The sequence below is a fragment of the Gnatocerus cornutus genome, chromosome 9 (assembly GCF_029298725.1).
Source record: "Gnatocerus cornutus isolate USDA-ARS CGAHR chromosome 9, icGnaCorn1.1, whole genome shotgun sequence".
Lineage (NCBI taxonomy): Eukaryota > Metazoa > Arthropoda > Insecta > Coleoptera > Tenebrionidae > Gnatocerus > Gnatocerus cornutus.
The window spans coordinates 10,929,522-11,059,577 of record NC_142241.1 but is presented as its reverse complement, the minus strand read 5'-3'; the positions used below and the strand labels follow the sequence as shown (position 1 = coordinate 11,059,577).

Below are 130,056 nucleotides of genomic sequence, written 5' to 3'. Positions count from 1 at the left end.
TTAAATAAAAATGAGCGGAAAATATGAAACAAAATTTACAAAAATATTGACAGAATTTGTTAAAATTGATCCTCCACTGCCTCATTCTTTAAATTCCTGTTAATCTTTCAATTGCTTTGTTAAATGGTTTTAAACATTTGGAAGAAAATTTGGAGAAATTATAGCATAAATAAATTAATTAGATATTAGATATTTTTGAAGATTATTCCCGCAATTCCCGCAATTCCTGCAAAATGCCAAACAAGAACTGTCACATCTGTCAAATTATAGGAGCATCAGAAATAAACTTGTTTTAATTATTTTCACTGCAGATTATCAGGTATTTCTTTATAATTTTAGATTTTTCATCATTATATTTTGCGATTTCTAAATCAACTAAATCAAAATTGACATGTATACGTTACAGGTGTCCAACTTATCCTGTTCAAATTCTGCTGATTTATAAAATTGATTCTGTGTAAATCGGTAAACGCTATGCAGAAAAAATTACTTATGATTATTTATTTTCTTCAGTTTTTCCTAAAGACATGTACATGTATGGAATTGTTTAAGGCCGTATTTAAAAGACAATTAAATAAGCTCTTTAACGAACTATAGAATTATCGCTAAGGTCAGTAGTTCGAAAAATCGATATTTTTGAAAAAATTATGTTCTCCAAAATATTTTTTTATGATTTTAATATGCCCTTTTGCTTAAACTTTTTTGTAATTGTAATTGCCTGTTTGACGCCTTATCAAGTGAAATGCTACATCTTATCGTTTAAAATTTACATAAAAACTGAGAAAACTGACGAAGCAAAACGGTATCAGGAAGCAATTATACAATAGAAATGGCTTTTTACTTCTTCAGCTCAACTTTTTCCAAAATTTATTGTGACTGATTTAAATAAAAGTGCAAAATTGAAGCCCTAAAACAGAAATTTAAACCATGCAAACCCAACCAACTAAAAGAGACATTCATTTATGAAATGTTGATCTGTTACATTTATACCATTTTTACCCTTCAAATCGACATTCTACTACATCTATTTTCAAGGGCATTAATATTTCCATATACTGAAAATACTCCAAGTTCATTATTTTGTCAGTTTCACACCTATAATTAGTTATGATGGACGTCACTTTTAATTCCCTTCGCATGAATTGTTGGTACTCCTAATATTAAGTAAGCACACCATAAATTGCAGCTATTATTCTGATTTATTGCCTGCGGTCACTTACGTGACGTATGAAACATTTTTTGTATTAAAATTAGTGCACTTTTACTTTTTTTTTGTTTGGACTGTGTCAAAAGCAAAATTTACAAAACCATTAATTATGGCTGACACTCTCGGTAGCCCAATGCAATTACCGTAATAAATACACTTCAATTCATGAACTGTCAGTTTGAATTATAATGATTTTCTAGCAGTTCAAGGAGATAATATTTATAACGATTCGGTCGGTGTCTATCAAAACTCAACTAATTGTGATTTAGCAATCAATTATGTTTTTTTAATTAGTTAAAAAAAAATGGTTTTCGTCGATATTATTAGTAATAGCCGCTGGAAAGATAAAAGCGATAATGGACTACTAACCTCCCTTTTAATTACTCCATTTAAGAAGCGAACAATCAAAAATGACCCCGAACCTGAGATCAGCTGTTACCTTTCACAAAAACAGCGTATCCGTATTGTAATTTAATTAGTATTGCATACTTTAATCCGATTAAATTATTATTCCACGATTTGTCGTTAATTCATCAATCCATGCTTGGTCGCCAGATAATGACTTTTACCGCTCTTGTTTAAACACGTTTTATTGGTTCAGGTTAAATGACACACTTTTTTTCAGAGAGATTGTCCTCTTTTGGAAATTGCCTTTTTCATTTCCCTTGAAATATCGGCAATTATCGGTACCCAATTTGCCGGTAGTCATAAAGAACAATGAAGAAATTCGCAACGACATACTCCATCGTAATTGAAATGGTGTGAATGTTGGGACACCCAGTGAGATCATTTCCAACCCACGTGCTATTTTATGGATTTATTGGCATTTTCCCAGCGGGATTTCTGATTCGTGATGGGAGCTTTTGATAGATAAGAACACGTGTGAAATTACCACACCTTGAAAAATTTGCTAAATTATACATTTAAGATTTGAGTGGTCCCTCCAGGATTCGTTTTGTTCTACAAATAGAAAAAGTGACGCTCATAGTTCCTGGTAGAAAAATTGCTTCTGAATTATTAATTTTAAATTGTGTCACTTTAATGTTCTTATTAACGCCGATTCGCCATGATCCGGAACAATAACAATAAAATTTGCGGCAATTTTTATGAAATGACACGGTAGAACCAATTTCCACACGATTGGTTCCGTGGGTGACAATTATATCATTTTTGAGTTTTTTGTAAAATCCGGGATCGGAGGAACACTAAAATTATGCATTCTGCAGAAAAAATGCAGAAAGTAAAACTACATTCACCACAGTTGGAAAGGACTTCCCGAATAAATCGGAGCAATAAAAAAAGTGTTTTGCATGGAATTCCAAAATTAAACGAATTCTAATAACAGTTTGTAACTATTCAGGAAAAAATCGGTAAATTTCCGTTTTGGGGTTGAATCAACAATTTTCTTTAGCTAACATTGAAATTTGAAGGCGTTTCTGACTTCGACACGCTTATTAACTCTAACAAATTACAAAATTTTAGTAACAAGATAACTTATGAAATATGAATTTTTAAGGCAATCCTAAACCTAAAAAATTTTGTTAGATTTCATAACTTCAACAGTTTTGATGCTGATACAATGATATTCAAAATTAATACTACATTTGATAATCCTATTAACTACAAAATTTTATAACAGGAAAGGCAAAATTTAGAATATTTTTTTTTCAGGGTTAACCATAATAATAAATAATTAAATATTAAATTCCATAAAAACCTTAACCATAACTACTAACTGCACCAAGTTACAAAATATTGAAAAATTTAGAGAAATTTTTAAATAGTTGTAATATTAAGCTAGATGTATTATTTACAATTTTTTTCTTAGATTTCTTTTTTTGATGGTCTTATTGCTAGATAAGATAAAGAAAGAAGCAATAAAATCCTGCAAAAAGCCTTAAGAAAAAAGTAAAGTGTAATCGCAAGTTTTTCCAATTATTGCAAATATTAGTAATTATTTTTATTTTTGTCCACCTTGATAACCTTGTCATAATTTGGTTAAATATAGGTTGACAATTTTTTTACTAAAATTATAAGTAATTTATTGATTGTGAAAACAACCTGAAAAGCACTTATAACTAATATAAAGTTGCAAAACTGATGCACTTTAACAAATTGCATTATTAAACTAATTATATGCAAGTACAAACTAACGATAAAAATTTGTTTCTGACAAAAATATTTCTCTTGATAAAGTAAAAGAATGAAAAAAAAAATTAACATTTTTATTCTTTGTCGATCACCTGTTTACCAGGAATTTTTATTTATTAATTCTAATTAAAACGGTAATTGTAGAAACACGTCTGTAATTATATTCCGATAGATTTGAATTTGCATAGAAGCCTTTAGGACAATATTTTTTCTTGTAATTGGAAACTAAAATTACTAGATGTAGTTGTCAATTTAGATATGAAGCAAATGAAATTATAAAACAAATAATAATTGTATTTATATTTTAATGTCAGTTTATTTTGCAATAATATTGCGCTAATTGACAGACAAAGAATGCGTGTTAAATCGTTTATAAATACATTTGCAAGCACTTAGACGAAACAAATTTATTGTATAATATTAATAATAATTTATTAGAAATTGAGCTTTTTAACAGGAGATCATAGCCTCTGACCTTTCTGTCTAATTTATCAATAACTTATTTTTGACAACCACGATAAGTATCAGCCAATATTTCACCTTGAGGGAGTAAACAAAGCAAAAATTAGCTTCGATCTACAATCTCCAGACATTCAAAATAATGTGTTTTATTCCTTCTTTAAATATCAAAGGAATTGTTTAGATATTTTGCAATAAAACTATGTGGTAAGTCGAGCGTTTACAAATGTCTTTATTGTGCGAAAGTCGCCGCCTCAGGTTCGACAGTGATTATAAACTACCACTTGTCCAGTGGGTGGGCATCACTAAAAAACGGTTAAAACTTTCACTAGATATCTGAAGATCCAGTTTGTAATTATAGAGCTCAACTGAAAAAGCTCCACTTCTCTTATTGTTAGTAATTTCCATAATTAACATAAGGTGCAAAATCAATTTCTGCTCTAGAAAATCGCGGATTTATTGGCACATGCCGTGGATAGAATTATGGGTAATTGCCGTTTGTCGAACAAACATTGCGCGAAGGAATTATATTCCTTTGGAAAATGACTTGAGGCCTAGTGAACTTAACCGTTTATCCAGTAATAACAATTAATTAAAGGCGGTTTCTAACAACTGAAAATTTTTCCCTACTCCTTTCGAAACTCCAATGCCAGTTCAGAAATTTGGATCAAAACACTTTGTTATAATTACAACAGTTGGGCAACAATACAGTAATGTAGTCACGAATTTTTTACACATTTATGAATCAAGGACAGCCCGAATTTAAGTATGTAATTGTTTTAGGTCATTAATCAAGAAGTACACGAGTTTAAATTTTTGAAAGCACTCCGGACGCGATAAAGAGAAATTGGCAGAGGCGGCGACTTGACAGGGTCAAAGGTATAAACCCCTGGCGAGCATCACTTTTGTTTTAGACCGGTATGCAAAGCAGGTCGACGGCTTGTCGTCGGTTGCACAAACTTGAAGCTTTTATTTGGATTTATAATGTGACGAGAACAAAGTGTTTTGGCAATGTCTGGTTTCTAATCTGATTATAATATGAGGAAGCAAAACGGTTTTGCTGTAAGCAATAATTTATTATTTTAGTTTTTTGTTCTCTTTGACACTGGCGGCTCTATTGAAATTGAAATTAATGATGGATAATGCGGCGGCTCGACCGAAGTTGTTTATTTTGTGCCACTTTCAAAATAAGGAAAAATTTGAATGAAACTTAAAAAAAATATCTAGTATCGTAGTGTAAAGTTACGGAAGTGCAAAGGGGCCAACTTTTTTTAAAGTTGCTCTGGTACAAAATCAAAATCTGACACAAAAAAATGTGGCAAATCTTTATTTAATTGCGTTTTATTTCCTGAATAAGAAACAATCTAGTATGAAACACTAAGAAAAAGTTCCCATTTGGTCTTCGGCTCGATAGTCAATAGCTGCCTTTAATTGCATATTGTATTATTTCTTATAAATTTCTTGTTGTATTATTTTTAATCTGTTTTTTTGTGATATTATTTTTATAATTTTATCTAATTAATTGTGTTATGATATGTATAAGTTCTGCGTTAATAAACAAACATTTCACATAAATATTTAGCTATTTTTAAGAGTACTTTAGAAGCGTTTAAAAGCCAGCCAAAAAGAATTGTATGATGATGCGTATTAATCACAGAGGCGTCAAAATTCCATAATGAATAAAACACAATTAAAAGTTTTAACTTGCTCTTAAAAATTGTATATTGCTTTGCATTTAACATTCGCCAGAGTCATAAAATTTCATGAATCGTTCTGTATAAAGTATGTTCGAAATTCAACGAGAATTTGTTTAAGTTGTTGCAAATCTGTTGTGTTGCGAATCTGAGTTGAAATCGCCAAAGTTTTTAATTGAAATTATTTTGCATTTAACGTGTCCAAACTAAACAAAAAAATTCTAAAACAAATTGCAAAATGTAGGCCATTCTGAGCATGAGTCGAACGAACAAGTACTGGAATTGCACAAAATTAAACTAGAAAGAGATAATTTTTTTTCGAAATTGCATTTTAATAAACCTATTTTTTCCCCCATATTTTAACGAGTCCTCCACCTATTATTGAAGAGCCATAAAACTAAAGAGCAAGAAAAGCATTTATATCTTTACCGGTGCTGGCCTACCGCAAAAAATAATTCGGTTTGTTTACTGGTTTTTGCCGAAGTTTTTTTATTTTCAGCTGTTTATCTATAATTTAAGAGAAAATAAAATTTTCAAAATTCTTTACTAACTAAAATTCGTAATGTTCATAATTTTTGTGATAAAGCAATAAAAATAATAAAAATTAGTGAAGTTACTAATTTTAAGTCGTTCATAAACCAAATTTCAGTAATTTAAAGCAAAAGACACAAATGTTGGAATTTGTTGTAAGAGTTTTCACAGCAAATTTTCATGGATTTTTAATTCAAAAACAAAAACTTTTTAAAATTTTTTTTCATTGTGAGTTCTATTACCAGTATCATTTTGTGCACTCATTTCGATAACACCTTGTATATTACAGCTGTTATTTCCAATTTCGCTTCAAAAGTCAAGCTATCATCAAAGTTAGCACACAAAACCTTAATTATTTTACAATGTTTAGTGCTTTTTCATTCTAACACAAAAAATCGTGCCATTCTTAAACTATTTTAGTGACTTCTCTTCCAGCACCATTTTTGGTGCGAATGAAAGTCACTAAAAATCGTTTAAGAATGAACCATGTTTTCTAATGCAGTACAACTTTTTTAACAATGCCACTTTAAAAAAAAATATATGTTAGCCTCTCTACGCTTCCATATCAAGTTTATCAATTTTCGACACACCCTGGCTGCCTATAGAAGAAAAAAATAAGAAATTAATGCCTTGTTTGGACAACAGAATAAATAGCTACATACGTCGTAATAAGTATTCTGACTAAATTCGTATTCAAATAAAAACATGTTCGACAAAGCCTTTAATGAGTTAATTTCTAGGTTTGTTTCTGTTAGCACCTACTTCCTCTGAGTATGTAAACTACATCATCACGTTACATCGTGACACCATCCATGTAAGGAAACAGTAAAACAAGATGTTTCCTCAAGTATGGTACAATTTCCCATTTATTTACCATGTTTACAGACAATTGCTTTAAAGATAAGTTACTCATGTGTAGTTTAAAACATATATTTACGTAACAAGTGCAAAAAGTGCCAAATTCCGCACGAGCATACATAATATATCGCGACGTGAGGTTCTAAGTGATTTTTGTGAAAATTTAAATTGTTTTTAAAAAATAAAAAAATGAAGTAAGTTAATACTTGAACAAGTCAAAATGATTTTAATAGACCCTGCCATTTTTTTAAATAAATACGAGCTATCACTGATAACGTGAACACTGATCAATTTATTGCAAATGTTAGTTACAGCCTTATGTTCTCAAGTCGCGAGTACATAATTTTTTCTATGATAACGGCATTTAAACACAATTAAATGGCCCTGAAAGTTGATGTTTTCGTACCTTTAAAAGTGAGAATATGAACATGTCCGTCAGAAAAAATAGTGTACATAACTCGTAGGAATGTGTTTTTCTTGCGTTTAGTTGGCACCTCGTGCATCGACACTGACTTTCAATAAAATCGCGACATTTTAAATATCAAGTTGCAGCATTTTGATATTTTTTTGGCTATGTCACAGTAAGTTTTCTAAAATTAGGTTATGGCAAATTGACAAATACTGTCATTATAATTCTTTGATTTTGATTAATAATCAGTCAATGTCGAGAAACTATCAATTCAATCTAGCAAAAAATACGTGTACGCAAAATTTATTGAAAGCCAGTGTATGTACCTACATACATTCCGGCTCGTGCTAAATTTGGCACTTTCCGCACTAGTTATGCAAATATCTGATACAAGATTTTGAGCGATAAAATTCAGGAAATAACTCGTCCTGCAGAGCTGAAAATTTGAAATTTCACGACTAGAATCTTGCTAACAAAGTTGTTTACAGCCACTAATACCTTTCTATTGTTACATACAATTAGAAACCATTTAAAGGAAGTAAATCTGTGACCTAAAATTCCAGCTTCCGCAAGATCTTCACTTATTATTGTAAATCGGAAGATATAAAGAGAGTTGTATTAAGAAAATGACAAAATTGTTTTTATTGCTGAATTAATGAGTAAACTGAGTCCCTGAATGCGAGTAAAACTGTTAACTGCATATAACCGTATCGAACGTATGTAAATACCGAGACAATTACTGATGTAATCTGCATTACAAACCACAATTACTGATCAGTACATGTTATATAATGATTAAAGACATGCTTGGTCCACATTAACTTATTTGTATCTAGACTAGGAAACATTAGATCTCGTTGCAAAGGGACTACTTTCTAGGAAATAACCGCGTTTTAAGTAAATCACACTGCTGGAGTCCCTCACGGCCACTAATAAATCAATAATTTAAAAAAAATTGGTGGAGATAAGAGAATTCGATCTCCAGTTTTGGTTAATATCAAGGCTTCACTTTCCTCGCATCTATCAAACCCATCAATTTTTACTGAAATGTGACATAATGTTCCTTTCATCTTCGCATGCATTGGAACCTTGACAACTTGCGAAATTGCATCCCATTGACCCCTAATGTCCACCACCGAGCAATGTGGAGCAGCAGGTGTCTTACTAATGGTAGTGGATTTCGGTGCAATTTGGCAAGGCATGTGTCCTTGTCCAGTGAATGTTGGCAAGATTGTTAGAGAATGGACAAGCGGCGGGCTACGCCTTTCACTGTTATATTCAAGATCATGTTGTGATTGGTGCTTTGAGGTTTGGGACAAGCGGTGTGTCCTGACGTGTGCCTTACGTATGTGATCAGGATATTAGATTTTTTTTTCGGACATTTTCACACCGATAAATTATACATTCCTGCAACTGGTTTTAGTAGGCAAAAATGTTAATTTTAGCGAAAATAGAGCAATGAACTGTCACCGAAATTTGATCACATTAGGATAAGGAGATACTAATTAGACGAGATTATGCAACGCATTTTTATTTTCGCCAATTGCGTGTTGGACGTTTTCAATTTCGTATGCTAATGCGAAGTCTCACACGGACCAATTACTACAACTGCAGGTGTAATTATTCAACGCCTAATTAATGTATTAATTTCAATGAAGTCCGACAAGAAAAACCGAAGACTGCTGCGGGGACTATTTCTGTATAATTTTTCTTTCACTTTTTGTTTTACTTTTTGTAATTTTTCGCTTTCTCTGCACGGGTCACCACTAGATCAAGTCGGGTTTCTTCTCCATTATTAGTTTCACTGCACCACTTTTTAGTGTAAAATTCCACCTGAAACTGCGGTTTTGGAAACCCTTTCGGGGTTTCTAAAACGAGCTTTTTAGTAGAATCCGACGCGGTTGAAATTTTCGCTTGCGTCATCTGATTATTTGGAATTTTTGGTAGAGAAAAATATCTTTTCGTGGAGATTTTTAATGATCCTCTTTAATTAATTTGACTTTTAAGAAGAGCGCACATTCAATTTTCGCAAACGAAAACTGAAAGTTGTCGCATTGAGTCTGAAAAATCTAAAACGGAATCAAAAAGAGAACGTAAAACATTGAGATTTGCGGAAGAAAACGTTACAATACATGACAGGTTACTACGAATTTTTTATCAACAATTGACGGGCGTTTTCACGAGATAAACAACCAGAAATTATGAAGTAAACAAGACAGTTTTGGACTGAACTAATTTCATCATTTTTCGGAGCAGCTGAAAGTTGTTTAATTATCTCATCTTTATGATAGTTTTGTAATGAGAAAAGTGTAAATCGACACCACTTTACATAATTTGAAGAGAAATTAGTGAGGAAGAACGTGCCGAAAATCAGTGGAAATCTTCCGGGTGGTCCGCAAATTCGCACTCAACATGAATTACCAAAAACTCGTGTTTATTAATAAACAAATTTTATCTTAAAACACTTTTACAGTCCGAGGAGCACTAATTACCGCGTGCTTTCATTTCCGCCCATTGGGTCCGAACGCGTAGGCATTTTTATTGAAATTGTCGTACTTTTCAGTGTCGCTCTTAATTTCTCTCAAATTAAAATTTTCTGAAAGAATCAGTTGTCATTTTTAATTAATTCCCTTTCAATGCACCGAAAAAATTCCGCGAAGGCTGCAGTAACTCATGTCGCAAATACAGCCATTAAATTCCAAGTTTATTGATTTCGGATTTTTTCAAAAAGTCTAGTTATTCGCAGCAGGATGTAGCGTGTGGTAACCGTAGATTTTTCTTGTCAAATTTTGAGTTTCCTGTCCAGCCTCACCCACACCAGTGAAAGCTTCAATTCAGGGCCTACAAAACTAATGCAAATCAGCATCACGTAATAGCAATGCCTTATTAAAAGAATTAATTGCACGTTTACAACAATCACGCAACGGTTGCGCAAATCCAAAATCTTGACCACCGGATTAGAGTTGAGCGAAGGATTAAGAGGCGATAAATCAGAAAAAATCGAAATTGCGATGGGTGTGAATTGTGGGTGGTTAATATACCCGGAGCACGTAAAGAATGGTCTTGATGAAGGCCGGGACCGCTCTAATATTATTATCATTTAGCACGGAATTCGCTCGTCTTAATTAGAATTGGAGAGTAAACATAAACTTGTACTAGTTCTCATCGTGGAGGTCTATGCCAAGCTTCATTGTTCAATTTCAAGAATCTAATGGAAGTCTTCAGTTTTACCTTATCATTAATCAATGTCATTGTTACGTTCCATTCTTTCTTTCGAGAAGAACAATTTTGGCACCAACCTTGCGTGCTTTTTAATTAAAACTATTTCATGCGTTCACTCCACACACTAGAATTATCGGTTGTGAAATTGCTAATTAACGAAAAAAATTGATTAGAACAGACAATGGAGCATACCACTTTAATTATTAGTTTTGGTAAAAATGCGCCTCCAGTTTAGAATGTTGCCAAGTATTGTTTACTTATCTTGCAATCATGGAACTAATGGCTGATCTCATACTTCGACAATGCAAATTACAATAAAATGTCAGGATTTTGTCAGTTGAGTGCTTAATTAAATGCAATAAAAACATTGTTGCAAGTAATATTTTATAACAGAGGTCTAGTATGATAATATCATGATTTAAAAAAAATGGCAAAACGAGCTAGAGAAAGTCGGCGTTTATAGCAGCCCTGCAGCTCGCGTGGTCAGAATGTTTCAAAATTATATTTTTCAATTTAATCATCCAGTCATTAGCAAATTCTAGAAACTATTTATGACTTTAGAATCGGGTCGAGTTCTTCCTGTAATAAAACAATGCCCCGACTCAAGAACAAATAAAGTCGTATTATTACCGCCTTGAAATTACGTGGAAATAATTTCCATTTATACAGATTTATGTAGAGACTACCGCCGCATCTTTTGTAATATTAATAACATCAATAAACAATTAAAATGAACATGAGAAAGATATTACGAGCTTAATAGAAAACCTTGCAAAATCCATTACATCATTAATTATTGGTCTTGCACTTGCTCCGACTGTTATAAAATTTAAATCTCATTTGAATACCACTTTCATGAATAAAATCTTTTATATCCGTTCATAAAAATTAATGAGCTTTCTTTCTCTTGTTAACTACTGCTTATCTATTCGCAAGGATTTTTATCAAAATTTCGGGAATTTATGTAAGGACGTCAATCTCTTCATTAAAATCTATTTTTAGAAAGTTTGATAAAAGTCACTTAACATTTTCTTTTTGTTTTATTAGTCATTAAGATTTTAGTGGCTACTTGTTAATTTGTCCGGAATTTGTGTGTGCCGATTTAATTCGCTTCACACTTCACGCACTTTTGCTTTGGAAAAATTGAGAGCCTCAAAATAATTCCATTTGAAAATTTCAATGATGGTCATAACGCAACCATACTCCAGGCTGCTAATAAAAAATTATTGTAAAACAGAACATTACAGTTTGACGAAACTTCACATTAATGATGTGAACGTGCTCACATTGCTTAAAACTTTTTGTTTAACCAAACAATGGTGCGTTTGATGAAATCCTGCGTCAAAAATCATATTTTAATTGAGTCAAATTTGTCGGTACCAATACGGCATGAAACTGTCTGAATATTCACAAAATTACCTTGGAAGGTGAGCAAGAAAAAATCGCGCAACCTTGTAATTGACCATGGTTTCTTTATTATTTTTTCTAGATAGGTGAGTAAGCGCTTTAGAGTTTGATAGTCCGTGTGTTTATCCAAAAGTGCTGATACTTTCACGGTCTGGAGAATTCCGCGAAAAAAAAAAGACAAATTTCCCGCGTCGCAGACGAGGAAACTTGGTTACATATTTCGTTGTAACAATGCCGTTTTCTCTCGCTGTTATGACAATACGCGTGCCTCAATTATGTTTCAAACAATGCGAAAAAATTAAACAAAACGACCTTCTCATTCAGTGTTGCCTAATCAGAATGTAAGATGTAGGGTAACGAGTTTATTATCACGATGAAAATACCTTTGAAATTTATCGGTATGATCAGTGAACGTTTTTCCGATTGTACGATTTGCATTTAATTTTATCAGTCAACGCTAATTTCAGAAAAATACTTTGAAAGGAAACGCCTCTTTGTTGTTCTAGGTATTAACTGACAGGAACAATGTAGAGGAAGAAAAGATGGAAAAACTACATTCTAAACTGTGGTAGGTACTCAGAAGTGTTGAGAAATAGCAGTGACTAAGTTCGAGAGACAGAAGGAATTTTATAACACTAAATCGGTATTTCAATTATTTACAAAAAACGTGAGATTTATGTGGAGTACTATTGAAGTGCACCTATATTTGGCAAATACTTGGATAAAAAAAATCTCAGAGAATTTTGACCCATTTTGTTCGCTCTGGCACAGTCCATCAAGTTTCCATCAACAAATTACTATCACTAATAAGTTAAATATGATGTAATAAAGCCGATAAACTAAATCAAACAGAAGTAGATAAAAATTACCCAATGCCACGCCTCTTTAGTTAAGGCATTCCAAATAAATCATTCTGTCGTTGTAATAAAATAACTCACATCCACTAAAACCAACAGTGGATCCAATCAGACATGTAATAAATAAATTAACTAAAATTTTAAGAATAATTTATCGATGAATTATGTATGTGAAGTTAAAAGCACTTATCGTCAATTAAAGAAAAAGTTAAAACTTATAAACATACACTTTATTGTACAAGTTTTAATTTATGGGAAACAAATGAGCGCATATTAATCAGGTTAATCTAAATTAATTCATGTAAAATCTATATAAAGTGCCAACCTAATTGTTTAATTAGTAGGTAATTTATAAAACTGAAATTTTGTTGTATCTACATCATTATACTTTGGACGCATAATTATGTCGCCACTGAATTAATAACTTGAATTAATTAACTGTTCTATACATGGGTACTATTCTAATTTTGCATATTTTGGAAATGAGAAAATTAATGCAATTTAAGCCAGTAACTTTGTCATTTCCGATTTTTTTCCAGAAAGAAAGAAAAGCTTTTTACCATAAATCCTGTACTATACATCCTGTTTGCATCCTCAAAAATACCGTACATTTCCAATATACTACAGTGTATCGTACCTAAATTGAATACAAACTTGTTTCTCCGTTAATTTTGCAAGTAAAAATGTCACTTTTATTACGTTCATAAAAGGCTACTAACCTCAGTATGTTAAAAACTCAGTCCATTGCGATTTTTTAAATAGGACTATTCTTCAGTAATATCAAACATTTCGAGGCTACAACTGTAAAAAAAATTCCACTTTGTGCTAAAAGAGAAATAAATTTGGTACGATTGTATTTAGATTATTTGATTATTTATTCTAAATTCTTTGACACATTTCGTGGTTTTACTGCCGAAAATCCAAAGCAACAAAGTACCGAAACTAATTATTCAAAATCCGATTTTTGTTCACCTTTCAACTCCTGAATTATTACGTACCGTCTATATGAAGAGCTACAAAGTAATTTTATGACGCGAGAGTGCAAATAAACTGGTAATAAATAAGTTATGTCAGTAAATTCCTGTCCATACTCCAAAAGGAAGATGTCACATTTACATCCGCAACAAGAAATAACTCCAAATAAGATGACATATTGGTCATACCACTTTCCGTTTTATTGCCTTGTTTAATGACAACTTCATTTTAAGCAGTGATAGTTGATTTCTGTTTGCTAATAATAATTATATTGTAGTCTTCGTTTTGCCAATTACAATTAATTGAGAAAATCCACTCATTAAAAAAAAAAACGATAGAAAGTAGAAAAATTGCTCGGTATTAATTATTATCTACAGATAAAGGAGATTGATTTATAGTAACAAGAAAAAATCTGCAACTATTTATTAATTGTTGTTTAAGTTTCAAATCGCGCTCATAAATTAGGAGCGAAATTTCGTTCAAAATTAGTCCCATGGAAATAATCGACTGTCATCTATTATTGTTAATTTGATAGAGCGAGTAATTTTTATCGAGTCTTGGGACGGGGAAATTGGTGGAGGACTATAATAACACAAATCAGGCTGAATAACCTGTGGCAATTAAGACAAATACGTGTAATTTAGCAACTTTCAACATTTTTATGGTTGAATACTTACTTATACTTCTGATAGGAAATAAGAAAGAATCACGACGCTAACCGTTTAGTTAAGTTGTATAAGTCATACTTTCTTCTACTTTTTTTAATTGTCGGTACCACGACAAGAAACATTTCTATAATGAACAATAAATATTGAAAATCCCATGTGACCATTAATTTAATATTTATAGTCCAGCATAAATAAAGCAATTAATATGTATGCTGTGTATAAAAAGTAGCAACAAATTTCCATAATCGCTGCATAAGGTAAATAGAACACTTGATTGATCATATTTTCTCACCACTTGTCTCGGAGCTTCTTGCGGTTTAATTTTTATGAAATTGATCTGCTGGCATTTAGATTACTTTCGATCAGTGTCTGGGTTGAGAGTCTTCTTTTTAACTTTCACGTTGTTCACCACCATTTCCTTAAAAGAGTCTATTTGAATTAGGTCCATATTTAGCGAACCACGCCCAAAAAAGTTTAAAAACCGATTTTATCTTTTTTCCATTGCTCTACTTCATTGATTTCTTATTGAAGTACGTGAGTTTATCTCCACCAATTGGATAAGTTACGCGCATCAAGAGTGAAATTATTCACTTGTGTAAGAGTTAACAACATTATTCTCCGATTGTGCTGAATTGTTTTGCAATCTGCAATGAGGATCTTCGAACGTGCAATTAATCTGTCTTAATAATTAGAAAGATTCAATGAGCAATTTTTTATTAACGTAAGAACTAAACGGAAGCTCGGAATTAGTTATAGCGTAATGTCCTTTCTGAGTCACCAATGCATAACTGCGGCGTTATTTATAAATGGGAAAAAAAAGAAATTTTTACAGGCTGGAAAGTATGACTATGAGGAGAAATATTTTAAAAGGACAGCCGTAATTATGCTAACTGAATGAATAAATGCAAAAGGAAAATAAATGGAAAAATTGGATATGAATAAATTTGTACAAGTGGTGCAAGGAATGACAATATTTGATGGGAAATTGAAACGTCAGATTTTGGAAGATAGTACTTGTCAAGAGAATAATAAGACAAGACCATTAAAGGCAGTATCTTATTTAGACACTCTCAAGGTGAAGGGATCTTTACAGTTTACAGTGTAAACATTTAACCATAATAGACTTTGGATAATTGGAAAAATATTCTCTCCACGTTTGTGTTGATTATCTAAATTTCACAATGCCATAATAAGATAAATAAAGACTATCGCCAAGTCATAAAAATATCAACCAATTACAGAACTACACACCGGAAAATCGAAGGTGTGCCCTCGGAACCATCAACTGGTAACTACAGCAAAATCACATTAAGATGCGATCACACTTCCACCATTACGCAAACGTGCGGAAAAACGCAAACCTAACTAGACATCTTGTGCAATTTTCTATAAATTATTTAGTTGCTTTTACTCTGGCCCTGAGGTACAAAGCAATGTCGCATGGTTCAACAGTGCTACAGTTACGAAGTCGATATAAAAAATTCACATTTCGAAAGCTTTTGAGTGAATGTGCGTATAGTTAACAAAGAATTTCGTTTCGTTCCACATAAATACTTCCATCTCTTTTATAAGCACACATATGAAAATTCCATTATTTTTTTGACTTATTTAAAACTACTGGAGCGGTTTTGATAACACTTTCACGATTTTTCTATGCATGATATTGTTTTGTGAATTGCTTGAAAGAGGAAAGTTGTTTTATTGCAGACGAGCATGCTGATTTCTTTATTCAGGACATTGTGGATTAATAACTCGTAGCAAAATTGTTAATTACTGAAATTAAGACGGAAAAGTATAAAATATGCGAGCTACTCCTAGCTACTAATTCAGTGATGAATCACCACATAAATTCATTAGCCGATCGTTATTAATCAATTCCGGAGAATTCACACGACATTTATGTACTTGCTAATAACTAATAAATTGTGTTGATATAACAATCCACAATCAGTTTTATGTTTTATTGAAAAGTAAAGTCGTTTTTGCTTTGCGTAGTTTGCTCTAGTTGTTCCAATATTGCAGTGTCATTACGTAGGTATTACTTTATTGTAATTTGAATAAAAACTGATTTAACAACACCAACCAATTTAAATGGTAATGAATATAATGCTCGAATTTATATTTATTACTAGCTCATGCGGTTGAATTTCTCTTTAATTACTCTATCATTTGTAACAATTGTTAACAATTATAATAACCAAAAATGTGTGTAATTTCGTTGTAATTAAAGCGTTAAATTAATCGCTGTAACAATATTTGTTGAGTAGGTCTACTGAAAATTTGTACTTCTATTTCTATACATTTGTATTGTATGTATTTATTGCACTTCCGGAAGAACGAATTCTTAGCAAACAAAATGCTAGAAAAACGATGGCGAAAACCGTTTCGTTCCATCTTTCGATATGAAGCAACGATATTTTCGAACCTTCAGAAATTTGGCCCTCTGTCGACTACCCAAAATTTAATCGAGTATAACTCAGTACGGAAACAATTAGAGCAATTTTGGATTCAGCGTAAAATTCTGCGTTAAATGAGCACCAACAATTTAAGTTTGCTCAACCAATAAACGAGACATTGATCAAAATCTGTTTTCAAAAAGTCTTTTTAGGGTGATTTTCAATATTTATTTTTATTTTCAATAAATCTATGAATTGTCTAAATCACAAGTTGATATGCCAAACAGTTTACGTTTGGCACTCAAAAAACAAAAATTTCAAAAGTTTTCATCCATTAAGTCAAAAAAATTTTTCGCGAAAAAATCGACCATCGAATTTTGAGTATTTGAGGGCGCATTCTTTAGAAGATGAGTGCGAAAAAAACGACGGTTCAAACCGTTTCTTTTTGTCTGTTGTAGTTTTGAAGATATCAAGGATTAAAAATTTGAAAAATAAAAAACAACTGTCTGAAACTTCAAACGGCCGGTTATTTGTTATCCTACGTAGATTTTGAGCCTGGATTTAGAATCTATTAAAATTTTGCGTGAAATGAGTCCAAACAACTCAAATTTGTTCCAAAAATAAGAGTTTCAATCATACATTTTTTTGAAAAAAATATATTTAAAATTTTTAATTTTCAACTTTCGGAAAATGCAAAACCAATTTTTAGCTAAAATATTGCGAAAAAAACAATGACGAAGATGACCAAGATATTGAGCACCTTCAAACCTTCAAAAATTTGACCCTCTGGCGACTACCCACAAATTCAAACGACTATAACTCAATTATTTGTTGACGTACGTTAGAAATTCGCCCAGTTTTAGATTCCGAGTCTTACGTTTTACGTTAAGTTTTACGTTAAGTTTTACGTTAAATGAACCTAAATAACTTGAGTTTGCTTCATAAATAAGCGAAGTATTGATCAAAATCTGTTTTCAATGGGTCTTTTGGGGTAATTTTCAATAATTTTTTTAATACCTTTGAGTTATACATCGATCGAAAAAGCAGCTCGAAATCTATTAACTGACCAAATTTCAGACTGATAGGTCGCATAGTTTACGAGTGGCGACCAAAAAAACAAAAAAAATTTAAAAAAATTATCGATTGAGTCAAAAAAAAATTTTACGAAAAAATCGACCATCAAATTTTGAGTGTTTTAGAGCTAGTTCTAAAAAAAGGTGCGAGAAAAATGAATGCGCAAACCGTTTCTTTCTATCTGTCGAAGTTTCAAAGAGTATTAAAAATTTCTAAACAGAAAATTCACTAGGCGAAACTTTAATCGACTATTACTTAGTGATTTTTGTTATCGTTCTTAGATTCGAGCCCAGATTTGGAATCTGCGTCAAATAAGCTCTCATTACAAAAGTTTGCTACAAAAATTAGCGAGAAATCGATCTAAGAAAATTTACATAGTTTTAGTCATTTTTTTTCAGCTATACCTACAGGGTCCGGCAACACTTGTGTCCACCCCCAAAATCGTCTTTAATTTTAACGAGAAAATTTTAAAAATTTGCATACGCTCACAGTTGACAAAGCTCTAGAAGGTAACGCAAAAATTTGTTTTTTATCACTCATAGTTTTTACGTCGCGACGCCTTAAAAATCTAATTTTTAGGTAATTGTGAGGTTTTGTGATATCAACCCCTAATTTAATTTTTTTTCAATATAAATGTGTTAAAAATATATCAGTTGTTATTTTAAATTTTATGCAAATTGTCTTCAAAATTTGAGAAAAAAATGCTGTTTTATCAAGTTAGTTTCCAATTTCATTACGTCAAAATTGGGAACTACGTTTACACCGGTCTGTCAACATCTTGTGTCACAAATGACATCTATCCTTTGGCTCGCTTTAGATTGTAACAAATGTCATACTTGATGAAATTGTTGCTTTATCAATGTTAATTAATGATTTCTGGTGTCCATAAAGTGCAACATGCCCGTGTTAATCAAAATTAACTTTTATAAGAGTGAATGAAGTGACTTGTGAAATTTTGGTGTAAACGTAGTTTGCCGCTGCGCTGTCATAATTTTGAAAACTAACTTGATAAAACAGCGTTTTTTTCGCAAATTTTAAACACAATTTGCATTAGATTTAAAATAAAAACTCAGATGTTTGTATCACAGTTATGTTGAAAAAAAATGAATTCGCGAATATTTCCGCAAAAACTCAAAAATCGCTGAAAATTATACTTCTTAGGCGTCGCGACGCCAACCAAACCGTGATAAAAATAAATTTTTGCGTCAGCTTCTAGAGCTTTGTCAACTATGAGCGTACCCAAATTTTCAAAATTGTAACTTTAAATTTAAAGACGATTTTTGGGTGGACACAAGTGTTGCCGGACCCTGTATAAAGAATATGGTGCGCATTTGCAAAATAAGTATCCCAAACTTATAAATAAAATTAATTAAATTAATCCTCATAAAAAAATTTAAAAAAATTTCCTCGATTACACAATACCCCAGAAAGCTCTTTGTTTCTTTATTTTCCAGATCATGTGAAAACGAGCTGTTGCCATTGTCTGACCTGCAATTAGCCTTTACTTCTGTAAGACTGTTATGTATTATGCAATTAAAAAATAACAACCTATCTCATACCTGTACAATTTTCATATTTTCTTAATTATCGGTAAACAAAACCCAAACAAAACTCCAGTAACAATATACGCGCAAAAATAAAAATTCTGTTTTAATTACTATAATTATCGTTTTACTGTATCTACTTCATAATCATATAAAATCAGTAGCCGTACATTAATTGCAAAATTCCTCGTTTAGATCTGAGGTCTGAGCTCATAATTTTTGTACTTAAAATTGTGTTGCATTTACTAACCGTAAAATTATTGAGTAGCCGTCCAGTTAAAATCTGATAATACGGTATTTCTGTAATTAATAATAATTACAATTTACCTCCAACACTACCTGTGTACACAACTTCACTGAGTTGACATTTTTATCTTAAGAAAATACGGTACTTATGACCGGAAGCATCGTCTCTGAAGATTAATATCTACTAAATATCGGCACTTAAGTTAAGTGGAAAGTGTTTAATGGTCAGTGAAAATCGACAGTCATCACAAATTAGGCAATATATAGAAAAATTGTATTAGATGCAGTTTCATTGAGGAAGTTTTCAATTACATTCGTTGTTTCCACGATAATTAAAACTTAAACACTTAATTACTTTCACCGCGTTCAATTAAATAAAAGTGCGACAAATCGGAGATGATCTGTATGGTGAGCACGAAACTTCAATTCCAAATCGCTTTCTTCTCGAACGTGTTTCAAGCAATGTTTATTAATGGGATAATTACTGTTCTGGTTCTAATGCAAATCCATTCACGACCCATCATAAATGCACCTTAGGCAAAACGAACTTGAACTAAGATGAACTGGGAAGAGCCATGGAGGACGTCTGCTGTTGAACAAGCAGCCTTGTTACAGTGAATCTCTGGGGATTAATCCGTCTCTGATTCCGCTCACATCCACCGATAATTAAGTTTTCCCAGCAAACGCTCTAGGTGTGCCAAAAGTAAGGTCATACGCTTTACGATATTGATAAATTTTCAATGACTCGAAAATAATTAATAGGAATCCTGATCTGTCGTGGATACGTGATATAACTAGCTTGTGTAATAAACGATACTACATCCTACAAACGATCGTCTTAATATGGTAGATGCATGTAATTGATATCGTAAACTTATTAACTCATGCCATGCAATGCGGCATTTCTATTCATCGGTTGCTCTAGAAAATCGCCTTGAATGTAAACTCACTCTGTGCAAGAAGCAGACAAGGTACTAAAATACTTAGGATAAATGAAAGTGGTATCGTGGCGATTTTTTACCGGAGACTTGAAGGATCATTCATTGTGTGTGCGAAATCGTAGAACAGAATGCTCTAACAGAGTTCAAATATCAAAATTTTAATATCAATAGTCAACGGTGCGAATAATGAATTGGCGTTTCACAACAATCGAGGAACTAATTTTTTTTGTTGACGGAGAATTTGCGGTCGTTTATCAAGAAACGACTTCTTCTGACTTGAAGTGATTTTTTCACTTTCATTTGTACGACTTCCATAATTAAATTAATTTATTAATTAGCAAAAAATATCAAGGCTGTTAATTGAGAATTATATAAATTCGAGAGCAGAACAAAGAAAATTAAAAAATTGTGGAATAACCGTAACATTAATAATTCCAGAACTTAATAGATTTTATGAAATGCAAATAAAATAAGAAAATTTAATTATAGAAGTTTATTGCTGTCCGTTGTAACAAATTGAATAGAGTGCTTTTCAGTTGTTATAGTACTAGTACAAATATAGGCTTGGAGAATAAATAAATAAATAAACAAATAACTGTTGAAAGTTAAATAGAATCCGACATTAACAACGAGCGCTCCATTCAGTTTAACGATTAAGGCAATCGCCAATAACGGAAATATTAACTTGCTATCAAACATTAAAGCAGAGCTTAATAAGGTAAATTTATTCGGGCAAAACTGAAAAATTAGGAAAAAATAAAAAATTTAATTAAAATCTAGGGATTACAATTTTTTTCTGAAAAAATGGTTTAGAGCCACAAAATGTATCCAAAAAATTCGATGATTCTAAAGAAGCGTAAAAATACAAAGAAGACTCCGAGGAATCTAAAACTAATTTCAAAGGTGATAAGAAAGTCGAAGAATATTATTTCAAGGAATAGAAGAATCTGAAAAAAATTCTAGAATATTTGAGGAATTTAAAGGATTTGAAAATATGAATTATGCATATTTTGGTGAACATTTTTTCCGAAATTTTCTCTGCTCCATATCTCTGGAACTACGACAGATTAAAAGATTCTGTTTTCGCCATCGTTTTCCTTGTACTTCTGTTGATAATAATCCGGTCATACATATTGGCAGTTAAAATTACATTAACAAAAATCTGACTCAAACGATATAAATCCATTTCGGTCAATTTCTAGCTTATTTGTGGAGCAAATTTAAGTTAATGGGACTCAAAACGTGTCTCTTTTGATCCACAATTTTAAAATTTGGCGCACATAATAAACACATTCAAACTAGTAAACTGTCTAAATTTCATTGCCATTGCGTTAAAATTAGCACAATTATGAATTTTTATTCACAAATATTCTAATATTACAATATTACAATTTGAAATATTTGTCTGTTCACAAAAAAAATTCGAAAATGTGACACTTTTAGTCCACATTTTTTAAATCTAGGAAAGATGATAAACAAGTTCAAACTAGTTACTTGTCTAAAGTTTATTGTAATAGTGTTACAATTATCAGAATTATGAATTTTTGTTCTGAAAAATGCGAAAATTCCGTCCATCTATAAAATAACAAATTCTAAAAAGTGTCTTTTTTCGTTCACAATTTTTAATATTTGGCGGAAATAATAAACAAGTTCAAACTAGTAAATTGTCTAATTTCATTGCCATAGTGGTAAAACTGTCAAAGTTACAAATTTTTATTCTCAAAAATTCAAAATTTCTATTTCTCCATAAAATAAAAAATTTTAAAAAGTGTATTTTTGGTCCACAACTTTGAAAATCAACAGAGATAATAAACAAGTTCAAACTAGTAATCTGCCTAAATGTCATTGTCATAACGTTGAAATTATCAGAATTATGAATTTTTTATTCTCAAAAATTCGAAATTTCCGTCCGTACATAAAATAAAAAATTCTAAAATAGTTATTTGTGTACCAAGGCCAAAAAGTGTTTCTTTTTTGGCCCAGCCTTTTTTTAGTTTCTTTTAGAAAGAAGGCGAGGGCAAAATGGCACTTTTTGGCCGTGATACACACACAATTTTTTAGGCGACATCATTAAAATTATTAGTTAATTAATTTTTACTTATGATTTATTGATTTAATCATTTATAACAACTGAATAATTGGAAATATTTATGAATCCTTTAGAAAAGTTCATATTTTTTTATTTACATTTGCAGTTTCGGCATGTGTAGCCATTTTCAGTTGAAGTCGCCTAAAATAGTTATTTGTGTACCAAGGCCAAAAAGTGTTCTTTTTTTGGCCGAGCCTTTTTTTAATGGCCGATGGCAAAATGGCACTTTTTAGCCGTGATACACAAGATTTTTTATTTTTTTTACAAATTAATTAATCTTTATTTATGATTTATTGATTTAATTATTAATTATTATTATATTATTATATTATTAATAACAACTGAATAATTACAAATGTTTATGAATCCTTCAGCAAAGTTCATATTTTCTTTATTTACATTTGCAGTTTCGGCATGTGTTACTTCACTTCAGAATTAGGTTTGATGGGCTTTTTGAGCTTGTTGCAACAGCACTGCTAGACATATTTATTTTCAATAATTCAACACGTATTTGTTGCACTTTACAGCAGTTTGTCGATTTGATTTTACCCAAATAATTATAAAATTGAGGGTAATGGCGGTATCTTGATTAATATGCAAAACTATGGATAGATGGAGCCACCATAGATCGGCCAAAAAAAAAACTTACACTTAGGCCACTTTTGAGGTCTAAAAATTCCATTTTCAGTTTAAGTCGCCTAAAAAGTTTTTTTTTAGTACACAATTTTGAAATTGGGCGTAGATGATAAAAATCTTCAAACTAGTAAACTGTCTAGACAAAACTGCGCTAGTTTACCGTTCGTCAACAACTAACTAAATTATAACCGATTAAAGTTTCGAATTGTAAATTTTGGATTCCAGAGTTTTCGGTGCTCGATATCTCCGGACCCACGAAAAATGCTGTTTGCTAGTTTTTGTTCGCAATTTTGATGTTAATAACGAAAATTTGGAACACCGAGAAGGTTATAAAAATTAAGAAAATTCAATCTAAATAATCTACAGGATTCAAGTGATTTGAAGCATTTAAATTATCCAAACTAAATAACTAATCCAAAGCACAGAATTCAGATAAATAAAAAGAGATCCGTGAAGAATCACAAACATTTGCAAGACGCACTGATTTAAAAAATCCACATAAATTTAAAGAAGTCAAAACCTAAAAAATCTATAATACCTAAACAAGCAATCCTTTGAAAAAAAAAAATTTAAGTTTGAAGGATACGACGGATCTGAAGAATTTGAAAAACCGTTCAAAAATAAAGTAAAGCTTCCCAAAGCTCTCAGAACTTAACAATTCCTCCATTTCTTATGGACATTCTATTTTTTTGTATTTACCCCAGCTGCATTATTTTCAGTATGCAGGAGACCCTGAGCCCGGAAAAAATTTCAACGCATTTCAACGCACAATGCACATTGTGATAATTAATAAGATTTAATTGTTTGTATCAGAACCTTTTACTTACGTGCATTAATTATGTTCGAAGTATAACAAACATAAATAATGATTAAAAAATGCTTTGATTACCCAACCCGTTTACGCTCTCTCACACTTTTGATGTACAAATATAGTAAAAATATTCCATTACCAGCATCATTATATTTTTATTTCACAAATAAATAAACAGAATGCCAATGAAAACAATAACTACACTTATAAAGTGAAGGCCGTTGAACAAACGTTTATGTAAATAATTAAATTAATCGCAGTATTATTTATGGTATTTAATCTAATTTTAAATGGTATCAACTCGGGGATTATATCTCCAAATAATTTATTAATTCCAGCCTCAACCGCAACGAGTAGTTATTGTCGTGTTTATAGCTCGATTATAGAATAAATTGCATAACTATTGTGATTTTCTGCAATTATTCATTCCTTTCAAATAGATTGTAGAAATAACTATAATGAAAGTAGTCGATTCGATATTATTAGAGCTCAGCTGACAAATCATTGTTTAGTTTCCTTAAAATCACGATTTTTCGGGTGACAGTGGTCTGGGAATTTCCTGCTGCAATACTCAGTCCTGCCCATGATATGGTTCATGGGTTCAATCAACATGCAGGGATTTTTATGGAAAATTGTGCAAGTGGGGCGTGGGTAGAAATACGACAAAGTGAGTTAAATTAGAATTGTAAAATTCCTAATGGGATTGTTAGCGCGAAGGAATGTGTCATCGTTGTTCCCCCGGGATATTTTTGATACAACTTCCTGCGGCTAATTCTTCTAAATTTTTTATGAAAGTAGAGAAACAGTCTCCACATTCCAGCCAATAAAATCATAAATCCTGTTCTGACTTTGAACACCACAAATCAAGTTTAATAAGAAATTAATCATTTAATCAGTCGATAGTAATAGGCTTACAAAAATATTATGTATGGGAATTTTAGCTTTGACCTCTTTCGTGACGGTCGTTATCTCTCTTACATTCCATTTTACGCTTTAGAACACAATACCGATTGTTTTCGCAAATTTTCCGAACGATTTAATGGATTAGTCAAAAGTATAGAAAAATTATCTCTCGCTGTAATTTAAATATTTATTTAAAACTTTCATTTAACAATCGACCATAACTATACTTCTACATAAAATAGTAATGAAAGTAATAAGAATGGGTTAATAGAGGTAATTTGTAAAATGATATAATTACAACAGTTATGGCTATTTTACGCTAGTTTCCGATTCGTTTGATAAATGACGAGCTTTGTTAAATATGAAATTGCGAGCAAGCGAATAAAATAATTTAACCACATGCACAAAAAACCTCGTTAACGTAACTTTATGTAAATTCTTATAAAAAGTGAACCAATCTACTTGTAACGCGATGCAAAAAATAGTGTCATGTAATGCAACGATCCTTTCCTGCGCACACTTCACTCACTCAAAAAAATCCGTTTAAGGTGTCAAGGAAATTAAAATGGAATCCGGTAGTTCGTGCAGTCCAAATTGTCTCAATTTTCACAAGTTTGAAAGTTTGTAGCCTTGAAAAGTGATTTTTCTGAGTGTAAATTCCATCACCATTCATGACTTTTCATAGAAGTTCATTACTGTAATGCTGCAGCAACCACACGACTGCTCATTTGAACTTTCTAATTTGATTGCCATATTTATCTCTTTGGGTGCAGACAAATTACTAAAAATCACACTTTAACACGTAACCAGTCGTGCATACAGTGTCATACTAAATTAATTAGAGCAGCAGAAATTCTTACGAGATACGACATCGGAGACGAAAGAAATTTTTCACTTCAGTTGTTGAGTAAACAGATAAGAAGAGGCATTTCTAGAAATAATTGTTTTACTTTCTTTTCAATAATTGGTAGTGAACAAAGTCTACATAAGATTAATATCAATAAGTCGAGATAGCAATTAATTTAATTTACCGAGAATAATTTCATCTCAAGAGCACTTTCTTCGTTTCGTTCATCCTATATGTAGGGAAATTGTAATTTTATTGGTACTTCCTACTTTTCGACACTTGTGGGAAATGGAGATTGATTTAGAAAGGATGATCAATATCCAATGAGAAGTGACGATTTTGTTTTCCTCAATTTAAATATTTATGGAAATTTTATCTCGTAATTTATTGCCTGACGCAACGGATCGGTTTTCCTCTAAATTTCGTTCCGACTTTTATCAATAATTTTATTTTAGTTAACGTTTTGCGAATATTCCAAGCAAGCGTTTCCCTTTCTGCGTTTTCAAAAGATGTGAGTAATTCTTTGACATAATGTGCTGTTATACAACAACTTTCCTCTTTATGCTATGTTACGTTCATTAACTTCGTATTAAGAAAGGTTAATAACAATAACAAAACAACAAAATCTACGATACTCTAAAAGAATAATACTTTAATTGTGGCGAAATTTCTTATGTAATTAAGCAGTTTTATAACTAATTGGAATTTAACAATCTGATTGATATTTCGAAATTGTTCTAAAAATCAAGTGTCATACTTTTAGAAAACTTATAACTTATTATTTGGCCGGCATTTTAAAGTACGAATGTCATCTAATGTCAAGAAAGTATTTTCCCTTAAAAATGTGTTCAATTGGCTTCTATATCTCACCCAATATAATTTCAAAAAATTTCTAGAATTTATATTTTTAGACTATGCATGCGAAAAATGCGAAATTTTATCACAAGCATGCTGGCCATAACTATTCGCAGATAATTTATAAAGCATTACGTTCTCAAACGTACTGAAGTTTCTTTGAAATTGAAAGAAAAAATTCAACAATTACTCCTCATAGCTGTTCCAGTAAAATTACGAATTTTACTAGAGGATATTTTACTAGAGGATATTTGAAATAAAAATTTCTAAAATGTGTATCTTTTGCTCCACAATTCTGCAATTTGGTAGAGTTAATACACGACTCATAAATAGCAATTTTCCTAAATTTTATATCTGTTACTCTAAAATTAGGAAAATTGCGAATTTTAAGAAAAGCTATCTAAAGTTATTGCTTCGTTTAAAAAAAAAAATTAAATGTGTCTTTTGCTCTAGAATTTTACAATTTGGCAGAGTTAATACACGACTCAAAAACCGCAACTTCTCCAAATTTCATAACTATAGCACTAAATAGCCAAAATTACAAATTTTAGGGGAGAAAATCTGAAATTTTTGTTTCGTCTCTAGAATAAATATTTCTAAAACAGTAAACTTTCCTAAATTTCAGAACTGTTACTCCAAAATTACAAAAAGTACGAATTTTAAAAGAGGATATCTGAAAATTTTAAAGCATTATTCTGAGCAATCAATAATAATTTAATGGTTTCAAAGGTTATTTAGAATTTTAGAAATTTCTAGATTGGCCAATTAATAAACGTAAAAAATAGAAAACCAATTTTGGTTTTTACCACTAAAATATTAGAGAATAAATTGGTACTTACAAGATATTAGAAAATTTTACGCATCTTAAAAATTAAATTACCTAGGTAAAAAGGATAAAATTCTTCACTAATTTTAGCAATTTTCCCAATTAATTTCTTTATTGTGCGTGCTATCTCAGCCATGTCCACCATAAAACGGAATTTAGTACAATGCTTATAATCCAATACATCTAATAGGAATTTCTATTCAAATTTCATACTTTCATTTTTATAATTTTACAAAATGCAGTTGTAAGTTATTAAAAGATTTACTCATTCAATACGGAACAAATGGTTTCTTCCAACTCGACCATACAATTTCTTTATTATTACCTAATTAAAATATCCTTGGTTACGGTTGGAGAGAAATAAACTTAAGAAATAAATGCGTATTCTTAGTGCGTTTTTATTCATTTCTTCGTAATTTCTTTACCAACCTTATAAGGCAATCATACAGTTTGACTAGACACATTTTATTTCACTGGAGGTTTGAATGATGTCTACAATCAACAAAATCCTGATAATTTGTTCTAATTAAAATTCCTAACAGAAGAATTATTGATCTAGGAAGTGACCATTATAATATATTATTAACTTTTAAAATTGTATCACGTTTGAGCAGAAAGGGAATTCTAATCCAACATCCTTCGAAGAATTTATGAACTTCAGTAGTCATAAAATCACGGAAGTCTGTGATTGTTCAGATTTTCCAAGACACCTGATAAAAATAATGATCTACGTTTAATGCAATTATAATTACAAAATAGTGGAATGCTGATAAATCATTGTCATAGGCCAGTCTATTAATCATTATTGCCCACATTGTTCGGCGTTCTACCACCATTACCATCCTATTTAAATGAATAAGTAAATATCACATGCAAATTAATAATTATTTCTTTGCTGCATCAAAACTTTTGATCTAGGTGAAGGATACGGTTTAAGCACATGTCATTCTAAAATCACAGTTAATAAACTATTTGAGCCAACACCTTGTAACTATAGCTCGATTATAGTCTTACACAATCTACACGATTCCAGTTATCAAAGCTCTGTGAGTATCGTTCTGCTCTGATATTCATCCAGCGAATGGTAAAGTTACTCGCAAAAGGACTTTACCGATTGCAAACCAGAAAAACTTGTCGTATAGAAACATAAAAAGAAATGGTTTTAATGATTTCGGAATACTAATCGTTTGATTTGTGAGAATCGTAAAGTCAAAGGGACGATTTATTTAAAATCCCAATCAACTTTCAATCCCCGGGAAAAATCGAAGTAATTGTCAAACTGTTCATGAAGTGTGAAAGGATACATTTCACTTTTACGAGGAAAACGCGTGCCAAGTTTAAGTGGAAGTAACGTTTTCAATTAAAGGCATCGTTATCCCTAATTAAACACGCTATTTGTGATCAAACAACAATAATTTATTAATCAGTGCGGCATGTGTGCGGTTACGCAACGTGAGAAAATTCGATCTTGTATATTGGCGAATTAGATTGTTGTAATGGTCAAACAAAGCGGTGACTCAAATAAACTCATTTTGATAGACAGTGGGTTACGTAAATTCTTAGATAAGATAAGTGTCCAAAAATTCGGCGCGAAATTTTGCGCAATGCACCTATATGCTAATTTCCTCAGTAATCGCTCTATTAATGATCGGTTTACGTGGAACTGTTACGTTGTTACCAAAACCGTAGCAAACAAGCGGTTTGAGAATCTAAAATATTTTGAAATTCAGTCATTTTTCGAATTTGAGATAAGCTTGTGATGTCATTTCTAAGAAAGCGCACGCGTTGTTTATGCGTCCACAAGTTACAAAACACGCTGGAATAAATTTAGGGACTTTCGGCTTTCATCTGGAGAATCTGAGTTGGAATTCGCTTAAGTTACCTTGTTTGGTTAATGAGCCAAGTTATGTTCTTATTACGTCGTACGTCCAGATCGAAACACATTTATTTGAACGTTAGTGAGCTTACATCAAATTAAATTAACGCCAAAGTTGCATAAATTCTTCAGTAACTTAATTAAGTGTTTCGCTGTTGTGTTAGTGTGGGGCCGATGATGTTAACTTCGGTGCAATAAATACAATTAAGGTTTTGTGGAAAAGAAGTAAATTTTTCTTGTCACGGGCTCTTAAGTGTCTACTGATTTAGCGGAAAAGAGATCTGAGAGACTTTAGATGTAGAGTAAATACTTGAAACCGGCATAATTGCACTATTTCCGCTCTGAATCCATTTTTACTTTATTTTAATTTTTACTGACACTTCAAAGCCTCTTGTAACTGATTAGAAATTTTTGAAGAAATTTACAATTTAAAAATTTTTTTATCGTAAATCAAATTTCATGGCTGTAGCACTAAAATCACCAAAATTTCGAATTTGAGGCATAAAATTTGTTTTCCGAAAAATCAGATTTTCGACTTTCGAAAAATTTAAAAACAAATTCTTAGTTAAAAAATCGCGAGAAAAACGATGGCGAAAACCGTTTCTTTCAATCTGTCGTATTTTCCGAGATATTGAGCACAGATTGTTTCAAATCTTGAAAAATTTGGCCCTCTGGCGACTACTCAAAAATTCAAACGGCCATAACTAAATTATTTGTTGACGTACGTGAAAATTCGCCCAGTTTTGGATTCCGCGTAAAGTTCTGCGTTAAATGAGCACAAATAACTTAAATTTACTTTACAAATAAAGGAGACATTGATCAAAATCTGTTTTCAAGTCATCTGTTTGGAGTGCTCTTCAATGGCTATTTTTGGGATGAAAACGACGTTTAATCTCTTTAAGTTATACATCGAACGAAAAAGCAGTTCAAAATATATAAACTCGCCAAATCTTAGATCGGTTGTCCAATAGTTCACTAGTGACGGCCAAAAAACAAAAAATTGAACAATTTTCATCGTTTGAGTAGAAAATTTTTTTTGCCAAAAAAATTGACCATCGAATTTTAGGTTTTTGAGAGCGAATTCTAAAGAGGAGAAGCGCGTGAAAAACGATGGCGCAAACCGTTTCTTTTTATCTGTCGTAGTTTCGAAAATATCAAACAAAATTTGAAAACTAAAAATCAACTATCTGAAACTTTAAACCGCCATAACTTGGTTATTTGTTATCCTTTGTGAATTTAGAGCCTGGATTTAGAATCTGCGCCAAATTCTGCGTAAAATAAGCCCAATTAACGCAAAAATAAGCGAGATATTGACTACAAAATTTTGTTCAAACAAATTAAATTTTCGACTTTCGAAAAGTCTAAAAAGGAATTCTTAACTAAGAAATCAAGAGAAAAACGATGAGGAAAAAAGTATCTTTCCATCTCATAGTTTCCGACATATTGAGCACCGACACTTTCAAACCTTCAAAAATTTGACCCTTTTGGCGACTACCCAAAAATTTAATCAGCTATAACTCAATTATTTGTTGATATACGTTAAAAATTCGCCCAGTTTTGAATTTCGCGTAAAGTTCTGCGCTAAATGAGCACAAATTAGCTTCACAAATAAATGAGACATTGATCAAACTATGTTTTTAAGCGATCTTTTTGGGGTGTTTTTCAATATTTTTTTTCGGAGCGAAAACGGCATTTAATACCTTTAAGTTATACATTAATCAAAAAAACGACTCAAAATCTATTAACGGATTAAATTTTAGTTTGACGACCATAAAACAAAAAATTGAAAAACTGATTGAGTCGAAAAAAATTTTTATGAAAAAAATGGAAATTTTGGGTGTTGAAGGGCGAATTCCAAAGGAAAAAGACCCAAGCAAAACAGCGGCGCAAACCGTTCCTTTTTAACTGTCGTAGTTTCCGAGATATTGACCATAGCTTTAAAAATCGGAAAAAAAACAAATATCCGAAACTTAAAACGACCACAACTCGGTTATTTGTTGTCCTACGTAGATTTTAAGCCCGGATTTAGAATCTGCGCGAAATTCTGCGTAAAATAAGCCCCAATAATGTAATAACGACTTTAAAATAGTAATTTCCTCAATTTTCATAGCGGTTGCTCTAAAATTACCAAAATTACAAATTAGATCTGAAATTTTTGCTTCGCCATAAAAATAAAAATGCTCTCTTTCGCCGCAGAACTTTAACAACCGGAACAATATCAGCTCAAATAAATTAAACGACCAAATTATCACCACTTCGTTATTAATCACTTTAATGAAAGCCCATTCTCACTCTCACACCTCTCTGCTATTGATCCTGAAATATGATTAAACTAATAAGCTAAATGACTGAAGCTTGCAACCGGTTTTTGAAAAAACCAACAAAACCAATCAATACGTCGTTATAATCTGGTACTTATCGTGTGTAATTTCTGCATGTCGTGTACTTAGAGTGAAAGTAAAATGCAAATGGTTGTTGGTCCAAAACAGCGCCTCAGCGTCATGCACAATTGACGCTCTTCAGATAACTTCTTACAAAGAGATTAGTTTCCTCGCAAAACTGCAACTTTCTTAATTTAATTAGAGTGATTAAAGTTGCAATTTTCGGTAGTCACAACGTTTCTCTTTGAACTAGTAGACACAGAGACGGAAAACTATTTACGTAAAGGTAACAGATTATGCAATCGTAATAAGTGATGTTTAAATTAAAAATACATTTCGACTTAATTTTCTAAATGCGATGTAATAAATAATAAACGAGTTCGTGTTTGGTTTGTAGACCGTATATCACAACTTAGTTCCATCGTAATTCCGGTCTAAAATTAAATTACGTAAAATAGTTTCACTGATTGTCAACGACAGTGAAAATGTTATTACAATTGTTACAAGCACGTAGCAAATAAATTAGGAATATTATAAATAATTAACTTCATCGTAAATTTAATTTTTTTTAATTAGACACCTATAAAAGCAAGCTTTACCATAAAACTCACTACTTTCAACAAATATTTTGTTGTTTATTATAGCCGTGCAGTTCTTAATTACGACACTATATTAAAAATTGTTGGGTTTTGACCATCACTCCGACTTTAATTAACTGTTTATTACGCAAATCGTTAATTTATTAATGATTGAAAAGAGATCAGAAATAGAACGAAAGTCGCGCCAAAATTTGATTCTATAAATCATTTATTTTAGTTGGGAAATATTTGACGAGATTAATGACGACACATTTAAATAAATTGAGCCGAGCAAAATTCAGAAGCTGAGTTAGCACCACGAATAAATTACATAAAAAAATCTGCAAAAATCTCAATTAAAATGTCTATGAATTATGTTGCCAATTTAGAATTAAACTATCAAATTTATTATAAAAATTACTGTCATTACATCTGTGCTTGATGACAAATTATTCAAATTCGTCCGATTTAAATACCCGCCCAATTATTATGGAATTATAAATTAAAGAACTGTCCATAAATCGCTCGAAGAATAATTTACCCATAAATCACTAAAAGTGCAAGGCTCTGAAACCTATCGATAATTGAGAATAAAATTGCTAATTCTCTGTTGACAAATCCCATTTCTCATTAGAATATGTTAGATTGTGTATTTCCATTCGCAGTTGGGGTCGAGAAAAAATCATGTCGTTACTAACACCATCCTTGCAGATTTGATCAATAAAAACTAAAGATTTGAGAGATTTGACAGTTTTCGGAGAAGAAGCCGACATACGTTGCATTTGTTTATTCAACTTATGAAGACATCCACTAGAGTCTGGAAGAAATTGGATAGAAAAAATCACGAGAAACTTTGAGGTGTGCCAACTGACTTAATTGTCGTCACAAATGTATAATTACTTCTTGCGGATTTCCTCAGCGTCTTTTATCTCTCCATTTTCCACACATCTGAAAGCTTATTGTTTTCCAAACCGCTTCGGTTGCGCAAAATGTGACAAACCATTTACTGTGATCATCTCCAGTTACAAACTCTTAACCAACACGAACAATACCATTGTCATAAAACTTGCAACAATTTTTAACACAACAGTGAAAAATCACTTCGCGTTAACCTTGTTTTGTATTCATTTATCAAAAATTTTGCAAGATTTTAGCGCTAACATTTAATTTGTTCGGAATTTTGAAAGTTAGATTGAAGATGATATTTAAGAGTGTCAATAAAACCCAAGAAAAAATTTAATTTTAATGACTGTTTAAGGACAAAGTGCAGATAATGCAACGTAACCTACATACATCGAATTTTGCGATTTATAGGCTTGGTTTGAGATTTCCTAACAGTCGAAAATGCAATCTTGTTCGGATTAAAATTGTAAATTTAACACTTTTTCTAGTTGCCATATCAGGTTAGTGGCAACCACTCAATTTGAGGAAAAAAGTGCACTTTCTTCACGTTCGCATTCTTAGATGGCGAGAGATAACAAATTGTCTTCAAAATTACCACAAATTAAGACGAGATAAATTCTCTTGATGTTACATCATTCCGTTTTTGTGATCTCCGTTACGCATTCTTTCAACTGGCAGCAAATTGGTTAATCACATGTTTAGACTCACATTATGGAATCTGATCTTATCTGAGATCTACACGTGATGTGAAAATAATCAGATTTAATCTGTTCACAAGTTGACTAAAATTTTCGTAGATATCGCAACCGCGGCTTTCACAACGAGCTTTCTTGAAAAGGAGCAAAACTCACAGTTTTAAAGTTAAACTATTATTATAATGGAAAAGCTTTCTATTTTTCTGATACTTGTGAGATCTAATTTTTTTTTAAATTAACTGTGTTATTTTCCATATTTGTTTCTGAGCTAAGGTAACTTCAGCATTCGTCACTTGGGCGTGTTGTTTTCCATATTGGTTTCTAAGCTAAGGTAGCAGTCTTCATCATTCGTCACTGTCAAATTACACCTGAAGGTAATTTCCACACTGTTATCAAAAATGTAAATTATGAATATTATGAGACGCTTTGGAATGACGTCGGATACAAAGAATTGCACAATTACGTAGGTACGTCGGTTTTTTGAATTCTTAACTATGAAGATAAAATTTTTAACAAAGGCGACTCAATAAACAAACCATAAAAATAGTTTTATCCAAATTACCATACAAAAAAATAAAATTTTGCACGAAATAACTCCGGCTTTTACTGCTTTTATGATAATGCACTAAGTGATATTTTCGTACTAAGTGTTTTTACATAACATTAGCATTTTGGGTACCAATTGTACTAATTATAGCTATAAAACTAATTTATATTTGTTAAAATCTACATAATAATCACAAAATTTCTAGACAACAAAATGTTTAGCAAAAAATTGGAATCGTATTCAAATATCAAAATTCAAGGAATTTTAAACACACAAATTTAAACACAAATGGCATAATTTCATAAAAATGGAAAAATCGCAAAAGGTAGAAATTTTATTTAAAACGAGTATCAAAATTGACAAAAATTTTAAAATTCGTACATTTCGTGTGTATTTTTGGAAACTTCCTTCGTTCTGTTGTCAAACTGACTAAAATTTATAATGACATAATTTCTTAATGATAAAGTGTTTATCAAAAAAAGTAGACTTATTCCAAAATATTAAAATTAAAGAAAATATAAAATTCCAATCCAACTCTGTGGATAGTCGAAAATTTCCTTCTTTCTGTCGTCAAACGAACTAAAATATAAACACAAATCGCATAATTTCAAGAAAATGCAGCGTTTAGCAACAAATTAAAATTGTATTTTACAATATCAATACATAATTAAAGAAATTTCAAAATTAAAATTTTTCTTATCTCTGGGGATTTTTAAAGGTTTCCTTCTTTCTGTCGTCAATCAGACTCAAATGTACGTAATAATGTCAAATTTTCTTAATAATTAAGTGTTTAACAAAAAGTTGAAATTTTATTCTAAAATATCAAAATCGAAGGATTTTCAAAATTTGAATTTTGTTAAACTCTTTAGATTTTTGGAAAATTCCTTTTTTTTTCAAGTCAAACAGACTAAAATCTAAACACAAATGACATAAATTTCATGAAAATGAAAAAATTATAGTATATTAAGTATTAAGAACAGTAAGGACACTGTACTATACAGTCGAAGACAATAGTTTGGAGGAAGAGCGAAACGACGACTCCAATTATTGTCTGAGTGAGATCAGTATAGTCCTTAACGTTCGTGATGCTTATAATATTTTTTGCACGATAGACAAATTTCGATTATTTTTATAAAACTAAATCTTACAAATAATTGACATTAATTGTTCTTCAATAATTCCTGAAAAGTCAAAATTTCGGTATGAGAATGTATATATAAATCCTTTTTTTTAAATTACTATTTTTAAATGTTTACTTACCGTTCTAGAACAACTCAACAGCAGGCGCGGTAACTAAGCAAAATTGTTCTATCGTGCAAAAAAGGTGTTAAATTAAAGACCCAAGAAAGGGAAAAAGTCCCGACCAGAGTTTACCTGGGTTTTTCCCAAACAGAGTTATCACATTCCCTCTGATTCATTCAACAGAGTTTGGTGATTCTAGTTCAGATATCCTGATTCAGTCACATTCTATTCAAAATCACTTATTCGACGGTGTAAATAGTATGTAAATAAACTACATAGTTACAATCTAAATCTCTAATTTATCTAATTGTAGTCTAACTGACTAAAGTCTACCCAGAAATGAAAACGTGTTTAACAAAATGTAGTTATTCTAAAATACCAAAATTGAAGAATTTTTTTTAACTTTGTAGACTTTTGAAATTTTTTTTGTTTCAGCCGTCAAACAGACTAAAATCTATATGATAATGACAAAATTTCTTTATAATAGCGTTTAGTAAAAAAAAATTATTCGGAAATGTCGAAGGTGATAGGAATTGAAAGAAAAAACTATAAAGAATATCTATAAAAAAATTGAAGAAAATTTGAGAAGAATCTTAAGGTATGTTTAAAGTGAATCCAAAACAATATGAGAAAAATCTAATCAAATATAGGGTCTTAAAGAAATCATAAATTTGTTAGAATAAATTATCTAAAATGATTACAAAAAATCTGAAGAAACATTAAAATAAATTGACAAATTGTGAAAGCGTCTTCTAGTTATTAGAATTCTCATTTTCTAAAGACACAAAAAAATACATTAAACTGCATAAATGCATCATTATTTTAAAGTGCTAGATATATTTTATCTATAGTTGCATCACTCATTCCAAAAAGGTTCCAATACCCAAGTAAACATACTTTACAAATAATTGCTGATAAAAAAAAGTAAAAACCCATGTAGAATAAATGCAGTGGTGAGAGCAAAATGAGCTGAGTAGACATAAAAATAATTGTATGAAACTAAGCATTAAATTTCCTTTCTAGGCAGACCATACAATTTGAACGTATGTCGGTTTCTTGCTCTGAAATTTTTAGTCAAAACTACACCATATTTCAACTGAATCTGTGGTCCAAACTTCAACACATGCCCAAATTTTGGGGCTGTACACGAAATTGTGTATAGAACTGTACCACCTAGTTACATTTTTACTTTTGTTGAGTTTGTTGTAGATATCTAAAATATTAACAAATACGTCAACCTGACAAAATACAGAAATTATTTATGATTTTCTACAAATTTAGAGACTAATCGTCAATGTTGTTCGTTACATGAAGAGCTCTTCCTGTCTTAATATTGTGACTTTAGGTTGGGTGTAATGAAACCCCCAATGTAACAGCAAACGGGTTGTAGTTGAACCTAATCTAATTGTGGCAGTTTTTAACACATTAAAGCCTGGAATAGATTGGATAGAATCTTGCGACACTTCTAGCGCGAGTTCTAGCTTATGTGTTTACACAGTTTGCAATAATTAATTACTGCAAGTTTATCTCGCGAGAATCTGGTGAGTTTTGGCTTTTGCAATCTCACAGACCCCTTATTTAAAAGAACTTGAGCAAAAGCAAAAATGCTTGTATACACTGGAGAGAAAATCGCTCGCGCGAGAACTTCCGCGAGTTCCAGAGAGTCAACTTGATTTCTCGCAATTCTATTTCCGCGTTTTGATAAGAAAATGCACTGGGTGCACGTAATGTTTAGATTACGACTTGGCTCATTTGGATTTTCAAATTAAAACCCTTACGTTGAGATGTGAATAATTCCCGACCGTTGCACATAAAACAAAAAGAATCTTCGAGATTTGAGATGTTAATAATGTCATCTTTTCTTTTTTATTTAAGCTCATTCATTAGTTCCACTTGCTCTAAACTTACGAGCAATTAAACGAATCCAAAATGGTCAATTCTCAGTAAAATTCGGAAAAACACAAATGTTTTATTTACAATTTTTCTTTTTTAAGTCAAAGATCACGCACAGCACATCGAACTTCTTTATTATTCACTTTGCATCGAATGGGACGTAAATCTTTTGCATTTCCAACAAATTCCAGTTTTCACAAATAATGTCAATAATTGTAAACAAACTAATTTTGACAGCTCTCCCACTCTTTAAACCATTACCAATTTTAAATAAAATTACTAGCTGTTCAAATACACTCTGCACGTACATACATACACCCGACGCCGCTAAAATTGGGGCCACAGTTTCAGTTGAAATATGGTATAGAACTTTAGATTGTTACTTGAAAATTTGCACACGCAGCCAATTAGTCTTTTAACGGTCAAAGAGGATTACCAACAGATTTCAAATTCCAATCCCTTTTATTCGCTAGTGGACTACAATTTTAAAAAGGATAATTTACATTTTACAACAATAGTGTGCAAATAAAAAGTCCCACAGCTTAATTTTCTGTTTAATTGTTGTTTACAATTCTAGGTCATTAAATAAATGTCGGCGGGCATTGTTAAAGAAACAGTTTAAGAGCAATCCTTTCCAAAGTTGCAATGTCAAAGCTGAAACATTTCATTGACATTGCTGTACGAATAATCAGACATCAGAAGTCATAGGAGACATATCACGGTGACCTGAAACTGTCATAGGCAGCGCTACCAACCCTTTTCAAATTCCAAAGCCTGCGATTGCGATTTTTCAAGTTGGCAACAGGTGTTTGATTTGATTCCCATCTGTCTTTTAATTTGTGGATGTAATAAGCAATTCAAACTAAATAGAAAATATGACACCAGTTGCTTGTCTCGGTAAATAAACATATCCAAGTGAAAATAAAAAGCGAACTTGAAGATGTACATGTGGCCGTGTTATTTACCACCTGTCATAGTTCACAACTGGATCATTAACATTCAGCGTTTTCGAGTTTTCTAGAGAAATCGGAAAATCCACGAGCAGACAGTCATTGAACGGAATGCGTATGACTTCACGCACGACTATACTCAAGATTTCATTAGCTATGCGGTTAAAATACCTACTCAGAGAAACCGAGTACTTCTAGGTGACGCTGATGCACTTTTTTCTCAAATCAAATATTCAAAGGAGCAAACACATCCACCTTTTGCTTTCAAATATCTCATTTAAAGCTTTTACATTTTAATTTTGTGATGGAAACTAGTGCGTGAAGGAAGTCAATGACAAACTGTTGATGATATCAACTCTAAACTACATTATTATTAAAAATTAGGTGCGATTATGAAGTAATTTATATTGCTTTCACCGTTCCCAGCGGATACTGCTTCAAGATCGGAGATTTTCATTTGCCGACGACCTTGCGAATTAACTTGATGCCAAACTACATTAACTTAAATTTCCTGTATTACGCTAATTATAGTATTTATGCCCTATAGCTTCGTCATAATTCAATAACGGCGGTAACAATGTGATAGAAATAGGCGGAGATTGCGTGCTCATTAAGGAAAAATTAATTCAATTAATAACTTGAGTTTCTAGTACCAAAAATTAAACACAGTCGTGACTGAATTGTGTGCATAAAAATTACCAATAACTTTCAGCCGTTCGAAGTCATGCAATTTCCGCATTGATTCTGGAACAAAAAACGCGATTTCGTTGTTTTAACGTGAATTTAAGTGTTGTAATTATACGTGTTTCGGCTCGTTAATAAATTATTGACAGATTGTTAAAGTTGTCGATTACTCAAAAATTGCTACCTTTCAACCTTGTTCTTAAGGTCTCGCCTAGGAAATAGAAATGATAATAAATTGCGTGCGGGATTGATGGTTTTACTTTCTTTCATTAGACAGCGAAATTGTATGTCTAATTAAATATCATGCATAGAAATTAAAGTTTACGTCGTTTTGCACTAATTTACTTATTGAAATTGAGGAATCGGGAAAGTGTACCACAATTCAGATATCTGATAACGGTTACAATATAGATTCATTAGACGAAGAGTACGATTTCACTTTCTTTTAGGAGAATCTCAAGAAAATTTTTAATTAGACAACGACTTTAAACAGCTCGCTGCGCTCGCTCAAAGAACGAAAATTGATTGATTGTAACGAGAGATTGGTAACCCGAGAATCAACCAGAGAACCTTCGAACTCAGAACCACAGAAACCGAACTCCCTGTGAACGATATAAAATTAATTCGTTTTTTTTTGTCTCACTTTCTTTATTTTTCGTGCAAACAATTCGTGTAAAAAATTTGGACTATTTTAATTAAGTATTTTACGATTGCGCTCATAACTTTTAGTGTTTTCCGTATCGACAGAATGAAAGCATTTTGTGTCTCTCAAACATAATACCTAAAAAAATTCCTAGTTGCAGCAACATACTAATTAAATAACCAATTAGAGTTGTAAAAATCCACGCGCTAAACGAAGAATATAAAAAATTAATTGTTTCAAATTAACGGCTAAACTGAATTTAAACACTGAAAACAATTCCATTTATTTATTTTTTTATATTTGTCTGAATATTTGAATAAAATTACTTTCATAAAATCCATATTTATTTTTTTGCATTGTTATCGCGTTTTGTAATTCAGCACAGCCAATGGCACGTGCCGATAATATTTCTGCGACATGTTTCCAAGTAACACTACTTATGCACATTTTTAACATTTATAAAACTTGAGAAATTTGCAATAGTGACATTGGTAATAAATAATACTTTTCCTGTAAATAATGAGTGAAAAGATGATAGATATTCCTAATAATACGATTGTTTGGTGCTGTTTCATTATCTCCTCCGATCAACTTTCATTTTCCTTGTCCTCTACATTAGGAATTTAACAACACCAACAAGACAATAAAATTGATACGTTATGAAAGATTTATGACTTCACTGGGCAAATATGAATTTTATCGTAACACCGCCTAGGCGGAGATTTACTGTCCGAAATTACTTATTTTAAGGACGAATGAAAGCAGAAATATTTAGTGTCGCAAGTTACGTATTTTAATTACAAAGAAGCTCATTAATATAAAATACTTAAACTTTCTAAAATGAAGACCTCATACTGGGAGTAATTATCCAGATCTTGAGAAAAAATCTGCGGATTCAATGAATAATCGCGTGTAACCAGAGTCTGGTGCAGGGGATCAATAGATCGCCACTCCTTTTCTGTTATTGCTTGTGAAAGAGAGTCCATTCATTACATATTTTTACAAATATTTAATTATGTGTCATCGAATAAAGGAGAGTAAAAGGCGATTTGCCAAGGCAGATAAAGAAAATCCTAACGGTTTAACGCTCATAAAAACGAAAATTAAATCGTATTTTACTGATGCATTGGTTTGTATAAATCCCACATTTATTTCCTGCCTTGTTGCTATTGTTGCAATTACACTAAATCCTGACGTGACTAACAAGTTGGTCAATCCGATAAAGCACGTCAGTTTTTTGCCAAGACAAAATTTATGCCTCTAATAACCGCTACTGCCTGACATGATATTACATAAGCAAAATTAGGGTATCTATGAAACACTCTAATCTACCGGATTCATTCTTTGAAAGTAATACTCATATCCTTCAAATGACTTAATTTATGTGAGTCTACCGCTATAATACGAATCAAATTAGATACTTAGGATGCCCCCAGGCATGCAAATAAATAAGATTTATAGTTCCAACTGGTTCGTGTTAACAAAGATTACAACTTATATAAATGACTTATTTTATGTACAAAACTTTATTATGATGGAAATTGGATAAATCCGTTCTCGTTTTATTAAATCCCACTTTCAAAACTTTCCTGGGCTTAAATTAAAACAATACTGTCTCGTGAAAGTATTAAGAAAAATGTATGTATTATTATTATTTATGATATTTTCATTATCTTTAACAATGATTGGAATTAACATGTGCGCTGTACTTACAATGAAAAAGAATGTAAACCGTGCGAATGATGGCCCGCCTTGATAACTGTATAAATTACCATTTTGGTTTTGTTTGATTTGTTTGTCGGCTCATTGACAGAAATAATGAGGGTAAAGAAGATATTTTCCAGTGAAAGGTATCATTTCTTGAAGGAGTTAATTTGGAAGTTCTGCACCTTGTTGGAAATTCATCTAATTACCTCAAGAGGTGTTATTATAGTAATAATAACCATCTGAAGACGTTTTTGTAGCACGCTCAACAAATTATTTACGTAATAGATGTCGACAAGAATTTGGAAATTCGGTATAAACGGATCTCGTTACATTTTTTTAAATTGTTGACCCCCAAAAATCGTCGCATTTTGTAAGATCACATTATTATAATAATTGGGCTTCCATTGGAACCATTAACTGAGAATTTTAATATGAAGCAATAACTTGTGATTTATTGTATAACTTCCTTATATAACAACAATTATTAAATACTCGGTATAGCGCATGTAATAGTAATTGTGCTTTTAGAAAAATTTCTTAATTCTCATTGGACAGTGTCCGCCTTTAAAATAAAGTTAAAAGAGAAACAATAAGAGAAACAGTCATAAACTTGTATATTCCAAGTGCAACAGTAATTTAACGTTATAATAGGCGGTAGAAATATTCACTAAAAGCTTTCCATAATAGAGGCATTATTTTGTTGTTAAATGTAGCGAAAAAACCAACTTCATGTCCATCAAAATGTAAAAAGTTTTTTTTATTTTCTCAAGATGTTAAGAGGTTAACAAACTGTTATAAAAACGTAGCGAAAAGTTAATCCACCATACAAAATCTGAAGTCTGAAAAATCTAAACACACAAAGATAAAATAATTCAAAAGTTATTTTTTATATTCGCCTAAACTCCGGAGATATCGGGCAAAATCGTTTTCGAACCTCCAAAATTTTGGCCCTCTGACAACAACCGAAAATTTCAAACGTCTCTAATTCAGTTATTTGTTGACTGATGAGAAAAATTATGGTAGTTTTCATTTGGATTCAGTGCGAAATTCTGCGTAATATGGAGCAAATTTCCTTAACAAATAAACGAGATATCGACCGAAATAGATATTCAGAGGGTGTTTTTATTCATTTTCAAGAAGCTATTTCAGGGCGAAAACCGCCTTTAGTACCATTGAATTATATATCGCTCGAAAGAGCAGCTCGAGATCTATGAACTTTCCAAATCTCAGATCGATAAGACAAATAGTTTACAAAGGGCGATCAAAATCTAAAAATTGAAAATTTTTCATCGATTAAGTTGCAAAATTTTTTTGCTTGAAAAATTCACTATCAAATTTTCGACTTTTGAGGGCGGATTCTAAAGTAGAATGACCCGAAAAAAACGATGGTAAAAACCGATTCTCAAAATCTATCGTAGTTTCGGAGATATTGAGCTTTGAAAATTTTCCAACTCAAAATTCTATATCCGAAATTTTGATCGCTCATAACTTAGTTATTTAACGAGTCTTACCTTTTTGGATTCTACGTAAAATTCTGCGTAAAATGAGTACCAATACTTTAGTATTGTTTTATAAATAAGCGAGAGATCAACACTGTCTGAGTTTTTTAGAAAATTATAAAAGTTGACCAAAACTTTCCGTATTTAGCTTATCTTATAAAAAAATTTAACTCTAAAATTAAACCAAAGCCAAAGTCATTGTTATTAAAATTGCGATTAACTGTTATTTTGTTAAGAATTAAGAAAGTTTTGTTTAAAATTTACTTAAATTAAAAGCAGTTTTTGTCAAAAATCCAAGGATTTTAGTTCATCAAAACAAAGTGACTAAAATTTAATCCCAATAATCGCATAAAACTTGCAACATTTTATTTCGAAATTAGAACCAATAATTAAATGATTTCAGTTTTAATTAATCAATCAATTAATTTTAAACGGCACGCAGAAAAAAAGATACCACCTCCACTTCCATGTAAATCCACAAAAATTAGATCAAGGAGACCAATTCAAATATTGTTACAGTAAAATTTTATTTTCAAAAACAAGCTTATAACGGATTTAACTGTAATCTTTTCTTCGCATTATCAGTCAATTTCAAAAGTACAATGCCATTTTTCCCGGAAATGTTTAATAGCAACAATCTTTTGCTTACATACTAAAAATTCCGTTACAACTTCAGTGAACAAATTAGCATTAAACTACAATAAAAATAATTACAAACCTGAGCTAAGTTAGATCAATTTAAAACCCATTTTCTATAAACTACAATTAATTTAACTGAGTTCTTGGTTATTACTTCTGCCTACAAATGTCAAGGTTGTTAGAAAAAATTGTTCGGCTTAACTAATCAACAAAATCGCTTGTGGTTTCTCCGATCTAAATTGTTACCAAATTTGCAAGAAGATTGCTCACATACCCATGTTAATTTTACCCCAATTATTTCCATACTTTGAATAGATTCTTCAATGAAAAATTTGTGTGACTTTGGTGGTTGACAGTGGTGCCTATAAACCTTCGTAATTGGCAATCATTCAGGAATCCTAGAGCTAATTAGATGTTTTTATTAGTGGCGTTTGGCCATAAATTTAAGAGGAAAGAAACGGCTACTGATAACGTTATAGTCAACTTGTGACCTATTTTATGGAGATGTTACTGGTTTTAAAGGTTTTCGCACAATTATAATGTGGAATTGCTGACCACAATAATTAAATTAACCACTTATTGTTAGACTTTCCGCATTAGCTGCGACATTACTCATGACAATTTTTTAATTACATGTGAAACCCTTCTGAGTCACCACTGATTTTTCCTTACATAAAGCTCTTTCACCTGAAACTTTTACTCAAAAAACATTCAGATTTTTGGCACAAGTTACCAAACACCCGCCTTAATTAGAAAGACAACATTCCAAATTAGCATTTTACTGTTATCTAATGGTAATAAGTAATAAGTAACGACAATGACAGATTGGAACATCTTTGTGGTCTTCTTTCTGATCAATTTTCTTGGTTGCGTGCCCGGCGTGTCCACCCGGAGGAGCCGTCCGTCGCATATCCGGATTCCGGGCAACCGGACGCGACCTTGACGCGTCTCAACCCCCGCCACTAGCGCTCTCTTTAAACCCAGTGGTGGAGCACAAGGTTTTATAAGTCGGGTGAACGCTTGCGGTTGTGGTAAACGCGTCGTGGTAAAAATAGGGCAGTGCAAAAGAGTGATTGTGCGAGAACGGACGAACAGTGTTGGTTAGTGTTGCTTGTAACATGGACGGAATACAACGGTACCTTCTGATTGCGACCGCGGCGCTTTTCCTCTTCTGCGATGTCTGCCATGGAGTACGAGCGAAGAAGAAAGGTGAGTGCTAAGGACTGTGTGTATTCAGTGACAGTGGTCAGTGGTGGTTTTTCGACGAGTGGACGGCTCCGGGAAGAAATCGCTTAGAAGTGCGAATTTTGGAGAACACAGATTAATTGGCGCCTCAGATCCTTTTGCTATTTATTTCATTAGCCTTCTTGCTGAACAAGCAATTAAAATTGAAGATACATGTAGATCAAAAATTCTTATTTAGACAGATAACCTCGGCCTTCAAGCGATAAAACTGTGCAATATAAATACCTAAACGGGTAAATTTCTGACTAAAATACACAATTAAAGGTCTGACAAAAACTTCAAACTGAAGTAAACTCAGAAGAGGAAAATGGAGATAAATAAAAGCAAGAGCCAGTTTACTAATCTAAGAAAATGAGGCAAAATCTAGCAGAGAAAGTTTCAATCCATTCAAACCATGCATTATTAATAATTGAAATAATATTGGAATTAGCTTTACCGGATTTATTTAAATTCCTAAGAATAACAAAAACTCGGTGCACACTTACAGCTCAAAATTTAACATGATTTAACAAGAGCACTTTGTCTTATCTAAGCCTTGTATAAACCGATAAGACTGCCCTGCAATACCCTTCAATTTCTCTAAAAATCGCCAGTCATTTAACCAAACAAACAACCACCAAAATTTGAAAGTAAAGACCCTCCAGCAACATTCTTTTGCACCCACAATTCACACGTAGCATGTCAAGTTCAGTACCTCTTTAATTTCAACCGTAATTAGTTGGATTGCGTCTAATAATTTCCAAATCGCAAGACTAATCTGCTAAGAAACTCCGCAATCGATTCGATTCGCAATGTTTTAGATTTGCTTACATAAAGCGGATGACTTCAGCGATAAGATCGGCTGTCGCACTTATAAAAGTAGGTGAAAAGAGCAGTAGAGTCAAGTGAATTTAAGTGTCTAACCTTAGGATTGTATAACTCCGGTAACCTCGTTCCGGTGATCTCGTCTACCGATTCTGAATAAACAGAAAACAGAGGAATGAAAGTGAATTCTACACAAATTTTACCAGGACAATGAGTGGGTTTTTATTTGCAGGAATAGTGTTGTCAGTGTTAATTAGAGTCTTTCATGGGTTATTAGAGCTTCCATATGCGGAATGGAGACAGCACACGTGTTACCGGACTTGTACTTAGCGTAACTTTCTTCCGGAAATAATACAGTCAATTAATATGGTTCTGTCGGGTAAACAACGCGAGCTTGAATACCTCAAAATTACACTTTTCTTATCGATAATGGGTGTTTTTACAAGAAAAATGCATTCAAATTAAAGAGTAAAAACGGTGGTGTTAATGGTAGATAATAAAGTGTTCATTCTGCACCATAAAATGCATAATGTTTATCGTTTTAGGCACCGTAAAATTAAATATTTCCTGAACGTTGCATTGTTACAGTAATTAGAACAAGCAATGACTAATAAAAAATTAAGAAAATAAAATTTACTTTGTGTTTTTATCGGCCATAAACCTGTCGATTTTGAAAACGCAAGCGATGGTAAAGACAATGCGTCATGAATCGCTTTACTTCAATCAATTAGAAAGTAATTTGTCTCCGATAATTCGCCAGAGGCAACACTTCAATTTCAGGATTTTTAATCTCATGTGTACTAAATTCGCGGTCCCAAAGATATGCAGAAATGTAATTAACTGCGTTGAATAATAGACTGGTGGTCCTATTTACCTACATTACTACCCGGAAACTGTATCCGCAAAAATTTGCCGAAATTATACGCACGTTTGAGGTAAAAACGCCGGTCTTGAATCTGCTCATCGACCGAAAAACCGCACGAATTCAGAAACCCATCTCTCGTCTTGGGCAGTTTCGATTGGTTTTCTCGGTTGCGGTTGAATTGGGAAAACATTTTCTTTGTCAGATGCGCGATTAAATCTCATAAAGGCGACCTTGTAACCTAATCGTTGCGCTTTTTGGTTGTCACAGTCTGAATAAAGTCCGCTTGTTTCAAAAGTTGAATCTATAATATCTTATATCAAACGAAATAGAAAGTTGGAAAATTCGTCACCATGCAAATATTGCGCAATGATGCACAGTGAAAAACTGTGTTGTTGAGACGCACACGCCTAGCAAAACGAAATAAACTTCGACTACCTTTCGATTAATTTTCAATCTCTGGATTATTTTTTTTCGTTTCCCTTCTAATGTGGAGAAAGCTTAATTTTTCTCGAATTGATGAAATATGCAAATGAAAAAGGTACATGTTAAAGATCCCGCGGCGATGTGTCCAAAAACTTTTACCACTCAAAACCACAGTTTTCTCGTCGTGCACCAGCAAACTTCCTTTATGCTAAAATTTGAAAACCTGTGCAAAAACTAGTGCAATAACAAGATCACAATGTGAAAGTCATTGGTCAAATCAAATGGTCCACATGGTGATCCCTAATAGGAGAAAGTCACGTAAAGAAAATTGACACGAAGTTATCAAATCTTCACCTCTGTGCAATCGGGACCATCTTGATAAAAACCTCGTGACGCATCTCCCGTTTCAAAAATGAGATAATTTCACTTCCGATACCGCGAAAGTCCACCTTTCATTACAGTCAAGGACACGCATTTGTCTCTCTTCCCTTCGGAGACTTCGATGATAGGTCAAGGCAGGTGCTGAGTGATTTTCAGCGTTGTATAATCGTGCTTTAATAAAAAGCACGAGTCAAAGTTCACGCCGAACCACGCCTGCTACGACAAACATTACTTTGTTCCATAAAATTTGCTATACATGGATATAACCTCGCCAATTTCGTAACGGTGATCAGGGAAAAAATCGGAAAGTCCCGACTTGGAATGTGCAACACGAATCAAAGTGACAAACCCTGTAATTTTGGTTTTGGTTGGGTATTTTACCTCGCTTTCTTGCCGCGTTATAATAAAATGCCTATTATTCTGTTACATCAGTGATTTTTATCAAAGCTGACAGGACTTTCGTTATTATTTAACTGTTATTCGCTCTCTTTGTTGTCAAATTACTCCACCGAACAAGGAGATAAGTGCTTGTTGTCGATAACGTAATTTTGTTCCTCTGTAAATTAGCACCGCAGCCATCAGCACCAAGCTCTGCAAATCAATCTAATTGTAATCGCCTGTATGTGATTTTTGCCCATTTAGCTGACAGAGTTATAATTAAATTTCAATTAGAAAACAATTACCTTGTTCTACTAAGAAAAATTACCATTTTTTGCGCGGCGACTATAATTTGTAAACTTTATAATTCATCAATGGTAGACTGGTTCATTTTAATTATTAGTCTGGTGGAGAAAATATTCAAAATTTAAGCGAACAATAAACTACTACGAGACTTGATGACCGCATTCACCAAAATAAAGAAGACAAAAGTAAAAATAAGAGGTGTCCCAAATATTTCTCAAATGATGAGTAAAAGTAATGAAGAGAGGCGTGTTATTGATGAGAAAATATTGTCCATGGATCGCAAAATAACACCTTCCAAACTTAATTACGGAGATCCTATGGTACATACATAATTGCGGTTTTCTAATATTCGTACCACCAAATTTGAAAAACAAATGCGTCAAGAAATGTGAATGAAAGTATAACAGATATGTTTCTAGTTTTATTTCTCGGAACGTTCTAAATCTAAATTTACAATAAATATAGATAAAACAATTTTCTGCTCTAGTTATGATGAATCTCTATCAGGCGCCCCATTGAATTGTTTTGCAAATTTATTGGGTCTAGTTAACGTTAAATTTTTATTTTTTATTATACAGGCTGTAAATAGACATTTTCTACCGTTGACTCTCTCTGAGTTTTTTGTAACAATAAAAAGTGCTATGAAATTAACATGCGAACTAACGGATTTTTTGTTGAAGTCCAGAGAAAATTTCCTTGTATTTTTTTCCTACGCAAATGGTACTAAATTAGCTTTAAACGCTTTGGTTCTGAAAATTACTTATTTTTTCTGATGAAAATGTAGATCTGGCAATGCAACAAGAATTAAAAATACAATAATTGCAATCGGAGGAGATTTACTCTACAAGGACCACAGTAATATATACAAATCATAATAACATTTTTAAAAATGAACTTTGAACGCACAAAATTTCTCTCTCTGGTACACTGGAATTGATAATCTTGCAATATTGTTTACTTGTTAGATAAATAAGCAATCATATGCCAGTCTTACGACACCCAAGAAATTAATATCATTAAATATTTTCGAATTCATTTTGTCACTTTTTCTCTCCCTTGACGTACTTTCAAGTGCTGTAAAAATTGACATACCTTATGTGTAAGGTGCGTATTGTGTAAAAGTGCTTGGGAATCTGTTTTACATTGTTCAACACTTAGAGCAAATTGAATATCGGCGCGACACATTTCGGCCAATCAAAATTTCTCTTCTCTGGAAAGTCATATTTTCTTGTAGTCTACTTTTAATAGTGATAGATTTTTTTCAGGGTTTAATTCTAATTGATAAAATAAACAACGTGTAAAAAATTTAAATTGAAAGATGTTGAACTTTTTTTAGTTACTTAAAAATTAACGTCGAATTTTCTCTCCTTTAGCGAGCAAATAAAAACAAACTTATAATGGGTGTATAAGATCAAGATCTACCACTAGTTTAATTATTTCTGTTACACTCTGTATATTTTAATTTATTTGAAAATTTGCACAAATATAGTGTAAAAGCTCCTGATCAGAAATATGAAAATAAGGATTTGAGTGGCGGTTTAAAAATTGAAATTTTCTTCCTCGTATATTTTTTTATTTTTCAACCGATTTCATTCGTTTTTCGGGCGTTTGACAAAGGACAACATTCTTTAGATGCAGTTTCAATAAATCTATTATAGAAGTCATAAGGTTCGAATTAACGATGTTTTAAGGTATTATAAATTTTAAGCATTGAATTCTGTTTTGGGCAGAATGCGACGGATTTAGAAGAGATTTTCGACCTTACTCTAACGACCGTCCTTGTCACCTATAAATTTTCTCCTTCTCCTTGTTGTTACAACCCGGATAATGCCAATTTATCTCCTTAATTAAAAAATCTCCCCACAATAGATCACACCCAGTTCCAACGCAAGGTGCACACTTTTCAAGGTGTTTAGTACCATTGACTACAACCATCTACATCACTGTAATAATATAATCAATCACCCTCTCGCTTTTCTACGCATTACCAACACAAAACTAAATGTCAACCTACATTAATAGCTCGCTATTAATTAGCTGTTAATATCCAGTCCAATTGAATAAAAATTCCAAACTTTTTTCGCCAGTGAAAGTACAAAGATGCATTTATTCTATTCACCAGATTTTGCACGATTACGTAATTAAACCAGAGCAAAGTCATGCAGATATTAAACCCCACCCTCACTACAGGACTTTCAAAATTGGAATGAGACAATAACATCAACACCTACTCATTGATATAATTCATCAAAGAACTCAATTTTTTGCTGGTAATGAAGCAAATAAAGACACGATCGTGCACTAGCTGAGGGCGAGGTTAAATTATTGTTACAAGTTACACACACTTTGAATAGAGAATGTAGAAACATTATCATTATAAGTAAAAGAGGTTGACGCCAGGTGTTTTACTGTTTGCAAACGGATCTATTGCACAACACAACGAAAGGATTAAGACCAAATTTTACAACCTTCATGCTTAAACGAAAGACAACTTTGGCAACTTCCTCGTGGGTTACAAACGCTCGGAATGCCACAGGAAACTGTAGAGACGACTCATAAATCTTTATTAATTGAAAGAAATTTCATTACTTAATTAATTGTTATTTTACTGTGAAATGGAACTTGCAAATTTATTCATATAAATTAACGCCACGTGGAGAGATCTTTTTATAGAACAACTTATGACATATCCTGGGGAACAAGTCCTTCGTCATTTTCACTTCTTGCAATGTGAGATCAGCTAGATAAGATTCCACTTGAAGTAAATAAGATTTAGACAAAAGTACGTGAAAAATTTTGACTCACAAATGTAGATATTTCAGTAAATTATGATAGAGAAATTCTTGGAACTGTGAAACTGCTGACAATCTATGTAATGAGGAAAATTATTGCTCTTACAACAGGTAAAAATGTCTAGAAATGAAAGGCACACGTGGTACAAAGAAACTAGCATAATCTTAGATTTTTCCTGGATTAGAGTGAAAACTGAAATAAGTAGATTCCCACTTTGTGGTGAAATACTATAATAATTAAAAAATAAGAAAGTCTTATTTAATATCGTCACATACAATTAGATTATAGAAAACAATAGGAAAACACGGAAATCTGCGACGATTGCATAGTTCTGCATAAGTTTTCCTAAGAAACTCCATGGCAGCTAGGTCGACAACCGTACGATACCCGCCTGTAGAAATTAGGAAGTAAGTTTACCCCAACTATAGGTGGAGTTTTATATTTACTTGAGTAACCACAAGAGAGAAGAAATCGCGTTTTTTCTGCCCAAATTTTCGCATGTCCTCGAGCCTCCACATTCCACAAACTGAGATGATTAATGAGCTCCCATCTAAACACGAAAATTTGCGCAATCTTGCAATCAAAAAAATAGGTCAAAGACAATCTAAAATTAAAAATTGCTCCTTTGTTGTCTATCTAGGTTGTTAAAACCAATACCGACCTAGGAGTCGTCAAAGTGAAAATTCCGTTAGTGAAAATGCGAAATTTCGCTCCCGGCGTTGTGTTTTTACGCCTCTTTTAGCCCCCGGCTGGTGTTTATTTGTTTAGACGCCACGCATGGCTTAGATTACGTTCAGCAAAATCCGTTTTATCTCAATTACGGGAGAAAGCTGCAAAAAGAGATAATTCGATTATTTCTGAGCTATTGTTTGTGCGGGATTTTTTCGATCAGTTGAATTCATTGCCATTTATGCGATTCACCTTACTACAGCCTTGACTTTGATTCTGGTTAATAAGCTTGTAAATAAACTATTAAAAGGATATTGAACTGAAAATCAGGTTTTTCAAGTAACTGGTGAATCTCTTCGGAATTAGACCACAAGGATAGCAGCTTTTCTTCCACAAGAAAGTGGCGTGCGCGAATTTCAGAGAAACGTGACATATGGTGGAACCGAAGATGAGCTCATTTTTAAAATTAATTTCGGAATACCGAAAGTAAACGGCACGGTTAATCGATTTTATAATGAAATTAATTGAGGCTCGGTTTGTGGTTGTTAGACGGATCAGATTTCTATTATTGTAGTAATTATTATGTTTCCTTCGTAATTACGAATTTGTTTCGGAAACGGGAAATCCTATAAATACTGACCTGGAATACATTTGTTGATCTGTGTGTGCGTTTCGTTACGTTCCATTTACGTTACTTTCTTCCGACGCGTAACGTCCGTGTGAAATTGCAGTGCCATTTTTCCATATCGGAAAAATTCGAAATCGAATTTCTTCGTCGATTGACATCTGGAGTTTTTCTCGGACTTTCAAGGTTCAGTACAACAAAACCCACTCGATTAGTTAAGCTCGACTGACCGAGCTTACATCATCAAATCACCTGCCGACAGCTCGGAGAAGATAATTTGCGAAATATTGGAGTTATTGGCACGTTCCGACTTTCGTAATGTGTAAAGGAAGCGAATTTATCGCGGGATCTCCTCAGCTATTGTTGTTTAAGAATTTTTCTTTATACTATAGATGTAACATAATTACTGTCATTTTCTTAACACATAAATTGACGCCACCATGTTACGACTACTGGGGCTGTATAATTTTCATATTACGATAACAAATTGCGGCTGTTATTATATCACTTTAATAAATCAATCACAATGCTTTCAATGAGTGGGTCACCATAATTATATCATACGCTTACAGTACGATAATTGCAACTGATTGCAGTTTTAAGTAGTTGTAAAAAGTAGACTATCCATAGAAGGTTATTTTATTACTTATGACACAGGTAATTAGAAAAGTTCAAATGGAATTGCTTTAATGTTGGCGAGACTGACTGTTGCGTTAATTGACGGCGCAAAATTCGAGGAGGAACTTGAAAGTTCAGTGCCGAACTAATTATTTCGAAGCACACAAATAAATATGAGCGTCCTTCTAAGGTTCCATCAAAATTAAACAGTTTGAGTGCATTTTTCCTGATTTGAATCCAACTAAACCTCATTTTTCCTGCTGAGAATTTAAAATGCGGCTCAGTCATTAGTCCTTCGGCAAAGCGAGTTGTGGGAGCATCAGAAATAAACTTGATTTTGTTATTTTTAGTGCAGATTAGCAAAAAATTTATTATAACTTTATGTTTTTCATCATATTTTACAATTAGTAAAAAACTTGACAGTTGCTTGTTACAGGTATCTAACTTATCCCTGTCAGTCCAGTATTTTTTAAAACTATTCCTTTGTAAATCGGTAAATTCTCTTTAAGAAAAACAACGTATAGGCGCAACATTTTATTTTTTTTTTGCTAATAAAACCTTAATTGCAATGTGGCTTCAATTAAAAAAATGTCTTAAGGAATAAAACGCGAGGAAAACGTAAAAACCGCATTTTCCCATCTGTCTGAGTTTCAGAGATATCGAGGTTTATACAGAGTCCGGCAATACTTGTGTCCACCCCCAAAATCGCCTTCAATTTTAAAGATAAAATTTTGAAAATTTGCATACGCTCATAGTTAACAAAGCTCTAAAAGCTGACGCAAAAATTTGTTTTTTATCACTGATAGTGTTGGCGTCGCAACGCCCTTAAAATGTAATTTTTAGTTAATTGTGAGGGTTTGTGATATCAACCTCTAATTTAATTTTTTTTTCAATATAAATGTGTTAAAAATATCTCAGTTGTCATTTTAGATTCAATACAAATTGTCTTAAAAATTTGAGAACAAAATGCTGTTTTATCAAGTTAGTTTCCAATTTCATTACGTCAAAATTGGGAACTACGTTTACACCCATCTGTCAACATCTTGTGTCACAAATGACATCTCTCCTTTGGTTCGTTTTTGATTGTAACAAAAGTCTTACTTGGTGAAATTGCCGCTTTGTCGATGTTAATTAACGATTTCTGGTGTCCATAAAGTGCAACATGCCCGTGTTAATCAAAATTCATCTTTATAAGAGTGAATGAAGTGACTTGTGAAATTTTGGTGTAAACGTAGTTTGCCACTGCGCTGTCATAATTTTGAAAACTAACTTGATAAAACAGCATTACTTTCGCAAATTTTAAACACAATTTGCATTAGACTTAAAAATTGAGTTCGCGAATATTTCCGCAAAAACTCAAAAATCGCTTAAAATTATACTTCTTAGGCGTCGCAACGCCAAACAAACCGTGATAAAAAACAAATTTTTGCCTCAGCTTCTAGAGCCTTGTCAACTATGAACGTATGCAATTTATTAAAATTTTATCTTTAAAATTAAAAACGATTTTGGGGGTGGACACAAGTGTCCTGCGTAAATTGAGCACCAATAAGTTAAGTTTGCTCCACAAATAAGCGAGATATCGACCAAATTAGATTTAGAAAAATATCATAGAAATCACAATTCTCTTCAGGAAAAACTAAGTATAGGCGCAATTTTTTACAATTTTTCCAATAAAACCTGACAACCTGCTTTGCTGCTAACTGCGAATCTGACATATGTCTTGCTTTACCAGATTTACCAACATCTGGCCATATAAATATGACATACAAGCCAACTGTTGTAGAAACAGCAGCCTGGTTGCACCTTGATCCTTCAGATAGCTTTATAAACAGAAAATATTGCTATGTAAAGACCGCCACTATCGTGCAACATTTACATAATTTTAGCAAAACAATAACTTTCTTCGAACAAAGAAATCGGTTCAAACGATTTTGATCTGCAATTCCAATAGATCAAAATTTCATAACGAAGAGCATACAAATGGAAAATTTAAATGAAAATTACAGTAATCGAATCTTACAACACAAGACCGATTTATCTTGAAGATCCATTAAAGTGCCACGACGAATTCCGCAATATGGACCTAAATCTGTTCACTTTCTCGTTTTGAGTGTTAATTACTACAACAATCACATTAACATCTGTTTAAATAGACAATATCGCGTATCAGCCAGATATCAAGTTCAGGTGAATGCTCAGTGGGAACTTCAACGGTGCGTAAGCACAGAAAACTGAGAGTCACAGTGGCGTACGTTCAAGGATGTTTAGTAATTATACGGTAACTGCAACGCCTATGTTTTATGTATCACGCACCGCACGTACAATCACAATGTCCGTTATTAGTCCGTGGTATATTATACACATGAGAAGTGATTTATGCAAATAGAGAGGCGTAAGATCACTTTTACTGGAACGTTGGGTGACCGTGAATTAATTAATTGACCATCTTTAACGCCAACATTGGGCGGTTACATTGTCATTTTTAATAGGATGTAATTTCTCCTTTCACTGCCCGACAGATACATTTAAGTCGCATTAAAGTTGGTAAATAATTAATACGCCAATCAAACCAAACCTGCTTATCAATATGAAATTATTTCCAGTTTTAGTTGCAGTTGTATTGTACTTATACTCGGATTGAGAAAGCGTTTGTGCATCATTTCGATGCAGGAAATTTCTCTCGAAAAACAAAAAACATTTTTTACTATTTATATTACACTCCCATTTTATTCCACAAATGACTTTCTAATTAACGCAGCTTGTGCGTTGTGTAAACCCTCTGTTAATTTTGGTTGTTTTTGGTAATTACGCCTTTGCGTAACAATGTGATACAATAACTATATTAGCGTCACGAATTTAAAAAAGGGAAAATTGTTTCGTGAGCCACTTAACCGTTTTATTTTCACGAAGCGCAATTTTCTCTTACAAAACAACTGAATTTTAAAAAAATTCCTTCGTCGTACAGCACAATTTTAATTACATCCTGGAGTCAAATTAACTTAAGGATAATCCAAGTTTAAAGGTCGCTCGACCTTCCATGGTATAATCAGCTTTAACATGTCCATCCATCCATGCGGCACACATTTGCTGGTACGATTCTAACTTTGATGGCAATCGCCCCCAAACTAAACGCCGCGTTCATTACGTTCATAATTCAAGAAGGACGATTTTCTTTGTTCGCAGGACGATATTCGATAATTTGCCGTATCACTTCCGGTTATTACCTTGAGCGCGGTTAATGGGGTCAGACAAGAGGCGCAAATCTGCAGTTTTGCATATTTTATCGGCTTCCAGTAATATTTGAATATTTAATTTTATGTAAAACGTTCTTAAATTGGGGGTAAAAGTAAGACAAGGAGTCAGTAAATAAGTCGTTGACAGGCTCAGATAAACAAGTTTGTTCTTTAACATTTCTTTTTTTTTACATTAAATTTTGACTCGCTCATAAACCAGTGGCTTCCGCCTATTTCGCAAACCTTTTTTTCACGTGTAAGACCAGAAAAATCGCAATTTTCCCAAAAAATCTCAAACCTAGAAAGCAGAAAACAAACTCCAATGGTTTTTGCGAAACCCATTTCCTGAATTCAGCGCCCATATCTGTGAAATTAAATTTCGGGCACCACCGTCTTCTGGTCTACATGCATAAACCCAAATTAAATTGCATAAAGCGTCATAAATGGATGACTGGCTGCGAGCTCTTGGACAATGCAATGCATTTTCCAGTCGACATAGCACGTCAAAATGATCATTATTAAATTAAGTGTTATATTACAGTATATATTTTTCTTGTGCAACACCAAAAAGTTGAGTGCTTCAAATAATTGTTACCTTCATGCTCAAATTCCAGCCACGTGAGCTAAATCCTTTAAAATTATGAAATGGAAACCGACAAGTTATGTAAAAGTTTCGTTTTGGTCCAGCGATTATCATCTCTTATTTTCCATTGTTTCAACTGGCCGATACAATAAATTTAAATGTTTAATCGTCGAGTCAATCAAGCATTGGATTTGTGGCAGCTAACAGATATTTTCTTCCTGTTGTTGCAATAATGAAAGTGCAACGAAATTTTAAACAAATGTCTCTGTTTTAAATTATGGACTGATTTGTTAGATTAGACTAATTTCAGAGCCAGGAAATTACACAACTTTATGCATATTCATTTCAAGATCGATCGAAAAAATCGTTTCTGTGATTGTTGTAATTTTTCTAATCCATCAATTTACGTAACACACCTTGAAATGAGTTTTAATCAGAATTAAAATATGTATCTCTTACATCACACAAACTACACTTTCTAGCTTAAATCACGCGTTGATTTTTACCTGAAATTTGCAATATTAATTATTATTATAGTACGCGAACACTTGAATTCCGAATCAGAGGCTTTCACTGTACTAGACCTAATAAAATAATTTACATTATGCAAGAATTTATGCAAAAAAATGGCCCAGATATCCACAAAAAAATGATTAATTAGGAGCGTGACATAGCTAAGTGACACCTGATACTTTTGATAACACTATTTTTGCTACATTTTCAATTAAGTTTTTAGGGACGCCGAATTTGAGCCTTGAGCCAATTTTCTAAAATTTCTCCACTCTAATTTTGACTTTTTTGGAGAGAAATTTCGGTAAGTCCGAGCGGCAAATTTTGGCGATTTCTATGCAGAAAAACGAAACTAGATCACTTGTCGGACGCGATAGAAACTTTATCTACAATATCAATAACATTTATTGTCACATCTTATTTCCAATAGCCGTCTTTGGTGGTCTCATGGCTGCTTTATTAGATCCGCATCTATAAGCGTAATTAAAACTTTATTTATAGACAGGTGCAGACAATAAAAGTGAATGAAACATAACAAGATCAACAATAAAGATAAGCTTCTAAAATCCATCACGTTGGTGCTACTGCAGAAGTTAATTTTTCGTATTTCTTTTAGGCTCCGACCAGCAAACCGCGGCAACATCCTGGGACGACTTCTCCACATCTTCCGACTTCTTCACGTCAGAGCATGGAGTGCTACAGACGCATCCGTCAGTAGGAGGCTCGCGACTCCGGACTGGGAATGCTCCGGTTTGGCGACAGAACTACGGTAGCAAAGCCGACGCGGAACTCAGACGGAATCCTTCACTGTCTTCCTCTGAGGAATGCGCCAGAGCTTGTCGAGAGAACGACGCTCCCAGGATCTGTTACTATCATTTTACTTTGGAGTACTACACCGTGCTCGGAGCGTAAGTTCTTCTTCGTCTTAGAGACTTGGAGTAAGGGTGAAATTTCAGGGCTTGTCAAGTTTGTACGCCCAATGCTACCAATGCGATGAACTCGCAGTGTCAGTGCGTTTTGGCCGATGGGGTAGAAAGAGGAATTTTAACGGCGAATCGGATGATCCCAGGACCCAGTATTCAAGTTTGTGAGGGCGATAAGGTGGTTGTGGATGTTGAGAATCATATGGAAGGGATGGAAGTTACCATCCATTGGCATGGAGTGTGGCAAAGAGGCAGCCAGTACTACGACGGAGTGCCTTTCGTCACCCAGTGCCCCATCCAACAGGGAAATGTCTTCAGGTGAATAGAACAGTGAAATCGGAGAATTTATGCAAATAAACGGTCTCGGATTCATTTTTTAATGACGCAGGTTGTTCAGACTTTCTGAACATTCAGAATTGGGTGGAATTAGCAAGTAAATTTCAAACAGTTGATATGCAAAGATGTCATTGTCGGTTAAAAAAGTCGATTCTTGTTTAACAAAAAACAATAAACAGCGCTGTGAGGTGACAGAACTTTCTCATTTAAGACAAACTGACCACAGTCATGACGTGGGCAGTACGCCAATAAAACAACTACTAAATTCCTCAAGTTCTCCGTCCTCTATTCATGATTAGAAGGGGAACATCCGCTAAATTTTGAAATGTAAACTATCTTATTAATGCCGCCAATTCATCATAATAAAGCCAAGGATAAATATTTAGACTTATTGCATTTAAATAAATTAAAAAATCCCTCTCATTGCTACAACTTCCGCTGAAAATGTCAGCCAACACATCTTTTTTTAATAACCGGCAATTAATTTTAATGAACTGCATAAATGTCAATTCGCCGCGATTAGATACTGTAAATATGCCTACTGAACGTGATGAAAAGTATTTTGCTACTTTTGTATCTTTTCTAAGAGAAAATCGTTCTCTCGAATTAACCTGGAAATAGCATGCAAACGAACAATTTCGCCGTCGTGATCTCATTGTGTCTTCATTTTCCGTTTTTCATATACGCAAATTACCGCAGCGATTAAGCAAGAATTACCGTGAGCGACTTCCCACATTTCTCATCATCGTAATAATCAGTGAACTTGAGCTCGATTAAACTATGCGGAAGATGAACGAGTTTTATGTAACCGTTTTGGCGACTTCCGGCAGCTTCAGTTAACCCAAATATGGATGATGGTTTGGTAAAAAATAGTCCAGACTTTACTACAAGAAAGCTTAATTTAATAAGTACTTGCACTCGAACCGATTTTATAGTCAGGAAGCGTTATTATACGGTGTTTCACTTCATTAACTCCAATAAATCAATCGAGTGGTGTCATAATCTCAACTTTACAGATACCAATGGATAGCCGGAAATGCAGGCACTCACTTCTGGCATGCTCACACTGGATTGCAGAAAATGGACGGTTTGTACGGAAACATCGTCATCAGGCAAGCGCCTTCGAAAGACCCCAATAGTCATTTGTACGATTACGATTTGACCACGCACGTCATGATGCTCAGCGATTGGATGCATGAAGATGCCGCTGAAAGGTTCCCCGGAAGATTGGCGGTTAACACCGGTCAAGACCCCGAGAGCTTGCTCATTAACGGAAAAGGACAGTTTAGAGATCCCAATACCGGATTCCAGACTAATACGCCTCTGGAAGTTTTCACAATTACGCCCGGACGAAGATACAGGTTCAGAATGATCAATTCTCTCGCTTCGGTGTGTCCTGCTCAGTTGACCATCCAAGGACACGATTTGATACTTATTGCGACAGACGGAGAGCCGGTGCATCCCGTGCAAGTCAACACCATCATCTCCTTTTCAGGTAAAGTTCTCACGAGAAGCGGTGATAAGCTTTGTTTACATGGTACAAAGACATAACTATAACTTTGTGCAATGTAACTAACTAGCACTTGACTTTCTAAACGCAATAAACTCGCTTCAAATATGCATATAAAGATCGCCGTGTGGCTGTCATTGTCGATTTTCTGGTCGTGAATTCTGAAAGTGAACGTTCCAGACTGGAAGAGTAGGTGGGAGTTCTGAAAAATGTCCCAACATTGATCATTATAAGTAATTAGAATGCGGTCACCAAGTAAATATGCATGTTCGACTTTACAAATTATCCGATCGATGAATATTAATTCGATCTAAGGCATAATTGTCACGTTCTCTTTCGGACAACTAATTCCAAATAAATGTAAACGTTCTTACACAAGACGTGCCTGAAAAATTAACCAGGTCATTCGTCATTCCGATCGCGATTTTTCGAGCAATTAAGTAAACGCGTGATTTTCAATTTTAACTTAAAACTTTGCATTTTAAAACGACCCGGAATTTCAGGTGAAAGATACGATTTCGTAATTAATGCCAATCAGCAACCTGGCGCCTTTTGGATCCAACTTAGAGGCTTAGGAGAGTGTGGTATTCGGAGAGTACAACAATTGGCTATTTTGAGGTACGCTAGAGGACCTTACCAACCATCCTCAGCTGCTCCAACGTACGACTTTGGTATTCCTCAGGGTGTGGTAAGTCGCGAGTTTTCTTTGTACATAAATACCACGCGATTTTATTGACAACAGATGTATATAAGATGTATAGTGCCGGTGCTTTAGAAAGAGTAGAACAGCTGTTTATAGCTGGAGGGTGATGGAAAGATTAGAATAGATACAAAATTTGTACACGATTAAGACAACTGGGGATTTTAATGTACAGTGTAAATAGTTATAAAAGTAGACTCCCCACAGGTTTTAAATCCATTGGATGCAAGATGTAATGAAGTTAGACCTGATGCCATCTGTGTTAGTCAACTGAAGTATTCTAGCTCTATTGATAAAGGTATCTTAAGGGAAAAACCAGACGTGAAAATCTTCTTGCCCTTCAGATTCGGACTCTTCACTCCTGAAGATCTCTTCCAACCTCACAGATACGACCCATTCTTAGGTAAGTGACTTGGTTTTCGCAATTGGCGGTAATTAGAACAAACAATAAAAAATTGGCTTGGATACATACTAATCGGCCTGACAAGCCAAGGTCCAACTAGTCGTGGTTTTTAGGTATTTGGGGCATTCAGATTTCGACCCATTCTTGAACTGAATGAATTTTTTTCTAGTTTTCCCATTCAAAAAATTATTTTAACCACGCAATTTAAAGTTACAAAACATTTCATTGAGTTCTCCGTTGAAAGCGAGTTTTTAATGTATGGAGACTTTACAAGTAGCATTTATTAAAAATTTATTTATCCGGCGCGACGCAACAAATCGCAGCCTCGAAGTCGTTTCCTGTTACACTCTGCGGCGCGTCAGAAAAAAAATATTTTTAATTAAAATAATTGTTGGAGTCTCCATAAATTAAAAACATGATTCTGATAGTTAAAGAAACGAGGAGCACAATGATACATTTTGTTTTATTTTTCATCCTGAAAAACAAGTCAAATTAGACACGAACAAAAAGAGAATAAAAAGTCCATTTACTTCTCTAGCAACACTGAAGTTGCTTCACGCCTGCTTCCGGCTCTTTACGGTCTAAAGTCTAAAGATCGCGATGCACCTAGAAGAGAACCAAATTGCTTTTAAATTTAGGCCAACTAAAAGAAAAAGTTGGAAACTTGTACCGGCGCATTCACCATTTTTGCCCCAATTCGTAATTTCGGTTTTGAGGCGTGGAAATGAAAAATCCGGTTTCTTGTTGGAATTGTTACAAAAATGAAAGCTTCAATGCTAATTATGATTCAATAGCATTCACACAAAAACAAACAGTTTGTAACCCCTACCTTGATCGAAACGAACGCCTAAGAAAGTAAAAGTTGTTGTTCATTCAATTAGAGCTTGAATGGAAATGTTTTTGTATGTTTTCAATTTTGAATGTTAAGTTCGTTTTGTTAGCACCGCCAATGAACTACTTTTGTTTTCAGTCGCTCCAAATGGAGACCACGTCATCAGTTTGATCGACGGGATTTCGTACATGGCAGCTCCCTCTCCTCCTTTATCCCAACTCCACGACATCCCTCCTAATCAGTTCTGCAATGGTGATAATTTACCACCGAATTGTGAACAGGGTTGTAGATGCACTCACCAAGTAGACATTCCTCTCAATGCCATCGTGGAAGTCGTGTTGGTAGATGAAGGTAAGATGGTAAAAAACGAAGAAATTCGTGTCTTCATTTGACTGTTGCAGTTCAACAACCAAATCTTTCTCACCCCTTCCACTTGCACGGCTACGCTTTCAATGTGATTGGTATCGGAAGATCTCCCGATAGAAACGTAAAGAAAATCAACTTGAAGCACGCTTTAGATTTAGATAGACAAGGTCTTTTGCACCGTCAGTTTAATTTGCCTCCGATGAAAGATACTATTGCTGTGCCAAACAACGGATATGTGGTGTTGAGATTTAGGGCTAATAATCCCGGATATTGGCTCTTCCACTGTCACTTCTTGTTCCATATAGTCATAGGAATGAATTTAATTTTACACGTGGGGACACAGGGAGATTTACCACCAGTGCCACCGAATTTCCCCACGTGTGGCCACCACATACCGGAAATCTCGTTGGAACCACACACAATTTAATAGAAAAACGTGAGGGTTCTGTGGGTGGAAATTTGGTGAAGTAGAGCTTGACCACGTTTCGGCAGAACCTACAACTTTAGTTACCTTCACCAAATTTGTTTGTTTCGCTGTGAAAATTTATTTTCGATCTTGCCATTCCAAAAATTTTCCAATCTAGTATTACTCGATTTGTAATTTATATTATTTATCTACAAATGGTTTTTATTCGCCATAATTAATTTAGGTAAGTATAAGTAGTCGTCGAGACCTCTTCCACTATCTTCCTTAGAACTTACAATAGGTGCTGTATATATATGGCCGAAGTGGCGACTGTAGACTTTAGTGTAAATATTTGACGTTTATAAATTGCAAATTGGTTTCGCGATCTTGATACTGAGTTTTCGAATTTGCAGTTTTAAACGAGTCTACTTATGACTATCAGTATTTGATGATAAATTCTTTATTTTTTTATAAAAGCAAAAAGTTTAACCCAGATTCTTAAACTAAAGTATTGTACAGATTTGATTTCAAGTATCCCACTAACCCCAGTTATTTAAGATTGTACTAGTCTTCCACAGTCTTCAATAACGAAATTACAGAGTTACTGTTATTTTTATAAAATGTGTATTATAAAAAACTTAATAAAAAATGTTAATCAGTGTGAATATTATTGGTGCTTGCTTGATAAGCGTAAAATCCGCTTTCACTGTACATACCTACACACCCTGTATATATAAATAAGCACGGAACTGTACATATAGACAATGGTAGGTATTAGATTATAAGCCCTTTAACAAAAACCTTAGGCCCGACTTGTATCCAGGTATTAAACCCACTTGACGCCATCTGCAACAAACCAAGAAGAGACGCAGTCTGTGTAAGTCAATTGCGAAATGCGAAAAAAGTCGATGAAGGGATTTTACAAGACAGACCAGACGTAAAGATTTTCTTGCCTTTCCGTTTCTTATTCTATAGACCCGAACAGCTCTTCCGCCCCCACACTTACAATAAATTCTTAGGTAATCCTCATTTCTATCATTCGTTTAATTGTGCGACTTTTGTCAAAACTACAATCATTTCCAGCGGCTGTTGGTGGTGACCACGTAATCAGTTTGATCGACGAAATTTCGTTCGAATTTCCTCCTTCGCCGCCGTTGTCTCAAGTACATGACATTCCACCTGAGCAGTTCTGTAATGGTGATAATCGACCACCTGACTGTGGAAATAACTGCATGTGTACCCACCAAGTCGACATTCCGTTAAATGCCATCGTCGAAGTGGTACTAGTAGATGAGGTTCAATCTCCTAATCTAAGTCATCCGTTCCACTTACACGGTTATGCGTTTAATGTTGTGGGAATTGGAAGATCGCCCGATCAGAATGTGAAAAAGATTAATTTGAAGCATGCTTTAGATTTGGATAGAAGAGGACTTTTGCACAGGCATTTTAATTTACCACCGTCGAAAGACACAATTGCTGTGCCCAACAACGGTTATGTTATTTTCAGATTTAGAGCTGACAATCCAGGTACAGTCGCGGACGCGCTAGTCAACAAACTAAAGTCTTGGTTTCAGGCTACTGGTTGTTCCACTGTCACTTCTTGTTCCATATATTGATAGGAATGAATTTAATTATACACGTAGGCACTCAAGCGGATTTGCCCCCAGTTCCACCGCATTTCCCCAAGTGTGGACACCATCTACCACCTATTACATTCCACTAACAGTGATATTAAGTGCTATTTAGATAAAGAACTTTATTAAATTAAATGAAAGTTGGTATGTGTGTTAAATACTCCAATAACACAGTTGTTACAACCCTTTTGTTATGTATATTTTATTTATTTTTTTACTTACTTATCTTCAAATTGTTTTCTTAGTTTCACTCTGTTACTCAACTATGCCATTGAACTACGTTACGAAAATTTCTTGACAATAATTTACGTTTGTACTAGTCGATTAGTACTTTTCTATAGATAGTGAAAATGGATGTACGTGTATCTTAGGTTTAACATGAAATGTGAGATTATTGACCTTAAAATTGATAGTTAACAATAATTGTATTATATGCGATGGAAGGTAATAAACTTTCATCGAGTTATTCATTGTTTATTATTTTTATTCAACTTCGCCACATTTATCAAAAGTGAAAGCCCGGAAAAACTGACAGAATAAATGGGAGCCCTTTTGACCTGGCAACGAAAACGAAGAGTTTGTTCAAGAACAAAATAACGTTCGGAAAAATTAAGAAAAACTGGTTTAGAAAATTACATATTTGTATGGAAAAGAAAATCCAGGTCAGCTTTAGGCATTATTATTAATTGAAACAGACGGAAAAATTCTAATTCGAAATTTATAAAAACTAGGTTGTATAAAATGTATGAAAATAATGAAAAAAAATATACAAAACGAAATTAGCTTCTTTAATTAATTGATTACCAACTGTTAAAAAACCAATCGCACGTCATTGGTGGGACCTTCGCCCACCGAAAACCGTGGGCTACCAGTATCCTTCTACCGTGCGATCAACAATTATATAGATAAAAGGTGGCTATAACTTTGACAGTGTGTCTTTCATCACTTCAGCTAAGAAACATGCAAATCTAAATAATTCATCGCACGGTATATGGGCAAAAAGCGAGACTGGTCACTCAGCGCTTACAAGTCCGTGGGGACGCTACTTCCCAATGGACCTCCTGGTATAGACGTTTAGTCATTCTCCCAGGCGGCAACCACTTGCGCGGACAAATACTCGATAAACGAACAATAATAATTGGAACAATATTTAAGTCTGTATCACTTAATAAATAAAACCAAATATCTGAAATTTTGATCGGCGTAACTCAGTTATTTGTTGTCGAATCTCTATTTAAATCCCAGATTTGGAATCTGCGGTAAATTCTGCGTACATTGATGTATAATACCCCAAGTTTACCCCAAAAAAAGCGAGAAAGCGATATCAGAAATTTGGCATAGCTTTAGTCATGCATTTTTGCGAAAATTTGCAAATTTCGACTGTAGAAAAATCAAAGAACTATTTCTTATGTAAAAAATCGCGAGAAAAACGATGGCGCAAACCGCATCTCAATATCTGAAATAGTTTCCGAGATATCAAGCACGAATTGTTTTGAACCTTCAAAACTTTGGCCCTCTGGCGACAATACAAAATTTCAAACGGCCATAACTCGGTTATTTGTTGACAAATATTAAAAAATTATCATGTTTTTGAATTCAGCGTAAAATTCTGCGTAAAATGAGACCCAAACTTGTTAAGTTTGCTTTATAAATAAACGAGGTATTGGCGAAAACTGTTTTGAAAACATCATTTTAGGGTGATTTTTAATCAATGTTTTCAAAATGAAAACGACGATTAATGGCATTGAATCATACATCAGTCGAAAGAGGAGTTCAAAATCTATCTACTGGCCAAATTTGAGATCTATCGGACAAATGGTTTACGAGTTATGACCAAAAATAAAAAAAATGAAAAATTTTCATCGTTTGAGTCGCAATTTTTTTTCGCGAAAAATCGACTATCGATTTTTGGGCTTTTGAGAACATTTTCTAACGTAAAATGAGCCGAAAAAAAGAATGGCGCAAACCGCATCTCAATATCTCAAATAGTTTCCGAGATATTTAACTTTAAAAATTACGAAAAATGAGAAAAAATGAAAATCATCTATCCGAAACTTTGAGCGGCCATAACTAAGTTATCTGTTGTCGGATCTGAATTTAAATCCCAAATTTCGAATCTACGGAAAATTCTGCGTACACTGATGTATAATAACTTAAGTTTACTCAAAAAAATAAGCAAGATATCGATTTCAGAAGTTTGGCCATAGTTTTAGTCATGAATTTTTGCGAAAATTTGCAAATTTCGACTCTAGAAAAATCAAAGAACTGTTTCTTATGTAAAAAATCGCGAGAAAAACGATGCCGCAAACCACATTCCAATATCTGGAATAGTTTTCGAGATATTGAGCACGAATTTATTGGAACCTTCAAAAATTTGGCCCTCTGGCGACACCTCAAAAATTCAAACGGCCATAACTCAGTTATTTGTTGTCGGATCTGAATTTCAATTCCAGATTTGGATTCAGCGTGACATTCTGCGTAAAATGAGTCAAAATTCATTGAGTTTACCTACGAAATAAAGAAAGCATTGACCAAAAACTGTTTGGAAGTGGTTATTTTGGGGTGATTTTCAATCACTATTTTTAATGTAAAAACGACGTTTAATACCTTTGTATTATATATCATTCGAAAGAGGAGCTCGAGATATATCTACTGGCCCAATTTGAGATCGATCAAACAAACGGTTTACGAGTTATGGTCAAAAATAACAAAATTGAAAATTTTTTATCGTTTGAGTCGAATTTTTTTTCGCAAAAAATCGACCATCGAATTTTGGGCTTTTAAGCACTTTTTATAACGTAAAATGAGCCGAGAAAAACGATGGCGCAAACCGCATCTCAATATCTCAAATAGTTTCCGAGATCTTTAACTTTAAAACTTAGGAAATTGATCGGCCATAACTCAGTTATTTGTTGTCGAATCTGAATTTAAATCCCAGTTTTGGAATCTGCGGTAAATTCTGCGTACATTGATGTATAATACCCCAAGTTTACCCCAAAAAATAAGCGAGAAAGCGATATCAGAAAATTGGCATAGCTTTAGTCATGCATTTTTGCGAAAATTTGCAAATTTCGACTGTAGAAAAATCAAAGAACTATTTCTTATGTAAAAAATCGCGAGAAAAACGATGGCGACAACCGCATCTCAATATCTGAAATAGTTCCCGAGATATCAAGCACGAATTGCTTTGAACCTTCAAATCTTTGGCCCTCTGGCGACAATACAAAATTTCAAACGGCCATAACTCGGTTATTTGTTGACAAATATTAAAAAATTATCATGTTTTTGAATTCAGCGTAAAATTCTGCGTAAAATGAGACCCAAATTTGTAAAGTTTGCTTTATAAATAAACGAGGTATTGGCGAAAACTGTTTTGAAAACATCATTTTAGGGTGATTTTTAATCAATGTTTTCAAAATGAAAACGACGATTAATGGCATTGAATCATACATCAGTCGAAAGAAAAGTTCAAAATCTATCTACTGGCCAAATTTAAGATCTATCGGACAAATGGTTTACGAGTTATGATCAAAAATAAAAAAAAAGAAAAATTTTCATCGTTTGAGTCGCAATTTTTTTTCGCGAAAAATCGACTATCGAATTTTGGGCTTTTGAGAACATTTTCTAACGTAAAATGAGCCGAAAAAAAGAATGCCGCAAACCGCATCTCAATATCTCTAATAGTTTCCGAGATATTTAACTTTAAAAATTATGAAAAATGAGAAAAAATGAAAATCAACTATCCGAAATTTTGATCGGCCATAACTACGTTAACTGTTGTCGGATCTGAATATAAATCCCAGATTTCGAATCTACGGAAAATTCTGCGTACACTGATGTATAATAACTTAAGTTTACTCTAAAAAATAAGCGAGAAATCGATTTCAGAAGTTTGGCCATAGTTTTAGTCAGGAATTTTCGCGAACATTGCAAATTTCGAGTCTACAAAAATCAAAGAACTGTTTCTTATGTAAAAAATCGCGAGAAAAACAATGCCGCAAACCACATTCCAATATCTGGAATAGTTTTCGAGATATTGAGCACGAATTGATTGGAACCTTCAAAAATTTGGCCCTCTGGCGACAACCCAAAAATTCAAACGGCCATAACTCAGTTATTTGTTGTCGGATCTGAATTTCAATTCCAGATTTGGATTCAGCGTGACATTCTGCGTAAAATGAGTCAAAATTTATTGAGTTTACTTACGAAATAAAGAAAGCATTGACCAAAAACTGTATGGAAGTGGTCATTTTGGGGTGATTTTCAATCACTATTTTTAATGTAAAAACGACGTTTAATACCTTTGTATTATATATCACTCGAAAGAGGAGCCCGAGATCTATCTACTGGCCCAATTTGAGATCGATCAAACAAACGGTTTACGAATTATGATCAAAAATAAAAAAATTGAAAATTTTTTATCGTTTGAGTCGGATTTTTTTTTTGCAAAAAATCGACCATCGAATTTTGGGCTTTTAAGCCCTTTTTCTAACGTAAAATGAGCCGAGAAAAACGATGGCGCAAACCGCATCTCAATATCTCAAATAGTTTCCGAGATCTTTAACTTTAAAAATTAGGAAAAATGGAGAAAAAGGAAAATCAACTTTCCGAAACTTTGACCGGCCATAACTCAGTTATTTGTTGTCGAATCTGAATTTAAATCCCAGATTTGGAATCTGCGGTAAATTCTGCGTACATTGATGTATAATACCCCAAGTTTACCCCAAAAAATAAGCGAGAAAGCGATATCAGAAGTTTGGCATAGCTTTAGTCATGCATTTTTGCGAAAATTTGCAAATTTCGACTGTAGAAAAATTATTTCTTATGTAAAAAATCGCGAGAAAAACGATAGCGCAAACCGCATCTCAATATCTGAAATTGTTTCGGAGATATAAAGCACGAATTGTTTTGAACCTTCAAAACTTTGGCCCTCTGGCGACAATACAAAATTTCAAACGGCCATAACTCGGCTATCTGTTAACAAATATTAAAAAATTATCATGTTTTTGAATTCAGCGTAAAATTCTGCGTAAAATGAGACCCAAATTTGTTAAGTTTGCTTTATAAATAAACGAGGTATTGGCGAAAACTGTTTTAAAAACATCATTTTGGGGTGGTTTTCAATCAATGTTTTCAAAATGAAAACGACGATTAATGGCATTGACTCATGCATCAGTCGAAAGAGGAGTTCAAAATCTATCTACTGGCCAAATTTGAGATCTATCGGACAAATGGTTTACGAGTTATGACCAAAAATAAAAAAAATGGAAAATTTTCATCGTTTGAGTCGCAATTTTTTTTTCGCGAAAAATCGACTATCGAATTTTGGGCTTTTGAGAACATTTTCTAACGTAAAATGAGCCGAAAAAAAGAATGGCGCAAACCGCATCTCAATATCTCAAATAGTTTCCGAGATATTTAACTTTAAAAATTAGGAAAAATGGAGAAAAAGGAAAATCAACTTTCCGAAACTTTGATCGGCCATAACTCAGTTATTTGTTGTCGGATCTGAATTTAACTCCCAGATTTGGAATCTGCGGAAAATTCTGCGTACACTGATGTATAATAACTTAAATTTACTCTAAAGAATAAGCGAGATATAGATATCAGAAATTTGGCATAGTTTTAGTCACGAAAATTTTCAATCAACGAAAAATTTTTGAAAAATCTAAGAACCATTTCTTATGTAAAAATTCGAGAAGAAAACGATGGCGCAAACCGCATCTCAATATCTGTAATAGTTTGCGAGGTATTGAGCACGAATTGTTTCAAACCATCAAAACTTTGGCCCTTTGACAACCCACAAAGTCAAACGACCATTGAATTTTGGGTATTTAAAAAATCAAATCAAATACCCGAAGAATAAAATGGCGATTTCTCCAAATAATTTTCACAAATCAGGCGTAGAAAAATCAGTTTGCAGTGTCGGAGAGGTAGATAAGAGTAAATCGCGATTTAGAAAAAAAAAAAAATTTGTTTAACAGACATATTTTATTTGTGGCTACATAAGTTTAATGTTTTGATTCATTGGCTGATCCTGGGCATATTCCAACCTCAGAGAAGTGTTTTGACTGTCTCAGTTCGTTGATTGAGATGACGAGAACCTTTCAAACACACCCAATTCGTCCAGTACCACACAGATGAGAGCATTATGTCAGTCTGAAAGTGAAGAAGAAAAGTGAAGCCGCATTCTTATGATTAACCCAGAAAAAACAATTCACACAAAATAAACAAACTAATGTAACTCCGCCCACGGCGATGACGAGCCGGCACTTTTTTAATTGCTGACATAGCTTTAATCGCGTAAAAAACTACCAAAGCCACATCAACAACTCAAAACATGCCGACGATCCTCCACTGACGAACTTTCCATACTTCCAGCGAATGTTCGATCTAGTCACAAACCCAATTCAATGCGACTAGACGCGAACATCCGAAAAAAATATGAATTCAGGCAAATTTCTCTTCTTGTTGAAGCTGGAAACGTTGATTGCAACGACCACCCTGAAGTAACTAATGGCTGTGATATGAATAAAAAAACACATCACACCAATAGTTCCTCCAGGGTAACCGTCTTGGGGGCATGCGAAGGTACGTATTCTCAAGTCTTGGCGAGAAAGACGTGTGGTTTCAATCATCACACGGCTAGATCACCAAAGAACTGATCATACGCAAGAGTTTGTTGAGATTTGGTGTTGATGAAGTAAAGTTTATAGCGAGTACCGCTCGTACTACGCGGAAAAAGACGTAGGTACTTGCAGTACTCCCTACAAATTTACTGAGAGCGAGTGGCGATGATGGATCTCAACATCCACCGTGAGAATGTTCCGTACTACTTCAGAGAAAAAGTAGAGACGAAGCAGTCTCACGAGAGATGTTAAGAACAGGATGCAAAATTTCAAAGTTTTACTCACCAAAAAGTCTACACATATAAAAAGAGTTAAACCCAAAATTTCGACGTGATCAATCCGTACTGTGACAACAAATAGCATAGTACCGAAAGAACAACGTCAAATTTTAGAGTTTATTACAGAACGAAGATACACAGAATGCGGGAGGAGTTTTCACTTCAGTTGGTCACAAAACTGTTTAGAATAGCAAACGAGAACTGACTTGAAAACGCTCCCTTGGGACCTTATATACTACTAAAGCTTGAGGTGGTGGTAAAAAGGGTGGATTTACAGGGTGGGGAGGTCAGATAAACCCTTCCAGGTAAAATCGAAAATCCCAACAAACCAAACAAATTTCTACATGTAACTAAAAAGTAAAATTACAGATAAAGACTCGACGAAAAAATGATATCTCTTTTTATCAAAGTGATCGCGGTGTTAAACTTATCTTCTAAATCCGTATTTCCTATCGTCTTTGATGCTTGTACCATTTGCCTTAATAACTCTTCTAATCTACGCATACATCTTACGATGGAACCTTCGAAAATGTCCGTCATTTTGCACAATTCGCTGAAAGTTGAACCATTGCACCAAGAAAACACAACGTCCATTAAAAAGGGGCGGAAACGCTCAACGTACGAATCTTCTTCTAGCGGAAGTCGGGCTTCTGTACTTACTTTCGCTATTCTTCTTGCAAGTTCCTGCGAAAAATGCACCACTTTTATCACCAAAGACCAACACGAAATGATCGAAATCAGCGAGCGGTGAAGTTTTTGTCACCAACGTTATACAAAAACGTTCCAAAAAAAAAACACGGAAAGTCAATGAATCAAATTTCGCTGACTTAAGATAATTAATAATCATTTCTTAGTTTGACTGGAATAGAGCGTGTTTTCTAATTTATTGTTCAAGGGAAATTAAAGAAAAATGAAGAATTCAATAGAAAGATTGAAGAGCAAAAAATCGTAACTTTAAATACCCGTTTTCTACTAAATAAACCAAGAAATGTTTACTAATTTAAAGATTCTTATTTGTTACTTTTCTCGTCATTAAGCGCACACTAATTAACAAAAGGAACTTAAAAGAGTTTTTTCTTCTGCAATTTTGCAACTTCTTTTTTGTTGTTATTCGTCGTTCAGTTTTATTAGCACCCTCATAATCAAAGTTTAAAAAACTACATTACGCAACGAGAGATTAACATTTTATTTGCGTGTTTAAGACGACGTTATTGATTCATAGTCGAAAAACAAGTAATTCTTATTTGAAAAAACTTAATGAAGTAAATCTTATTTGGAGTGAAACTTATTAGGCACATACGGTTTCATAGTCACAACTTGAGCATTTGTTGCTAACTTATTTGATAAATAAGTCGAACATTACCAAATCCACCCATAGGTCGACTTTAGAATTTCTTATTCTTTTTATAAACAGGATGTATCAAAAATAGCGCATCAACAGTGTACCACTTGATCATGCAAACAACTCTGAATAGCAGAAAAAAAACTTTTTCTTTTATTTTTTGATCTATTGATCTTCGAAATCGATTAACTTTTCAGTCGATTGTATTTATAGCTGATGATGAATCGTCCACATGCAGGCACTTTTAAAATTTTGAAATTTCCTGTAAATTTACAACGGCTGCATTAAGAAATACAATTAATTCTTTTATTATAGTTATAATGTCTTATAAAATTATGAAAATTAAAAACTCAAACATGCATCAGTCCTTAACTTTTCAGATCTCTTATCTTCGAGCACTTTGATACGATAGTACCGTCGGTTCTCAATAATTCGAATTTTCCGATTATTCGAACTAAACGCCTGGCCCCTTGTATAATTCGAACAAACTCTGAATTTATTACTCGTTAAAACAATGTTTGCTTGGAAACGAGAAGAATTGATTGATAATTCAAACAGAGACTTTTGCTTTACAAATATTTATATGTAAATAGAATTTTTCCAAACGGTTGCAAAAAAATCTTATTGTATTTTGCCATGATTATTTGGCAAATACTTTTAATTGTTATTTTATTAATTTTTCTTTTTAGTCGATTTTTTTTTTATAAAACTGAAATCAAAAGAAAGAAAACTCGCTAAATAAAACTACTGAATTATTGACAGTCGACTGTATTTGTTGCAGGCTAAAATGTGTATTAGCGTTTATCATTTTATTGACGTCAGAGATCTCAAAAACAGTATTTTACAAAATGCATGCTTACGTTTTTCGCAAATATCATAATAATTACATTTTCATGTTCTCTGGTTCAGGGATAAGTTTATTACCTAACATTTTGAAAAATGGCATTTCTTTTTTTGGGTAGAACTAAAGAAAATGAATATTATTGAACTACCTATACTCGAATTCCTGATAGGATAAGGCAACATAGGCTTCAATTTCAATACGACAAAGCGATTTCCCTTCAGGAATCACTGTACTATTTGCCGGCAAAATTTTTTAGACCAGTCTTTTTATATTTGACAAATTATTTCAGGTCGGGGATATACAAAACTTTCTTATTTCGCGACTTATTCAAGAAAAACTTATTTTAAACAAGAAATAAGAAACATACAATCGCCGTATTAAAATCCAAGAAAAATTCTGCATAACCGTCGAAACCAGTCAGACCCAGGTAATGTTTACAAATTGTCAAGAGCTCAAGAATTACCTTCCCAGAAACGCTGCAATCCACCAGTGAAAGATTTAAAGGCTTTCTTTGTAAGCCTACTTAATATTCAATTCTGCAAATTTGACCTTACCGCCTGGCCATTTCGTTGTAAATTCTTAAAACCGCCATAAACTGCAAATCTTCCGAAATTACCGCCATTAGAAAGAAAACAGTTTTGGTTTCCTACAGAAAATTGTTTTCCCCCGCATTTAAAATAGCAATTCTTTTGTTTGAATGACTCTTTATTAATCATGTGTGAATGACGTCACATCATCAATAAAATTCCTGCGAATATAAATAGTGAAGTGTGTATCAATTATCAGAATTGTTATCGCCACCGCCCGTCCATTTTAACTCTAATTAATTAAAAAAAAAACGAAACGAAACTCACCTGCATTTGCCGCAAGGGCCCCGACAACTCCTCGGACAATTTGGGGACATCATTACCTCTTTCGTCGCAAACAAAAGTACTGAGTAATGAGCAAGCTTGAGCCGGCGTTAGATTTCCAAAAACGCCATTGAATATCATTTCAGTGATCAGCAATTCGTCGGCACTACAACACCACAAAATAACACAAACTCTTTTAAAAAAGCCGAAAAAGTTACCTGCTCAGTTCGCAGGCCACCCTGCCTTTCAATTGTATTACATCCGTATTGGTGCAATAGCCGAGCCTCCGCAGCACGCGTTTACGACACTTCAATTCATCGAGTTGTAAAACGGACTTTGCGTCAAGTAATTTTTGGCGTGCGACCACCAATTCTTCTCGATATTTCAGTTTTTCTTCGTACTTTTGGTATTCTGTGTCAAGTAATAAATGTTTGTGTAGAGGGTGGTCGTACATTCTAAAAAGAGAAGTGTCAGTTGGAGTTCCTTTTAGAGAGTTTCTTTTACTTCTTTTCGAGTTTTTCGATTTTTTTGACGATGTCCACAAAGTCAGGTTCTGTTATTTTCATATCGTCGATCGGATTCAGAAGAGGTGGTCCTTCAGGGAAGCGTTTCTTCACCTCTTTTATCGACTTGTACACACCTCTTCTTGTATCTTTCTGTCTCAGATCATTCGGACAATACAAACGCACCGATGAAATGTGGGTGATCACCGCAGCTTCGACGTTGACGATTTCAATTTCCCCATTCTGTTACATACATCTTAATTAGTTTAAAACTAAAAAAATCGTGCCAAGCACGTCATAAAGAGTTGACATTTAAAACTCATAAATTTCAAGATAAGTATGCAAATCCGGTTTGCAGTTCGAAGCAAAGTCGTTTGTAATTACCTGACCGTCCAAGCAAGGCTTAGGGATTACATCTGGATCGGGATTTTCTTCAGAAATGACGTTCAGTAGCAAATCCAGCAGAAGTTTCTTGGAACGGAGAGCGGGATTGGCTTTTGCGCCCTTTTTACCTGCATTATCACTGACTTTCTTGAAGTTGACCACGACGCCCCAATCGTACTCCATGTCCTCAATTTTGATCTGGAAGTGTTAAAAAAACATTAGGATTCTCCGGGTTTTTGGAGCTTTTATAAATTTCATCGTTCTTTTATCAACAAAAACTTTTTTTTATAATAATTAAACTAAAGTTCAATGAAAGAAAACGTAAATAAATTCGAATTAAGTTTGTTTTTTCTCCGTTTAGCACAGACACGCAGTCTTCCGACTCTACTTTTGTCTCTTTCCATGCTAAAACTTCTTTTCTCAGAAGAGACTTGTTTTGCAAAAGCTTTTACCTGCGTCGTGAATATTAATTCCGCGAAACATCATTAAGCTCGGTCTCCGACAGTTTTCCACTGAAAAGCTTTTAACAATTGTCATAAAACTTTTACCTGCCGGTTACTAACCGCTAGAGAAGAATCGCAAGGTAAATTTTCGTTGGTGGTACCGAAGATGTAACGCAATTATTAAAACTGCGCTTTTTAATTCGGCACAAAATGAGAATTCTGCCAAGTAAAATCAAGAAAACATTAGTTTGAATATTAAAAAGTAAATTAAATAATAATATACTAAAGAAACGAGATAAAAATAAGATAAAAAAGGCTTAAATAAAGCTCAAAAACCTATGAATTTAAACCTAGAATAACTAGTCAAAAAATGAGAAGGTCTAGAATATGAAGAGATTTTAAATGTATAAAATAATAATATTGGAATCATAGAATCTTAATTGAAAGAAACAAAAAAACCATAAAGACGTAGAAGAATTCGAAAAAAAAATCAGAAGAACGAAAAAAAATTAAACAACCCAAAAATCAATGAAATTAAATTTACTTTATCAATTAATATTCGCTATTTGTTATTAAACTCGTTGCATATTTTCGTACACTAGCAAAATCAAAATACTGAAAATCAACTTTAAACTTCAATTAAGCTTACAGAATTAGAGTACTTTCGGCATATTCCAACTCCTAATCAGTTCCTGATCACTCAGGGCGAATTTACAGAACCTAAATTAAATCTTTAATTTCGATTAACTATTTAACGACATGTTAAAGTGCCATGTGAACGTTTTTGCGTTAATCAAATATCAGCAATAATTTCACTTAAATTATTTTGTAAACCGACACAAAGATATAGTTTCCAACAATTAGAAACAATTTTTGCTTGAACGTCTTAAAGAGTTCCATGAGCCGGATTAGGATCAGAGATTATCAGGTATGAAGTCGAATTTCACGTCATTTAGCATCTTCACAATTCCAAAAATAAATGTGCAAACTTTCGCGGATTCAGTAATAGGATAAAGTTTTGCGTTTAATTTCCATCGTGAAATATTAATTTAACGTAAAGTTTTCCTCGCTTATCCTTTCATTGTTGAACTTTTCAAATACCACATTCTTAATAAATTCCGAATATCACGATTATATTCTTATTTAAACATGTGAATAAATCAAAAAACGATTTCCAGAGCTGTTCAATTTTGTTGAAAATCCTAAAACTTTTGCGTAATTTTATTCAAACGATTGCGATCCCTAAATTTTAATAAAAACAAACACAAAAACAATAAAAAAGTTACATTACCTTAACCAACCGCCCGGGCTGCAAAAAAGGAGCCAAATAAATAGCTTTAGTTATGTATGACCTGAACTGAAGCGCCAATTTATCCAACTCTTGTCGTATCGTGTAATACGATCCAATCTGAGACTCGCACTCAATCTCAATTGCATTATATGCTTTGAGTTTTTCAGAATACACTAAAATTTCACAAATAAAAACCAGAAAATCGGACTTAATTCCTCACCGTCATATAATCCGGGTATGGCCGTTTGATTTTGAAACTGATAAAACGACCGCTCCAACATGTACTCCGGATTAATTTCCTCAACTCTGAGTAGATTCAACACCATGTTGTAAGTTAAATGGAAAGCAGAGTTGATTGGATCTGGTAGACCTTTTACAATGTTTCTACCAGTCGCTGGTGGTACTTTCTCATCCACCATCAAGATGACTATGCCTTTGTCGTCTAAACCTCTTCGTCCGGCTCGACCGGACATTTGAATATATTCACCGGAAGTGATCTAAAAACATTCAATTAGTTAGGGTCAAAAAAACGGTTATTAGACGTACCCATCGGTACTCTTGACCATCGAACTTCCTCATTCCGGTAAACAAGACAGTTCTTGCAGGCATGTTCAAACCCATGGAGAAGGTTTCAGTTGCGAACAACGCCTTGATGAGACCTTCCCCAAAGAGAATTTCAATGGTTTCTTTCAAAATTGGAAGCAACCCTCCGTGGTGGATTCCAATCCCTCTGCGTAACAAAGGAAGAAGATTTTCGACCTGGGGAAGATTCCTGTCGTCGTCGGAAAGGACATCCATGGCGTTGTTAAAAACTTCATCCACGAGTTTCTTCTCGGCAGCTACAAAACAAGTCTTGATTCTGTTAGAAGAAACGATGGAAACTCACTCGTGTTAAAATCCAGCTTCGTCATTTGCATAGCGTAGACTTCGCAGTCCTTCTTGCTAAAACTGAAGACGATAACGGGGGCGAAATTCCGCTCCATTACCATCTTCACCACTTTGAAGATATCCGTTTGTGTCGCATCTTTATTCTTAATTCCTCCTTTTCGTCCTCTTTCGTCGCCTCTGGCTGCGTCACCTCCACTTTGCAACACCGCCATTGCGGCGTTAAAACTGTCATCTTTAAAAGTGCCCTTAAATCTAAACTTATTAAAAAATTCGAGAAATGAAGTGAACTTACAGTTTCATCCACGACCATGTGAATGCCACTCCCACCGGCAGGATAAATAAAATGTTGTAATGGTGTGGGTCTGTAGTCTGTATACACGACATGACACGGCTGATGATGCAAATGGGCCACCCATTCTGCAAATTGTCTTGCGTTCGGAATTGTAGCTGATAGAAAAACGAAATGCACATTGTGTGGTAGGAGAATTAACGTCTCTTCCCAGACAACTCCTCTTTCTTTGTCTCTCATGTAATGAATCTCGTCAAATATTACCCAACCAACTTCCCGCATTATTTCCGATCCTCTGTACAACATGTTACGCAAAATCTACAGATTGTAATATTAGCCACGTGGTAAAGTTTTAAGAGACTCACCTCTGTAGTCATAATAAGACAAGAAGCACTCGGATTGATTGTAACATCCCCGGTGACCAACCCAACATCTTTAAACTCGTCAAGAAACTCACGATATTTCTGATTCGATAATGCTTTGATTGGAGTGGTGTAAATCACACGTTGCTTATTTTTTAGTGATAAAGCAACGGCGTATCTGGAACATACAGTCATTATTATAAAGAAATGCCAGAAGCAATACATCATTGAATATTTTCTAAGATACTCAGAATTAATCAGCAACGGAATCATTTTCTAGAAGCTTTAATTATCGCATTGTTGAAGGAAATTGTAATGCGATGAAAATTTATTCAAGACCTAAATGTGTTCGAAATTGTTCAATAACAATGGAAAAAGTAACGGATGAAGTAAATATTATTGTTAATTTTGCATCACATGTGTGGTGAACGAGCTGCAAGAAATTCTGATTTACACTAAACTAGGAAAAAATAAATAGATGAAATAAACATTACGGCCCACATACCCATTATATGATCGCTGTTTTATATAGTAAAAAAAGTTTGTCCCACACATTTAAATATTTAAAACACAACGTCGATAAAATTTTATTATTTTAGTAAAGTGTATAAAGTAAACTCTCTAATTTGGTGATGTCAATGTCCGTTTTCATTTAGTTACAGCATTGTCGCGGATACAGTTAAACAGGATGTTCAAAAAGTTTTACGAGACATTCAAGCGAGAACGTAAAAATTAAAAATATTTTTTAAAAAAATGCTAAAGAAAAGCCCTTTTTTTAAAATAAAAAATTAAATTTTTGACTTCCGGAAAATCCAAGACCGGATTGTTAGGTAAAAACTCGCGCGAAAAACTATTTCGAAAAGGGTTTCTTTATATCCGCCTTAATTCCGGAAGTATCGGGCAAAATCGTTTTTGAACCTCCAAAATTATGGCCCTCTAGCGACAACCCGAAATTTGAAACGCCTCTAATTCAGTTATCTGTTGACGGACGAGAAAAATGATAGTAGTTTTGAGTTCAGCGAGAAGTTCTGCGTAAAATGAGCCCATACAGCTTAAATTTTCTTAACAAATAAAAAAGATATCGACCGAAATAGATTTTCAGAGGGTGTTTCAGGGTCATTTTCAAAAAGCTGTTTCGGGGCGAAAACTGCGTTTATTACGATTGAATTATAGATCGATCAAAAGAGCAACTCGAGATCAATCAACTGGCCAAATCCCAGATCAAGAAGGCAAGTAGTTTACAAGGAGCGATCAAAAATCGAAAAATTGAAATTTTTTTATCGATTGAGTCGCAAAATTTTTTTGCCCAAAAAAATTGACCAAAACGAACTATCGAAAATCGAATTCTAAGTTAAAAAATGGCGAAAAAAACGATTTCAAAAAGGGTTTCTTCATATTGGCCTTAATTCCAATTTTGGATATTCAAGGGGGAATTTGAAAAAAGAAAAGCGCGAGAGAAACGTAAGAATGTAAAAGGTAAAAATACACATAACATTCAAATCAGTTATAAAAACGCTGAAACAAAGTCGCAGAAAATTTTGAACTAAGTTTGAAAACAATCATAAAAATCAAAACATATTATAAGATACTCTGAAGAATTAGAGGAAGAGAAAATTGCGAGTATCTTGACAAAAGCTTTACCTATTTTATTAAATAATGAGCCTTTTTGTGCAGTTTAAAAAAACATAAAAAAACAAGTGTACATTGTGGCCTCGACCTTCAAAAACTCGTTCAAAAATAAGCTCAAAAAAATGCAACAATGCCTGAGAAGAAATTTAACTAAATATGTAATGCTAAAGAAAGCGCTAGTTTTGACCAAAAAATTTTTTTAAACTAGAAAGACATAAATTTACCTTAAAACCTCTTTAAAATAGTTAATTAAGAGGAACTATTGTTCAAAATAGGAATTAACCTTCCCATGATCATAAAATACATTGTTTATTTTTTCTGATACATGTAAATATGAGACGTAATCTTGAAACATGACCAATTTGCATCGTAAGTGTTGTTTAGAATGTTGATAAAAATGAAATGATATAATATAGCTCAAGTATTACATAATACAAATTATTAGTCATTAGTTGAATCTAATGAAGTGATACAAAAAACAGTAAAAAAATACGCATGATCATCCAACCAATGACAAAAAAATAACAATTTGTACTTTTTTTATACATATTTCATAATTACTCACTCTGCAATGACTGTTTTCCCTGCAGAAGTATGAGCAGAAACCAAAACCGACTGATTATTATCCACACACAAAATCGACTCCTTCTGAAAAGCGTCCAAAGCAAATGGATACTTCTTTGCAGCCTCAGTCCTTCCAGTCTTCAATGGAATATAATCCTGACCAGGTGGACAAGCAACCTCATGAGTACAAGACTCCATACTCTCAATGACATGAACAACAATTCTATTCTTTAACTCCTCCAAGCTACAATAAAACCATTAGGGTCACTCAAGACTCAACATGTCACTCACTTGATGTCTTCAAGATCCACCGCCTCATCATCAGTTTTTGACTTCTTAACAGCCACCTCAGCGTCATCATCTTCATGATCACGTTTAAGACTTTTATTTTCGGCATCTGCATTACTGGAATTGATAAAAAACGAGAATTTGGCGTGTAATTTTGAGGTTATGGTCAACAATTTTACCTGTTGGATAATGATGTGATTTCTGCAACTTGCTCTTCTCTGGAGGCTTCTTCCGGTTGGGGTTCTTCGTCGAAGCATTGGAAAAGGTCCTCGATGCTATCTGCCATTATTTTTGGGGGTTTTATGGCAATTTTCGCGATTTTAACATTACAATGCACGCGCCAACCAACGAACGCTTGTTTTTCACAGAGCCGGTGACGGAGCCGGACGACGAAGATGATTCGCGAATTTGCGCTCGAAATTTGAAAAGAGCGGAAATTCCAAAGACAGAAAAGTTAAATATTAATTAAATAGACGCTCATTCCGACACAAACCGGCGAAGTTTTCACGGTTTTACATAAATAAATGCGTCTCCTACTATAATATCTTTGTTTTCTACTTTTTTGAACGAATTTGAACGAGAAAATTTATTTAATCAGAGGGGGATTAAGAACAAGTGACAAAATATTAATCCCTTGAGAAAAAATAGAGCTTTGGTGAGAAAATAAAAATGAAAATATATACTTATTCTTGATTCTTCTTGTGTTCTCTTCTGATTCTTTTCATTATTTCGAAATTCTCTCTAAACTTTCTTAACATTTTCGGTAAATACTTCTTTCGATTTTTTTTGGTTTCTTTAATAAATTTAAATTCCGTTTAATAAATGTGAAAAACATCGTCATTTAGCCTCAACTTTTTTCCGATTTAGCTATTGAATCGTGATAATAACTTGTAGTTTTATAGATTTTAGGCTCTAATCTGAAAATCCAACGCAGAAAATGGCCAGAATAAACAAAAAATCATCATTTAGCATTAAAAGAAGCGGATTTCTCTACGAATTTTGCAGATTTCGTAAAAATTTCTGCTGTTTTTTCGCGATTTAGCTGTTGAATCCTGTTTAAAACTTGTAGTTTTATGGATTTTAAGCTCAACTTTGCGAATACAGCCCTAAAAACCGTGTAAATGTGAAAGAGATAGTTATTTTTAGCATCAAATTTAGCGGAATTCTCTACGAATTTTGCAAATTTCGTGTAGATTTCTGCTGTTTTCTTCCGTTGAATGTTGATAAAAATTAGTAGTTGTTTAGATTTCAAGCTCTACTCTGAAAATCCAACCCAGAAAATGACCAGAATAAACAAAAAATCGTTATTTAGCATCAAAATTAACGGATTTCTCTACAAATTTTGGAAAATTCGTGCAGATTTATGCTGTTTTCTTCTGATTTAGTTGTTGCATCCTGAAAAAACTTGCAGTTTTATGGATTTTAAGCTCAACTCGGCAAATATAGCCCTTGAAACCATGTGAATGTGAGAAAAATAGTCATATAGCATCAAATTTAGCAGATTTCTCTATGGATTTTGCAGATATCGTGCAAATTTCTACTATTTTCTTTTGATTTAGCTGTTGAATCATGATAAAACTTGATAGTTTTATTACTTTCCGCACTTTATCTCAATTCTTTCGACCGCTAAGTATTTTTTTAAATTCTAATTTTCGAGTCTAATCAAAATTCTTTTTAGGTGCTACCCATTTATTATTTATTTAACTTTAGAAAAAATTCATAGGAGATTTCAGTAAAAGACTTATAATAAATTGTAGAGCCCTGCATGAAATCCGTTACTGCCAACAGTGTAAGTGTTAAAAGTGTAAGTCAGAAGAATAAAATTTCTTTCAAATGCTTCTAATGATCTAACTAGGTAGGCAGCCAATAATACACCGCTGCTGTTCTTCAAGTGTACGAAAAGAGACAAGATTCTTCAGTTCTTTCAAGAATTTGTTTTTTTTTATCTTATTTAGTTCTTTTTTACTTACCTTGCACCTAATTGTCGGTCCTGATGTAATATTTGGTTACAAATAAAAAAAGTCCCAATTTCCGAGTTGTGATTTTATCAGATAATAAAACACGATATTAAAAAAATCGGTCTTTATTATATGAAATTAAAGCACACTTGGTACATAAATTTCCATCACTAATTTACTCAATGCTAGCTTGCTCGGTTGTAGAAAAAAATACCTCATAATTCAACAATATAAATTTCTCTGAAACTCAAATGAAATGGCATCAGTACGAGAAAAGTTAACAATAAAGTTTTCTCGAACTCATGCACTTACAATAACACAAATAGAAACAGATTGCACATACGTGCTGTTTGATATAGGTAAAGAAATCTGGTTGAAAAAACGTAAGAATTAAAATATTTTATTTTTTAAATAGCTTTTTTTCAAATTTTTTTGGTATCAACTGATTGGAAAATACATTATTCGCACCGCTACAGTACAATAATAAATGCCGTAAAAAATAAGCATAGAAAAAAGAATACTCCTCCAATCATGTCGGATCTTCCCGGGGAATTTTCATTCACCCTATCACATACAAACTAAGGACATTCATTCTGGCGTAACGAGCCCTTCTGATATAAGTTTTGTAATGACTCGCCGTGATACAACCCTGAGTGTTGGAAGATGATGCCAAACTTTCGGTTATCTATTATCACTGGGATTTACCGAAAATGTAGCACCTGTATGATCGTCGCGCCCCCATTTTTTTTTCGATTACCAAAACTACCCTTGAGCATTACAAAATCTTTAAAAAATATCCAAACTTATATAGGACTCTTAAAAATACAAATGGACTGTCAGTACATGGCGGGACGGTCGTCCCTCGAATTTAATGTTCTGTATCTTACCGAACATAAAGCAGGTACGCTGTCTACAGTCTATCGTGCGCTACTCCGCACGCTTAGATGCTTATTTAATTATCACAATACAGACTGAACTGAATCAGCCCACCTCAACGCATACAAAAAAGACAAAATGTAAAAAACAAGCTCCGAAAAAACTAACACTAGGCCGAAGACGCCAGATCTGCTCCAAGACATTCCCGCTTTCTGATTCACCAAATTGAGCACTTGACACGATCAGAAAGCAACCCGATGCCTTGCCGCAGTTGAGCCTCAACTTCAGACTGATCAAAATGAACAACGTTCTCTCGGAGACTAACGAGAGAAAAAAAGGATATCTTCGAAATCGACAATGACAAATTTTGCGTGAAAAATAACCAAATATGCACGCAGCCTGCGCACGCATGCATTTTTTTTCTTGTTTTATTTTTTAATCTTATTTTGTAAAAAAATATCGGAGATGCTTGCGCAACGCCTTCAACCGCTCGGACTGGGAATAGCGGGGGCCGGAGTGGGCAACAAGAACTGACAGGATCGACCTTTGATCCGCCTCTGCATTAAGTTGCTCTCGCTGGGCGGGCTCAAACCGAACACCTGCAAAGAAAATGTTTCCTGATTAAATCGTTAATTAACTCGCAGTCGCAAATTATGGAGGCTTACTTTGGAATGGGATCTATTGTTCATTATCTTACTCAGTCTTAAACAAGTTACTGTCTTCAACTTCAGACAAATAGACACATTTGTCAAGTAACAAAGGAAAACCCACGCGATGTTATCTAAGGCTAACGAGCTTAGGCCCGTTTTCCAGAGGCAGAGCCTGAAGAGAACAGAGGCACCCTGCCAAAGGTGTCAACTTTGTTTTACACATCGTCGGTTAAGAGTGTTAACCTGTTAACTACACTTTTGGTCATTTTAGAAATTCTCGCCAATTTTAATTTTAAATGTTGCGCATCGCTGCGAAAAACATTTTACTCCATATTTGACTCTAAAGAGTAAAATGTTGATAATACGAATACCTGCTAACTCCAATAACAACAAATTTGTGTCAACGTGGATAATTTTGTGACTTTAAAAATTGTTCTTTGTAGTTTGCAAAATAGTTAATAATCAAATTTGCTTTTGAAAATTATTAGCTTAAAGATAAAGCTATTTTTTATAATACAAAAGGCATAAGAAGACACTGTTTTACGTGTTTAAAAAAATAATTTTAGATGGCTATAACAGTTGGTTCTTATAATATTTATTTAAATAAGAGCCACAAAAATGTTTTATTACTGTCGAGGACCTCTACGTCTTAATATTGATTTTTTTACGACGTGACATAAATAATTTTTTCTGTAACGGTTAATAATAATTATTACAACAAGATATTCATTTTAAATTTAGTAAATATTACTACTCCTATTATTACATTTTCCCAATATAACTAATAAAACGTCGTTGCTCAGTAAATTTGAAGATATTTTTATTTATCGCTTTTATATTCAAAAAACCTGCTAACTCCTAGATTTTAAAAAAATCATAGAAAGGTCGCCTGCTACCTCCAATTATACAATACTACAAAGTATTAATTTAGAAGTTATTTTTAAATTATTACTATGTATAATTCGTAACCGTTCGTAATTTGAGTTCTTTTATAAATCTATTTTTAATAAAGTTCTTAAGTTTTTTTTACCTCCTGTAAAATTTGCGTTACTTGAGTTAACACTCTTAACCGACGACATTTTACATTTACAAACATCGCGAAGTAAGTGATAAGGTGGTAACAATAAATTACTTGCATATGAATGATAACGTTCTAAAAATAATTTAAACAACCGGCGCTTGTTGTGCTCTAGCTTGATATGACTGTTATAACACCGCAATTTCGTTCCTTTTATCAACACATTCTTTGAAAAACACTCTAAAACGCCTTAACGCTGGTATTAACAAGCTATGAGTAGTACACGACTTATGAATGAAGGACAATGAAAGAACTGCGTCTATTTTAATCACGTTCAAAGAAATCGGAATCCTCTGTTACTGACAATTGCGAGGTAAATTAAGGCGTTTGTCCTCACCTTGGCGGAGTAGGGCGCCGCCTTTTCGTCAATAGGATAAACGTTCGGCCTCTCCAGATAGTCCAGATTCATACTGAAGTGCTGCTGCACCACCCTGTTCACAGCCATGGCGCTCTCCGCGAACTGGGACAACTCCCTCGCGGAATTATTCTTCTTGATAATGGCAGGCGTGGTCAACGGCGCCGAGTCGCTGGCGCATTTCAACCACGGATGTTGCAGAACTTTCGCGGCGCTAATACGATCGCTGGCGTTCTTCACTAGTAAAGATGATATCAGATCCTTTGCCTCGTCCGATATGTTACCCCATTCGGCATCGGGGAAGTCGTATCGGCCCTCTTGGATGCTATGGAAGAGGAGATCTTGGCAAGCGTTACAGTTGTCGCCGCGTTCCCAACCGCAATCGCGACCGCATTTGCCGTAGAATGGCGGATATCCACACAAAAGAATGTAAGTTATCACGCCCAACGACCATAAGTCGCAGCGCTTGTCGTAAGCGACGGAGTCCGACTCGCCGATGAAGGCTTCCACTACTTCGGGGGCCATGAACTCGGCGCTGCCCACCTGAAATAAAAAGACTGTTTACTATCTATTCCCACGTCAACACTTCAAAATGCGGTAGCTGTTAACGTCGAACTTAATATTCAAAGTTTGCCAAGTGCAATTAAAATTTATCTTCACGTTGACTATTCGAACACTTTATGAATAATCTATTTGTTTATTCCAATATGTGCATTTCTTTGTTGGCTAATCCGTGACGCAACCAAACTGATAATTCAGACAAAAAGCACTTGACGCCAGATTTGAATGCAATTAACGTGTATCAACCCTCTTCAGATTTCAGATAAGACCGTCAAAATATCCGTGTTGACACCTCCTAATCTTATCAAATTACAAATGTATTTTCATTCTAGAACATTGACGTGGCGAACCATCCGGAAGCTTCTAGAATGAAGAGATTTAACACCTACCGGCGTCAAAAGTTGTGGAGTAGCCAGCGGACTCGAAACACTCGTTTGGAAGCGGATGCCTGATCCCAAATCAAAATCGCAGATCTTCACCGGACAAAGACTGTCCTTATTCACGCACAAGATATTCTCAGGTTTGAGATCACGATGCGCTATACCCTTGGCGTGCATGAATTGCAATGCAGAAGCAACTTCCCTCACAATCTCCGCTGCTGCCGCCTCGCTAAAGTATCTATTCTCTTGAATCCTTCTCAACAATTGTCCTCCGTTTATCTACGAAAAAATTCAATTACCAACAAGTCAACAAGTTATGAAACTAAACAAACAACGAGTTCTTTATACCGTGGTAATTATCATAGCGTTTAGCCAAGTCATAACTCTATTGTTTGATAACCAAATTCTTGTTTAGCTCACCTTTTCAAAAACCAAATAAAACTTTTCTTCATCCTCGAAAAATTCGGTAAGCTGGATAATATTAGGGTGGCCTTGACAGTGGTGGAACGTGTCAACTTCTCTGAAAACTCGAGCCCTTGCGTGTCCTGGCACTTTATCGATGATTTTGACTGCATATTCCTGATCGGTGTACATGTTGACACAGGTCTGCACACTGGCGTAGGCACCCTCGCCCAAGATTTCTCCCGATAATTTATACAAATCTAGAACGAAAATATCTCAGGTCAGAAAGAGAAAGCTGGAAATGCAAACACATGAAAATCTTGTGGCGTAAAAAGTTGAAGGTTACATTAATTTTCCATCATCAAAAATGTTTACAAAGATTAAATGATAAAGACGCTCACACTGACGGGTCTTAAAGCCAGATCAACTAATATTTATCAAAATATTATGATATCTGCTCGTAAACATGCGAAAATGTTGCGATTATTTGTAAATACACATTCCTAAACAGGTAAATAAACGCGTGCGATAAACGAAGGAAATGCCGTATGTAGCCTCAAGGGAATGTTTCCACAAATTGAAAAGAAACGAACGACACGTTGAATAAGCGAAAAATTATCCGCGGAAATTACACATTCTAGCAAAACAACAATAAGCACTTATGAAAGTTTACATTATAAATGAACAATGACCGTCGAAACAAACCGGGATTTGTGCAAATATTTCGCGAATCGCAAAAACTCTTCGCATTTACATATTTATTGAAAACGATCCTCCCAGCGAGATTTATTGTGCCTCCATAAATCCTGTGTTTAATTGAAGATAATTTACTCTTATATCAGTTGGTGCGTCATGTATCTTTATGTGCCCCCATCTTTCTCCGTTTTTTTTTCTCTCTAATTATCAACTACGCACGTCATTTGTGTGCTCCTGACCGTTTAATTTATGAATAAAAAAATAGAGTATTTTTTTTTCCATCGATAAAACTCCACGTGCTTGAAAAACGAAAACAATAATACTATCAGTGAAACCTTGGCGTCAATCATTTTTTATTTTTACAAAAAACAGGAACTTGGCGTGACATTCTTATTCGTCCAATAGGTTTGTCTATAAGTGTCTTTTTTTTCACCGTTCGTCCTTCGCCGACCACCAATTAGTTTAAACTTCACCTAATTAAATTGCAAATTAAACGTCCGAAATTTGAATAAAGTGCGTAACCGCTGGGGAAAACGCAATTTCGCCCGATCTAAATCGTTGGCAGAGGACCTCGTCGTCTTATAAAAATACAACCTCGGCTCCTGTTTACCTTCCTGAGATTTCACCCGAAAATACTTCGTGATAATGGCAATCTGAAAATACCATTGTTGGAATAGCGTGGCGCGTCAACGTCCATCGCGTTCAACAACGTTTTTTCTTTTCCAACAACGGTGACTATGCAACAAGGAAATAATAAAAGATGCATAAAAACGCCCGTTCGCTCACCGACCTTATTAACATTTCCCCTGTTTGATTATCCAACTAGCGATTTCAAGGCCTGTGTTATTTCCATTTGTTGGGTCTCAGTTCAACAAGGAGAGTTACGTCATGACGTGCATCTGGATGTAAAAGCTGAAGCTTACAAATAGAGATGACATTAAGTTGGAGAAAGAGTCAGAGTTTTTGTTCGGATCATAACAATGGACGTCATCAAGTCTGAATTTACGTTTGAACCCGATAAAACTACGATCTTCAAAGAAGCTTCTGTACTTTTTAAGCGCAATTAACTTTAATCAAAACTTTGATGATCAAATCAATGCCGGGGAAATCTTCGGGCGGAACCCCCAAGGCCGTCCAAACGCAAAAATAATTCGTTTTTAAATTTTCGCTGGGAGAAAATGAATTCCACCCACGGCTTTTATTACTTGGCGTGAAATTACTCATGCTTGAGTAATCAGTTTTAAATCGAAAATGGATTTTCCATTTTTCTGTTTAATCGATATGTGCAAGTTCAATGGCCAAATTATCCCTGCGATTTACATAAACCCTTTGTTCTAAATCAAGCATTACAAATTCATTGGCAAAAAAAATCCGCAAGATAATTAATACTGTGTAGCATTGTTAAAAAACACCAGCACGCATCAAATAATTGTTCAGAGCCAAGCTAGGGGCAGACAATGGCGTTCCGTGCACCTGGCGTATCTTGTAAGGAAGGGTTTTATCGAACACAATGGGGTGCACTTTTATCGATCCTCCGGGTGGTTAGTGCGATTCTTTGATAAATGCTTTCACCCTACAAAAAAACTTTATTACGGTCGTCAAACATTCCTCTTATTGTTCTTGTCGGAAATTAGTGAGTTTGCCTTGAGACACACATCTCTGACATTGTAGTCCGTATTTTTAATTCACTTGACATTATCGCCTCTTCCGGTGTTGTGCAGACCAAGAAGGATAATTCTTTCAGCGAGGCGATTATTTCCGATTTAACTTCTGTTTTGCTCTTGATAAAAGAGAAACCTCCGCCGACTCATCTTGTTATTAGGTTGAATCCGACACTATTGTCACGCTCGAACCTCCTTTAAATCTGCCGCGAAAGTTAAGTTTATAATAATTTCAATTGTGGTCCTTGCAAATACGAAAAAATAGAAAACACGAGCACGTGGAGACAAAAAACGCGTTTCTATTCCGGTGAAAAAAAATGGGACGTAACCTTGGACATCTTCGCCAACAAATTAGGATCTTTATTGTGTGACCATTTGGCGTCCCGTCAGTCAAGCACATCCAATAAAAGTTAATAGTGTAAAGAAAGTGAAATTTTGCAGTTAAAGCTAATGACCGGATACTTTTCCCTCATCGCACCTCGACAATTATCACTCACCTTGGAAACACGATGACACTAGCGATGAGCCGGTACGTTTCTTTTTACGGCGTTTCCTCTTGGCCTCCTCCTTGCGTCGGGCTAGTTCTTTGGCGCGGGCATCGGCGTCCATCTGATCGCCGCTGTCGGAGGCGGATCCTCCACCACCCGTGCAGCCCCCGATGCTGTCGCCGTTGGTAACGCCGCCATTGCATTCTGAAACAACGCTTATTTTCAACATGTGCATGAAAAAGCCGGAGGCTTATAACGGAGGCCTCGCCCAGGCCGTCGACCTGTTGCGACACTTTTCGAAAATGCAGCTGACCAAGGACGTTATGATCAATGAAAACGCGCTGCTGGAATCCAAGAGAAAAGAGTTTTCCGACGAATTTAGATTATTTGGCACTGGGCCAAGCCGAGCTTTCGTTTATCATTTCTGGTTTATTTTTAACGTGGCAGGTGGAAAACAATCAGACGGTTTGTGGGAAGAAAGCAGGTCTTGGGTGATGGCGTCGTCGCCATTGACAACGTGAGCTGGCAATCAAATGTCTTGTTTATTGAATTGATAATGGCCAAATGTGGAACGTAACAACATAAACATAAATTAACATTAACCGCCTCCTAAACACACAGTTAATTAACGCTGACGTCACCTGGACAATATTTTATTTGCATATTTATAACACATGACTCGTTCTTTTGACAGGTCGTGTCTGAATCGTCGGCAACTTTCTACAGTGTGGGAGAGTCGCCTTACAAGCCCAAAACGTACCTCAATTAATGTTAGATTATCAGAAAGTGGAACACCTCTCAAGGGTTCACTTCCCGATCGTTTATTAATAATAGAATCCAAGACAAAAATCAACTCCGGCCACGTTAAATTTATAGATAGATTAACACCAAGAAGTCAAGAGCTTCCTGCTCTTATGAACGAAGTGATAAATGCCAACTTCCTCCTCGTTTGTTTAATTTGGATGACATTTGCAAGAAACTACTTAAAAGATAACAATTTGCTGGTTTTGAAAAACTGCCAAACACGTGTTTGAATTAACGAGTCTAAGCTCTGTATTTTCCTAGTCAAGGTAAAAAAGAAATATCCCGACAAAAAGCGAACTAATACGCAATTAACTTAATTAAGTCTGCGTTAAAAGCAAAACAAAGTGCTTCAAGAACCGCAAACTTTATCATTACAAGGCAACTAGAGCTACGCGTTTCCACGGTAATGAATAAGTACCTAAAAATCGAAGTGAAATTACAAAAAGTCTGAATGTTAATGAAGCAAAACTGTTCGATTTATTTGCCAATTCGCGAATTAATAATAATTACTCAACAGAATCAGATTAGTTCCCACAAAAAAATTCAACTGGATCTTGACAATTGCAGCCTAATTATGTCGCTGTTTGTTTATTAATAAAAACGGTAAACAACTTTCTTGGATTTTTGTTCATTACAAGTCGAGTTGCACAAGAATCATAAATAAAACAATTAATCTTAAAAAAACGCGAATAAACATACCTGTCGTAAAAATAAACATTCCCGTCACAATAATAACTGCGAATGTTTGCAAATACGGTTTAGTTTAACCGTAAAATTGTTTCTGGGTGGTTTCCAAAATGGGATTACTTGAGATTAGTACCTACAATATGAATGAATTGGTTTCCGGTACTAAGACCAAGCGAATTCGGGGTGTTAATCCCTCAATGAGATTACTCGTGATTAGGGGATTAGAAGACCAACAGATGACCATCAATGAATGAGCAGTTCAAAGAAAAGTCACGTTTATCCTTCATATTTTGTATCAACAAGCAAACAATGAACTAGAGAAGCAGTCCTAGTTTTCCTACAAATATTCTAATTACCGCGAATCTGAGTATGTAACTTTCCTTTTAAAACCAAAGCGGAGTTAAACTACACATTTGTGAACAATGCTCGATAATGGATAACAATCACAATCATTCTGAACCAATTAAAAGAGTAGTCCGTAACGCAGTGGCATCGTTTTAAAAATAGAAAAGATATTACATAATTGAGCTCGTTTTTGAACTGCTTCACAATAAAGTTTGAAGCCAAGTGGAAGCAGCAATCGATAAAATCTTTCACCTGCTTAAATGTTAATTACGAACGACTCTCATCATCAAAATCTATTTATATCGCACTTTGGTCCTTTTCGCTCGCAAATATTTAAAGATAATTTTAATTATAACGATCTCAAGCGATTAGCAAACGCAATTAACACCAAGAAGTCGAGTTTAATCTCCTTATCGCGGTTTTTCGAATCAATAAAATTTCCCAGATTTCACAGGTTAAAATGATCTTTTGTGTTGCAACTTCTCCCGTTATTAGTCGGAATAGCTGAAAAGAACCAGTTGCTCAAAGTTCCGTTGGAAATAGACCAAAAACTGCGGAAATCCAACGAAAACACTCGTATTTCGACAACTCCCGTACACGTGTTTTACAGTTTTTGTCCGTTATTGTTGGTACTTTTTCATCTGGAAACACGACATGTAACGTCGATAGCTCGAATTAGCCCCTTTTTGACCTCAGCCCAAGTGTTGCGGCAACAAAAACAAACATTGCGACAAACTGTTGTTTGGCTTGACTACTGACACAGCTACCGTCGTGAAACGTGACAAAAATCATTTTTTCCATTTAATTAAGCTGCTCCAAATTTGATTGGAGGTTAATTAATGGATTATAATCATGTTTTAAATGTTATGGATCTGTTCGTGACATGGCCATTTTACGTAACTTTAATCCACAATTTGTTGAAAACAAGTTAATTGCATCAAAGCGATTTTGTTTACACGGAATTCAGAACGACCTGCTAATTGTCATTCTTTCAATTTCACACCAAGATTGCATCATCGACAGGTGTAAAATGGGTTGAAAAAGCCACAATTCGGACTCTCAACGGAACAATTGAGAAAACTGCCACAACACATCATTGTTTATTGTTTTATCAGTTCCAGGTCATACAACTGATGAAAACGGATGATACACATGCGGTAACAAAAAAACCAAACGAACCATTGAAGTTTGGCTCCATTTTGGAATAATACAAGCGATGAACCCGGATGGCTGCCAAAACGTAAAAATAGAGACAAAGACGAGTGCTTTCCGTGATTTGCAAAATTCGGGGTGACGTCAAAATAGAACTGCGTCTTTTTGCATCAGGTGCCACCCCGAGTGACGAAGAATAATCGTCGAAGAGACTGTCGTGATGGACGTTCGTGCACCAAAGCCAAAGGCAACAACCTCTTTCGATTCGTTTCACAACAAGCAAGGAGTGTTGCGAATTACGACATTGATTCGCGAGTTTCTAGAAGAACGATGATAATGATAATGAGTAAGCGCCGGGCGAAAAAAACTAGAAGAGGTAAAATGGGTGAGAGGTCCATATAAACAAATGCTGCTGTTGAAAACCGGTTTGGTAAAAAAATGACGTAACCTCAGCGAGATATCGATAAATTTGGGCATCCTCGAGCGCCTCCTCGGAAGCCCAAGAGCGAACAAAGAAAAAAACAGCGGTCCTCAACCACTACCGTTTGTTTACTACGTCGTCCACGTCAAGCGATACACACCTGGATCGTAATTCTCCGCTTCTTCTAAAATCCTCTCAACCATTTTTTCGTGATCGTGTTGAAGTTGAATGTAAAAGAAAAACCAAAGGATCCTGCCAGTTTATTCCTTCGGAAACAGATCGAAGCGATGGCCCGGTCTCACAGATAATGATAATTTATTTTGTAGGCACAAAGAAAAGGATTTATCGGTTTTATCACTCTATCTTCCCATCTTGCAATCCGCACTCCACTGATGTTAAATTCCGACTGCTTTATTTTGTGTTAGCGGAGCCTCCGCATCTTTCCGATGGTCACGTAGGCGCGGTGGCGCGCTTGCGTATCGCGACGCTTACGTGGGATCGTATGATTTCTGTTTGTTGTGTTGGGTACCCTGTGAACGAGACTGCGATGCTCCGGGTTTCTAGAACATTCCTCATACCCCCCAATCCGGGACTCCGGTTCCCATACGATAAACAAGATATCACTTTCAGAGCTTTTGTCTACTTTTCCGGTAAACCCGGAGCACAAAGGATCATCCTTACCTGCGGCCACCACTTCTTTCAAAGCCGAAATCAATCACAACCGCAGAGATTTTCGAAAAAGCTCAACACGCCTCCAAACAGGTGCTACATTATGATGTAAATTTCGGTCAAATTGCAGCATATGGGTGCTGATGGAAAGATAAGTCAAATTACGCAGCAGACGCGTTTTTTTCGAGTTTTTATCTAGCCCTGGCGTGTTTACAGTGCTGAGATAAATAACTGAATTTCAATAAAGTACATCACATGATTTATTTACTTTGATACGAAAACTTACAACGTGTAATTCAGAATTTCATTCCTGTGTCATATCTTGCATCAGACTCCCCTATGAGGGAGGGAAACCTTTGAAATTGTCGTTTTAAATGATGCAATAATCTAAACTCAAGCCACGAGGCAACAGGAAAAAATAATAAAAACCAACGCGATGACAAGCATTCTTGCGTTTTACTACAAAGATTCGTGCTTCGCCGCATTAAATTGTCCACTTTTCTTTCTCATCGAGTTTTGAAGACTTCTGATGAATGGAGCATAATTAAAGCACCGACTTTAATACAAATCATGTTTACTGGCCATTGTGAACACATCACTTAATCGAGACAATCAATTGTTAGTTCTAAAAATAAAAACGCAAAATTGCAGCTTGGTGAAATGGCACATTGAAAGTTTCTTTTATCTACTAATAGGTGGAAAGTAGTGGAGCTAAAATCCGTCAATGTGGGTGGAGATTATCCTTTCAAGTGGTATTTTTTTTTTTAGTTTAATAATGGCAAAATTGATGGGAAAATTAAAGAATGAAGAGAATACAGAGATCGGAAATAAAAACAACACTCAAAACTCTAAAAATGTCCAATGAAGGCATTTGTGCAGTGACGATGTTTCATTGACATTAAACAAAAATCTGTTTACAACAGACTGAATTAGAGCTCTTTAATTACACGTCTTGTGGTGTTTTAAATATAGAAGTGCTTATTACGCCATAAAAGTAATTGGGAAGTAATTTAAGTCAGTTCACATAACGTGAATACTCCAATTTACTTAAAATGTTCCTCCATCTTTTTGAAGTACTAAAATCTTATCTTATTTTCCTGTCTTAATAAATATACAACAATATCAGTAAACGTAATCTATTTTTAAATGATTTATTTTAGTTTGTTTACTAGTAGTACATATTATTCAATAAATTCGGCGCAGTTGGCTCTCAATGAACAACAAAAAGAATAAAAACCGCATTTTATTGACAGCAAAAAGTTTGTTTATTTCAAGTACTTAACCAGAAGAATTGGAACAGCTCGATTTGATCGCAATTACAAGGTCTCGGAAATCAACAAAAAGTCGAATTTAATACAAAGATGACTTCTTTGATAACTCAACACGTTGCCACGACACAGACGTCATTGAAAAACCAGCTGCATCTTCCTTCAGACCTGTTTTTTTAATATTCGTGGTTAAGTGCGTCGAGGAAAAGTCATCACGGTCACGAAATATTTGGAGGCTGTGTTTGACCACAACCACGAAAATCTTCTAGTGACTTTTTACAATTCGCAGTTAGCCGATGATACTGTTATCTTTACAACCCAAAAATATAGTGTAACTAAATATAAATACGCCTAAATCCACCTCTGATATGACATCCTTAAAAGCTTAAAATATCAGCAGCCAAAACAACATGAAGACGATGTCCCCAAGACAAGATTAGATGTTATCAATCACTCCTTCGGGGACTGAAAGTCTACAGCAGTTCGGCAAACAAAAACCAGAAGGTTCTTTTAGTCTCGACCGCAAGACAAATTGACGTAATGGGCAATGACACTTTTCGGAAACTTTTTTTTATTTTTGTGAATCCGTCCCAGCCAAAATATAATTAACCAACACATGTAACAGGTGCTTTGTCGTGATTAAAACAACAATAACGACTACTATTTTAATAATTTCACTACATCCTATCATAAAAAATTAATATGAAATGGTGTTAGTCATCAGTGTTATTATTGTTTGAAATAATCGAACGGTTTATTGAAATGGTGCCCACTTCAATTCCGATGACTCAATAACGTTTTATTTGAGAATCCACGGTGTTGGGGCCCCTGTAAATCCACGATAGCGATTGCAAGCAAAGATCAATAGCTGCACTCCGACAAGTTGCTAAGCAAACACCTCACACAATAATTGTAAATGAATCACCGAATTTTGCTAACACGGTAATTAAATTTTAATTACCCAACTTCGTCACGGATTTCGTACTTTCGTTCGTTCATTAAAAAACCAACATCCTTTTAAATTTTTTGAATAAAATACGATGCTTTCAGAGTTTCATAGGTAGAATCCGAAAAAAGTCCTAAAATGTCGACAGAACACTGACGGGATTTCAGGGAGTAAAACCTGTGATTAATCACCCGGAGTTTCACTTCTTGCCGCAGATTTTAAAACGTTCGATTGCAGTAATCGAAACCGATGAGGAATTGATAAAATGGTATTGACACCAATTATCGTTATCTGGAAGGTCGGTTTAGCAGAAGATTAATCGAATTATGTGAAATTGGTGCAGAAAACATTAAATTTATCAATACCGATAATGGGATAATTCGGCGACAAACAGATACGAGCGAAAAAACAAACAACATCCCGGAGTTACCGGAGCCGATTTATGTAACGCGCGGCAATAAAACTCCGATGGAACTTTCCCAAATTTAGTCGATTGGGTTTTAATGATATCGATGTGTTTAATAATATTGACGTTTGACGCAAGAAAGGAGATTTCCATCGTTTTATGGGACCAGGGGCACGTCATTTTTTCCAAACAATCAGAACTTGTTTAGAATTAGCATTATTAAACAGACAGGAGATAGTATCGCCAGAAATAGACCAACAATAATAAACAAGATAAATGAGTTGGTTTTCAGTGAAAATCCCAAACAGCTTCAGGACGATTCAAGGAGGAAGAGCACCCTTGCCGGTTAATTAAAACTGAAGGATTCGTCTTGTTTTCGCCGGCATTCGCTCGAAACTCAATTTTTATAATTGGCGGATTTATTAAGAATTGCGCCACTTCCGATTCAGCGGGAAGTTGGTGAAAGTAAAAAAATAAATTTGTGAACTCACCTGTCCTCCTGTCCGCGGCGTACCTTTTGGCTTTGTTTTTGCAGTCCGCCTCCTAAACAAACAAAAATAATTAGGTAATTGTAAGAACAATACGCGCTTTTTTCAAGTTCAAGGTTTCGCACTGTGGCCAGGAACCACGACCAACAGGAATAAAAACAGTATTTCGACCTTGCTGCAACAAATCGTACAATTTTGGGCGATTTTGAAACGCAAAATCTACTGCGCCGCGAATGTTTTTTACGATGCACGGAGAGCGATCAAATATTTAAAGAAAAGCCAAAAATACTCAACGCGGGTTATTTCAGCAACACAACAATACCATTAGGTCGTGCACTAAATCAAAATGTTTGTGTTTCGAAATTGGACGCATTTTGGGGATTCAATCGGCGACAAAAAATGCGTTTCGACGACGCATTGAACCAACGGTCGATTATTATTGTAAACTCGTTTATTTTGACGGTTTGTGCTTTTCAATGAACAATAAACAATGGGCTAAATCCGTTGACGAAGTAAAAATTGGGTAACGATCACCTTCACGATTTTTAAGAGAAGGTAACTAATTCGAATCGATGTCACATGAACGTGCTATAAAAACCTTCAATGTAACAATGTATCAGTGGCTGATAAAAATAACTAATGCACAAGGGAGCTGCCCTAAATTCTGAAGCATGCGGAACTCAGTGTCGGAACTCAGAAATCCAGCTTCATTAAACCCCCAAAACTGAGTAATTATAACGTTGCATTAATTTTATGTTTTTGGTCCGGCGCCCAACCAAACTGTCGCCTTAATGAATCTACGTCAAGTTTTTTTTCAGGTTTAGAAAAATTTTAAATAGATTAACGACAACTGTCTAAAAAGTGGAGGCGTTCATTATATCACGACCTAAATCTCGAGAAGAAAGTTAAATATTGTGTCTGATATGGAGATTTCTACTTTGTTATTAAGATCCTCGACGATTATCGTAAAAATATTTGATTAATTTACATAAATGGGTCACCAGTGTAAATGAATACGTCCAGGTAGTTTGGGCGAACTGGGAATTGAATTCCGGGCCAACCTTCCGTAATTATAGCCGCAAAGTTTGCAGTGGCGTGCGCTGATCTCCGCTGAGCAAACGAACTATTACTAAACAAATAATTGACAGGATTGGGGCAACAATGAGCAAACGAAGGTAATAATAACATTGATGATACACAGACGTCTGGCCGCGAATCGTAATTGAAGGAGATACGAGAATTATATTTCTTAAAGAAACTCGTGTTATCAGGTAATGAACGGCGAAATCTGACTCGTGCCTGCAGACGATACGTGGACCCATAAAACAGATCATAAATTTTAATTTCTCATTCTGATCGTAATTACACGTCATTTCCACTAACCGTTTTTCTCGCCGCAGGACGAACTAAACTAATTTTAGTTTTAAAGGCAATTTTATTGCAGGATATTCGATAATATTCATGTCTCCTAATCCTTTGTCGCTGCTTTTTGAACTGCGGATTTTGCGAGTATAATTAAGGGGATTTGCTTATTTGGGGAAACTACGCCCCGACAATAAAAATCTGTAATCCCCCTAAGCCCGTTTCTAAATTTGTAACAAAAAATATTCTGTTTGAATTACATCCCAAATCCGATCCGTGACTTTAAATATTTTACCCTGCATCGTTAAACTGGCTGACTCGGCAGAGATTGCAAAATTTGACACATTCGTGACGTGCTTCCAAGTCAGAAGAATTTGGACATGAAATACCCTTTTGGTTGAACACGTTCACCTGCATTAAAAAATGCATTTAAACATTTGTTTACGACATGAAAAGTAAATTAAAGAGAACCCTCATCCGTGAATAAGTAAGTGGCGTAACGAGAGTTCTCTCACTGTTACGTCGGAAAATTTCAGAGAATTTCTTCTGGAGGCTTACCGGGGGCAAATTATTATTTATTGCTCCATGCAGTTTACTCCAAATGGTAAAGGCTATTCACCTATTGTGCCACTATTAGAAAAATGGAAATTACATGACTGTCAAAGCATAAATGCATTTTATTGCGTAAATGTAATAAATTTGGATTTATAATGATTGGACTGTTCGGAACTTAGCCACGACAATGCAAATATAGCGCACTAACCCACATTTTGGAGGTTAAGAATCTTAAAAAACAACTCATTTACCTGGTTATGTTAAATACTCTTTTGTGTACACAAAAAACGACTGAAATCAAACAGATGCAATGAATTATGGCGTTTTAACTGTCACTCAGTCCTATTTCAATACGAATTTATATTCCAATGAAACATGTACAAATTAGACGTTCTATCAACGGCAATTTATGAGCTCGTAAAGATTTTAATATGGGGAATGCTACCAGTTACAACACCACTGAATTTCGAAAAGCTCGGGCCAGTTGAAAAAAATTCAAGAAAATTGTGGACAGGAATAAGAAATGTTTTCAAAACAATTCCTAATTAAATTTCCTCGATTCCTAATCTGAATTACAATGTTCGTATTCTAGAAAAAACTCCATTGTGTCAACCAACGTTATCTGCTAAAGTATTCAATTCCAAATAAATTAAAACCAGCTTGAACTATTATAGTTTTCTATTTTCATTTCGCTTCTAAAAATTTTAAAATCTCTAAATTGATGAATTTGGGCAATTTCACAGAAGCTTTCCTGGAAAAGGTTCGATTTAATTATAAGGACCTCACTAGTCATCAAAATCGCACATTTCTGATGACTGTTTAATAGTCCCCTGCTGATTTCGAGGTGTTGGTGTTATTGTTAAAATCAGCAACAATTTACAAACGTCAATCAAACCTTTTAGAACGCACCAACTTCTCAGCCCACCTAATAATAGAAAATTTGCGCACCACACCAGGAACTTATGGAATTTTTTCGGAAATATTGCACTAGTGATACGCTTTTGGAGTTTAACCTTTGAGTTTCAATCAAATATTATCGTTGTAACAACACTGTATACTTATCAGATGATTAGTTTTTACCTATTTGCATCTTGACTAATTATGCAAGCTCATTAAATATAAAATGATGTGCTTTTAAGGCAATAGAACCTTCACTCGCGGAATTTGTGTAAAAATCCGTGTGAACATTCGTTTCGCGCACTTCTGAAAAAAGAATTTATTCGAAAATCGTGACAAACCTATCGAGTTTTGTTTTCTTCGGCGTGACTCTGGAATTAGCAGCGAAGTAAAATTTTGCAAACATCTGTAGAAGGAGCAATAAACATTTTTTGGGTAAATAAACATTGCAGAATTTAGGCACTTCGTCAAAGTGCGCACATCACGCCAGAACGTCTTCGAAAGCATCAATTTTGACTGGCTCTGACGTCTTCGAATTAATGGGAGAGAGTTCAGGGACAAGGCCAAGAAACCGGCGTCAATACGGCGAAAAAGTTTGGGATTCATCTCAGGCTGTGTATAAATAAATTCGACAACTTTTAACGGAACCCCAAAATAGAACTGAAGATCGATCCGCGTTATCAAAGGTTAAACCGCCTACACAGGATTGTAAAAATTCGGGAGATCGCGGATTTCAAGGTGAGGAGTCAACAGAACGTTGTGTAACAGGCCAAGGCCTCGCAAATGCATTATTTATGCTCCTAATTTGTGAAACAATTATTTTGTTGATGATTCGCGAACTCCATTCCGCAACAGGAAACCGCAAAAGGGGCCCCGCCTGCTACTACGCATTAGCGATTGAAACCTGGCAAAATTCGCAATACTGGGGCTGTTGATTGTTAATATCTGTGTTTACAAAATAAAGTTGGGATTTATCTTATTATCACATGATTTTTTTTTTTAAATTGGCGTCACCGTGATCGTTTACATAACATTGCAAAACAAAGCTCGATTTTCAAAGCTTCCGGTTAAGTGAAAGCTGAATGTTACCCTCCACCCTCCGATAAGGGGTTCTGACTAACCAATTAAAAGATTTAGACTGGGGAGAGCAGCTGCCTAGCGTCACGTAGGACGCAGGGTTTACGTTTTAAAACACGACTCATTTCAATATTTATGATAACAAACTGGGACACTTGCATATTGTTCTTACGACCAAACACTAATTTGTTGTTGCTACCGAATTAGTACAAGATTATGGTAATAGAATTGTCATTATTATGTCTTTGGGATAAAAAATAGATGATGCAAACAGTACCTGGGTTTGCGTTAGGCTGTGGTTATTTCCGAACAGAGTCACTTGACACAAACGAAAGCCATAATAACCAAATCTCCAGCGTATCTGGCAATGAGTGGAAACTTTGAAGACGATATCCCCGTACGTCATTCTTTAGATAGACACTACATGACAATCGGAAAAATTAAGACAAGGTGGCTATTCAAACTTTCCAGAAGACCCTTTTCTAATTATTTTCAATATAAATCATAGTGGAAGCATTGAGGTCACATCAAAACTGGTTTTCTAAAAGTGAAAAACAAACTGACCATGAATCGACTTTTCCAAAGTTTCTCACCAGAAATTTCATTCAATAAGTCTGTTGAACCCACTGAAAATTCATTAATGGTCTTGCAAATATTTACATCTCAAATCTTTTCCTCCCATGGTCAAATTTACCTGTGGCGATCCTCAAATCCCCAAGCAAAGAGAAAATGCATTATTAAATGGTCAGGGCTAAACCACTCCGAATTCAATCTAAAAGGTAAACGAAGTGAAATTATGCAAATCCAATACAAAATTGAATGACGACGGTAACTAATTTGAGACAAAAGGGGAATTTTTAACGAGGAGTCATTAATGACTCATCACTAGAAGTTTTGAGAAAAAGTGGAGCTCCACAAAGCGCTGGAAACGAGTCAAAACGACAGAAATATTCTATTGTTCTTTTATTAGATAAGGCGAGAGAATTTTATTACTCACTTAGATTGCTTGTTGTGTAAGAAAGGCTGTGTCCATTTTGCAAATTTTTACAAGACCGGTTCGTTAACCTCGATTCTTTCAATTAAACCATTTGGCGTCATCAACATTACAATTTTTTCTTCGTCGCGAAGCATAAATGACGAAGTCGTACCGAAATATACGTTAGACACACGGAATAACGTGCAGACTGGCACTGTTTCAAAATCTTCCTAAAATTAAAACGGAGGTCAACGGAATTTCCGTAAATTTTATAAATAATGCCCGCACCTCCTCAGAATAATGATTTTTGGCTGTAGTACCAGGAAGTACACGTGGGATTTTTCAGGTTAATATCGCTATTTTAACGGGGTGAACAGAAAAAAACACACCACCTAGTTGGTTCCCTCGAAAATCATTTTCTTCCAAAGTTGGGATCCTGCCAGTTCATTAGATAAAGCCAAAGAGGAAAGTCGTGTTTTTGATAATGAGAGAAACATGGATATGAGTTACACGGTAAATATCAAATGTCGAAAAAGCGCGACTTTCACCATTTAGACCACATCGATACGAGAAAAAAAGTAATGAAAATACTATTAAAAAAAAATATCAAATTTCACTCTGACGGCAAAAGAGATTGAAGACTTGCCCTTGTTGCATTCGGGATTAATCTCAAGGATGAATAAGTGGAAATACAAAGCGCGCTTGTTTCAGGAAGAAAGCTGGCATCATCTTCGGATTATTTTTATCGACCACGCTTTCAGTGCACGAATTCGTTACAATTTCTTTAGTATCACCGGCAAATGTCACCGCTAATTAATGGAAATAGAATAACATACAAATAAGTTTTAATGGTACTAATTTAATGTATGGTGTAACCTTTAGAGAATAGGGCAAAATCTGTTATAACACGAACTATTTCAGGAATTCTACTACATGCAAATTTAGAACGCCAACAAATGGGTCTGCTTTCCATCCACTCGCACCGATCAAATCGGAAATGTTTTGTTTGAAAATTCATACAGGTCAAAGTTCTTTTTCTGTTCGGATTCTTAAACAAAATTCCAGACATTTTGAGCGCTCGTGGTAAAATTAGACGGAAGACTCCGAGTTATAACTGTTCGTATTAGCGGGGTTTAATTGAGGTGACGATTTTTGCTCACAATTTTCCACACGTTTATTTATTGTTTTATTGTTATTTTGTTAATAACTATGTTTGTCTACTGGAAATATTGTTAATTTCACGAATGAGTCACGCTTTTTTACATATTGCTACATATAAATACTTAAAAATTCCCCTTCATTTTGTTGTATAATAAAAACCACACGTGTTGTCGTTGATAAAGAATTTTTGCGGTGACGCAGTTTTGGCTACAACATATTTAAATGCTTTCCAATAAAACCAGAGACTGTGATTTGCGATTTTTGGATGCAAATGGAAACAATACCAGTCGTTTCAACATAATTTTTTCCATTTAGTCGCATAAAATATGCCTACTTTACAATACGTTCCATTGACTCTGGAGTCAATGTAACAAGTGCTCCATAAAACGGTTTTGATCAGACAGTTATTTAAAATTTCATTTTTATCAGCTGCAACTAATTAAATAATTTAATCGATAACACAGTTTTGCAACGATTGTTTAATGAAAGAGTCAAAAGTGCTAGATGTAACATGTAAACACGAAGTTTTATAGTGTGTAAATACGTCTTTTGGGTCATGGAGTCGTACGAGTCATGTTTTTATTTATGCAGGCAATTGGCAAATGAACGAAAACAACGAGAGGCCTTAAATTTTGACGGTATGTTGGTAGTCCTGTGACACGTAAGAATCGATTGGTTTTACGATTCGCATCATTAATTTCATTCAAAAACTTCCGAATCTATAAAAAATTGCGGCGTTTTAATCCGCAAGCAAGGTCGAACAACACTATTCCCCAAAAACAAATTTGTCATTACTGTATTACCTTAAGACAAGGCGCCGACTTTAATTTAAACATGAATAGTTAGACCTCAGCATTGATACAAACTCAAAATACGACCGGCAGCTGCTAAATAAAGTAATAAAGCAATCAAGATCTAGCTCCAATGCTATCCACGTGTTGCTATAAAAAATATAAATACTACATTCTACATTGTGCGCAATTTTTTGAGGGCCCCACCGCAAACTCATCATACCCCTCCCCCCTTGCAACCACGTGCCTTTTTTTTATCGTTGGCCTATTTCTATTGCGTCTTTAAACAGGAAACACCAAACCGGCTCCAGGTGATATTTTATCGAAATTTCTTCAAGGTCAAATAAACTCAACAGTGGACCAAGTCAAGTGTTGTTATGTTTCTAGGTTTGTGGTTGACACTCCGCCGACTGGCTTATTGTAACTTTTCCTTTCGATAAAGGGGTCATGGGGTAGGGCACCGGTGTGGCGAAATTACACAGTTGAAGGGGTAAAGATCAAAGGGAGGGTGGTTTTCTCAAATTGGGGTAACATCAGGGGGAGAGTTTTGACATGTCGGAATGTAAATACTGAGAAATTGCTTACCGACTCAGACAACACTCTCATACCCGCCATCTTGCCCACAACAAACTGCAACCGACGCATGCGCGGTAAATATAAACAAAGAACGGATAAAAAATATATTTTGGATTGCGATTTTACGAAATGACAATGATGCTGGCGTCAGTTTTCGGATTTCCGCTTCTTTTTGGGCTTAGGGGTGGTCCCTATTTCTGTTTTGACTTTATTCAACAAATTTAAAATTAAGGAGCTTGTTGCTTCATCTTGTGGTTCTTCTTTAACTTTCTTCTTCTTTTTGGGAGGAGAAGAGTCTTCTTCGCTGTCGTCCCTCACTTTTCTTTTACTTCCACTACCGTTATGGGAGACATTCAATTCTTCAATCTTCTTTTTAGGGCTCTTCGCGATACTAACTATCTCCATGGAATCAGTACGACCTCCCGCCTCTCCCTTGTTCCCAATGGAGCTGACATCGAACTCAAAAAACGGTAGCTGCAAATCTGGAATAATGGTACTATTTATGATACTACTTCTGCGCCGATTTTCTTCAGTCTTGGTACTATTCTTGCGTTTTCTAGTGTCTTGTTGCGGCGAAACTTCCGCTTCGTCTTGACTAAATATTTCTTCTTTAATTTTGTGTTTCCTCTTCTTTTCACCGCTGCTACTTTCAGATTTGTTTTGGTCATGGAAACTAGTCTTTCGCGTTTTTTCCATCTCTGATGAGTTATCTTCCTTTGCGCTGTTTTTCCGTTTCCTTTTTGTCGATTCAAACTCGGACTCTGTGCAATTCTCTTCTTTTATGCTGTTTTTGTGTTTCTTTTTAGGGACGTTTTCAGAAATATTAAAATCGGAAGTTTCCCATTCGTCGTGGTTCTTGTTTTTCTTACCAGCAGGTGTACCTAACGCGCTACTTGCAGATTTGTTCTGGTTGGAGAAACTATTTGTTTTTTCCACCTCCAGAGGTTCTTGTGTGCCCTCCATTGTACTGTTTTTTCGTTTTTTCTTCTCCACAAACTCGGAAGGACTGGTAAAACTCTCTTGTTTTAGGCTATTTTTGCGCTTCTTCTTTGGTACGTCCTCCCCAAAAACAAGATTAAAATCCAAAATTTCCCCTTCTTTGGGGTTCTTTTTCTTCCCAGCTATGTGTGTTTCCAGTAGTGAAAAGATGGATTCCTCCATGTTCCCTCTACTGGGGTCTTCTTCCGCAACCACACTGCGTTTCTTCTTCTGCTTCTTTTTCGTCTCCTCAGTTTTCTGTTGTTTCTTCTTCATTTTTTTAACAGCTTTATATAAAGTGTGGTCTAATTTCCGTTGTATTTCTTCGTTTAAAACAATTTTGCGTTTGTATTCAGCCCCAAATAAGGGGTGTCTTACTTTTAGATTCCCAGGCATAGCAGGGAGGCTATTGGGTGTCTCCACAGCTTCCCCTTCATGTTTATTCTTTTTGTACTCGCGTAGCGTCAAAATGGAAATTGGGTGTACAATTTTTAACTTCTGAGTGAGCAAATTTACAGGTTTTACATCAATTTCAGGCTCTATAATATACTTAGTGTGGTTCAACTTAATTTTAGTTTTTCTATCAAAATTAACTAATTTTTCCAAAAACAAGTTAGGATCCATTGTTTTCGGCAACTCCAATATACAAACATCGTCGTCTTCACAAATCACATCATTCACCACTACTTTAGTTAAATCTTCATTCTGCGAAACAAACCTTTTCAGAGGGTTAAAAGTAGCCTGAAACATTGTAATTATTATCAGGGGGTGCATAGAAAAGAAGAACGTACCTTTTTGGGGGAAGATAACGAATGTTTCTTCGTTTGGACCTCCACTGGAGGTGTGGGGCGCCTTGTGCGTTCTTCTTCTTCAGATGAAAAATCCGAGCTTGAGACGTCATTATTATTGAAGCTTACTTTTTTTGGAGTGGGTTCTCTACGTTCTGCATTGTCTTCAGACTCTTCACTGTCAGAAATCTGGGAATTACGGGATTTATTCATTTTCCTAAGAAAATTATGTCACTGAAAAGTAAGGTTAGGTTATAGCAAGGACGCCATGACGTTTTTTAAACTAGCGAGCACGTTGCAGGAAAATTGAAAGTTACTAAGAAGTGAGGTTTGTTCAATTTCAAATTGTGGCGCCAAAGCAGGGCGGGCTGCATTACTTTTCTAATTAATAGAAAATAAATCGTTTTATTTTGCACGTAATGAAAACATTCAAGACTTTTACAAAATAAAAATTGTGGGCGTTGGTTAAACACTTTTGATTTATTTTTAAAATTCAAAAAATTATAAACGTCTTTTGAACCTTTGTACTAAAAAAATTAATTAGTTTAGAAATTGGAATATTTACAATGGAACCACAAGTATTGGTGTCCTTGTAGGGCCAAGTTCTTGTGCGTGAATTCCAGAAATGCAAATGAAGAAGCACAGACAAATACGGAAATTACATGTATTTAAAATAAATTATAATCTATAACAAAATGACCAAAACACACAACCGTCCGCATGAAGTCGCAATTATGTATAAACCAGACAAATCTTATGGAGAGTCTCACAAATATAAACATCCATAAAATGCAAAAAAACATGTAAATGTACAATGAAAAAATATCTCTTATATTAGTTAATGTCCTTAGAAAAACTGATCACCTGATCTACAAAGTGACAAGGTACAATACTAACTGTCGCAATTTGAGGTAAATAAAATTTCCAACTAATGCAGACAATTCCGACAGTTACCATTGAAAACAACAAGAAAATCACAATATCAGTCAAGCTTGCGCTCACATGATATTTCGATTGCTTTAAAATAGAAGGGCCCCCATACCGCCCATGTCGGTTTGTTCTTTCACGAAGATTTCGAAATATTGGTAGATGATTGTGACGGCTAAGAGAATACCAGTGCCTGAGCCGATAGCACCCAAGAAGTCGGCCAAGACGGAGAGAGCTCCGATACAGAGTCCTCCAAAAGCTGCCGCTGTGGGGATGTATCTATTCAGTTCGTGGATCATGGAGTTGTCTCTATGGCCCCTCATGACCATCTGTTGTTCTTTAAGTTGTTTAGCGACGTCTTTGGCGGAGCTTCCCGAAACTTCGATCCAAGTCTTAGAGAAGAAGGCACAAGAACCTAACATGAAGACAATGTAAAGGAGAGCGTGAATGGGATCTTCAAGGATATGTCCAACGCTTTCAGGAGGTGATAGGTAGTAACAGAGACCACCGATTGGGTAAGAACGGGCAGGACCGCCTCCTCCAACGTCCGCCCAAACGCCCAACATGTTAATGAGGAAATTACCTTGAAACTTAACCGCCAACATCTGCGAAATAACGTACAAGTTCGAAACTAAAGCAGATTGCAAGATAATCGGGATATTAGAAGTGTAGAAAAGTTTGATGGGGTAGCTAGAATACTGTCCGCGATATCTCGCGCTCTTGATAGGAAGATCAACCCTGAACCCTTGGAAGTATATAACTATAGCGAAAACAAGAACTGTTGCGAGAAGATTCATTAAATTTGGCAGGTTTTGTCTGTAGAAGGCCTCGCGGAGAGCGCGGATTTTGTCTGGGCGGGTGGTCAAGAGATGGAAGAGAGCGATTACAGCTCCTTCGAATTCCGTGCCTCTTCCGGTGTTCACAGTAGCTGGAGAGAAGGCCTTCCAGATGATTGTTTCGCAGATGTTGGTGGCGATGAAGAGAGAAATTCCAGAGCCCAATCCGTAACCCTTTTGAAGAAGCTCGTCGAGGAGGAGGACGATAAGACCTGCCACGAAGAGTTGGATGATGATGAGAAGACAGACACCGGCGCCGATTTCGGCGGGATCTCCGTACATGCCGGTCATCACGTAGACGATGGCTTGGCCCACTGTGATCACCATGCCGAATACTGCAAGAGCAAGAAAAACACGTTTTTATCCTTTATCAGTGATTATGTAACGCGTTATAATGCTGATGTGTACTGTTTTGTTTTTATTAGCATTAACGAGAAACTTATTGAGTCATTAGCAAACGCCTTGCTTGGAGAAATTTTAGAAAGGGGTCACACAACTCAAAGAACGCTTACATTTCTGCGCCCCGTTGAACAGCGCTCGATCCTTCGGCGTGTCTCCAACTTCAATGATTTTAGCTCCAGCCAACAGTTGCATGATCAATCCAGAAGTAACAATGGGGGAAATACCCAGTTCCATCAACGTGCCTCTGTTTGAAGCCAGGATGACACGTATCCAGTAGAAAGGATCTGCTGAATCTGAACTCATAATACCAAAAAGTGGAATCTGGAAAAAATAGCGCCCCATTAGAATCTCCCGGCAATTGCTTCAAAATAGGGTGCAGTACCTGGCAACATACGAGGAAAATGAAGAGAGTGATAGCAGTCCATAATACTTTCTCCCTGAATTGGATCTGTAACATTCAAAGATGCCACATGTTAGAAAAACAGCTGTTGCAATTCCATGAATGAAAAGTCGGAGAAACGTGGAGCTTTCCCCCTTTGCTACTCTCACGAAGCCTTCTCCTTCGTTAAAGAGCCAGAAAAACGGGAAAATTCCCCGAAAATCCACGAAAAACTCACCTTTCGTTCTGGCTTGGCGATTTCAGGGAGGATACTGCAGAACGGTTTGATTACTTCTAAAAATTTGACTGAAACAGAAAAACCTGTTAAAATATCTGCGAGCGAAATTTAGGGGTGGCCCCCATTGGGGCAAAAACACGATTCGCGGGGGTAATATTATTAGAAACTTATAAAAATAGAAAGGAGGTTAGCTAGGCTTCGGTTTACTTACTTCCCATTGTGATGGGTGAAAATTTACACTAAAAGGATCACAGATTTACTTCGGACAGCCTTATTCTACGTTGTCACGTCAAATATGTGGCGAAGTCCGGATTTACGGTACTTTGGGAGAGCGTTTTTGGATTACACGACAGACACGTAGCAGGAAACACCGGTCACGTGACCGATGATGTTGGCGATAGTTGGCGACTTGACCGGCAGAGTGTTCCAAAGTGTCACACAAATGTCATTTTACGTTGGCGTATAATTGGTTGCCGAACTTCAGGCGTTTTGAAAAATTGTTACTTATTTTGTATTTTTTTTAAGTGTTTATAGCCTGTTATATTCAATAAAAATTCTATAAAAAATGGAAAAACTACTCACTGTTTGACTTTACTTACTTCTACCCATTTACCTAATTATTTAATATAATTTTTTGTCGGGCTTTTTTGCTTATTAAAAAATGTTTTCCTTCTCTCTAACGAGTTATTAAAAACAAACAAAAATCTTGATAAAATCGGCATTATATTCATTATCTTCATTCAAGTCTTTATCCTTAAGTTCCATTATATTCTTCTCCTTGAAGAGTTCCTTCAAAAAGATTAGTCTGGGCTTTGGAATTTCAGTCTTCATTGCCACCAACATCTGCGAAACAATAATCTACAAGGCCTTTGACCAGTACACGGAATTCAAAGGAGATTAACGCTTTCATCGCTTGATCAGGCAAAATAGGTGCTCTCCGTGAAGTCTTTTTCTTCAGACAGAACCTGCCAGATTTCGCGACGTAAAAATTATAAGGTTCTAAGTGATTTTTGTGAGAATTTAAATTGTTTGTTTTGCGATTTTTTTTAAAGATATCAAGTATAAAAAAGAAGTAAGTTAATACTTTGCAATAGCAAAATAATATTCATTAATAGATCCTGTAATTTTTTAAATAAATACTTAATAAATTAAAGAGATATCACTGATAACGTATACATTCATCAAATTAATGCAAATGTTAGTTAGAACCTTATAGTTCTCAAGTCTTCATTTCATAATCTCGTTTTTGCTATAATAATTATTACACAGCCCTACAAAATGTAACTTTTCTTTTTTTTCCGAAGAAGTCTCAACAGTTTTTTATAAGTTAGACCTTATTGGGTAAGAATCCGTAGACAGATTTATTATATCAGCTCTAGTTTCTTTGATTTTCAATTATTTTTTCAAATTTTGAAAAAGCGATGTTAGCAACAAGAATTGGAAAATCAAAAAACAATATATACAATTTAATCAATTTTGGTTTAAATTTACGATTTTCATCGATCTGTCTCCGGTATTTAGTCTTAAGTTATGAAATTTTACATGTTTCTTTAGACTAGTTCTTGCGTTTACAACGGATGAGTTCAATTCTAAATGGCAAGCAGTCTAACAAGAATTCAGAGTTGATCTTTCTTATTATCGAGCACAGTATCCTACTTCTAATATCCTGATTATCTTGTAATCTGCTTTAGTTTCGAACTTCTACGTCGTTTCGCATATGTTGGCTGTTAAGTTCCAAGACAACTTCCTTATTAGATTGATGGGAGTTTAGCGGAGGCGCTTCTGCTCTTTCTTGTCCTTTTTGTGATCGGTGAAAGGAAAGCATCAACGATTTTTTCCTTACTTAATATTTTTTTTTTAAATTCTTACTCTTAAAGACTTGAATTGAAGTCCCGAGAAGCTCTAACATACGTGATGTTTTGGATTTCCATGCATTTTCAATGAAGCTCAAATCAGGCAACCGTGCAGGTTGAGATAAATAAAGGATAGCATAAACTTCACGTTTACAATGAACTATTCAAAGGAAATTTCAGTTTAAAAAAATTTAAAAGCAAAAGAGTAATGTTATTTGAAACACATCTTATTGTAAGTTTTATAAAAAAATGGATTTTCAAAAAAGAAAAGCAAACTCAATATGACACAAAATATGTAAAACAATAAAATATTCCAAAGTTGGGCATACAAAACCTCCTTAAATGTCACAACTTCTTGTCGAAGCGCGAAACGTCTTCTGTAGATAAACAGCACAAATAAATTATCGCGGAATGACAACATAATCTGTTCGCAATAAATGCAACATTTTATTGCTGTTGTTTATCTCGAATACATTGGTGCTTTATAATCTACCTGTACTGCCCCCTAATAAAAAACAAATTGATATGTAAATTCCACATGGTCAAGAAATGATATTAAAGCTTTTTAGATTGTGTTTTTTCAACCAACTTTATCAACAATGTGCTAAAGTGTTTGTGCTGCCACGATTAGAATCCTCATTGCCAAACGTTCACGCAAATTTTGTAGATATAAACGATCCAACTGCGACCCTTTGGGTGTCTGCTATAAATCTGTAAAATATTACCAATAAAAGATTGAAGCACAACAATAACTGCTCGCTTTAAGTATCAGCTTTCGATAATCGGTAATGTTAATAAAATTTATACATTATTGGATCTAAAGATGAACTAGATAGACTAACATGCGATAAATTATTACGACATATTTTTCTCCAATTTCGAAAGACATTACGAAATATGGAAGAAAAAACAATCTCGAAAATAATTCGTCTACGATTTTACGATCGCGACAGACATAAACCGACCAAATTAATGCGGCTACCAAAATTACCATTTGTTAGAGGTCTGCTACTAAATTATTGAAACGAGCGTCCAGCCACAAGAATTTACAATCAAAATAATTTGAATACTTAAATCCGCTTAACGATATTTAAAATATTATCACATAGCAGCTCTAGTATTTACATAAAAATTTATCGTATTCTTATCATATTTTTGCGACCCCTGAACTCTGTCATTATATTAACAATGTGATTTCGTTAATCGTAATTACTTCTTGCACATTCAAAGACCATGTACAAAATCGTGTTCCGTTCCAGACATGTGTTCCCGCAACTCAAATCTTTGCGATTTTTGAGTGCTGGGGTCCCTCCAAAACCCGATGGGCCGTTATTTCCGCACAAAGATGAATTTCCAAGTCGACATATTGGTCCTCGAGAAAACGATATTATATCGATGTTAGATTCTCTGGGTTTCAAGGTAAGCATTTAATTAAGATCATAAATATCAAATTAACGCTAATTTAAGAGCTTAGATGAACTAACTGATAAGGCCGTTCCCCAAAATATTCGCTTAAATCGCCAATTAGACATCGAGGAACCTGTGGGTAAGTGGAAATTTTACTAAGGTCAAAAGTCAAGAGATAAAAAGTCGCTGGGGGTCTTGGAGTAAACAATCTTATCGCAGGCGAGTACGAGCTCATAAACAGAATCCGGACAATTGCCGAAAGGAATCAAATCTGGAGGTCATACATTGGGATGGGGTACCATAACTGTTGCGTCCCGCACACCATCATGAGGAACATCTTTGAGAATCCTGGCTGGACCACTCAATACACCCCGTACCAACCTGAAGTGGCGCAAGGGAGACTCGAAGGACTCCTAAACTACCAGACGATGGTTTCCGACCTCACGGGATTAGACGTAGCTAACGCGTCATTATTAGACGAAGGCACCGCCGCCGCTGAAGCCCTCTCTTTATGTTACCGTCACAACAAAAGAAGAAAAATGTTTTTATCCGACAAGTTACACCCTCAAACCATCGCAGTCGTAGAAACAAGACTGTCGTCTTTAGGATTAAGCCTCGAAGTCGTTGATGTAACCGAGTGCGACTTCTCTACCCGAGACGTGGCGGGAGTTCTCTTCCAGTACCCCGACACTAAAGGAAATATTGTCGATTTGAGTTCTGTAGCTGAAGCGGCTCATTCTCATGGGACTTTGGTTTGCTGCGCCACTGATTTACTCGCGTTGACACTTCTTCGGCCTCCCAGCGAGTTTGGTGCCGACATCGCTATCGGTACTTCTCAGAGATTCGGTGTACCACTGGGTTACGGGGGCCCTCACGCCGGGTTCTTTGCTTGTCATCAATCATTGGTACGGCTTATGCCCGGAAGAATGATCGGAGTAACTCGAGACGCTTCTGGTAGAGATGGTTATCGCTTAGCTCTACAAACGCGAGAACAACACATCCGAAGAGATAAAGCTACTAGTAATATATGCACAGCTCAGGCGTTATTAGCGAACATGTCGGCCATGTTTGCTGTTTATCATGGTCCGCAGGGTCTTAAAGAAATAGCTACTAAAGTCCACAACTTGACTTTGGTAAGTAGATTAGTGTTTGAAAGTTGAAATTTATTGCGCTGCTTGCAGGTGCTCCGACATGGATTACAACAAGATGGTAATATTTTATCAAACGAATTGTTTTTTGATACCCTCCGGATCGAACCGAAGCTAGGAGTGGAAGAAGTGAGACAACGAGCCATTGCAAAGAAAGTTAACTTGAGGTATTTTAATGATGGGTCTGTAGGAGTGTCTTTAGATGAAACGGTGACTTTCAAAGATGTTAACGATCTTTTCGATATATTTGGAGCGCAACATAAAATTGAAGACTTGTTGAACAACCCCATGGTGCGTGAGCGATCAATAACCAAAAGCGAGTACAAAAGAACTTCACCTTTTCTAACACACCCTGTCTTCAATTCGCACCATTCCGAAACAAGAATCGTTCGCTACATGAAGATTCTAGAAAACAAGGATGTCTCCCTCGTCCATTCAATGATCCCTCTGGGTTCTTGTACGATGAAGTTAAATTCGACAACAGAAATGATGCCTTGTTCGTTTAAACATTTCACTGATATCCACCCCTTCGCGCCTTTGGATCAAAGTTTGGGCTACCACCAACTCTTTGCCGAGTTGGAAAAAGACCTCTGCGCCATCACTGGGTATGATAAAATCAGTTTCCAACCCAACAGTGGCGCCCAAGGAGAATACGCCGGTTTGAGGGCCATTCAATGTTACCATGAAGCTCGCGGTAATAAGAACAGAGACGTTTGTTTGATTCCTGTGAGCGCCCATGGAACCAACCCAGCGAGCGCCCAAATGGCAGGAATGCAAGTCGAACCAGTGCGAGTAAAACAGGATGGTTCTATCGACATGGACGATTTAATAGCCAAATCAGAGAAGTTTAGCAATAGGTTATCTTGTATAATGATCACTTATCCCTCTACCAATGGTTTATTCGAAGAAACTGTTGCTGATGTCTGTGAAATTATCCACAAACATGGAGGTCAAGTGTACTTGGACGGCGCCAACATGAACGCGCAAGTTGGATTGTGCCGCCCTGGTGACTACGGCGGTGATGTCTCCCATCTTAACTTACACAAAACGTTTTGCATCCCCCATGGAGGTGGAGGTCCAGGAATGGGCCCAATTGGAGTAAAATCACATTTGATTCCTTTCCTCCCTGGTCACCCCGTGGTGAGTCCTTCGGGTGAAGATTGTTCTAATTTGGGAGCTGTTAGCGCAGCACCTTTCGGTTCTTCGGCTATTCTTCCAATTTCATGGGCGTACATTAAAATGATGGGAGCTCGTGGGTTAAGAAAAGCCACCCAAGTCGCTATTCTCAACGCCAATTACATGTCCAAGGTCTTAGAACCTCATTACACCACTCTATTTAAGAGTCCGACGTCGGATTTAGTGGCTCACGAGTTTATTATCGATATCAGAGAGTTTAAGAAGACTGCCAACATCGAAGCTGCTGACATAGCGAAGAGATTAATGGATTATGGTTTCCACGCGCCAACAATGTCATGGCCAGTCGCAGGCACTTTAATGATCGAACCCACCGAATCCGAAGACAAGCAGGAATTAGATCGATTCTGCGATGCGCTCATTTCCATACGACACGAGATTAAGGAGATTGAAGAGGGGAGAATGGATATCAGAGTTAATCCTTTGAAAATGGCGCCGCATTCGCAGGAGCAGGTGATCAGTAGCTCCTGGGAGAGACCTTATACAAGAGAACAGGCGGCTTTTCCTGCGAATTTCGTACGACCGGAAGTCAAAGTTTGGCCAACTGTTGCGCGGATTGACGATATTTATGGTGATAAGCACTTGGTGTGTACGTGTCCTCCAATTTTGGACGAATATAACTATTAAGAGAAAGAAGAAACAAGAAAAATGTATTTATTGAGTCAACGCTATAACAATTTTAAGGAAATATATTATATTATTTGCTACAATTTTAGAACGGATCTGGCACAGCGCAAAATAGTATCAACGAGGTCTTTCGATAATAAACTGTTGACACCATCGAGTCTAGTCATCAAATCCTCGTTCGATGATGTCTTTTTCGGGTAACGTAATTAAAGTCAACGCATCAGCAATGCACCAATGCAATAAAATATGAATGTACTTTAACGGTAAATTTAGTGCAGTCTTTCCTTTATTACAAGCACAACAATAATAAAAATAGTATAAAGTTGTTTTGTCATTTTTTGTACAATCCAAGTTTCAGAGGAACTTCCTTGTTTTGTCGAGAATTTAGCGCAATTGGAAAAGGGTTGAAAATTTTATTTGGTGATTTCGAACTTGGGGATTTGTCACTACGATCTGAGCTCGGAGATTTCAGTGTTGATAATTTCGGACTAGTCGGACTGTAGAAGGATGCGCTGTGTTCCAAACTGAGACTCAAATTCTCTTTAGTAACATCTATTGGCGGTGGTTTTGACTCTTCCTCTTCCGAAAATTTGTACAAATATGTTGATTGAGAATCACTAGTTGTAAAGTCGTCATTTTCTGATATTCTATAAGAATCAATAGTATCGAGATTCAACGAATCGTATTTTAACTTGAGTTCTGAAATAAGATCACTTTTGGGCTCACTTTCCTCCGACGCAGTTCTCGAACTCATCACACTTGAATTTAAAATTAAACTGTTGTATTTCTCGTCCAAATTCCTGCTTTTCTCCAGTATACTGCTGTACTTAGAGCCATATTCTGGTGATTTATCTTCTTCGCTTTTTTCCGCAATGGTAGAGCATGGTTCCATGTCGCCTTTGTCTTCGATCGGAGCGAATTCGAGATTAATACTGCTAGAAATTGTGTCATACAGGCTCGTCGATATCGTTTCTCTCGGTGATTCTATTGTTGCCTCTGCTTCATTGTTCGTGTTAACAAAAGGTGGAGATGGCGATAATCTTGACTGACACTGCATTATTCGGTGCAATATTAACGAGTTCTCTTGTATGATCTGCAAAGCACGTTCGCTGTTCCTCCTACCATGTTTTATTTGGACCGCACCTCCCGTCTCTTCTTCTGTAGGCGACCTAATTTCTTTAAGGCAACGGACACGATCTTCTAAAAATTTCTCGAAATCCAAACTATCGTCGTCCGACTCGAGCGTTTCGAACATGTCTTTGACACTAGTTGAAGCAGTATTATCAAAAATATCACTACTGATTTGGCTGTTGGAAGAAACGGCGGTTTCCACTTCTTCGACTTTATTGTCAGTGTTCATAAGATTTTCGGGATTGTCTTTAACGAATTGACTTTTGATTTCTTCTTCTTCACCTGCTGACGAGTCGCTGGGGTCGTCGCACAGTTCCGTGTCTGAAGACGAAGAACTGTCGCTCGTTTTAGGGGCGTCTTTCCAAAGAAGAGTACTGTTCGCCGGTACTCTGACTGGAGGGATGCTCCCTTTCGGTGGGCCTAAACGTTTGGTGGGAACTAAAGCACTTTTTCCAAGAAGTAGATGGTTCATGGCGACCGGAGCACTGGGGGGTGGTTGTCGGGAGATCGCAGCGGTGAAAATGATGTGGGCTTGTCTTTGCCGCTGCTTCAGTTTCGTGTACTGCTTCTTCAACGCGCTGATGTCCAAGACGAGTCGGTCTTTGGTGTACAGCTTCATCTGCTTGTCGACGCTGTTGGGGAAAATAGTAGGTACTGACGCACCCCACGGGTTGATGTTGTAGAGGTAATGTTCGCGGAGACTCTTCAGTTCGGTTAGAGGTCCTATTGTTACCACCGTTTTGATTAAAGAGTTGGCATCGATCAGTTCGAACTCGAGTAGTTCTCGAGTTAGAGCGCCCATGACGCAGTAAAATTCATCTGCACTTCGAACACTTAGAATACGATCGGCAAGAGTCTGCCAGATTGCGAGCGCCGTGCGGAGAAGAATTTCATTTCCTTCGAGAAGTATAAGATCCCAAACACGTAAAACGGTGGGTTGAGGAAGGCAATTACAAAACAGCGTCAGAAACCTGCAAAGAAAGTAATTATTCAAAACGCCGGACTTAATTGCTTCGTGTACCATTGCATGGTAAAGACGTTCGTTAATGGAGGTTCATAACTAGTAGTCCCATCCTTCGCCGCGTTTTGTAAGACATCCAAGTGTTTTGAAAGACGTGGTAATCGAGACCTTAAGAGCTCTCTAAAAACAGCCATATCGACTGAGAGGCCGCGCAAACTATCTGCAAAGTACGAATCAGGAAGCACACCTTCAATTAAGTAGATCATTAGTTTCAAAGCATCAGTCTCGCATTTCTCAGTCACTTGTAGAATAAGAGCCGCCAGCATGTTAAACCCTTGACAGTAACCTAAAACACGATAATTACAATTGAGCAAAGTTCGTACAACCCACTCACCAACCGCCTTGTTCCACCGCGCGTAGGCCAGAAGCACTCTCTTGAGCAAAGCTTGGTTTTCCTGACCGTCTTTTCCGCAGAACAAGCTGCATCCTGTTCGGTGCAAGTCTTTCACAATTTGCACTCCAAGCTCGGAGTCCGCCGGATGAGACCACTCACTGAAGCAGTTCCTTTCGACTCTAGGCCAGTCGATTCCTTTCGCTGCCAAGTGTCTATCAGCGAGAGTCAGCCAGAGTCTTCGACGGAACTCTGGAGGAATGCCGCCAGCTAATTGCGCCACCATCTTCATAGCTGCGGACCATTGGGAATAACCCGATTCCCCAGGAGCGGGCTGAATTGAAAAGCGCATCTCTGCACCGTCGGAACCACTTCCTGTGAAATTACGAGGTATTCACATCTGCCCCTGGAGGGTAATAAATAAAGAATCGTGATAGATGAAGACAGTTAAATGTAGAGGAAAATTGTGCGATGTGACCATAGACGCAACAGGATACGACGTAAAGTGCGTATTTTATTAAAAAAAAGAACACGGAATCCGCTTGGGGGTTAGAATGCGTTAGATTTAGAGTGATGGATGTTCTGTACTGAGAGTAAATTTTTTATGACCCATAAATTGTTAAAGCTTTGGATCATTGAAGGCTGAGGCTGAAAAGACAATAGTTATCTCGTTAGGAAAATGAAGCCTTCTGATTCTAGGAAGTCATTCTGTTATTTGTGATTGTAGGTTTAACGAGCTCATTCCGCAGATCGTAACAAGACAAAATCAGCGTTTTATTGGTTTGCAAATTTGTTGCTTGTTTGAAAGGGAGTAAATCTTAGCAGCAGCGAGAAGTTGTCAGATTACACCATTCAAAACCAAAAAGAACAATGAAGTATGAACATGAAGTTGATATTTTACAGCCGAAATGTCAGTTCAGCAAATTGAATTTGTTTGGGCACGTTAAATCATCAAAGGTTTTCTCTGCGGCATTGCAAAAAACGCAAGCTTCATGACGGAACGTGATTTGTTTTTGCGAGTTTATAATTCCGCGAAAAATATCAGTCCAATTGTAGCTTAAAAATAACAATTCCTGCAAAGAGCTTTGGGCTGTTTACTAAGTTCGTAACATCCCTGCGGACATGGAATATTCCGGTCTCGTGTAAGATGTCTTATGATAGCTTAACTTTTAATTAAACAAGGAACCTACATCAGGTGTTGCTCGCGTTCATCTCACGTGAATAATAAAAAAGTTATCGTATTGTTGACCTTTCGCATTTCTCATTATTCTCCACTGAAATGAAAATGAACGTATGCATTGAAAGGGTGTGGGCGGTGGAGGGCTGTTTTATTCCGAGACCGAGACGAGTTACATAACCACGGTTGGTCGATTCTTTTATGAATTAACTAACGACTTCACAAATCAATAGTACAACGGAGCTAGATAAATCTTCGTGCAGTCTTTTAGAAAGATTGACATTTAAGCATGGTTACGTTCACTCAAAATAATTACAGGTAGATTAGAGTCATTAGCGAGACAAATCGATAACCGTTTATCCTGAAACTGAATTAATTTTCAGCTTGCCTCATTTACAATTCCAGAACAGGACGTTTTTAATCGGTACGTGACAATGTTGTAATTTTCCCCGAAATTGAAATACACTCTTTGAATGTGTGGAGGCGGGAATTAATTTAAAAGCCTTTCATATAATAACCCCCAACCACCAAAGGTTCAAAAAAGATATTTAACATTTCGAGAACCAAACTCGTGCTTTCTGTTTAATTGTTCAACTTGAACTCTAGTTGTAATGGTTTTGATAACATTGGAACTATACAAAGACCAAGTCTTTCGGGAGTTGTACCTTTCCAAGTCCGGAATGATCGACATTTTTCTTTTTAGAACGGTTAAGTTGGGAAATGTCATTCAAATGTCAACAACTGACGGTTATTTATTGGTCCAATTTCACAGTTTTGACAAGCAATTACAGGAGTAGGGGAGACCGGAGTAAAATGATCCTTCGAGATAAAATGATTCCCTTTGATTCCCAAACTGCCCTTAGTTCCACATATCACTGAAAGGATTAAATATGTTGCTAAACCTGAGGATATTGCAAACAAGCTACTCCATGCAGTTCGGTGAATATTCAAAAAAGTTACAGCGATATTTGTGTTTTTCCTTGGTTTGATCTAACGTAAGGCATTTTTTAATCAAGAAGAGTTTTTCCTTTTAAATTAAAATTTCAAAATGACACCTGTATTGTTTTAAAGAATTAACATTCAATTTGCAATTTTTTGTAGATTTAGTTGCAACATTGCATTTTGTAAATTTATGGATTATGTTCTTTATTCTTATTGCCTTTAGGGTAAAATGATCACTTAGGTACTGGATAAAACGATCCCGAGATCATTTTATCTCTAATATAAATAATTGTATGATATTTGACAAAAGACAGTGATAAAAAGCAAAAGCTATAGAAAGAATTTTTTCAGAATGTATTTTTTGTTGTAAAAAAATATTTACTCTTCAAAAGAAGAGGATTGGATTAGATACAGTGTGTGCCAAAAATGGGCTCATGATCAATCTGCAAGAGTAGACGAAGAGAAAAATATATTCACTGCAATTTTTGTTTGGTGGAATTAAAAACTTTTAAAACCAGAAAAACTTTTCGTTTTTACAAAAAAAAATAATTCCTTTAATGTTTATTTTTGTTTTCAATAATAGTCTTCAATTTTGTTGTTACACCTTGTTAATTAAGTTTATTTTGTTTTTATCTTAATGCGTAAATATATTCAACTTTTTGAACATAAGAGATCTTTACGATGGAAAGAAATCATTTTACCCTAACCGAGGGATCATTTTATCTCTAGTCCATGGGTAAAATGATCCTTTTGCACTTAATTCTTATTTTAATGAAAATGGTGCCAAATTTTGGATGCATTTTTAGACGGACTTGTAGTACATAAGTAGTCAAAGCTCCTGCATAAAAGGTACATTTATCAATATACAAGTTTTGTAGCTATAGTGCTAAACATCTTAAGAGGGATAATTATACCCCGGTCTCCCCTACCAACTCACAAAATAGTAAGACCTGTAAGAGCCGAAAAACTAAAAACTGGGGGAAGAAAACCTCGTGATAGAGTGAAATGAAACCATTTTATAATTAAACTAATTAGTAATTAGCGGCACGAATTTAGACGCCTGTAGATCAAAGATTGTTTTTTTCCGAGGAATTTATGCTTCGCCTCGGACACGGAAAAAGGTTTTTATCGAAATCCCACGATAAAAGCATCAACAGAATGCTAAATCGAGACGATATTTCCGCAATATCTGTTACAAACGTGTTTGTTACGATATAAATATTTATTCCCAAACGTGGTCTTTAGGCAACAAAGGAAGGAACTTTTTTTTGCAATTATGGCCGAAATCTGAGCAGAAGCTGATATTTCCTTTGGGACTTTCATCTACATTTCAAATTGTTTTCGTCTGTTATTTTCCCTCGTAAGCGAATTTTTCGTTCTTTTGAGTGTTAGGTTTCTTATAGCCTTTGATCATCTCCCCTTTGTTAAATAATAATTTCAAAGTTTCGCAACATCAAAACTCAAGAAAACAGGTGTATAATGCAGGCAACAATTTGCATCGATTTCCGATTGTATCAGAGAAACATTGTCTGAAGCATTTCTTTGGAATATGTAATGCGAGGAAGAAATAGGGCGCTTGTTTATTACCGATAACGTAATTGTGTAGGGACAGCCTAATAAAGTTTGAGCGAAAAAGGGAAATGTAACAAACTTGTCGCCTTAATAAAGGAGGGAAGAGATACTGGGTGATATGATAAATGTTTTATTTTCGCATTTGCGCCCATTTGGTTAAAATCGCGGTCGTAAATCGCCAGCCACTGACTGGTACATAATTTAAAGTTTAGACTTTAAAGGTCAACGGACAGAAAATGAAAGAAAACGCGAAACTGTTCCGTAATCAAATTTAAACATTGCTTTCCTGAACTTCCTGCTGTAACTCGGAGTTATTAAACAGATAATTAGAATCTCCAGGACACCTCCAGCATCAATATGCATGAAATTCAGCATCCGCGAACTTTCCTAATGAAATTTCCTCTTTTTCCCAAAAGTTGACTTATCAAAATGAGCAATTACTGAAACACAATTTGCGTCATCCAAATTGAGCCCTCCCCATGTGTGCGAAAAATAATCGCCCAACACAACAAACAGACCGGAAAGTGTTGAATTTGGTGTCCCGCTGACCGCGGTTAAATTAAAAGCGCCCCTCTGAGTCCCGATCGTAAAGAAAAAAACTCACCGCTCCCTCTTTGCACCATCGAACCAGCATATGCAGCCTTATTCTTAATAGAGCTGAAGAACCCGCTCATGAGGACATGTTCTGCACGTACTCATCGCTATATACAAACTGCACTCTCTGGCGGAATTATCAGATGTGTTGAAGTCAAACAGGATAACGCGAAAGTTGCAGGATCACATCCTTGTCCTTCCCCAGGAGAAGAACAAGGATGAAGGGAGAACGCAAGGGTTCCAACCTATCAGGATTCGAGTGGTATTGATTTTAGTACTCACGTTTTAGAAGTTGGCCTGTGATGACGTCAGAGTGTGCGTCTTGTTGACGGCGCAAAGCGTCGCGGCGCTTTAGCTGCCGCACCAGAACACTGCCAGCGCGCTCCACGTGGTATTCCAAATAACTAACCAGAGATTGAAGCTCGCCGACTTCTGGAGAAAGAAAAATCGGATTAACTCTTCATGTGTGAAGTTAGCTTAGAGTCGCATTTCATTTGCGTAATTTACATCAAACCCAAAGAGTTGCCAACGAAATTGAGTTCTTCAGACACCGAATTGAGTCTCACTGCTAAGGAGGATTTCGGTGTGTAGAAGTTAAAATGTGATGTTTGTTATAATCGCCTTTGATGTGGAAAACCGAGAGACTAGAGAAAATCTAGATCATTTTTTACCACAGATTCAAGAACTAGATTATTTATAAGACTTTCAGGTCTCAACCATAATCTCATTGTTATTGTTTGTGATTCCGTTGAAATGAAAGAGGGTTGTAAAAACATTTTTAATTTAAATAATAAAACCAATCGTTTTTCAACTCTCCAGACAGTTTATCTAGTGAAGTGTGATTACCTCTAAAAACAACAAAAGAGAAATTTATTCAGGCGAAGGTAAATATTATTTTATGAGAGCAGTGTAAACTATAGTAGAAATTAATCCCCGACTCATGTACGTATGTCAGTTGAACTAGAATTTACACTTATTTACTTAATTTATAATTTGGGTCTGAAATATCTGATTAGTGCCTTAATTATTATGCATAGAACTTTGCCAGGTTCGTGTTACATGTCTATTATTTACCAAGCAATTTTCTCTCACAACTCATGCAATAAGGGCGTGTTTCTAAAGGTGAGATAATTGTATACAAATGAGGGATAAGAACCGTTTTCGTCTCGCATTTATCTCGGCCAGAAATAAACAGAACTGATCCTCTTACTTTTCCAAAAAACGTATTTCAAAGACTTACAAGATTTACATTTTAACTTAGTTTTTTACTGAACTCATTTTTCAGACTTGTGTAGGTAGATCTTTAAATGTATGGAAGAAATAGCTCTTGTTGCGCTTGGAACAAAAACTTTTTCCATGAATATAAAAACAGATTTTACGAGTTGAAAAACTGGGCCATTTTAGTCTTGAAATTCGTAATTAACAAACATTTGTTATTTAAATGAGACAGAATTGAGTGACGTTGGAAATTAAATTTTAAACGAATTTTACAGTTAATTTGAACCGTTTAAATCTACGAGAAGTGAACTATTTTTTCACTTTTCTTTTTACTCAGTTTTATCTGCGTCTTATCATTGCTAATGAGTAGATATCATTTTGAGTATGCAAATTGGACACAATAGCACAGTTCTAATTCCGAAGCTCCATCAGGTCAGGACTCGGAGATATTCGTAAAATATTTTTTTTTGAGTACAAAGACAAAATTTTCGTAAAACTGATAATATCGTTATCGATTGTTGTCACAGATTGTCCGGAAAAAATTCAAGTGAAAGCGCAAAATAAAATTTAGTGATATGCATCTTCTCATTTTGTGCAAACTTTCCCACAGATTGACGAATACAAGCGTTTCCCAGAAAATTCTAAACAGTTTCTTTCAAATATTTCCACCCCACAAAAATTTTAATTTTTAGAGAAACGTTTCAACGTTTTTATCCTGTAACTTCTAAACGATAAGAAATAGCAATGCATTTATCAGCGCTTAAAAAGGCAACATCCCAGTCCTTTCAATGGTGCATTACAATGAAAATCGATGTGATAACTCTTGAGGTATATGCAAAATTGCATATGAAAATCGCTAAAAACACCGTTTTTTTGAGTCATGAGATCAGTTTTTTATTATACAGTTTGACATAATGGCCAAATTTTGCGTTCCGAAACGTTACCGTTTTCAAAAAAAAAAGTTATTAAAGTGTTTTGCAAAAAGTGTTAGGCGTAAATCAGTTCAATGTCAATGTCAGTCCAGGCCATCGAAAAGTTGGGAATAAAAACGCTAATTAACAAATGGTAAATAATGTCTTTATCGGTGTTCCCGCCAGTTTAACAATAATTGTGGTAGAGAAAGGTTGGTTTGACAGTGCCAAATTGTTCAAATTTGGAATATTTTGAGTTAGATTTTTTTTTCTTTGCCAGTGGTTTCTTCTAAAGCGTTGTGATAAATTTAATAGCTATTTATTTGAGAAGGATATTAAGTAATTCATAATGAACGAGGACGTTACTTGTTAACGTCCGAGTTTTTTATGAATTACTTAATATCCGTAGTAAATACAAAGCTTTATCGAAACATGGACGAAGTTGGCAATGTTACCACTCAACAGTTCTGCAAATTTCCAATTTTTAACGGAAGTTTTGAACGCGATGAAACAGCGAGAAAAGCATTTTCCGAGATATTTTATGTTAGAATTAATATAAATAAATGCAGATCTTCAGAATGTTTTTAATTTTGGTCTTTGGAGTTGCTTTCGTTTGCATAAAAACGTTGAATATTATGGATTAATGGCAACTGTGCTATTATGAGACGGTAACTATGCTATTATGAAACAGTAACTATGTTATTATGAATTATTTGTATCATCACTATTATGATGTACTTTACACGTAAGCATACAAATGTATTAGATACATCTTAATGTTCATGTTTCGATAAAGTTATAAAAAGGGTTTTGTTTACAGTGGATTGTCCAGAGCGCAATTGGTCATTTTCCGTAATAACTTCAGGTAACTTTATCATAATTTCATTTCTAATTAAAATTTCAGTTTGGTCCACAAATCGAGATAAAAATAGGTTCTTTTGAGAGCTCCATTTAATTCAATTTTAATTTTTTTTTTAATTTAATCCAATTTTTGAAATGTGTCCTGTTTTTAAAGTTAGTAATTAAGTGAAATTAAGCATATAAACATTTTTTGGTTAAACGGTTTTTAAATTCAGTCCCATAAGCGTCGAATACAAAAAATTTTGCAGAATCTACATCGCTGTCTGATTTGTGGTTAAAATCTTAGCACTTTATTCGGGTTTACCTTGAATTATGAAAAGTTCTATTAGCCTACCAGTGAGTTTTATAGGTCGTTGGGTACCTTACTAAATTGGGTTACATTGGCGAGCAATTTCATAAGTCTGCAAGTTTTCAAGAAAAAATAAAAAAAAATTTCAAGAATGTTTCTGAATCCGGAACTGGTAGAGCAAAACAGACTTTAAGAATCAGGAAGCCACTTTACCAGTACAAACTTTTCCAAAATTTGTTGACTAGTGTAATGTATGGGGCAATAAGTAAGAAAAGTCGTTTAATGGCGCAATTGACGTCGCTGTGAGATTTACTTCAGGATCTGCTTAGAATCAAATTGACAATCCCGCTCGGTTGAGATAAAGATTTATGAAAGTTTCTTGTCACATGTTCATTTCAAATTTACATAAATTCTTGTAACTGGTGTCGCATTGTCTCCTCTTAATTTACATTGGGTCAATGTAAGCAAAATTAATCAGTTGCAGTTTTGTCCTTTAAAACTTCAAAGATTGGTATCATACAAATGCCAGATATCTGTAGAAAGCGCAGTTAGGTAAGTTCAAACAGCTTTAATGATGGCAGTGACCTGCATTAAAAGTTGCACAGGTGGAAAATGTTTGTTTCAAACAGGCTCTCAGGGAAGCAACACATAATTAATTCGGAAGTTTTGAGTGAAATAATTGAATTAATATGTCTTGTTTAGACATGTTTGCTCATCATTAAAGTTAATTATCTCAGGTAAAATCGAATATTATGCGGCGTCAGTTAAACTATTAACGATATCCTTTGTCTACAGATAGTTATAATTTCTAGTCTCTAACATGAACAGAAATGTGTTATAGCAACCAGAAATCGAAGGTAAAAGCCGGTACTAAGCTTGTAATACAATCCATGTGACACTAATTGACACGGCGAAAACTGAGCTCGACTCTTCAATTACGATTTTAAATAATTGATCCTCAAAAAAACTCCCCTAAAAGAAAAAGAATGGTTTATTGGCGTTGTGACACAATCTCGAAGATCTATAATACATGAACTTTTTCCATCTGATAGATAACACCAATAAAATGGTACCTGCATAACTCCATCGATTCCCGACAGGTGTACATGAAGCCGATAAAGTCATCCATTTCATTTCAACTTTTTTGCTCTCATGTCTCGGCAAAATTATTACCCTACTCTCATTCATGTCAAGCGTTCTGTGCTTTTAATTAAAATTTCAGTTTGCGTGCTGTTATCGCGTTATGACTCCCCTGTCCCTTATTACCGTACCATATGGACGTAAAGTAAACAAACGTACCTTTGCCTTCTAAATGGTTAATTTCCACATAGCTCCTATGCGATTTGCTCGACGTCGCCGAGTTGTAATCCGAAACATTGTTGAGGTGACTATAGATATCAACCAGAAGCTCCTCGACAAGATCCGAAGCTCTTCTTTTTTCATAGTCGGTATATTGATGACTGTGTTCAGAAGTTTTTCGGTGAGTGACAGTGATAGGTACTGCTTGGATAACGTTTTTGAATGCCGCCTCCATTGGCGGCGTTTGGTGATGGATGATCAAATCGCCGAACATTTCGCGACTGCACGATTCCAACTGACGAACTCGGCGTTTCGTTGACATATTGCACTGCTGGTTTTAATTTATGCGATAAAATGTATATCCGGTACTTTAGATAATATGCAACTACTTAATTTGTATTATCGCGGAACTAGGACGGTGTGAAATAAGGTGGAAATTTGAATGATAAGAATGTTATTTTGGTGTTGTTGAACTTCAAAGTAAAAAGAACAAAAATTTAGCTCACTCAGATAATTTTAAATTAACTACATTGAGAAACTTGGAACTAGATTAAAATGCAAGATTTTGTAAGTAATCAAATGCAATAAAAAGAATACAGCAAACTTTTGTGGTTCTGATAAAATTATCAACTTCGGAAGCTACTTCCTGGTTTTGAGTACAGATGACTGTATTGTTAAGGAAACGGTAGCAGTAATACGTTGCTTTAATGTTAACGCAACTTCACAGATGGCATTCAGCTTATTTTAATTATTTATTACGTTTCTTTGAATTCAAAGCTTGAGGAGATTTTTCTTAAATTGTAGTCTCTGTTTAAATTTTCGACTCATAATCTAGCATATTTGTGATGCAAAATTTGATTTATTCAAGTTTACGAAAAATTTAAAACGGTTTTAATTTTTCCTATTTATCAATAACTAATACTGACTTTGAAGTGATAAAGTTTAAATTTTTTTTGTTCCATATCTTCGGAACTACGACAGATAGAAAAACGCGGTTTGCGCCTTCGTTTTTCTCGCATTTTTTGTTAAAAATCCGATGTTAAATAATCCGCATTCAAAAATTATTTTTTTTAAAATTAAAATTTATGTAAATCTATTTCGGTTCATATCTAGCTTATTTTTGGACCAAACTCAAGCTATTTTACTCATTTTGTGCAGAATTTTATGCTGAATTCAAAACTGTGCGAATTTTTAACATACATTAATTAAAAACAAATAAAAATTCGGAGAGTAAATTTCCAGTTACAAAATGTTTATTGCTCCATATTTGCGAAACTTAGACAGCTAGAAAGATGCGGTTTTCGCCATCGTTTTTCTCGCGCTGTTGTTTCTTAGAATCCGCTCTAAGATATCAAAAATTGTAGAGCAGATTTTTTAAGGAAAAAATGCTCTGTTAATTGATATAAAACTCAAAGTTATTAAACGTTGTTTTTGCCCTGAAAAAGCTCCCTGAAAAGGTCTCAAAAAGACTCTATAAAAACATAATTCGGTCAATATCTCGCTTGTTTGTGAAGCAAACTTTGTTCCTTTAACTCCAAATTTCACGCGAAATCCAAACCTGTGCGAATTTTTAACGTACCTACGCCAACAAATAACCGAATTAGGACCAATTAATGTTTCGGGTTGTCGCCAGAGGGCTCCGGAATATTTAGTGTTCGATATCTCCGGAACTACCATAGATAGAATTATGCGGTTTGCGCAAACATTTTGAAGCTTGGTATTTAAAATTCTTGTATTTAGACAAGTTTAGTAAATTTAGATTCTTTGTGAATTTTACTTGAATTTTATACTAAACTGGTCATAATTCCTACTGTGATAAAACATTGCTCTCACGCAATTCACCCTTCGACAATTTTAGAAAACGATTGCAAATATCGTAAAATGTTTTAATGATCAACAAAAACCAAACTTAGACCACAATGTTGACCACAGTTGACTCAAATAAAATTACCATTAATTTTCAATAAATTAGACCCATTTACATAACGTCAGTTTATCTAATTTGGTTAGCGCTTCCATTAATAACTCATTAATATTTTTGATGACGACTTTAGTATCATTTCTCAAATGGAGAGAGGTCCATTGACATAGAAGTACGCAATTTTGAAATTGCCAATCAAATAACAATCAGTCCGGTGAACAATAACCTATTTTGAATATTCATGAGCACAATTGAGTCTACAAAAAAGAATACTTCAGACATTGTATCATTTCTCAACTCACTATGACGGAAACTGACCAAAACAACATTCCATCATCATGTCGTGTAATATCTTTTAATGAAAACTCGTGTTCGATAAAACACATGTCCGTTGCAGATTATGATGCACGGTTGCATTTTATACCCTGTCTGGCTACAAAGATACTTGCTAACAAAATTGAAATTTTACAGTCTCGTAAAAGCTGCTTCTGCTATCATCACACCAAACACTGTACAAATTTACAGATTCTGTAACGTTTTGAGGCCGAATCAAAATAGACGCTGTACAAGTGGGATTACGATACCCGTAATCATAAACTTGTCTGCAATCATAATTCTACGTAGGACTTAAAACCACCACCTGCAGACCATATCTGTGACCCAATTCAGCTCTGAGTGTTTTTTAATGTAACATTATTGTTGTTTTGCTTATTTTATTTTGAGTTTAAAGCCTGTTATTGATTCTGCAAGAAAATCACGAAAAGTGTGTAAAGACGAACTGGTTTCTGGCAGCATTGGCAGGAAGGTGGTTATGGGTTCTTTAAATAACTGGCTTGAATATGCAATTTTGCTTCGGACAAGTTGCAAGTCATCAAAATTTGATAATAATGGTTCAATTCTTAGAATAAGAGCGACTTTTCTGACTCAGATCGGTTTGATTAGCCTATTTTTCTTAGGATCTCAGTTTCAATCGCTACATGATGTCATGTATTGTGGGTGCTCTCTGGTGACATCAAAATGAATCAGAAAATAGTGATAGCGCACCTGTGCTGATTCATACATGCATAATTTGGAGGTTCTCTTGATTGACAAATGAAAAATTTGCAATTGTTTAGTTATTTATTGTATTTCCATCGATATAACACTATACAATATGCCCGAACGTATTATTAAGCTGAGCTACTACACAACCTCGAGTTGTTGTCTCCAAAAAAACACACATAGTGGATATGCAAGTCAACACTGAGCGAATCTTACAAATAAGTCTGATATGAGTACTTCTATTAAACTCAGACTTTTATATCAACTTAGTCGAGTAAATATCGTAGCCAGCTACCGATTTAAAAAATTTAGAC

At 34.9% G+C, this 130,056-nt stretch overlaps 7 protein-coding genes across 10 annotated transcripts; 2 read left to right on the top strand and 5 right to left on the bottom strand.

Annotated features, from left to right (window-relative positions):
• The first annotated feature begins 44,836 nt into the window (after positions 1 to 44,836).
• stw (laccase) lies at positions 44,837 to 64,490 on the top strand. 2 transcript variants are annotated; one of them, XM_088044767.1, is made up of 8 exons: positions 44,837 to 45,052; positions 57,893 to 58,184; positions 58,233 to 58,517; positions 59,552 to 60,030; positions 60,549 to 60,733; positions 63,576 to 63,771; positions 63,836 to 64,279; positions 64,327 to 64,490. In XM_088044767.1, the coding sequence occupies exons 1-8, from the start codon at positions 44,962 to 44,964 to the stop codon at positions 64,473 to 64,475; spliced, it is 2,121 nt and encodes a 706-aa protein (XP_087900893.1). In that variant the 5' UTR covers positions 44,837 to 44,961; the 3' UTR covers positions 64,476 to 64,490. The 2 variants fall into 2 exon arrangements, with proteins under 2 accessions (XP_087900893.1, XP_087900892.1); XM_088044766.1 differs by lacking the exons at positions 63,576 to 63,771; positions 63,836 to 64,279; positions 64,327 to 64,490 and adding exons at positions 60,953 to 61,148; positions 62,119 to 62,331; positions 62,382 to 63,417 and having other exon boundaries at positions 44,843 to 45,052.
• Positions 64,491 to 71,277: 6,787 nt separating this feature from the next.
• Positions 71,278 to 81,366, bottom strand: Mtr4 (exosome RNA helicase Mtr4). Its single transcript, XM_088045806.1, has 14 exons — positions 81,151 to 81,366; positions 80,975 to 81,088; positions 80,685 to 80,927; positions 78,494 to 78,668; positions 78,132 to 78,446; positions 77,838 to 78,084; positions 77,498 to 77,790; positions 77,172 to 77,448; positions 76,952 to 77,124; positions 75,218 to 75,415; positions 74,835 to 75,076; positions 74,549 to 74,785; positions 74,334 to 74,496; positions 71,278 to 71,977 (listed from the first exon to the last, which is right to left on the bottom strand). Exons 1-14 carry the CDS (start codon positions 81,255 to 81,257, stop codon positions 71,657 to 71,659), a joined length of 3,105 nt encoding a protein of 1,034 aa, XP_087901932.1. The 5' UTR covers positions 81,258 to 81,366; the 3' UTR covers positions 71,278 to 71,656.
• A 1,672-nt stretch (positions 81,367 to 83,038) lies between these two features.
• On the bottom strand, positions 83,039 to 104,746 carry Lk6 (MAPK interacting serine/threonine Lk6 kinase). Of its 2 annotated transcripts, XM_088046626.1 has the most exons (7): positions 104,667 to 104,746; positions 97,266 to 97,317; positions 90,086 to 90,280; positions 87,250 to 87,491; positions 86,839 to 87,108; positions 85,871 to 86,431; positions 83,039 to 84,404 (listed from the first exon to the last, which is right to left on the bottom strand). In XM_088046626.1, the coding sequence occupies exons 1-7, from the start codon at positions 104,724 to 104,726 to the stop codon at positions 84,288 to 84,290; spliced, it is 1,497 nt and encodes a 498-aa protein (XP_087902752.1). In that variant the 5' UTR covers positions 104,727 to 104,746; the 3' UTR covers positions 83,039 to 84,287. The 2 variants fall into 2 exon arrangements, with proteins under 2 accessions (XP_087902752.1, XP_087902753.1); XM_088046627.1 differs by lacking the exons at positions 97,266 to 97,317; positions 104,667 to 104,746 and adding an exon at positions 93,646 to 93,921.
• A 1-nt stretch (position 104,747) lies between these two features.
• On the bottom strand, positions 104,748 to 106,734 carry LOC148168782 (uncharacterized). Its single transcript, XM_088046625.1, has 2 exons — positions 106,427 to 106,734; positions 104,748 to 106,376 (listed from the first exon to the last, which is right to left on the bottom strand). Exons 1-2 carry the CDS (start codon positions 106,634 to 106,636, stop codon positions 104,805 to 104,807), a joined length of 1,782 nt encoding a protein of 593 aa, XP_087902751.1. The 5' UTR covers positions 106,637 to 106,734; the 3' UTR covers positions 104,748 to 104,804.
• A 150-nt stretch (positions 106,735 to 106,884) lies between these two features.
• On the bottom strand, positions 106,885 to 109,624 carry Sec61alpha (SEC61 translocon subunit alpha). The gene is made up of 5 exons (XM_088045676.1): positions 109,417 to 109,624; positions 109,206 to 109,273; positions 108,971 to 109,036; positions 108,699 to 108,909; positions 106,885 to 108,521 (listed from the first exon to the last, which is right to left on the bottom strand). Exons 1-5 carry the CDS (start codon positions 109,421 to 109,423, stop codon positions 107,443 to 107,445), a joined length of 1,431 nt encoding a protein of 476 aa, XP_087901802.1. The 5' UTR covers positions 109,424 to 109,624; the 3' UTR covers positions 106,885 to 107,442.
• A 2,634-nt stretch (positions 109,625 to 112,258) lies between these two features.
• Positions 112,259 to 115,759, top strand: LOC148168780 (glycine dehydrogenase (decarboxylating), mitochondrial). The gene is made up of 4 exons (XM_088045391.1): positions 112,259 to 112,477; positions 112,526 to 112,604; positions 112,685 to 113,598; positions 113,647 to 115,759. Exons 1-4 carry the CDS (start codon positions 112,292 to 112,294, stop codon positions 115,432 to 115,434), a joined length of 2,967 nt encoding a protein of 988 aa, XP_087901517.1. The 5' UTR covers positions 112,259 to 112,291; the 3' UTR covers positions 115,435 to 115,759.
• On the bottom strand, positions 115,750 to 127,158 carry LOC148168779 (uncharacterized). Of its 2 annotated transcripts, XM_088045389.1 has the most exons (5): positions 126,781 to 127,158; positions 122,485 to 122,634; positions 117,921 to 118,292; positions 117,587 to 117,872; positions 115,750 to 117,536 (listed from the first exon to the last, which is right to left on the bottom strand). In XM_088045389.1, the coding sequence occupies exons 1-5, from the start codon at positions 127,100 to 127,102 to the stop codon at positions 115,766 to 115,768; spliced, it is 2,901 nt and encodes a 966-aa protein (XP_087901515.1). In that variant the 5' UTR covers positions 127,103 to 127,158; the 3' UTR covers positions 115,750 to 115,765. The 2 variants fall into 2 exon arrangements, with proteins under 2 accessions (XP_087901515.1, XP_087901516.1); XM_088045390.1 differs by lacking the exons at positions 122,485 to 122,634; positions 126,781 to 127,158 and adding an exon at positions 122,213 to 122,350.
• Positions 127,159 to 130,056: the final 2,898 nt, after the last annotated feature.

Excerpts from the sequence above, each read along its gene's own strand:
- stw (XM_088044766.1), top strand. The coding sequence starts at position 44,962 with ATGGACGGAATACAACGGTACCTTCTGATTGCGACCGCGGCGCTTTTC. Across the intron at positions 45,053-57,892 it reads AGTACGAGCGAAGAAGAAAG|GCTCCGACCAGCAAACCGCG; the intron begins GTGAGTGCTAAG and ends TATTTCTTTTAG. Across the intron at positions 58,185-58,232 it reads TACTACACCGTGCTCGGAGC|GGCTTGTCAAGTTTGTACGC; the intron begins GTAAGTTCTTCT and ends GTGAAATTTCAG.
- Mtr4 (XM_088045806.1), bottom strand. The coding sequence starts at position 81,257 with ATGGCAGATAGCATCGAGGACCTTTTCCAATGCTTCGACGAAGAACCC. Across the intron at positions 77,449-77,497 it reads ATGGTCAAGAGTACCGATGG|ATCACTTCCGGTGAATATAT; the intron begins GTACGTCTAATA and ends GAATGTTTTTAG. Across the intron at positions 74,497-74,548 it reads GTGGCCTGCGAACTGAGCAG|TGCCGACGAATTGCTGATCA; the intron begins GTAACTTTTTCG and ends GTGGTGTTGTAG.
- Lk6 (XM_088046626.1), bottom strand. The coding sequence starts at position 104,726 with ATGCGTCGGTTGCAGTTTGTTGTGGGCAAGATGGCGGGTATGAGAGTG. Across the intron at positions 97,318-104,666 it reads TGAGAGTGTTGTCTGAGTCG|GAGGCGGACTGCAAAAACAA; the intron begins GTAAGCAATTTC and ends TTGTTTGTTTAG. Across the intron at positions 87,492-90,085 it reads AGTGTCATCGTGTTTCCAAG|ATTTGTATAAATTATCGGGA; the intron begins GTGAGTGATAAT and ends TTTTCGTTCTAG.
- LOC148168782 (XM_088046625.1), bottom strand. The coding sequence starts at position 106,636 with ATGAATAAATCCCGTAATTCCCAGATTTCTGACAGTGAAGAGTCTGAA. Across the intron at positions 106,377-106,426 it reads CGTTATCTTCCCCCAAAAAG|GCTACTTTTAACCCTCTGAA; the intron begins GTACGTTCTTCT and ends ACAATGTTTCAG.
- Sec61alpha (XM_088045676.1), bottom strand. Across the intron at positions 109,037-109,205 it reads TCGCCAAGCCAGAACGAAAG|ATCCAATTCAGGGAGAAAGT; the intron begins GTGAGTTTTTCG and ends TGAATGTTACAG. Across the intron at positions 108,522-108,698 it reads GTTCAACGGGGCGCAGAAAT|TATTCGGCATGGTGATCACA; the intron begins GTAAGCGTTCTT and ends TTGCTCTTGCAG.
- LOC148168780 (XM_088045391.1), top strand. The coding sequence starts at position 112,292 with ATGTACAAAATCGTGTTCCGTTCCAGACATGTGTTCCCGCAACTCAAA. Across the intron at positions 112,605-112,684 it reads AGACATCGAGGAACCTGTGG|GCGAGTACGAGCTCATAAAC; the intron begins GTAAGTGGAAAT and ends ATCTTATCGCAG. Across the intron at positions 113,599-113,646 it reads AAGTCCACAACTTGACTTTG|GTGCTCCGACATGGATTACA; the intron begins GTAAGTAGATTA and ends CGCTGCTTGCAG.
- LOC148168779 (XM_088045389.1), bottom strand. The coding sequence starts at position 127,102 with ATGTCAACGAAACGCCGAGTTCGTCAGTTGGAATCGTGCAGTCGCGAA. Across the intron at positions 117,873-117,920 it reads GCGGTGGAACAAGGCGGTTG|GTTACTGTCAAGGGTTTAAC; the intron begins GTGAGTGGGTTG and ends ATCGTGTTTTAG. Across the intron at positions 117,537-117,586 it reads AACGTCTTTACCATGCAATG|GTTTCTGACGCTGTTTTGTA; the intron begins GTACACGAAGCA and ends CTTTCTTTGCAG.